The 144,179-nt window shown below is 44.7% G+C and overlaps 1 protein-coding gene and 1 long non-coding RNA gene across 7 annotated transcripts; both read right to left on the reverse strand.

The window, feature by feature from the left end:
- Positions 1-7,180: 7,180 nt before the first annotated feature.
- GATAD2A (GATA zinc finger domain containing 2A) lies at positions 7,181-73,355 on the reverse strand. Of its 6 annotated transcripts, none has more exons than XM_040417407.1 (11): positions 73,077-73,353; positions 31,441-31,694; positions 20,843-20,966; positions 18,219-18,359; positions 17,647-17,763; positions 16,391-16,579; positions 14,811-15,075; positions 13,348-13,637; positions 11,808-12,003; positions 11,252-11,320; positions 7,181-9,354 (listed from the first exon to the last, which is right to left on the reverse strand). In XM_040417407.1, exons 1-11 carry the CDS (start codon positions 73,155-73,157, stop codon positions 9,227-9,229), a joined length of 1,854 nt encoding a protein of 617 aa, XP_040273341.1. In that variant the 5' UTR covers positions 73,158-73,353; the 3' UTR covers positions 7,181-9,226. The 6 variants fall into 6 exon arrangements, with proteins under 6 accessions (XP_040273341.1, XP_040273342.1, XP_040273344.1 ...); XM_040417408.1 differs by having other exon boundaries at positions 11,820-12,003; positions 73,077-73,352; XM_040417410.1 differs by lacking the exon at positions 73,077-73,353 and adding an exon at positions 60,953-61,377.
- A 23,735-nt stretch (positions 73,356-97,090) lies between these two features.
- Positions 97,091-115,169, reverse strand: LOC120989361. The gene is made up of 3 exons (XR_005776256.1): positions 115,129-115,169; positions 111,065-111,066; positions 97,091-97,223 (listed from the first exon to the last, which is right to left on the reverse strand). It is a non-coding gene; the product is annotated as an uncharacterized LOC120989361 (long non-coding RNA).
- Positions 115,170-144,179: the final 29,010 nt, after the last annotated feature.

Here is a 144,179-nt window from a genome sequence, read left to right on the forward strand (position 1 = left end):
TATCTATATAAGTTATTTTTTTAGCTAAACGGCAGGACAATAAGCTCTTATATTAGGATGGTTAGATAAAGCAGACACTAGCGGATCGCTAGTGTCTGAAAGCTAAATAGGTGAAACGAAGTGATAGAAACCCTTTAATAACAAAAAAATTAAAATGTCAGCAGCAATGAAATACCACCAAATGAAAGCTCTATTAATGAGAAGAAAAGGAGGTAAAATTCATTTGGGTGGTAAGTTGCATGACCGATCAATAAACGGTGAAAGTAGTGTAGGTCAGAAGTGCAAAAAGTGGCCTGGTCTTTCAGGGTGTTTAAGCCATAGGGGCTGAGGTGGTTAAACATGGCACCAGAGTGGGCACCATAGCCTCTGGGCTCCTGCTGTTTTACACAGCAGACACCCAGAAGCAATGCCGCAAAAAATGAGCTCACACTGCTCTGTTAACAGTTTTGGTGATGCAAAGTAAAAAAAAAAATATAATATAATATATATATATATATATATATATATATATAATTTATTTTTAAATACGTTTTTTTAAAGTTTTAAAACAAGAAAAACTATATAAAATGTAGCAACACTATACGCAAATCGTACGGACCTAGAGAATGAAGCCATGTCAGTATTTACCTCAAAGGGAATACCATAAAAACAAAACTCCTAAAACTATGGCATAAATGCATTTTATTCCACAGTTCTAACCCATTTGGAATTTACCAGCTTCCCACTACATTGTATGCAATATTAAATGGTGACATTAGTACAACTTTTCACGAGAAAAAAAATACCCCTCGTACAGCTATGGGAACTAAAAAAATTACGGCTTTGGGAAGACCAAGTAAAAAAGCGAAAAATTCTTGTGTCAGGAAGAGGTTGAAGGACCACAAAACTTTGGAATATGAGAGAAAAAGAAAAAGAGGAGAAAAAAACAAACAAAAAAAAGTTAGTCAATAGCTCTTTCCACATGGACATCTGCAAGCTTCTACTTTTAGCAGATTTCCTGCAGTGAAAGAAATGCCTCCTTTCTCCCAGCCCCTCCATCTTTGGCTGAAGACTGTCTGTTATTTCTCCATGTGCACTAGCATGACCTCACAGTCAAAACAGGAAGTTCGGGAAAGGGGCGGGGCTTAATGTTCCTTCATTTTAATAGAGTACTGTGAAGGAGGGGGGAGATTAAATGCTTCTTACAAAACCTCTTCTTGTATGTGAGCAGGTACACTACAGTACCAGGGCACTGACACTACAGAAAGTGCTACCCAGCTTTCCCAGGACCCTGAAAAGCAAATCTGCCTTGCCATGACACTGAGTAAAGTGGGGTTAAAAGTATTCCAAGGTCTCTATTACAGGTCCACATAATTTGCTACTGAAAGCCAAATATGACGAGCTATGGCACAGTAACTATTGCGCATGCGCCGGCTAACGACGCCGATTTTCGCGTCGTTAGCCGGCGCATGCGCAATAGTTACTGTGATGCCATACAAGGAATGGGCATCGCAGTGCGCATGCGCCGGCCAAAGGAATGAGTGCGCCGGCGCGGGATCTCTGCAGCATAACAAGTTAGTACAAAGGCGGTCAGAGGGAAAGGATGGGCGGGCAGAGGGTAGGAAGGGGCGGGGGGACGCAATGAGAAGGCTGAGCAAGCAGGGCACCTAAGAGTAATGCCGCCCTGGGCACTTGCAAGCCCTCATTTGCATATCTTATAAAGATCGTTTTTGAGGGTTCTATAAGTCCAGGATTGATGCCAGAGGTAAAGTTTTTATTAACTGTAAGCATGCTAGGGAGCTGTGGGAAGGGTTAAAAAAGTGAAATGCTGGTGACAGACTCCCTTCAACTGATAGGCCTCTTTCACACGAGCGAGTTTTCTGCACAGGTGCAATGCGTGACGTGAACGCATAGCACCTGCACTGAATCCTGACCCATTCATTTCAATGGGTCTGTGTACATCAGCGTTTTTTTTTGAGACATCACTTCTGCATTGTGTGAGAATCGCAGCATGTTCTATATTCTGCGTTTTTCACGCAGCCCTGACCCCATAGAAGTGAATGGGGCTCCGGTGAAAAACGCATTGCATCCGGATGTAATCCAGATGCAATGCATTTGTCACTGATAGTTGATAGATGTTATTTGTAAACCTTCAGGTTTTTTTCACACGTATGAAAAACACATTGCACCCCTGCAAAAAAACGAAAAAAAACGAAAAAAAAAAAAAAAACAACGCAATGGTAGACAAAACTGACTGAACTTGCTTGCAAAATGGTGCAAGTTACACTTAATGCACCCTGAGCCAATTTGTATCGTTCGTGTGAAAGAGGCACTATAGTGAGAACTTCCATAATGGAAACTCACTAGTATTCACTTTATAAGACGCACTGAAATCCCCCCCACACTTTCTGCATCCTTGTGAAGTGCCATCAGTACAGTGAGGTGTCAGTGACCGACAGCTATCTCCGTATGCACACAGTGCTAACTGATGACATATCCCGCTCTTACCGATTGCTTTTCTTCACTTCCTGTGAATACCTAAGATATAAGCCTCACGCACACAACTGTTGTGTTTTTCGGTCTGCAAATTGCGGATCCGCAAGACACGGATGGTGTCAGTGTGCATTCCGCAATTCGCGGAATGGCACGGACAGCTATTAATATAACTGCCTATTCTTGTCTGCAAAACTTGGACAGGTTATATTTTTTTGGGGGGACCACGGAACGGAGCAACGGATGCAGGCAGTGAATAGGTCTGCATCCAAGCCGCAAAAACTGCGGCTCGGATGCCGACCAAAACAACGGCCGTGTATGAGGCCCATAGAGGGAGATTTATCACAACTGGTGTAAAAGGAAAACCAATCAGATACCAGCTTTCATTTTTCAAAGCAGCTCTGAAAAATGAAAGGTGGAATCTGGTTTCTATGGGAAATTAAGCCAGTTTTCCTTTACAGCTGTTGTGATAAATCTCACCCAGAAATATATAAAATTGCAGGCTTTACTGAATCTCTTTTTATTATTACCTCAGCGTAGTGATCTCCGAGGAAATCATATTGTGTGATAATCTGCTGTATGCTATCGAACAAAAAGTATCTATTTCCATACCTGGTGCAACCCTAGTTGTCATAGCAGCCTATTATTCACTATCCAAAGAGGTGTGGGGGCTCTAACCTTCATGAACAGACTTCTAAACAGTGTCCATTGTTTTTTTTATTGCTCATATTGGCCAATAGTGCAATCATTTTTGTGCAGTTTTAGCCAATAGGCGAGTGGACCAATCCCTACACTATGCTGCCATACACAGGGCTATGTAGTCTAATGACTGAGGTTTTTAAATAACCCTTTAGAACTAGTCCAAAAGCCAGGCTATTTTTGTCATTCTTCTGGGCAGTTTAACATGTGACTGATTATTTTTGTACAGAATTTTTCAAATGGAGTACAAATAGCCTGACATTCCAACTAAAAAATTCTGCCCCTTCAGGGTCTAAGAACGGTTATACAGTACTGTGCAGAAATATTAGGCATGCGCGGGGGAAAAAAAATGCTGCAAATTAAGAGTGCTTTCAAAAAATAGAAGTTAAGTTTATTATAATTAAAATGCAAATTGAACAAAAAATTAAAATAAAAATCAATATTGCCTTCAAATCCGCATCAATTCTTCTAGGTACACTTGCACGCAGTTTATTTATTATTAAGGAACTCGACAAAGGGGGTTGTTCCAAAAATCTTTGAGAACTAACCACAGATCTTTGGATGTAGACTTCCTCAAATCTTTGTCTCTTCATGTAATCCCAGACCAACTCCATGAGATCAGGGCTCTGTGGGGGCCATATCATCACTTTCAGGACTCCTTTTTCTTCTGAAGACATTGGCTGTATGTTTGGGGTCATTGTCCTGCTGCAGAATACATTTGGAGCCAATGAGATGCCTCCAAGATGGGTACTTCATGATTGATAAGTATCTACCTGTATTTCTCAGCATTGAAGACACCATTAATCGAGACCAAGTCACTAAAACTTGATGAAATGCAGCCTCAAATTTGCAAGGAACCTCCACCATGCTTCACTGTTGCCTGCAGACACTCATTGTACCTGCTGCAATTTTTCAACACCCCAGTTCCTAGAATTTCGTGCACAGTTGAGTGGCTTGACCTCGTTTCCACGTCAAAGGTATGGCTTTTTGGCTGCAATTCATCCAGGAACCACTTCTGGCCAGAATTTACTACCTAGATCCCACTGGTTTCTGCCAGTTCTGAGCTGATGGCACTGCTGGACATCTTTCATCTGCTGCACTAAGTTTCCTTGGCCAACCAGTGTCTACAGTGCTCATTGTTGTCCGTTTCTTTCTGCAGAGTTTAACTGTTCCACGCCCAGTTTCAAGCCTCCTACGAATCTGTTTCTGTTAATGACTGCGTTTCAACCTACATATGAAAATGAAGATCGGTTACCACCGGTTTGGTATAACTTATACACCAGACTAGAATTCTACAAATCCCTGATTTTGTGCAAGTGTACCTAGAAGAATTTGATGTTTTCAAAGGCAAAGGGTGGTCACACCAAATATTGATTAGATTTAGATTTCTCGTATTTATTCATTTTGCTTTTTGTTAATTTATAAAAAAAAAAAAAAAAAAAAAAAACTTTTTTAAAGCATTCTTACTTCACAGCATTTTTTCCACATCTGCCTAAGTCTTTGGCACAGTACAGTATATTTACATCCTTTTATTGTTTTTAGAGCATTAGAAGGCTTACAAGTTTAGCAGCAATATTTATTAACATTCAGTGCTAAAATCAAAAATTACATTTTCCTGTTATCACACATTTAAGTAGCACCTCAACTTTTTTTTTTTTTTTTTACACAATTTCTTCTTCTCAGAAATAACCCCATACGTGGTTTGAAACTTCTGTTTGGACTAATGGCAGGGCTCAGAAAGGAACGAACACCAATTTACTTTTGAATCAAGGATTTTACACAAAATTGGTTTCTGGCACCATTTCGCAATTGCACCATCCTTTACGTGCCAGTACAGTGGAAGCCACAAAGAAATTATCCAACTTGGAAATTACACCCCAAGGAATTCAGCTCAGGGGAGTAGTGATGGTTTTGACTCCGCAGAGGTTTGCTCTAGTAAAATTTTTCATTTTCACAAAGGTTAAAATCAGAGAAATAGCACCCCCAGGCTGCAGTATTTCTGGGGTACATATCAGGGCTCTTTCACAACACATTTTTTGATACAAAAACCATGATGTGAACCCAGCCTTAGGGCTCATTGACATGGCTGTTGCCATTTTTGTGGATCTGTAAAACATGGATATCGGCCGTGTGCATTCTGCAGAACAGATCGTCCTGTCCTCTATAGAGCTGTCAAGAATAGCACGGGTTCTATTTTTCAGTGGGGCCACGAAACGGACATGCAGATGCGGACAGCATACAGGGGTGCTGTTCGCATCTTTTGCGCCCCCATTGCAGTGAATGGGTCTGCAAAAAATAATTTTAAAAAAGCTACATCTAGAACACTACGAGGAGATTTATCAAATCTAGTGTCAAGGAAAACTTGCTTAGTTGCCCATTGCAACCAGATTCTACCTTACATTTTTAAGAGCTCCTTTGAAAAATGTAAAGTGTAATTTGATGGGTTCACAACTAAATAAAGGTTTTCCTTTGCACCATCTCTCCGTGTCAGTTAAATGGATTTTTTTTTTTTGTAAGGCCACTTTCGGTTTTCCGGTATTGGTATTGAGATCCGGCAGAGGATCTTAATACCGGGGGAAAAAAAAAAAAAAAAAAAAAAAAAAAAAAAAATTCTGTTTAGTCCTCATGCATTCTGAATGGAAAGATCCGTTCAGGATCCCTTCTCTTCCAGCAGCATTCAGTTTGGTGACCGGACATAAAAACCGCTACAAGCTGCGGTTTTGTGTCCGGTCATAAAAACGGATCAGGCATTGAAAACATCATAAGTCAATGGTGAACGATCAGTTATTTAGGAGCTTTAAAAAAAAAAAAAAGAAAGACTTTCAATGTATTAAGCGATGGACACATGATTCTGTCAGTTGTTTTGGTTCACCGTGCAGTACAGCATAACTTCATTCTGTGGATTGATACGATCACAGAGATGCAAAATACATATATTTATATTACATATATTAATATTAATAGTTTTTATTGGTAACCTTTTAGGGTACTTATGGCCCAATTGGCTTTTGTACATAGCAAATCTGGAGGCTGTTTTAAGGCCTCTGGTTACCATGGCCAACATCAGAAACCTGCAGTAGCACTGTGGGTGCCTGATGGGGTACAGATGGGCAAGTTATTCAGATGCGGTTCTTGCTATTGACCACACCATCTAAGGGGGTTAACCATGGCTCTGATCCTGGCTATTGTGGCAGGGTGTCAGCTGTATTTTATAACTGACACCCTCTACGGAGCCTGAGACCATGCTATAGTGATGCTGTAATAGTACGGCATCCCAAGTCAAGCCTCTCCTGCTCATGACATATTAGTACGTCAAAGACGGGAAGAAACTAAAGGACAGGACATTACAGAGTTCTAAGAAAAGATGCTTCAACAATGTATAAATACAAGTATATAATAAAACAGACAAGTCAGGAGACCTCAAAGGTTCCATTTACATGGCAATTAGTAACCAACATCTTCACGTACACCAATCTGCTTCACCTTTGCCATAAAGCAGCACTCCCACAAAAATTATCTGGCCTATTAGTAAGGTACACGATTTAAAAATTTTATTCTCTGACCTGTTAGAAAGGTACATGATGTAACTTGTAGGGAGGGTAATCTTCTTAGTGGTGACCATTTGTGAGTAAGAACCTCCCCCCTGATTCTTAGCTGTGTCATGTGACAATCTAATCTCCAACTGACACAGGACAGGGAGGCAGTTACTTCTCTATTCATTCTTATGAGACTAACATTGAGGCTTCAATAGGAAATACATAGAGAAACTGGCTTCTTGTCCACACATAAGATGCTGTGCTTTTTAAAAAGTCAGTGTGTCAAATGACACAGATGAGGATCAGAATGGAGGTTATAACGCACAAATACAGTCAGTGGTAAGAAAATTACCTTCACTGCAGTTTACACCATGTACCTGTCTAACAGGTCAGAGAATACATTTTTTTGTGGGAGTACTTTTATTTCCTAAAGGCATGCCTATTCCCCAAACAAAACCACAAAGAAACTGCAGTTGGCTTAGTTATTTATTAATATTATTCAGAAATGCGGTTCTGGCCAGTGTGATTAAATAGAAACGGCTAGTTCTATCAGTGATGGGGCAACCCCTATATCCACACATTCTGGCAGACACACACACGCACGCTGAATTTCCCACAGTCAGAAAAAAAAAAAGCTTGTACCACCTAAAATCAGGTGTACAGTGTTTAAACAAAGGACAAAATAACCTCTGGGAAGTGGCGAGAGCAGCCATGAACATTTAAATAATTGTTTCCTAACCATTGCCACCCTTATTTCAGGACAGAGATGAAAAACTAAAATTTTACTTCTATTGGGAGATCTCCTGTGGGAGGGGGGGGGGGGGGGGGATCTGGGGAAAAAAAATAAAAATATGTACAGATAATTGAATAAATATATACTTGTGATGAATACAATCATGGGATTTTTATTTATATAAAAAAAAAAAAAAATGCTACAGAGGTGCTTTTCTCAGGGCAAGGTTACCCACTAAAAATACCCAAATATATTTTAGGCCATGTCAAAGGATGCCAAATAATATTTAAATAAAAGAGTGCTTATTGCTAAAGGCTGGGGAGGAGAAAAAAAAAATAATAAAAAAAAAGTTTTGTTAAAACCATAACCATGTCTGCTCTCCAGCACAGGGGGGAGAAAAAAATAAAATAAAAAATTTGGATAAAAGTAAACCTTCCCCTGAAAACTGCCATATATATTTTGGAATGGGAAAAAAAAAAATATAAAATAGATATATATATATATATAATATTCATAGTCATTCGGCTACTTTATCATACACACACACGCCTCAAGTTTAGATTCTATTTTTTTACTTTTATACAAAGTCTCCCTTCCCTCCAACAAAACAAAAATATATATATAACCTAACCCCTAAGCAACTGCATATATCAAAAAGTATCTAAACATTGATATTCACACAACAGAAAGAGGGTTAAAAGATCATTATTTTAGTGGGGAAAGTGAAGATTTAACCAGCAGGTTAGGTTTTTTTTTTTTTTTTTTAATCCTTTCTCCTCCGCCAAACAAATCGCTTCCACTTTCCTGAAACAGAAGCAGGATACATCGAGGGGACACTTGTTGAGTGCGAGGAAACGATGGATAGACGGAATATAGAAGACTGTCCCAACTTGGCTTTTCTTTATTGTTGCAATGCGTTTTTTTTTTTTTTTTGTAAAGCCAGTAGAGGGAAGCCACTGATACAGCCCAAAAACAGAAGAAAAAGTCTTGAACAATGCAGCATTTACCTAAACATGAGGTACAAACCAACCTCAGATTTTTTATTTTTTTCAATCCTCTAACCCTTCACAAACTTGCGTCCAGTGAAAAGCATACAAACTGGGTTGAAGAAGAAATTGGATTAGGGTGGAAACATCCTTCCGATAATTTCCATGTGGCTGGACTACCCACAGCGAGAAACCGTGTGGGGCATAAACATAATATTTTTCATAGATTTATTTAAATATAACTATATTAACAAAATGCTTTTGTTCTGACTGGATCTGTTCTGCCCCAGAATCAGAAGTGGACCTGATAAATGCAGCCATGAGAAATATCAATACCTAGAATAATTATAAAAAAAAAAAATCCAGTTACATCTTCAAAACACACCTTGGAAAAAACTCTGATGCCTTAGTAGAGGGAATTATAGTTTATTTAAGGAAAATTAGACCTGAATGCAGAAAAGTATGCATCTGGAGGATGGCGAACTGTAGTATAAGACATCATGCCAGTTTTGATGAAAATTTGACGGGGAGGTGGGGGAATGAAGTGGCTTCCTTTTTCTTGTGCACTCCTCTTTCTGGAAGAAAGCACAACAGACACCTCATCTGCAGGGTACTACAGAGCTTTCCATGTGTAGTAGAAAATGGCAAAGAAGGAAAAGTGATGAGAAAGGATCATCCTTCCCTCTTCTGTTAGGGAAAGGGCTATCCGGAAAGAGTCCTTTCTTGCTTTCTCATGTTCTCAAAGTTTGCGTTCATTTTTTTTTTGTCTTTATATCTGTCATTGCTGAAGGATGCATTCATTATTTCCACGTAGAGGACTGGGTGATTGAGCGAGAAGGAATCATATCTAGGAGGTATTCCCGTTGGCGGTCCACAGCTGCTGACTTATGCACAGTGAGGCCAGGGTTCACAAATGCTAAAGTCCCTCCTGCAAAGCATCAAAGTCATACGTATTAGAGAAGAATTAGACCAGTATGCCAACATTATGGGGCAACAACCACTTCATCTCTAAGGGTACATTCACACCTAGCAGATCTTTGGCAGAAATTTCTCTCTCTGCAAACCGGCTCCATACGTGTAAATGAGGTGGTTTCTGCAGCCAATTCAAATGAACGGAGCAGTCAGAGAAATTTATGCTGCATATGAATATACCCTACAAAATAGGGAGCAATTGGTATGCACAGACAAAGAAAATTATTCCAGTTTATGGTTTTGGCGGAAATCGCAAGCTTTCATTTTAAAACAATATGATACTTTATTACCTGCAGCCCATTATGAACACTTTCTGCATATTATATCAGTCCATTTCACAAAACGGTAACTCATGACAAAAAGCTACATTAAAGGGAATCTGTCAGCACATATCTCAGCATTAAGCGAAGAGCACTGTCAGATTCTTGCTGTTCTTCTCTTTCAAACGTTTCTATCCCCATCCAGATCTGTGCCTCAGTTGGAGAAATCGCCTCTATTCTGATATGCAAATAAGCACTTTGGTGCAACCAGGGTGGCACCCTTGCACCAAAAGGTCTGCCCTGTATCATGGATAGCACCACCCCCCAGCTGAGTGTGCCAGTGCCAGACTGGCAATGTAATCTGGCCCTGTGCTCTTGTGCCATCACTTCAGAAACTGGCACACTCAGTACAGCCCGTCTTCGACATGGCTGAAGTTATCTGTACTGTGTAGCCCTGTCCAACACCAGGGCATACTGCGCGTGTGCCAATTCCCAAAGAGACATGAGAACACAGGGCCAGTCGAGTTTACATTGCCAGCCTGTCCCTGTCACTCACAACTGGGGGACGGTAGTATCCACGATACAAGGCTAAGCTTTTGGTGCAATGGTGCCAACCTTGTTGCACCAAAGAGCTAATTTGCATATGAGAAGAGACGTGATTTCTCTTCAACTGAGGCACAGATCTGGATGGAGGCAGAAACGTTTAAAACAGCAGAACAGAAGGAATCTGACAGTGCTATTCGTTTAAGGGCTCATTCAGACGGCCGTATGCTATCCGCAAAAATGCGGATCCGTTTTTTTTGCGGATTAGATGCTGACCTATTCACTTCTTTGGGGCCCTTTTCTATTCCACGGTTCCGCAAAACAAATGAAACATGTCCTATACTTGTCCGTGAAAATCAGGACATGGCCCCATTTAAGTCTATGGGTCCGCAAAAATACTGAATGCTATCCTTTTTTTGTGGATACTTTTTTTGCGGATCTGCAAAAAAAAAAAAAAAAAACGGATGGCATTCAGTATTTTTGCGGACAGCATACGGCCGTCTGAATGAGCCCTAATACCGAGGTATGTGCTGACATTCTCTTTGAGCCAAACAAAACCACGCAGAGATATTACGCTGCAGTTGATACCAATTGGTGATTTATTTAGGGCTCTGTTCCTTACTATAAATTTCAAACATATACAGAATATGGCCTGCAACCCTTTTAAGCAACCAGGATGACTTCCCAGAACTTTTCTGGTGGAGCATACTGCAAATATAAAACCACCTCACAATTTATATAGAGAAAAAAATAGAAATAAAAAAAGTTCCATATCCCTCATGTTGTGGCAGTCTGAACTGATAAATATGTACTTGTGGGGAGACATTAAACATTTACAGTTGAAGACTCCTTTCAATTGTGATCTACTGCCTGAACGAGCACATGGGCAGGAGACTACAATGGGAGGGATACAGTAAGAAAGTAAAAAATGGATTTACCTGCGTTGTCCTGTACAATTAAAATACGTATTGCTTTATAAAAGGTACTTAAATGCTGCATGATATATTCAGGTAAAATTGTTGCAGCAACAAAATGACCCATATTGCTTACCCCTGTGCATCTCCACTGATTGTTTCTTTGATTGTTGTGTCGCTATGACTCTCTGACTAGAAGTCTGTCCTATAGAAAACAATTATACCCATTTAACGCAATGACATACTGCAATACCCAAGGTGGAAGATACAAAGAATAAAACGGCTTAATCATGAGAGGAAATTGAACCAACATGCATTAATCTGCTACCGTCCACATCATGGACAGTTTTCTTAAAGAAAGTATTTGGCGTGTGATGAACACAATGAAGCATATATGCATACACATTACACACATAGAAAAAGAATCCTCTTACACGGATTTCCTACAATTCTTAGCCACAAGATACAATCTGTGGGGGAAGGCGGGTACAGCCTATTACCAAGGAATGTGTGTAATATCATTGGAAAGGCCAGAGCAGAAAATGTAGTAGACAATGGCTCTTCAGTTTAATCAAACCAGTCCAAATTAACCCAAGCCCACATCTAGTTTTTTGTACCAACTCAACAATTAGATATACACACAATACTAAGCCATAACTTTGAAAATTCTCCTCTTAAACTGCAAGGCTTACCGATGTACAAACCTGCATTAATTGGAGATTTCTTCCAGTTTCCAGATACCATATTAGTTTTGTTCACAGGACGCTCTCCGGGTTTTACCGATCGGTTGGCAATTGTGGCTGCATTAGGCAGCTTGGTCGTAGGTGGGAACGTATGCAGCACACCCCGGGTGGTCCCTGATAATCCACGGGATATTGGTGTGGGGCTCTGAAAGAGAAAATATTACAAGAAGTAGTTTAAAGGATGTGTCCTCCTTTGAGACCTTTTATTTTATTACATACAGCACTGAAAAGTTTTAGGCAAGTGTGGAAAAAATGCTACAAAAGTTAGTCTACTTTCACACTGGTGTATTGGCTTTCCGTTTGCGAGATCCGTTCAGGGCTCTCACAAGCGGTCCAAAACGGATCAGTTTTGCCCTAATGCATTCTGAATGGAAAAGGATCCGCTCAGAATGCATCAGTTTGCCTCCGTTCAGTCACCATTCCGCTTTGGAGGCGGACACCAAAACGCTGCATGCAGCGTTTTTCTGTCTGCGATGTGGTACAGAGCAAGATGGATCCGTCCTGGCACATAATGCAAGTCAATGGGGATGGATCAGTTTTCTCTGACAACAGAAAACTGATCAGTCCCCCATTGACTTTCAATGGAGTTCATGATGGATCAGTCGTGGCTATAGAAGACATAATACAACTGGATCTGTTCATGACTGATGCGGTTGTATTATTGTAACAGAAGCGTTTTTGCAGATCCTTGATGGATCCGCAAAAAACGCTAGTGTGAAAGTAGCCTAAGAATGATTTGAGAAACACAAGTTTTAAATAGTTTATTTTTTTATCAATTCACAAAATGCAAAGTGAAAATCCGTCTCAGCAGCCATGTGGGGATCAGAAGCAGCGCAGGTTCTGGGGAGCAGGGCAAGTATAACCTATACGAGGGGCCTGGGCATTAGCAGGGTTGGATAACCCCTTTAACTATTACATTTTCCCGTTCACATAGCCATACGAGTACTTGTTGTTTTGTATCTTCTTAATGGACTGGAATTGGAAAGAAAACAAAATGCAATTTTGCCATATTTATATGGGTTCTTTTTTTTATGATGTTCCCAATGCGGCAAAACTGACCCTTTTTTTCATTCTACAGGTCAGAACAATTACAACAATACCACATTTCTATAGTTTTTCTTGTGTTTTAATACTTAGGGCTGACTTTTTGCAGGGCGATTTGTAGTTTTTAAAGATATTTTTGAGTGTGAATTACTTTTTGATCACTTTTTATTCAATTTGTGGGGGGAAAAAAACTGCAAAATCAGCCATTTTTATTTACATCCCCCAGAACAGCATTTACTGTATGGGATAAATACATTTATATTTTAATAGTGTGGCCATTTTGGGATGTGGCAATGCCAAAGATCTTTATTTTTATTGTTTATTTTAATTTTTAAAATGGGAGAGGGGACGATTTGAATTTGCACTTTACTGCATTTTGTGGCAACAGATTCTCTTTAAAGTAGATTACAGTAACATTTTCACTCCAGTGTAACCGTTTGCTCACCTGTTTTAGAGAGTGATGTTGAACAGAATGTTCTGACTTAATCTGTGCAGGGGAAGAGCTCTGCTGCAGTATTCGTTGCTCAATCTCCTGCTCTTGCTGCAGAGCTTTGACAAAGGCAGCCTTCAGTCGGTTAGTGTGCTCAGCTTTCAGGGCCTTCTTTTGGTTAGAAGTCATACAAACATCACACATGATGGTCCCATTCTTTTCCTGCCTCCAGCGGCTGGTGAAGTCAGTCTTGCACTGGGCACAACTATAAGGCTCATGAGATGCAGGTTGTGGCACAGTTTTACCTGTACGGAAGACATTTTGAGTCACTACAGGATATTAGTGATCTAGGCAAGGAGAGTGCATCTGGCAGACACAAGCCCAAGGTGGTCAGATGTGCTATGAACTATGACTGAAGTAGATAACACAATCAATAGACAACAATAGACATTCCCTATAAGTAATGTCATCAGGAAATGACCCAGTGCGGTAATCAAGTTTTTTTGTTAAACTTTTTTTTTCTTTTAATTTCTTCAAGAAATCAAAAATTCTGCAGTTTTTACACTGGCGTAATTATAGATCTGTGGAGATCACTTCTCAGCAGCCATCTCCCTGTCATCACAATGAAAAGTAAGGCTTAGGGCTCATGCATATGTATGCATTTTTTGTCCGTGTCCATAAGGTTTTTTATGCGGCCCATATTCACCTTAATGGGGCCGCCAAAAAACAGAAATGACTCAGTGTGCATTCTGAGTCCGTATGTCCATTCTGTACAAATAGAACATGTCCTATTATTGTCCACATTATTAACAAGGATAGAACTTTTCTATTACAGGCCAGCTGTTCCATAATTTGCGGACTGCAAAATACCAACGGTCGTGTGCATAAGCCTTTATATAGAGACCAAGCAGGATCCACCAGTCACAATAGGCAATTGTCACAGTTCACATCCTGCTCCTCCCTGCACTGGTCACACAGCATGCCTCAAAAACGTACACAGAAGTCAATGGAAGTCATTCACTAACATCCCTACGCCAGTTTTTGGTGTCAGTCACAAGAGCCCCTTTTGCGACTTAGAGTACAAGTGACAATGGTTTGTTACATTGGTGTTTTTACCCCATCCTCGCCACTTGGGAGTAGCAGGGGTGTGGTGGTGGGGAGAATGTTCCATTATCTGGTTTTAATTTGTTTAAGGATGTATTCCAATAAATCGCTTTGTGGGCTTCATCAGACAGCCCAGTACCTAACCTCACTGGAGAAGCAGCTTTGATTGTGCAACTACTCAACACTGAAGTAAATGCTAGTTATTGAAATCTTCAAGTGCTCTCATTGCACACAACTGAAGGTGCAAGGGATAAGTGTAAGGTTGCATATGACAGTTTAGTACATTCAACTTAACACCACTTGAATAAAGAGAGGCAGCCATTGGTGTCAATACTTTAGATCCCAGAACACTATTGACTTTCAGTTATTCTTACCTTGAGTCTCCAGCAGGTTCTGCACTACCTCCTCCAGTCCTACTAGATAGATGAACTCATTATTGGCGGCACTTGGAAGGAAGTTAAGTTCTGGAGCAGGTGGTTTGGGTGGTGGAATCTCCAGCAAGGTTTTTTCCAATTGCTTACGTAGGGCAAGCTTGGCAGCTGCTTGCCGGCTGGCAGGAGAGTCATTAGCATTACCGATTGAGATGCTGGTGGTATTTCCGGTTGTTCCAGCTGAGCTTTTCAAAGAAGTTGGGGACGCCTAAAAGAAAGGCAAATGGTAAGTGGCTATACACTAAGTGGTTAGAGGTAGATATGCAATTTAGAATACGTATAAAAAGTCATGCAATAAAATATTTACACAAGGATAATTAAAACCTTTAAAAAAAAGCAAGCCTGACAGCATGGTTTCCCTATCTAGTCATTAAAGGGGTTGTGCCATGAAACATTCTACATTTTTCAAACCAGCACCTGAATACTTTTGCAATTGCATGTAATTAAAAGTTTATTATATCCACTGAGTTATTCAATAAAATCCATCTGTATAGCGCCACCTGCTGTTTGCTCTTTTCCTTATTTCTCCATCCACCTCTCTGATGTGGTCGCACATGCTCAGTTTAAATCTTCAACTGTCACCAGCTGTATTTACTGTTAGAAGCTGTGTCAGTTACAGGGAAAGAGCTACAGCAGAAAGGACCCCCCCCCCCCAAGCTGCCAGCCTAAAACAAACCTAGAGAACTGGTGCAATGAATGTGGAGATCTCTGGATCCATGTGCGGTAACAGGGCTGGTTCTAGCTTGGTTAGAAAGAGATCATCATGTACTATATATCTGATTTTTATTTTTTTACATTTATCATGGGATAACCCCTTTAATAAATCAATATGTGAACAGGGAAATGGGAAGGGGGGGGGGGGGAGTGCAATATTGCAACAATGACTTTCAGCAAATAAGGACAGTTTTTAAATTGAAACTGGCTTATCTACGCCTCATTTAAAACACTAGAGAAAAAAGTCCAGTCTCCTATACTAAACCATATGGAGCCAATTATAATAAACTTGTCTCGTTTCAGTTTGTGTATGCCATGTGCTAAATCTGGCACTAAAAATGAGCATAACAATGTAAAGAAACAGCAATGATGTGAACACTTCCTGACATTCAGCAATCAGCTGTTATTGTTGCAGAGGATGCTACAGGGAAAATGTGGCCTGTCATTAATGCCATTCAAATGCATGGATTCCCTGTATCCTGATGCCTAGAGGGAGACCCCATGCAACAACATTCATATATCCGAAGTGGGTATATTGACAAGGTTATGTCCTGATGAGACGAGACCCTTCAAGAGACATGTCCATTTTAGTCAATAATTCTACATGAAATGACTATTCTGGAGCATTACTATCACTATGTTGTGCCATCCCTCCATTATTCCAACTAGAAGTTTATGAATAAATGTACTATTGTACAACATAAGCCCGACTAAAAAACAGGAGTGGTGACAGGTCCTCTAAACAAGTGACACTTTCTCCATGTAACACTGGAAAGGAAAAACTGCATAACATTTCTACATTTACTAACCTGCGGAATGTTGACCAACAAGCTTGTGTTTGCCACATTTGCCACCCGAATCAGACCCTGTTGAATGATCCTCTGACCTTGCATCTGAACACTGGGCACTGATGCTCGAGGAGCAAGTAGTAATGGAGGCGGGCCTGAACTTGGATGTTGTCTGATATTGTGCATCTGCTGAGGAGACACCGAAATGGGCTGATGGTGTGAGGGAGGGAGGAATAAAAAAGGAAAAAAAAAAGACTGTGAGAAGAAAAGATAATGCGAAACAGGAGCAACAATAGACAAAGATCACTAACTGCAAGCAATTCAAAGAGGCTAGGCTAGCTTCACACTAGCACAAAAAAGTTCCAGCATAGCCGGATACTACATTTGCCAGCCAGAGCCCGTTGACTATAATGGAACACAGAGGGGATCTGCCCTGTTTCCAACATTAGTGCCAGGATTCGGCCGGATTTAAAAAAATGAAATAAAAAAAAATTGAAAAAAATAAAACCACATTTGCTTGCAGCAACATTTGTCTGGCCGAATCTCGGCTCTAATGGCGAGAACTGGCTGGATCCCCGCCATCTCCCATTATTGTCAATGGGGCCTGGTGGTGCTGCAGCCGTTTACGGCTAAGCCAGATGTGATGAAGTACGGTAGGCATTTCCTCTGGCAGAATATTTTATTTTAGCGCTAGTGTGACACTAGCCTTACAAAAATAGCAGCTGTAAAGACCCAGAGTTGTATATTAAGAGTACAATTCTAAAGGTAGCCATACACATTAGTCCAAAGCTGTTAAAAAATGAACGATTTCAACCAAAAAACAGTTGTTTGTCAGGTGAAATTTAACAATGAATTTTATAGTTTTTGCCAACCGATGGCAGCTGTGTTTGCAATTTTGGTCCAATAGAGGACTAAAGATCTTTAATTTAGAAAAACAGACCACTTGTGGATGAAAAATGATCTTTCAATAAAAAAATCATTCATTCATCCCCCGGTTTCACTGAACATGTATGCCTAGTCTGAACGACTAAAATGAGAATGGCTCTGTCTGCAAAACAGTCCTTCACTAGATGAGTTTGTCTAACCATCAACGTACTTGTGTGTGGCCACGCCAACACTCAATACATACAACGGGTAAAGAATGTCACTTTATATATAGTTTAACAACAATTGAGCACTATATACAAAGCACATGAAATCTAGTGATCCCTATGCTGGCAGCTATTCTTGGTGGCACGATAACTTAATACATAAAACGCAGTGCAAATGATGCTTACCTGCGCTCCTCTCACAAGTGGTGGCATAACTATCTGTGTAGATTGCTTGGATGGTGCCTGTTGGCCACCCCGTACTAAGGGAGGAGGGATAACAGTGCCACCAATACGGGATGGTACCTGCAAGTACAAGAAGTTAATCACTAAATTGAAAACCTACTGTAGTAAAGTTTATTACTACGATGTGTATACTTGCGGGGGGGGGGTTGTGTTTCGGGGCAGATTTATAAAAGGCGTTCCTTCACACCGGCTGTAGCGCTGTCCAATCGCAGCGCAGACCGCACAGCCTGGAAGGTTGTTTTTTTTTTCCCCCCCCTGTGACTGGACAGCACTACAGCCTGGGAGAAGGAACGCCCAGGAAGAAACAGGGCAGACTTCTCCCTGGTTTGCTGATGGTAGCAATTACCATACAGCGCCGGAGAAAGTAACAGGGCCACAGCGGGCAAACGGAGCGGCACCCAGGGATAATAGTAAGTGCAGTGAGATCCCTAGGTGCCGCTCTACATGTCCAGATAGTTATCTTACAATGTTCGGACCCATGAAAGGTCCTCTTTAAGGCTTATCATTAAATTAACCTTTTGTGGCGCAGTCTCTTTCTGGATCTGACTCTGGCGGAGTTTTTTGAGTAGCACCAGTTTAGCTTCTTCTAGCCGTAATTCTTCTTTTAGTTGCTTGATCAATCGCTCTCTTTCTTCAGGGCTGCTTCTCTGTATTAGCTGTGGAGAAATACGGTAATTTTAGTAAGATCTCAAAGATGAATGATAGACACCAAGGTTCTGAAGAACATAATTACAGGCGCTCTCTGGGAAGACAGGTCAAAAAAAAAAAAAAAACAACAACACACACACACACACACACACACACACACAGGGAGTCCTCCCGTCACCAGCATCAATCAGCTGCTGAAGGGGCTGAAGCACTCTGGTAAATGCTGCAGCTTCTTCACTGTATATCAACCCCAGTATTCTAGATTGTATAGTGGCTGTGACTGGTACTTCATGGGACAGAGCTACACTAAGGTAATGTGGCTGATGGACGTGACATCACAACAGTTAGCAGCAGGAGTGGTGGGAGTCGGACCCCCACCGATCTGATATGACCTACCGTTACGATAAGTCAAATATTAAAATCCCAGAAAATCCCATGTCCCCATGGAAATGCAGTGTAATCTGCAGGAAGCATGTTACAGAGCAGGAGGAGCTGGGCAGATTTATAGTAGTTTTATGGGAAATGACTCCGTATAGGTGGTAATTAACTCATCAATATCTTTGCTCTCGCTATGCTTAGGAGTCCAATGGGGTAGAGGGGAAATCTTTATAAATAAATAAAAAAAAACTATGTAAAATTGGGTTCGCTGACCTTACACGCAGTAAGCTAAATAAGCCAGAATTCTTATGGCTTGTTTTGCCCCAGAAAATTTGCATACTGGTCCTGCACCATATTTGTTTTAAACACATTATCGCTCACTTGACAAAGGGTCTTGGATTAACAGGAAGTGGTGCGGTAACAGGGGTGTGTCAGCATACATCAAAATGTTGCCAGAGAATTAGGCAATCAATAGGTGGTGTACAGCTAGACAAGAAAGTCTAAAGATGCATAAAGTCCTAATAGTCAAGTTTTCAAACATTGTCTTCTACAGCTTTAAGACAGAGGTAGGAGCCACACATATAGTTTAGGCTTAAAGGGAACCTGTCACCTGGATTTTGGGTATAGAGCTAAGGAGATGGGCTGCTAGATGGCCGCTAGCACATCTGCAATACCCAGTCCCCATAGCTCTCTGCGCTTTTATGGTGTTAAAAAAACGTTTTGATCCATATGCAAATTAACCTGATATGAGTCCCATTTCCGGAGATGAGTGCAGCGGAAAGGAGCCCAGCACCGCCCCGCGTCCTCCGAATCTCCTCCTTGCTGGCGTCAGAGCTGGAGCACCAAAATCTTGCGATGTGCGAGATAGCGCATGCGTAGTTCGTTCCCTGTGCTGATGCCAGCACAGGGAATGAACATGATGCCGACACTGCGCATGCGCTAGCTCGCGCATCGCGACATTTCGGCGCTCCAGCTCTGTGACGTCAGCCAGCAAGGAGGAGATTCGGAGGATGCAGGGCGGTGCTGCGCTCAGAAAATTGGACTCATCTCCGGACACAGGACTCATATCAGGTTCATTTGCATATGGATTAAAACGTTTTTTTAACACAATAAAAGCACAGAGAGCTATGGGGACTGGGTATTGCAGATGTGCTAGCGGCCATCTAGCAGCCCATGTCCCCAGCTCTATGCACAAAATCCTGGTGACAGGTTCCCTTTAAAGGGGAGGTCTGCTTTTTTATATTGATGACCTATCATTATTAGATCAGTGAGGGTTTAACTGCCTGCACCCCTGCCGATCAGCTGTTCGAAGAGAAAGCAGAACTCTCACCAGTGCTGTGTTCTCTTGTCTGCTCACAGTTAACGGTGTAATTACAGCTCCACCGTCCCATTCACTTCTATGGGATGGCACCCTCCTATTCACTTGAACAGGAAGGAGCCGTCCCATTGAAATGAATGGGGCAGTGGAGTTATAGTTACACTGCAAGCAGACAGAAGAGAACACAGCGCTGGTACGAGTTCGGCTTTCTCTTCATACAGCTGATCGGCAGGGGTGCAGGCAGTCAGGCCCCCACAGTTTTTTTCCAGTCAGTGTTTGTAGTCTACAGTCTTTGGGTTTCACTCTGTGCAGTCTACTCTTGGTTATCCATTGATACCAGTGTGTTACTCTGACTCTGTATCCTTTATCTCTGCTTTCCTGAAAGCTCATGATCACTCATTTATGCTGAACTCTAACAGTTTGATCATAACTTATCTTAAAAGAATGTTTATGAGCTGTCCAGAAATAACAGATAAGGACTCCCGTCAAAGCAGCTCGCTGATGGATTTGAGTGAAACCTGAAAGATGTAAAAGCAACTGCAGAAAATTTTTCATAAAGACCAAAAGAAATAAAATGCCCCAAAAATGTGAACCCTGCTCCAAAGGGTTCACATGGCCCTGAAATAGTACCATGCATCAAACCTGCAACGAGTAAGTAAGACTACATTGTGAACTGATTTTACGCAATATGTAAAAACACACTGGATATTAAAAGCTAATTAAAACTGACTCCATTGGAGAAAATGTTACATGAATAGAAGCAATTAGTAACATAGAAAGAGGTAATGTTCTTACCAAAAACGTTTCAGAATCGGGCTCCTTTGCTGGCTTTAAGCCATTCATCCGTGGACTTGATGGTTCATTATCAGACAAAACTATCACGTCTGGAGAGGGAGACCTCTTCTCTCTCTTCATTTCGCTGAACAAAATAAATAAGCTAGGCATTAGCCTTGCCACCCACAAGCATTCAAAGCCTGATCTACCACTGCCATCATCCCCAGAACTTGACTGAGAAGTGTAGTACTTAAAGGGCATCTGTCAGCAGATTTGTACCTAGGACACTGGCTGACCTGTTAAATGTGCACTTGGCATAGGCTCATTTGCATATAATAAAACAACATTTTTCTTAGGAATGCAGGCACATATGACATGGGACCAACACAGATGTCTTCAGCTGCCAAGTGCACATATAACATCAGTTTCATAGGTACAAATCTGCTGACAGATGTACTTTAAAAAGGTACTGAATCAAATATTCTACACACTGTTTGCAAGATATACAGATAGACAATGAACATCAGGGTCATGGTTAGTGATCTACCAAACTAAAAGCAAAAACTGATTAGTCTCACAGAAGCCATTTATCACATTCATTGGATAGGCGATAAGTGTCTGATCACTGGGAGACAGAATGATGGGTCCCCCATCAATCACTAGAATGCGGATCATCACTGAGGAGTCTGGGAAAAGCAGTTGGCACATATGCACCCTCTAATCCAGTCAATGTCTATGGGACCATTGTCTACATCAGCACCATAGACATGGAATTGAGCAGCAGGGCATATACAGGACTGCGCTGCCATGCAAACTCCTCATTGTATTCATAGAGGAGGAAGAGATGCTCGGGACCCCCATTCTACTGATAGGTGGAGGCATCCTGAGGATAGCTCATCATCATCATCATCATTAGCCTGTAGTGCTCACAGGATCAGGCATGTTTCTAGACATTTTAGTAATCCTATTGACAGACAGCACTAGGTCAGTCTGTGCCGAGCCTGAAATGACTGACATGGGGGACAAAGAGATTATATTAAATAGAAATGCACCTACAGATTAAAAGGAATAAATCCAGTTGCTTTTATAATTGGTTGCTGGCATTAGTAGCACAGGCTTCTGTCTTTAATCTGAGCAGAGGATTTTTAACAATTACAGTTACCTGAGAGGTACGTATAAGAATGTGAACATGTGTTACGAGCCAGACTACTGGTTTATATGGGGCATAGTCAGCACATCAGAGAAGGTAACAGATGGTTTTCTATGCATTCACATATAGCAACAGTAGCATCTAGATCTGCTCACTAAAGGGGTTTCCTCATAATTACCCATCCACAGGATATGCAAGAAGTAACTGGGCGCACCCCCCTGACCAATCACAAGAACTGGATTTCCGTGACCCATTTGAAGGGAGCAAGGGCCGAGCACGAGCACTGCCACTCCAAAGTCAATGGAACTCCCGAAATACTTGCTGTATTTTCCAACATAATTCTGCAGCGTCTTTTCTTACAAAACCCTGTTGGTACTGTTCCTGTGACTTGCATTACCAGTTGGGTTTGTGTCCTTACACACACACACACACACACACAATCAGTGCTGACAGTACCGGATTGTGGACAGACATCCCTCCGACGATAGCGAAGAGTAACATCCAACTCTCAAATTAATCAATTTCCAAAGAGGAGTAACAGAGGACCACAACCACGCAGAGTTAAAGGGGTTCTGCAGTTTGTTTTAACTTATGATCTAGCCTCTGATCGGCGGGAGAGTCCGACACCCGGGACCCCCGCCGATCAGCTGTTTGAGAAGGCAGCGGTGCTGGCAGGAGCGCCACGGCCTTCTCACCGTTTACCACAGGCCCAGTGACGTCACAACTAGCATCAACTGGCCTGGGCGGGGCTAAGCTCCAGTCAAGTGAACAGAGCGTAGCCGCGCCCAGGCCAGTGATCCTAGTCGTGACGTCACTGGGCCTGCGGTAAACAATGAGAAGGCTGCGGCGCTGCTGCCTTCTCAAACAGCTGATCGGCGGGGGTCCCTGGTGTCGGACCCCCGCCGATCAGATGCTGATGATCTATCCAGAAGATAGATCATCAGTTTAAACAAAATGTAGAACTCCTTTAAGAGAAAAGTTGCTCCAGAATTGTTATTTCATGGGAATACAAGTAGGATAGCAGACAGGTCCTCTTTAGTATGAGAAAAATAGCCGGAGTGGTATTTGTGACAGCTGCCACTAGATGGCACACAATACTTCAAATATGCAGTTTATAGCATCATGCTTTTTTCCCATGATAGCGCCATCACCTGACAACTCCACCCAAACTGCATAATTACCGCTTTGGTGGTTAATGCATTGCTTATTAGTGAAGCATTTTGAGATACTGATCAGGCGATTAGAATACCGGCACAGACCTTAGTCTGCAGCACGTGAAATGCAGTCTGTTGGAGTCAAAGCACTGTACTTTTTTAAAAAATAAGTAAAGACAGAACATCTGTTGGAGGTCCCTTGGCATAACTGATCAATGGGGGTCCCAGGAGCTGGACCCCCACTGATGTGCTATTAAAAAGCCTACCCCGGGGTCATCAAAAATCTGATCCCAGAAAAACCCTATGGAAGGGCAGTGCATTAAATCTACAGCACTCTGATCTGAAAAGATTTTACCTCCTCCCTGCTTTTACCGACCAACGCTGCCCAAGATTACTGCTAAGAATGAAAGGTAACAAAGCGCCAAGCGGGTCTGTCACCGTAATATGTTGCCCTCATGAATGCACTAAAGTCATATTGTTCCAGCAGCCCTAGTGGGAACAGTCAGTAAGACTCGCCAGTAACGGCTTGTGCACCCGCAAACAGCAGGTCCACAATATATGGGCACTGGCCGTGTGCGCTGCTCCGTATGACCAATCGAATGTTCACAGAAACTTGACGGAGTGCTTCAGTGGGATTTCAGTCCATGCCTCTACGCCGCAAAATAATAATAATAATAAAAAATGTTCTATTTATTTATTGTGGATTGAAGACTCATTCAGGTGAATAGGTCCGCACCACACAGCTGGTGCCCGTGCATTTCGAGCCCTAAAGGGTAAGATTTAATAAGGACTGGGAAAATCTCAGATGGGTTTGAGAGCCGGGTGCACACAGCAAGACAGGATGAGAGTCTTGACTTATTCTCCACTTGAGATACTCCTCCTTTACCATGGAGAAGTGTATTCTGGCTGCTTACATCCCCCAGTAGTATTTAAAAAATAAAAAAATAAAAACAACTCTCCCAAGCATCACAACTGCACCAAATTTCCAGTAATCCAAACAGGTCCCCATTGCAGGGTACATTCACATGAAAAGCAGCCGACACAGACAGCCCCCAAACAATTCAGGGGGGGGGCAGCTTTTCAATGGCCATCTTTTAGAAGGGCATCTGTGAAAAAAGGGCGAACTATACAAATAAGTGTGGACTTGTGGTTGTTGTAATTATCACAGTGGTTTCCATCATTAGTCCTATGTAATCTCGTGGAAGCATCCTGTGTGCTGAATAGGGATCGACCGATATTCATTTTTTTTTATTTTTTAGAGCCGATAACGATAGCCGAAAACTTATACCGATATTCTGTGCATTTTCATTTTTTTACCACATAGATTTTTTTTATTTTATATTTTAATAGTTTGGACTTTTTGGACGCAGCAATATGTTTATTTTTTTGTTTATATATAAAATTGGGAAAGGGGGTGTTTTATACTTAATATTTTGGCGTTTGTTTGATTTTTTACTTTTTATTTAATAACTACACTGCTCAAAAAAATAAAGGGAACACAAAAATAACACATCCTAGATCTGAATTAATTAAATATTCTTCTGAAATACTTTGTTCTTTACATAGTTGAATGTGCTGATAACAAAATCACACAAAAATTAAAAAATGGAAATCAAATTTTTCAACCCATGGAGGTCTGGATTTGGAGTCACACTCAAAATTAAAGTGGAAAAACACACTACAGGCTGATCCAACTTTGATGTAATGTCCTTAAAACAAGTCAAAATGAGGCTCAGTAGTGTGTGTGGCCTCCACGTGCCTGTATGACCTCCCTACAACGCCTGTGCATGCTCCTGATGAGGTGGCGGACGGTCTCCTGAGGGATCTCCTCCCAGACCTGGACTAAAGCATCTGCCAACTCCTGGACAGTCTGTGGTGCAACGTGACGTTGGTGGATAGAGCGAGACATGATGTCCCAGATGTGCTCAATTGGATTCAGGTCTGGGGAACGGGCGGGCCAGTCCATAGCATCAATGCCTTCGTCTTGCAGGAACTGCTGACACACTCCAGCCACATGAGGTCTAGCATTGTCTTGCATTAGGAGGAACCCAGGGCCAACCGCACCAGCATATGGTCTCACAAGGGGTCTGAGGATCTCATCTCGATACCTAATGGCAGTCAGGCTACCTCTGGCGAGCACATGGAGGGCTGTGCGGCCCTCCAAAGAAATGCCACCCCACACCATTACTGACCCAATGCCAAACCGGTCATGCTGGAGGAGGTTTCAGGCAGCAGAACGTTCTCCACGGCGTCTCCAGACTCTGTCACGTCTGTCACATGTGCTCAGTGTGAACCTGCTTTCATCCGTGAAGAGCACAGGGCGCCAGTGGCGAATTTGCCAATCTTGGTGTTCTCTGGCAAATGCCAAACGTCCTGCACGGTGTTGGGCTGTAAGCACAACCCCCACCTGTGGACGTCGGGCCCTCATATCACCCTCAAGGAGTCTGTTTCTGACAGTTTGAGCAGACACATGCACATTTGTGGCCTGCTGGAGGTCATTTTGCAGGGCTCTGGCAGTGCTCCTCCTGTTCCTCCTTTCACAAAGGCTGAGGTAGCGGTCCTGCTGTTGGGTTGTTGCCCTCCTACAGCCTCCTCCACGTCTCCTGATGTACTGGCCTGTCTCCTGGTAGCGCCTCCATGCTCTGGACACTACGCTGACAGACACAGCAAACCTTCTTGCCACAGCTCGCATTGATGTGCCATCCTGGATAAGCTGCACTACCTGAGCCACTTGTGTGGGGTGTAGACTCCGTCTCATGCTACCACTAGAGTAAAGGCACCGCCAGCATTCAAAAGTGACCAAAACATCAGCCAGGAAGCATAGGAACTGAGAAGTGGTCTGTGGTTACCACCTGCAGAACCACTCCTTTATTGGGGGTGTCTTGCTAATTGCCTATAATTTCCACCTGTTGTTGTGCAAATGGGATAGACAACATGTGAAATTGATTGTCACTCAGTGTTGCTTCCTAAGTGGATAGTTTGATTTCACAGAAGTGTGATTGACTTGGAGTTACATTGTGTTGTTTAAGTGTTCCCTTTATTTTTTTGAGCAGTGTATTTCCCCCCTTAGGGGCTAGAACCTGGGACCTTTTAATCCCTTGTCCAATTCACCCTGATGGAGCTCTATTAGGGTGAATAGGACTTCACACTCTCCCTGCATAGTACACACAGCAGCAGGGAGATTACCATGGCAGCCAGGGCTTGAGTAGCATCCTGGCTGCCATGGTAACTGCCACCAATGATTTTAATACTGGGGGGGTGGTGTGGAGGGTGCACTGCGCCACCAATGATAATTAACGTTTAATTCAGAAAGCGGGTGTGTCAGCGCAGAATCACATAGCCGGCACCCTGCCTCTGATAGGGAGCTGCGATCAGTGGCCGCAGTTAACCCCTCGCATGCAGCACAGCTTCTTGTCATATAGGCTGGGCACCACCTCGTGTATTTGTATTAGACATCAATTATCATTGTTGGCGCAGTGAGCCCGCCTCTCTTCCTTCAGTCTCTCCTCATTGGCAGTGAAGCACAGGGGGGAGGGAGAGAGTGACTCCTTCTCCCCTGTGCTGCTGTGGGAACATGGCAGCAGCACGCTGGACGCCTTATCGGCAAGGTTAGATGCAGATACCAATAACTTTGAAAACCATGAATATAGGCTGATAATATCTGTAAGGCTACATGCACACAACCGTATGCGGTCCACAAATTACAGATCCGAAAAAAAAAAAAAAAAAAAAAAAGAAGAAGGGGATGGATGACATCCGTATGCCATCCGTTTATTTTTTATTTTTTGCGGATCTTTTGTAACAATACGGACAAGAATAGGACATGTTCTATTTTTTTTTTGCGGGGCTATGGAACGAACATACTGATGCGGCCAGCACACAGTGTGCTGTCCGCATTTTTTTTGCGGACCCATTGAAATGAATGGGTCCGCATCTTATCCAAAAAAATAGATAGATAAATAAAAATAATGAACGGACACGGAAACAAAACGTTCGTGTGCATGTAGCCTAACTCCGATAATGGGTCGATCCCTAGTGCAGACCCAGCACATGTATGTCACGTAACACTGACGCTTGCTGAATGTCAGTGGAGTGTCACATGATTGGCCATGGATGCATTACACAGGAATGACTGAGTCATGGGCGATACCACTCTGCTGTACAGATGGGGGTCAACAACCTAATAGGAGGTAACTAGAGATGAGAATCATTTTGTCCAATCAGCAGGGCTTCTTCATTTGCATAAAAAGATTAGACAAAATGATTTTAACAGTCCTGCCGATTGGACAAAATGTTTCTGTAGAATCTTTTAGCTCATCTCTAAAAGGCAAGTAAGCAAAATCTTAAATACATGTATACAGTGGTCCCTCAAGTTACAATATTAATTGGTTCCAGGACAACCATTGTATGTTGAAACCATTGTAAGTTGAGTGATTGGTTCCAAAGCTCTAAAAGGTCATCCAAGATCAGAGAAAATAAAGATTTAAGGAAAATAAGCAGATAAAACAAGTCCTTACATATAACATCCAAGACTAGCTGCTAACTAGTAACTAATCCAGCTATTTCACCAGAGAAGTGGCCTTGATTGATTGGATCTGAGACATTGTATGTTGAAAATATTGTATCTTGAGGCATCACTGTATTTAAAAAAAAAAAACAAAAAAAAAAAAAAACACACCACACAATTTCTATATAATTTCCTACAATAAGATGTAAAAAAAAAAAAAAAAAAAAAAAAAAAAAAAAAAAAAAAAAAAGGAATGCCCCTTTAACCACCTCCGGACCGCCTAACGCAGATTCGCGTTCCGGAGGTGGCAGCCCTGCGCAGAGTCACGCATATATGCGTCATCTCGCGCGAGCCGAGACTTCCTGTGAACGCGCGCACAAAGGCGCGCGCGCTCACAGGAACGGAAGGTAAGAGAGTTGATCTCCAGCCTGCCAGCGGCGATCGTTCGCTGGCAGGCTGGAGATGTGTTTTTTTTAACCCCTAACAGGTATATTAGACGCTGTTTTGATAACAGCGTCTAATATACCTGCTACCTGGTCCTCTGGTCGTCCCCTTTGTTTGGATCGACCACCAGAGGACACAGGTAGCTCAGTAAAGTACCACCAAGCACCACTACACTACACTACACCCCCCCCCGTCACTTATTAACCCCTTATTAGCCCCTGATCACCCCATATAGACTCCCTGATCACCCCCCTGTCATTGATCACCCCCCTGTAAAGCTCCATTCAGATGTCCGCATGATTTTTACGGATCCACTGATACATGGATCGGATCCGCAAAACGCATACGGACGTCTGAATGAAGCCTTACAGGGGCGTGATCAATGACTGTGGTGATCACCCCATATAGACTCCCTGATCACCCCCCTGTCATTGATTACACCCCTGTCATTGATCAACCCCCTGTAAAGCTCCATTCAGATGTCCGCATGATTTTTACGGATCCACTGATAGATGGATCGGATCCGCAAAACACATACAGGCGTCTCCCTGGAGCCTTCCAGGGGGGGTGATCACCCCATATAGACTCCCTGATCACCCCCCTGTCATTGATCACCCCCCCCTGTCATTGATCACCCCCCCCCCCCTGTCATGCTGCATTCAGATGTCCGTATGATTTTTACGGATCCACGGATACATGGATCGGATCCGCAAAACACATACGGACATCTGAATGGAGCCTTACAGAGGGTGATCAATGACAGGGGGGTGATCACCCCATATAGACTCTCTGATCACCCCCCTGTCATTGATCACCCCCCTGTCATTGATCACCCTCTGTAAGGCTCCATTCAGACATTTTTTTGGCCCAAGTTAGCGGAATTATTTTATTTTTTTCTTACAAAGTCTCATATTCCACTAACTTGTGTCAAAAAATAAAATCTCACATGAACTCACCATACCCCTCACGGAATCCAAATGCGTAAAAATTTTTTGACATTTATATTCCAGACTTGTTCTCACGCTTTAGGGCCCCTAGAATGCCAGGGCAGTATAAATACCCCACATGTGACCCCATTTCGGAAAGAAGACACCCCCAGGTATTCCGTGAGGGGCATACTGAGTCCATGAAAGATTGAAATTTTTGTCCCAAGTTAGCGGAACGGGAGACTTTGTGAGAAAAAAATAAAAAATATCAATTTCCGCTAACTTGTGCCAAAAAAAAAAAAAATTCTATGAACTCGCCATGCCCCTCATTGAATACCTTGGGGTGTCTTCTTTCCAAAATGGGGTCACATGTGGGGTATTTATACTGCCCTGGCATTCTAGGGGCCCCAAAGCGTGAGAAGAAGTCTGGTATCCAAATGTCTAAAAATGCCCTCCTAAATGGAATTTGGGCACCTTTGCGCATCTAGGCTGCAAAAAAGTGTCACACATCTGGTATCGCCGTAATTGGGAGAAGTTGGGGAATGTGTTTTGGGGTGTCATTTTACATATACCCATGCTGGGTGAGAGAAATATCTTGGTCAAATGCCAACTTTGTATAAAAAAAAAAAAAAAAATGGGAAAAAGTTGTCTTTTGCCAAGATATTTCTCTCACCCAGCATGGGTATATGTAAAATGACACCCCAAAACACATTCCCCAACTTCTCCTGAATACGGCGATACCACATGTGTGACACTTTTTTGCAGCCTAGGTGGGCAAAGGGGCCCATATTCCAAAGAGCACCTTTAGGATTTCACAGGTCATTTACCTACTTACCACACATTAGGGCCCCTGGAAAATGCCAGGGCAGTATAACTACCCCACAAGTGACCCCATTTTGGAAAGAAGACACCCCAAGGTATTCCGTGAGGGGCATGGCGAGTTCCTAGAATTTTTTATTTTTTGTCACAAGTTAGAGGAAAATGATGATTTTTTTATTTTATTTTTTTTTTTCATACAAAGTCTCATATTCCACTAACTTGTGACAAAAAATAAAAACTTCCATGAACTCACTATGCCCATCAGCGAATACCTTGGGGTCTCTTCTTTCCAAAATGGGGTCACTTGTGGGGTAGTTATACTGCCCTGGCATTCTAGGGGGCCCAAATGTGTGGTAAGGAGTTTGAAATCAAATTCTGTAAAAAATGACCAGTGAAATCCGAAAGGTGCTCTTTGGAATATGGGCCCCTTTGCCCACCTAGGCTGCAAAAAAGTGTCACACATCTGGTATCGCCGTACTCAGGAGAAGTTGGGGAATGTGTTTTGGGGTGTCATTTTACATATACCCATGCTGGGTGAGAGAAATATCTTGGCAAAAGACAACTTTTCCCATTTTTTTATACAAAGTTGGCATTTGACCAAGATATTTATCTCACCCATATTTTGTCACAAGTTAGTGGAATATGAGACTTTGTAAGAAAAAAAAAAAAAAAAAAAAAAAAAAAATCATTTTCCGCTAACTTGTGACAAAAAATAAAAAGTTCTATGAACTCACTATGCCCATCAGCGAATACCTTAGGGTGTGTACTTTCAGAAATGGGGTCATTTGTGGGGTGTTTGTACTGTCTGGCCATTGTAGAACCTTAGGAAACATGACAGGTGCTCAGAAAGTCAGAGCTGCTTCAAAAAGCGGAAATTCACATTTTTGTACCATAGTTTGTAAACACTATAACTTTTACCCAAACCAATTTTTTTTTACCCAAACATTTTTTTTTTATCAAAGTCATGTAGAACAATAAATTTAGAGCAAAATTTCTATATGGATCTCGTTTTTTTTGCAAAATTTTACAACTGAAAGTGAAAAATGTCATTTTTTTGCCAAAAAAATCGTTAAATTTCGATTAATAACAAAAAAAGTTAAAATGTCAGCAGCAATGAAATACCACCAAATGAAGTGAGAAGAAAAGGAGGTAAAATTCATTTGGGTGGTAAGTTGCATGACCGAGCAATAAACGGTGAAAGTAGTGTAGGTGAGAAGTGTAAAAAGTGGCCTGGTCTTTCAGGGTGTTTAAGCACTGGGGGCTGAGGTGGTTAAAGTTGTCCAGAAGCTGCAGTTGATATGGCATGGCTGAGGCTGGGGGAACAGAGAATAAAGGGGACAGAGCAGAAGGGGATTGATAAGGTATTACTTCAAACCTGTACACCAAATACAGATGCTGCCTGCATACTATATAAGGGAGAAGAAGCACCCTTCCATGTAGAGGTTCCTCTACCATCCTGATCATTTCCTCCTCCTGGTACATGCCCTAAACCAACTTCACAAAAATCTGTTCGTATGCATTTGTGACAGACAGTCTGAGCACAGTGGAGACATACAAGACATACCATGCTACTTAAAGACAAATGGGCGAGTACTGTGATGTGCTGTTTTAAAACCCACCTCTTTGAGGTGCTCATATCCATTGGTTCTTCTCCCGTTGATACCTCCACTTTAATAGTGGCCTTCACCTCCCCACTTTTGATAAGTCCCGGCATACTGTCAGATCCAGATTCTGCCTTCATCATGAGATCCCCATCCAACAGCCCCTTCTCCAGTTTTAACTTCTTGTTGTCAGTGTCATTCTGTGTCACCTCTCTCTCCAGCACTCTCTTTCGACTCCGTGTCCGGCATGCTTCATCCGCCATATCGTCGTCCTAACAAGAAGAAACATGGTGTTGTAGAATCAATCATTTGCACAACTGCAATTACATTACTATTAATTAGGTTTATAGGGTTAGGTCTGATCACATGGTGGAAATCATACTTGGGGTACTTTCAGACTTGTGTTTTTCTTTTCCGGCACAGAGTTCCGTCAAAAGGGCTCAATACCAGAAAAGAACTGATCAGGCATATCCCCATGCATTCTGAATGGAGAGCAATTCGTTCAGGATGCATCAGGATGTCTTCAGTTCAGTCATTTTGAATAATCAGGCAAAAGATAAAACCGTAGCATGTTATCTCCGGCATTTTTTCCCCATAGGAATGAATTCGTTCAAAAAACCGGAATGCTGGATCCGTCCTTCCGGTCTGGGCATGCGCAGACCGAAAGAAAGTGAAAAAAATATAAAATAAAATGCCGGATGACACCAGAAAGACGGATCTGGCATTTCAATGCATTTTTCAGACTGATCAGGATCCTGATCAGTCTTACAAATGCCATCAGTTGACATAAGTTTTGCCGAAACTGCTTGCCAGATCACTCTGCCACAAGTGTGAAAGTAGCCATACCTGATCCCCGCTGCTGGATTCCTTTTGGCTCCACTGCTGCCTCACTAGCTCTGCAAGCCCTGGGTCTCCCTGCAATAACATTAGCTTTGATGCCGGGTCATGTGAACGCTGCAGCCAGTGAACACATCACATGACCACAGCGGCCAGTAGTTGGCTGCAGCAGTCATGTGACCCATCATCAAACCAGATGTTGACATGGGGAGACCCAGGAAAGGTCCAAGGGTAACCACCCCTTTTAACTGAACATTTTCCAGTGTTTAAAGGGAGTCTGTCACCTGTCCTATGGAGCCGACATGGTCCTCACCATTGTGCACACACATTTACAATGTATTCCATCAACAGTTTGCGGGCGCTCAGTGGGGAAACGGGGGTGAGCACAGACATAGCACTTAGCAATTGGGACCGAGTGGGGCAGTACTATTTATGCCATACTGCATTTAATAGGCCTTGGGGTGTAGACTCCCTTTAAATATAATTTACACATCTGAATACTAACATGATGAAACCAAATAACTGCATGCTGCCCCTGAGGAATACAAAAGCTGACCTGTCCTGTGCCACAGGGTTTGTGTGCGCTTTACAAGGCTGACACAAGAGTCTGTGGCACCTATAAGCTAGTTCCCATCTGGTATCTTACAGCACCTACAACTAGTGTACATGTCCCTCTTTCCAGGACCGCTTTGGATTGCATACAGCTCTGAGAAGGGGACGGAGAACCCCAGGTGGCATTACGTTGTGACATCAAGTCCCCACGTGACCTCTTTATTTTCCCAGGATGCTGCTGGAGACACAAAAGCACTTTCTGGAAAACCGGCCTGAACTGGTTCCAGACATCAAGAGCTGCAAGTGGCGTTAACCCCTTGCAGTGACACCCCCCCATGGCCTGCTGCTTCTGGCATTCCTGTACAAAAGTCCAAAAGAGCATCACTCTTAAAGTGAAATGATAGCACGATGATGCCAGTCTGCCCTAGCTGTAGGGCCATTAACTTTATGCTCTGATCATAGCTGACAAGTCCACAGCGCGCCACATTGCTTGCACCAGGTAACCAAGATGGGAAAAGTAAAGCACAACTCTGCCATGTTCACAAGTGTGGCCTGTTTCCACAAGGTACAACATTCCTTCTCTTTACAACAGCCGGGTACCTGGTGCACAGCGTGTGGCAAATAATGGCAGAAGGGGGCATTCATTTATCTTCACAAGTCCCATAGAGCATGAATGCAGAGGCATGGCGCATGCTTGACCTGCTGCTCCATCAGGACGGAGAAACACGGCCCCCGTTGTCGGGATTAATCAGGGTCCCATCAGTTATCCTCTATCCTGTGGATAGGGAGTAACTTGAGAGCCAGTATATAGCTAATGCATAATCACTAGAGAAGTAAAGGAATACTCATTTCGGTCATCACCTTGCTTCTACTAAAAGAGGCTGAACACCTGGACATGGATGGATGCTAACCTAGTTTGCTACAATCTACCAGCTTGGAGTCCAAGCTCATCATTTTGGAGAGCATCCCCAAGACTAGGTATAGATGGATCCACATCAGAGCGGAGAGATTTATTTTCAGCAGATGAAAATCTAAGAGTGTTCTCATTCACTGACAGAGAGGAAATTAAACAAAGTATAAGAGAGCTGTAAAACTTTAATTCATATAGAGATGGAGCTTAAAGGGTTTTTTCCAGGACATTTTAACTGATCACCTATTGAGTAGGTCATCAGCGCCTGATCTGTTGATTAGCTGTTCGAAACCGCAGTAATACAGAGGCCTTCTTGTAGCTGTCCCTAGGCCAGTGACGTTACGTTCATTAGTCACATGGCCTAGGCGCAGCTCAGCCCGGTTTAAGTCAAAAGGTCTGAGCTGCGATGCCAAGCACAGCCACTATCAAATGGACGGTGCTGTGATTAGTGACCTGTGGCGCTACTGCAAGCTCTGCTGCCTTCTCAAATAGCTCATCTGTGGAGTCCCAGGTGTGGGGCCCCCACCGATCAGAAACGGAGGACCTATCCAGCAGATAGACTCCGTTTAACTGATGACCTGTCATCAGCATTTCACGTTTGTAACCCTTCCCATAGCTTTCAAGCATGCTTACAGTTAATAAAAACGTTACCTTTAGCATCAATCCTGGACTTATAAACCCGTCAAAAAACATCTTTGTAGCATATGCAAATGAGGGCTCGCAAGTGCCCAGGGGCGGCGTTACGCTCGTAGGTGCCCTGCTAGCTCAGCCCCTTCCTTCCCTCCGCCCATCCTTTCCCTCTGACCGCCTATCTGCCAACTTGTTGTTTCGCCGCGATCCTGCGCAGTCTGTCGGCGCATGCGCACTGCGATGACCATTCCTTGTACGGCATCACAGTAATTAATGCGCATGCGCCGGCTTCGCGCCGTTAGCCGGCGCATGTGCAATAGTTACTGTGATGCCGTACAAGGAATGGGCATCGCAGTGCGCATGCGCCAGCCGACGGACTGACTGCGCAGGTGCGGGATCTCGGCGAAACAACAAGTTGGCAGATAGGCGGTCAGAGGGAAAGGATGGGCGGAGGGAAGCGAAGAAAAGGCTGAGCTAGCAGGGCACCTACGAGCGTAACGCCGCCCCTGGGCACTTGCGAGCCCTCATTTGCATATGCTACAAAAATGTTTTTTGACGGGTTTATAAGTCCAGGATTGATGCTAAAGGTAACGTTTTTATTAACTGTAAGCATGCTTGAAAGCTATGGGAAGGGTTACAAACGTGAAATGCTGATGACAGACTCCCTTTAAAAAAAAATCTTCAAGGTAAGGCCTCCTGCACACGACCGTTTTTTTTCCCCGTTTACTGGCCGTTTTTTCCGTTCCGTATACGGAACCATTTCAATGGTTCCGCAAAAAAAAAAAAAAAAGTTCTGTTTAAAGATAGAACATGTCCTATTATTGTTCGCAAATCACGTTCCGTGGCTCCATTCAAGTCAATGGGTCCGCAAAAAAAACCAGAACAGATACGGAAATGCATCCGTATGTCTTCCGTTTCCGTTCTTTGCGGAACCATCTATTGAAAATGTTATAATTACTGTATACTGTATATACCATATGGAAAAACGGACACAAAAAAACGGAACAACGGATCCGTAAAAAACGGACCGCAAGACACTGAAAAATGTGTTGGTTTTCCACAGAGGAAAATTTCCATTACAAAAACCTCACAAGATGTGGTGCAAAGCTTAAAAGGGGGTTCTGCAGTTTGTTTAAACTGATGATCTATCCTCTGGATAGATCATCATCTGATCGGCGGGGGTCTGACACCTGGAACCCCTGCTGATCAGCGGTTTGAGAAGGCAGCGCCGCGGCCTTCTCACTGTTTAACGCTGGCCAAGTGACTTCACGACTAGAATCAACTGGCCTGGGCGGGGCTAAGCTCGGTTCACTTGAATGGAGATTAGCCCCGCCCAGGCCATTTGATACTAGTCGGGACGTCACTGGGTCAGCAGTAAACAGCGATAAGGCCGCTGCCTTCTCAAACAGCTGATCGGCGGGGGATCAGAAGCTGATGATCTATCCAAAGGATGGATAGGTTTAAATAAACTGCAGAACCCCTTTAAATGTCATGGACATCTTTGAGGGCAATTTCCTATTATTGCACTCTACTCATTTTGGGCTAGGAATTATTTTTTCAATTAGTCTTTATTAAAAAAAAATAAAAAATCAGCAGTTTTCTCTGTACAGCTTTCAAATTCTGCCCATTTGTCACTTCCTGTTGAACACTTAGTCCCATCAGATGATGGCTGGATGTGTAGCCCTTATTAGGGATGAGTGAATCGACTTTGGATGAAACATCCGAAGTCGCTTTGCATAAAGCTTCGTTCCAATACTGTAAGGAGCAGGAGCTCTGTTTCGGTGCCAAGGGGTACCTTGGAACAGAACCAGAGTTCGGGAAATTGTTTTTTTTTACAGTACAAATTAATTAATTTATTAAGTTATTGCGTGAAGTCTCACAAGACTTCGCGAAGCAATAACTTTAGCTCATCGGAGCCAATACATTCTGATACTGTATGGAGCTCCTGCTCCATACAGTATTAGAATTAAGATTTATGCAAATTGACTTTGGATGTTTCATCCGAAGTCGATTCGGTCATCCCTAGTCCTTATCCCTGAACTTCTAAAAGCTCAACTCTTATCAGTTTGATAAGAATATAGCTTAAAGGGTAACTGTTTTTTTTTTATTTGCTAGTTTATCAGGTATACCTGAGTTAGTCTGTGAATGATTGTCAAAAGATCTGTAATTACCTTATAATAACAACAGCTTTCATTTAAGTCCCCTGTCCCTTTCCACTGCTCCCTTAAAAGACTGTTGCTATGGCTTGTCCATCTCTGGCTAAAACGACAGGAAGACGAAGGGGCGGTACTTCACACTGCATTAGGCTTCAAAGTAAGGAGGCGAGTCTCAGTAAACTAATCTGATTGGCTGGCAGGGTGCTGCAGGCTACAGCAAGTGTGTATGGGAAGTGAGGGAAAGCAGTTTTGGCCTCAGAGAACTGGCAGAGTAGCAATCTTGAGAAGGTGCTCATATTGTAAATGTTTAAACAGCTTTAACTAAGATAAAAACTCAAGGTAAAACATGGTATGTGAAGAAACTAAAGATTGCTTTATGCATAATGCTTCTGCAGCAGTAACATATGCTAAATAGTTTTTTGGATGAAAACATGATAGATAGTTACCCTTTAAATTACTTATGAGCTGTCAGGAGTTCGGAGATGAGGGTCACAGTTATGGGTCCCTTTACGGTCCTAGCCCACTTGAAAACTCCCTAACATTGAACCAGAAGTTTTGTTTGCAATTGACAAACTTCAACGCAAAATTTCTGTGGACTCAAGTAGCACACTTCATGCGCCTGAGCTCAGACTACGGACATCTGCTGCGTTTTCCACATTTTAAAGGTGCTTGTAGAGTACCAGGTCATGTGTTCCGTGTGTTGGCTTTGTGACAGTTTCTGCTGTGTGGCTCATATAGGTGAAGCACATTAAAGCCATCCTCAAAACTCACGTCACACAAATGTGGCCACAACTGAGATTTTCTGGTGTCCTGAAGTGCTCACGGTGACCCAAAGATTTATGAATATATTTAAAAACTGTCGCATCCCCACCTATCCCTTGGTTGAACTTAATGGACTTGAGTCTTTTTTTAACCGTATGAACTATGTAACACTCAAAAGGGTTAACATCCATCAGATCTTGGGCTTATTCACTGTATCGGCCTATGCTACCACACCCCTCCTTTGGTGCAGTGGTGATATTTAGCACAGGTTACAACAATTCACTTCCATATAACCAAATATTACAACCGTGCCCTTTAACGTTTTAGTGCAAGATGTGTGAAGACACTTGTGGCATGATACTGAACGTGGTGGTCTAAATATTTGGCACTGTACACAGTCTGGAAATAACTAGAGACCTTTTCTATTTTCACTGAATGCAAAGGTTTGCAGATGTGCAGGGATCACACGTTACACGTCCGCAAATTGGGTCCACATCCATTCCGCAATTTTGCGGAACGGGTGCAGACCTGTTAATTTTCAATGGGGCCACAAAAAAATGCAGACAGCACACAGTGTGCTGAACGCATCCGCAAAAATAAATAAATAGAACATGTCCTATTCTTGTACGCAACTGTGGACAAGAAAAGGCATTTCTATAATAGTGCTGGCCATGTGCGGTCCGCAAAATGCGGAACACACATGGCCGGTGTCAGTGTTTTGCGGACGTCTGAATGGACACTTATCGGCAGTGAAGGGGTTACTCAAGTCACGGACCTGACCAGCCTGTCCTTAATTCCTTGTAATGCAGCACACTTCCCAAGACGTCTTTAACTCTTCCCTCCAGGTAGACCGACACCATGTCGAGAACAGAGAACATTTTTGGGCTAAACATGATTTCCTTGACTTCTGAACGGCAAGTCTGAATAATAAAAAACAAAACAAAACAAAACACACCAGGTCTGGGAGAAGACCATAAAAGAAAACCTGTACTTTGCAGCATTGTGGCGGTACTATACAAACTACCCATATGCTAACACAGTTAGGCACCTAAGCCTTCACAAACATGCCAGTCAGATCAGTGAAGACCATGCTGAGACGTATAGATATGTAATGGTTGGCCTTTCCGAGGTGTATTCCACACACGGATGGTACAAACAGGAATGTAATCGAGATGCCGAACACATTAATGCCGACAGACAGCAGAAGGAGGAGAAAAAAAAATAATCCTCACACTGGGAAGTCAGAGGAATTTGCAGTGTGAAGCCAGCAGTGGGAGCAGCGAGACAAAAAGGGACGCAGCAACACAGCAGCTCTTGAGGATCGGCCAGCTTACAGCTGTCTGCCAGAGCACAATGGGTTAAGCTCTGCCATTTTGGTGTCATTCACTGATATGTCCATTAACGGTGTTACAGAGTAAAATGGAAGTCGTTAACCCTTCCCCTCCAGCAATCAGCCGGAGAAGGAAGTAAAGTGCTCTTCTGCAAAAGTTACCGCATTTTTCTCACTATGAAGGAAGCCTCAAATTTATGTCAATGTCTCATGAAGAAAGGGAGGGGGGGGGGGGGGAGGGAGGGGGACGAAAAAAAAAAAAAAAAAAAAAAAAAAGCGCGATTGAGATTGGAAGTTCATATTCCACGGCTCATGCCTTACAACAACCATTACACACGTTACTGGAGATTCTCTGGCAAGCACAAGGGAAACCTCACAGCCAGAAAAACCTGACGTCCCCCTCCTCGCCAGCTCACAAAACGCACTCATTAAAGCGAACCTTTCACCAGGATTTCACCTAATAAACTATTACTAGTATCTTATAGATTATGCTCATTCTGTTTAAATGCATTCTTGTCCCGCTTTCCTGGGATGTATATTGATGAAAAAAACGACTTATGAAGTCCTTGTCTCCAGCTCCTGCAGTCACAGTGGAAGTCAAGGGGGTAGCCCTTCCCTCACTCCGGGCTGTAACTCCCCTGCCCTAACCCCTCCTCTAACTAGTGTAACTGACACCCGGCTCAGTCGCCGGGACCGCGCTTGTACGGGCGGCGCATGCGCCGTTGGTTTCAGTAGCAGCGCGATCCCGTCTATCGCGCGACTGAAGCGCGATCCTGTAAGTGAATTGCGCATGCGCCGTCCGTCCCCGATGCCTCCCTGTCTTCTATTCAGGCAGAACAGAAGACAGGCAGGCATCGGGGACGGACGGCGCATGCGCAATTCACTTAGAGTCGCGCGATAGACGGGATACGCTGCTACCGAGACCAACGGCGCATGCGCCGCCAGTACAAGCGCGGTCCCGGCGACTGAGCCGGGTGTCAGTTACACTAGTTAGAGGAGGGGTTAGGGCAGGGGAGGTACAGCTCGGAGTGAGGGAAGGGCTACCCCCTTGACTGCAGGAGCTGGAGACAAGGACTTTATAAGTCGTTTTTTTTATCAATATACATCCCAGGAAAGCGGGAAAAGAATGCATTTAAACAGAATGAGGATAATCTATAAGGTACTGGTGATAGTTTATTAGGTGAAATCCTGGTGAAAGGTTCGCTTTAAGGCTTCATGCACACAGTAATGTCCGTATCCAGGTCCACAGACATACCTTCTGCTTCCTTTACCTATAGTTCTTGTCAGGGACTGTTTTGGCTACATTCACTCCAGTGGAAAGTGCCCATGTGACAGATTCAACACTACCAGGTATGGGGAGATACACACACACACACATATATATATATATATAGATAGAAGACATATCAAGGGTGCATTATAGCAGGGGGTGGGGTTAAAAAAATAAAAATACGTTTTTACTGTCCGTTTTTAACAGAAGTTCAAAATGTATGCAAAACAGATGAAAAATGGACGCAATTTGTGGACCACAAAATACGTACGGTCATGTGCATGAGACCTTAGGGCTCATGCACACGGCTGTGCCCATATTGCAGCCTGCAAACAGGGGGTCCGCATTATACGGATATCAGCTGTGTGCGCACTGTATCACGGATGTGGACCCATTCTCTTGAATGGGTCCGCAATCCTGATTATACGATGCAGTGCGGAACAGAGGGACGGATCGGAAGCCCACAGAAGCACTCAGTTTACTGGCCATGCCTCTGAAACGGAAAAAAGTAGCGCATGTACTACTTTGTTGCAGTGCAGATTAGGGCTGCACGATATGGGAATTTTGTGCGATTGCGATTAGGGCCCTAAAAACTGCGATAACGATGTGCGATGCGATATTTTAAGGGAATTGTGCTAGAGGTCTATTTGCTTGGATTTTCCCATATGAGCCGCTGACGCGGCTTGGTATGACATAGTTGTGGGGGACCTGCGGAGGACGCCGTTATGTGGGGGGACCTGCGGAGGACGCCGTTATGTGGGGGGACCTGCGGAGGACGCCGTTATGTGGGGGGACCTGCGGAGGACGCCGTTATGTGGGGGGACCTGCGGAGGACGCCGTTATGTGGGGGGACCTGCGGAGGACGCCGTTATGTGGGGGGACCTGCGGAGGACGCCGTTATGTGGGGGGACCTGCGGAGGACGCCGTTATGTGGGGGGACCTGCGGAGGACGCCGTTATGTGGGGGGACCTGCGGAGGACGCCGTTATGTGGGGGGACCTGCGGAGGACGCCGTTATGTGGGGGGACCTGCGGAGGACGCCGTTATGTGGGGGGACCTGCGGAGGACGCCGTTATGTGGGGGGACCTGCGGAGGACGCCGTTATGTGGGATGTGTGCTATGACACATGGGGCCACGAGGGGGGCCAGCATAAGACACACATATAGCATCTTATGCTGGCCCCCCTCATGGCCCCATGTGTCCCTTCATGTGTCCTAAACTGCGCACATAACTCTCTCCTATTCATAAAATGGCCAGCCTCTGTACTTGCACTATGAATGCACTCACACTGCAGAGAGCGGCAGAGAGCGAGCCGGCCGGCCGGCCGGCGCGTGACTGACGTCACTGTCACGCTCCTCCCGGCTGCCTCGCTCGCTCCCGCTCGTCGCTGCAGTGCATTTATTGTGAAAGTAAGTACAGAGGCTGGACCTGTTATCAATAGGACAGAGGACTTTATCAATAGGGGCCCCTTCATATATAATAATCGCGGCATTTTCGGCTCGGCCGAATCGCCAAACCGCATTTGCCGATTATCGCGATTCGATTATTTTTGCGATATATCGTGCATCCCTAGTGCAGATCGTAGACCCCATTTAAGTGAATGGGTCCGTGTCCGCAGACAGTGGGCACATGGTCGGTGCCCGTGCATTGCAGTCTGGAATTTGCGGATCCGCAGCAATAGTCGTGTGCATGAGCCCTTAGTGTTTTTCAGCACTTTTGCTGTTTCAATGTGATTTTTTGCACATGTGCACACTGGTGCATTTTTGCAGTATAAGGCCTCATGCACACGACCGTTGTGAGTTTTGCGGTCCACAGTTTGCAGATCCGCAAAACACGGATGTGTGCTTTCCGCCATTTGCGAAACGGCACGGACAGCCATTGATATAACTGCATATTCTTGTACACAAAACGCGGACAATAGGACAGGTTATACTGTATATTTTTTGTGGACCATGGAACGGAGCAACGGATGCGGACAGCACACGGAATGCTGTCCGCATCTTTTGCAGCCCCATTGAAATAAATGGGTCCGCATCCGAGCCGCCAAAACAACGGCCGTGTGGATGAGGCCTAAAGGCCAGTTCCAGATGTTGACCAAAAGTCTGTCAGAAGCATGAATGGGTGGCATTTAAGTAGCATGTTTATACATTTGTCTTTTTTTTCTGGATTTTTCTAACTTCTCTACAGGGAAAAATACAGCATGAGGGGAGGGGGACAATGTGTTTGGGGGGAAAAAAAAAAACTCATACAGTAAAGAAAAACTGTTTCTATGACAACTTTTTAGTGAGCGAAAACCACCACAGCAAATTTATGTTTGTAGAGGACCTTAGAGTTTTCTCATTAACCACTTCTTATCCAGTGTGAACAGAGAAGTAGTCCATTCACCGACAATACAGTGCTTGGTTATCTCCAACAGTACCATAGAAATACCGGGGACTAGTGAACCTCTATTCTCTGGATGGCAGGGTGTCCCAGTGACCAGTGTTCCTCACCTGCAGTCCTCAGGGCCCACCTACCGGTCATCATTTGACAATATCCACACAATGAATACCTGTGGTAAGTCCTGATGCATGGACACTCATATCACCTGCTTTAAAAGGGGTTGTCTCAAAGACAATAGGGGGCATATCGCTAGGATATGCCCCCATTGTCTTATAGGTGTGGGTGCCACCGCTGGAACCTGCACCTATAGAGAACGGAGCCCCGAAAGTGAAAGAGGGCGCACTATGAGGCCGGCGAAAATGGCCGAGCGCTGGCTCGGCTATTTCCGTCGAGCCGATAAAAGTGAATGGGAACGGTGGCCGGTCATGCGCGGTGCGCTCCCGTTTACTTCTATGGGGAGCTGGCTTGGTGGTGGCTGGACCAGAGTCCTCCAGCCACCACCTTGCGGGGCTCCGTTCCCAATATAGGTGCAGGTCCCAGCGGTGGGACCCGCACATATAACACAATGGGGGCATATCCCCTCTATGATGAGACAACCCCTTTAAGGCTACATTCACACAAACTTATACGTTTTGCGGTCCGCAAAACATATGGATGACGTCCTTTTGGCATTCATATTGCATCAGTTTTTTTTGTGGATCCATTGTAACAATGCCTATCCTTGTCTGCAAAACGGACAATAGGACAAGCTCTATATTGTTTGCGGGGCTACGGAACGGACATACGGATGCGGACAGCACACAGTGTGCTGTCTGCATTTTTTGCGGACCCATTGAAATAAATGGGTCCTCATCCAATTTGCAAATAAATAAAATAACTAACACGGAACCGACACAGAAACAAGATACGTTCGTGTGAAAATACTGAAAACATGACTGGCAGATGGACCCCGAGGACTGGAGGTGAGGAGCACTACCAGTGACCATACATTCATCGCCTATTCTGAGCATTGGTGATTCATGCTCCATGTGAAAACCCCTTTAGGGGCATTTGTGGTAGAAACTGAGCTTGAAGAAACCCATGCTGCAGATACAACCTCATTTCACAGTCAGAAATTGCTACGATTCTGCCACCTATGAATAAACCCCTAAGGCTACACGCACACAGAAATTCTGCATGAATCTGTGTTCCACACCAAATGCTTGTGTTTTTGGATTCAGATTAGACCTGAATTTTCTGTAGATCTCACCCTTGCCAAGGGTGAAAACTGCATTAAAAACAGGCTACAGATGTCTAAATTCGCCAAGCAGGTCAATTTCCTCACAGGTGAAAGAAAAAAAGTATACATGATATTTGTCTAATCTGTAAACTTTTCTTGTACTTTACCACGCCTAAAGCTACATGCACTCATTGAGGATTACATGCAGTTCTTCCAAGCGGATTTTGAGAAGGAAAACGGCAGTGTAATACAGTACCAGCAAAGTGAATGAGATTTGGCAAATGTCATGTACACACTGTGGGTTTAGTAGTGAGGAAACCCACCTGCTGTGCAGATCTTAAAACCCAGAGGATGTCAATCGCTCGTGTGATTCCACATCTTATGTATAGTGGATTTCCCCATAGACTTTAATGGGGTTATCAATATTAAAAAATCAGCACCAAAAATTACATAAAAACACAATAGTGTGGATGTGTTATGTGCTTTTCATACTTAAAGGGAACCCGTCACCTCTACTATGCTACCCTCACTGAGCGTTTCTAAATGTTCATTGTGTTACCCTAAACATAAATTACACTTAATTTCATTTGCAGACGAATTCAATAAGTATTATGCATTTTTGTACTTCCCGTCTTTTATGCAAATAGAGTCATATCTTACTTGTGTGACCAGAGAAGAGTCATTTTCATGGTTCTGATTCATCTCAGGTTAATTTGCATATGTATCACATCTTTTTTTTTTACACAATAAAAGCACACAGAGCTATGGGGACTGGGTATTGCGGATGTGCTAGCGGTTATCTAGCAGCCCATATCCTCAGCTCTATACCCAAAATCCAGGTGACAGGTTCCCTTTAAAAGCGGTATTTAGATTTATAGCGCGATGGGTGCATTGACTTTAATGGATTAAACAGAGTTGAAAGGATTCATCTTTGGACCGTCTGACCAGAATTCTATGCTTTTCTGGGATATTTGCCGGACAGAACAACATGGTAGACTGCAATGTTCTGTCCAGCAAAGAAACGATCCTCGGGTTTCTGCCACAGGTTTGATTTTGCTGCTGTACAGTAATACACTATACGAGTGTATTACTGTACAGCAGCGGTGGAATGAAGCGCACAGCGTCATAGCAACCAATGACACAGTGCGCTCCTGCTCTGAACAGGAATAGAGCCCGGCATACCACGGACTGCTCTCGGCCGCATGCATTCGGCCTTAATCCCATTCAATCTGGTTAATCTGCAAGTGGACACCTGCTGTGGTCTCCAACGGTGTCCCCACCAAGGAGGAACATGCCCTGGCCCAGTCTGAAAATCCAAAGCCACGTGTAAAACAGAGCGCACTCATTCATAACAAAGGGTGCTGGTTTGTGAACCTGTAATGCTTCTCCTATCCACTGGATCCACTTCTCGCCTTGGCTCTGAAAACTGACCTTTTGGATCCGCTTTAAGGCCTCTTTTACACGAGCGTGACGGATTGGCTCCAGATGCGTTCAGTGAAACTAGCACCATTTTGCAAGCAAGTTCAGTCAGTTTTGTCTGCTATCGTGTTCAGTTTTTATCAATCGGGTGCAATGCATTTTGATCCGTTTTTTTTATCACGCGCGTGAAAAACGCAAGGTTTACAAACAACATCTCCTAGCAATCATCAGTGAAAAACGCATTGCATCCGCACTTGCTTCTGGATGCAATGCGATTTTCACTGAAGCCCCATTCACTTCAATGGGGCCAGGGCTGTGTAAAGAACGCATAATATAGAACATGCTAAGTTTTTCACGCAACGCAGAACTGATGAGTGAAAAAAAGCGCTCATGTACACAGACCCATTGAAATGAATGGGTCAGGATTCAGTGTGGGTGCTATGTGTTCACGTCACGCATTGCACCCGCGCGGGAAAACTCGCTTGTGTGAAAAAGGCCTAAAAGTCCATTCAGACGTACGTAGTGCATTGCAGATCCGCAATACACCCGGCCGGCACCTCCATACAACTGCCTATTCTTGTCCACAATTGCGGACAAGAATAGGACATGTCCTATTCTTTTTCCGGAGCTGCGGACCGGAGAGCAAATAGTGTGCTGTCCGAATCCATTCCGTCCCCATAGAGAATGAATGGGTCCGCACCCGTCACGTAATTTGCGGAACAAATGTGGATGTTTGTATGGAGCCTAATAGTGATGAGGCATATGCAGCTCCCTCTCACGTATATACTTGAGGACCAGCCATGGCCATTATAGGACCTCTTTATGAAAGATTTCAGGGCCACATGGCTGCCTCTCCTTGCAGGATTTCATATGGAGGTTTGTCACTCAAATGCAGTTGTCGGATGCCATACTGCCCTGAACTAAAGCCTTGATACTGAGATGTTCTCTTTCAGAAGCAACATTGATGTACGGTAATGGCAGCAGCGCTCACAGGAGCACCACTGCTAGTGAGGAGCGAAGCCAGCTTTGGCTGTTACATCTGAAGTCGCTTCGTTCAAAACTTCAGATTAACACTGTAAGGAGATCAGACTTCATACAGTATTAAAATGTACGGGCTCCGATGAGCCGAAGTTAGTTATTTGCGAAGTCGACTGGTACCTCGGAACCGAATCAGAGTTTGGATCCAAGTTTTAAAGTGGTATTCCACTTCAAAAAAATCTATTACCGAAGTTATCCAACAAAGTCAAGCGCAACTTTGTGAGTAACTAACTTCGGCTCATCAGCGGTCATACATTCTAATGTACGAATGAATGAACGAAGCTTAATTCACTCATCACTAACTGCGGTCTTCCCAAACAGCTGATCGGCGAGGGTCCCAGATGTCGGACCCCACCGATCAGATACCGATTACCTATCCAGAGGATCTGTCATTAGTATTAAAATCTTGGAAAACCCTTTAAAGGCTGCATACATTAAAAAAAAAAAAAAAAAAAAAAAAAAGTTTGTGTATAATAATCTTAGTTGCAGCATAACTGTTGCCATGAAAATGTCGGAAACCATTATGAAACCCTGTCGGCCCCCAACACAAATCATACGACGGATCTTGCACAAAGCAATGTAAAAACAGGTTTCAGCGACTATAAAGGCACTGAGGAGATATTTAGGAACGTAGAAAAAATTGACAAAGCAGGTACTCGTACATGCTAGTTATAAAGCACGAACTTGGGGAGTGGGCAAAGTGTGAGGTGTAAGGCGGTTTCCGCAGGGCTGGAGAAGATGTATGTGACATGACCAGCCAGGCTGTGATGGGGGAGGGGAAAGGAGATTAGGTGCATCATTAAGATTCTGCAGGAATAAAATCTTGCATTTGCCTTGTTCTCTGCGACACAGACGGACATGCAAACCAAACGCAACGGACAAGCTCAGGTTACAGGTTTGCTTCACTGGCCGACCAGAAAAAGGTGACAGTGGGGGAAGGGAAGAAGGAAGCATGCGTCCCAAAGCCCATCACCATTTAGCTATCCTATATGATCAGCTATTACATTTCTAGACACTGGAGGGGTGTAGCATCAAAGCATGTGTTATTTCAGCAGTCAAAAAAAAAAAAAGTAACAAACCCCTCTAACGATGCCAGAGGGTTAAATAGAAATGGAACCATCTAGCCTTGCACCCCAGAATTCAAGCTTTAATAAGTAGCAAAAAATAGGCCATTTGAGACATCTTTGCATTTTTACCTCTCTCACTTCAGTTTGGAAAAATGGGTATGGGTAGCTAAGCAAGACCGCGTTGGCATCGGCGGCAAGATGATCCGCTGCCTTATCCGGCACAAGTGCAGGCCAGATCACCAACAGATCCTGTTACAGTCAATAGGCATCCATTGGTGATCGGTAGAATCCGGCAATGCCAGAGCTAGTGAACTCCAGCAGGCTGCTGGAAAAGTTCACCTAAGAGGAGAAAGTAGGGCTGTATTAGACCTGCAGATAGTAGTCCATAGCACTCTGACAGTGTAATACTGCCACCAATAACCAGATGAATAGGAAAATGCTTGTTCATCAGGCAATCATAATTTCATTTCAGATTCATCACTGCAACTTCAGTGATAAGTCACAAAATGTGCTGAGAAGTATACCAATGCACAGTGTAGCCAACGGATTTTGCATGTTAAAAACAAAACAAACACGTGGCCGAAAAAGCATCACAGCAGATGCAGTTGTGTGGCGGTTTTTAACAATATACTCCAAAGCTAACATCACATGAGCAAGTGCGGTTTTGCAAGATAGTCTGGGAGGGTGGCATTTCCTGGACCAGACAGCATGGCCGACCCAAACTCCCTGCACCATTGTGACTTATGATGCTGTGAGTTCCAGCTTGAATGTAGGTGTATTTTCCTGCAACCAAATGACGCTGTAAATACCGTATAATATACAGGTAGTGGGGTGGGAATTCAGGTCAGCCGAGGAACAGTTGTTCCCAGTAATGCAGCCCTCATGCAGGAATTGAGTACAAATAACCAAATTTTTTGTAAGGTCAGAGAAGGCCATATCTAGAGATAAGCGAATTTCAGGTTATTAAATTTGTTCATGCTTCGTTTGTCGGTAAAAGGAGAATTACCACAGACCAAAACTCTAAGCCTTTAGCCTATGGGCTGCAAAACGGATCTGTCCCGTTTCCTTTATGTTGGAAACATAACGGAAACAGGACAGATCCGTTATGCAGGCCATAGACTTCTATTATGATGGAATGAATAACAGAATGCTTCTAAGGGCATCATAGAATTGCGTTATGGTCCGTAGTAACGAAATCCATAAAGCAACTCTGCTTTTACCCGTAAACTAAATGTGAACGAATTTCATAACCTGAAATTCGCTCATCTCTTGTCATATCACAGAGCACTGAGCTTTTCAATCCCAGAGGCTAAGTGCTGATTTTGCCAATAAAAGTTTTTACTGGCTTCAGTTCCTTTAAGGGTAGGTTCAGATAGAGCTTTTTGCAGCAGGTTTGGAGGCAAATTTCACATCAGGTTTTTCAGCCAAAGCCAGAAGTGGATGCAGCAAGAAGTCCTTTCTTTATATTTCCAGTTTCTTTCAGCTCCACTCCTGGCTTTGGTTAAAAAGACCTGAAAGGAAATCTGCCTCAAAACCTTCTCCAAAAAACTAGTATTTGAACCTTTTTAATTAAGGCCCCTAGTGGTATCTAATAAACGACTCATACTTGTCTGCTCCCAAGGTCATGTGTGCTGCTGCAGCCAATGACTGGTCTCTAATGACGTGTCAATGCTGGGTTACTTGCTCCTTGGGGACACATTACCACAGGCCAGTGATTGGCTGTAGAGGAGCACAATGCCTCATCTGTGAGCGAGCCAGAGACCAGAATATCCCTGTATGGAGCCGGGGAGGACTGGAGTGGTGGGAAGCAGGCAAGTATGGTTCTTCCATTAGGTACCACATGCTAAGGGCTTATGCATACAAACGTGGGCTGCCCATGCATTTGGGACCACAAATTGCGGTCCCCAATTCACATGTGCCGTCCCGTGTAGCCAGTGCTGGCGGATGCAGACCCATTTAACTTCAGTGGGTACGTAACCCTTCCGCGCTACAAAAAAAAAACAAAAAAAAAACACGCATGTTCAATTTTTGTTTTTAGGGTGCGGAGGCATGGTAGTGCTTTTGTAGCCTTCCACTCTGCCCCGCCACTGCATATTTTGTCACATGAACGGGTCAACATCCATGAAACTGTGCACGCACGGACAGTGCATGTATATTGCGGACCCGCTACGGTTGTGTGCATGAAGAACAAAATCCTGGAAACCTTGTTAATTCTTACTGTTAAAAAGCTTGCGGATGCTGTCACACATTGTCTTTTTGGAGACAAAAAATAATATAAAAAAATTAATAAAATCAGGAGATATCTGCCCTTAAGGGTCCATTCACACGTCCGTTGTTTCTTTCCTGATCTGTTGCGAATTTTGCGGAACAGATCTGGACCCATTCATTTTCAATGGGTCCTAAAAAAAAAAAAATTGAGCTGTCCGATTTTTTTCAGGACCCATTGAAAATGAATGGGTACAGATCTGGTCCAGATCTGTTCCGCAAAAAAACGGAACAGATCAGGAAAGAAACAACGGACGTGTGAATGGACCCTTAAGGAGGTTTTCTGGCAGTACAATACCAATGAATACCACCTATATACAAGGACCCTTTCTATAAGCTCAAAGAAAAATTAAAGTTCTGGTCCAATTGATAAAAATCGTAAAGCTTTATTGTTACACGGTACAAATAAAAACAAGAATATATGCAGAAATCCCCATTTTTCAGAAGCTACTGAAAAATGGGGTTGTACCATGTAACAATAAAACTTTACTATTTTTTTCAATTGGACAAGAACTTTCATTTTCTTATGTTTGATACAATAATACTGATGAACAGGTCATCAATATCCGATTAAATGGAGTCCCACTCCCAATCAGCAGTTTTAACATTTCCTCAGAGCTTACCAAGCAAAGTGCCGTACTCTGCATAGTGGTTGTGTGTGGTATTGCAGCCCAGGCCCATTCATCTGCACACAGGCCATGTGAATGTGCTGTCACATGCCTAGTAAGAGGCCAAACAGCTGAGCGGTGGCAGTGCAGGAAGCTGCATTAAATGCCATTAAAAAGCCTGAGCATGTGGCAGCACCATTGGGTCACCTGCACATGTTACGGTTTACACACGTTTTTTTCCGTGTGTATTCTTGGAAGGAAGAACCACAACATACAGAGTAGATAAATCTCATTTACATTTTGTTAGTTTTTTCCTGCAAATGTAGATTTTGAGCAGATTTCCCTCTTTACGATACAAGGGTGAGATCTGAAGCAAAACCGGACCAAACTCACAACAAGAACCGCAACACGTGCAGAAACGCACAGGAATTTTTACTGGTTTTCTGCTTGTAAACCTGCACCTGTGTGCGAGTAGCCTTCCCCAGCTATGCCCAATATCACATAGGACAGACAAGTTGTAGTATGAGCACCCTGCAAGGTCAGTCTCATCAGCACACTGGATGCCACGTAGGGTACAACCTCACGGCGCTGCTGTATACACATTCGCCTTGGCCATTTGCCACACATGCTAGCTCTAAAAAAGAATAGAGATGTGGGAAAGAAAGAACATGAAGGATAAATTAAAGGGTTACCACAAGTCCAATTTTTGTGGTATGTACGACTTTTTGATCACGATTCAATTTTTTTGGGTTGGGTGACAAAAACACAGCAAGTCATGCATTTTTCATTCTCTCCCCCCCCCCCCCCCCCATGTAAGTCAACAGGGACGGATGCGTTTTTCACTGACAATATGGTGCAATTGAAAACGGATCCGTCCCTCATTGACTTTCAATGCAAGTCAGGACGGATCAGTTTTTACTTAGACTTTTTTTTTGAATTAATAAAGCAAACGGATCCGCTCTGCATGGATACAAGCGTTTGCATTATTGGTGCGGATCCATCTGTGCAGATACAAGACGGATCCACACCTAACGCGAGTGTAAAAGTAGCCTTATTTCAGCCTTTGGAAACTGAAACATGGCACACAGATCCCGATGAACCCATCAAAACACGTAGGTGACTTTGGCGTGAATGAAGGTGGCTGAAAGCCGTTTAACCTGTTCCACCCTGAAGGAATAACAAAGGGCATATGGAGTGAAAACACGTGTTCTATAATACATAGCTTAAGTTACCCAGCATCCTTTGCCTTCACCAGACCAGGCCCTGCGTGTCCAGGAAGTGACAGTGCAGTGCAGACAGACGGCCAGAAAGGGCGAGGGGGGATGGGCACAAGGGGGTAGGATAAAGAATACACCCAGCAGCAGCTGGATTAGGAGGGGGGGGGGGGGGGGGAAAAGAAGGTTGACAAGTGACAAAAGGAAATGTACAGATATACAAGTAGACAAAGTGAAATGACAAGGCAGCAGAAGGGTTAAACAGCCACCTCCTCCCTTGACAAAGCAGTTTTCCCAGGAGCATATATGGCGACACAGTAAAAGGGCTCTGCCTCTGTAAGCTGGACAACTAACCTGAAGACTTCAAGAAGGACATGTGAACACGTCTGCCTAACCTGAGGACACTGACTTTACAACAAAAGTTTCTTTAAATAAAATGGCTTTTAGATACTACAACTCTAAGGGCCCTATTACACCGACAGACTCAGCAGGCGATTATCAGGAGGGAAGAAGTCCTTCCCGTAGGAGACTGCTGCTATTACAACACGGCAGGGCATCACTGCGCGTGTCACAAACACATAGAAACTCCTGAACAGCAGAAAATGGCATAACAAAGAAGCATTAGCCTGACCCGACGTCAGCTTGCAAAAGATGGACATATACAGGCTTATGAATGGAGACGACCCAGGCACTCTTATTTCCAAACCCATCCATTTGAATAAACGAGTCTCAGACCATACTCATGTTGGAAATTCAGCAGACCTATCACAGTGGGTGGGATCCGTTGGGTAACGGAGGTGCCCGGCATATGCCAGTTCTCAGATGTGGACGTAGCCGTACATCACATGTGCCATTCTACAAGACAGGACAAAAAATAAAATGCCAGGTTCTAAGCTATTGTATGGAGGGGAATGGTCCACGTCGCCATGCATCCGTAAGTAGTGCTTGCAAAATGCCCGCTAATAAAATATAAGCTAAATGCATCCACTTCTCATAAATCAATTCATTACATTTAAGTGAAATCTCTCCAAAAGAAATGTAAAAGAGGTGCCAGTAGTTTGTGTTTTTCAGCAATAAAAAAAATAGCCCTCGAAAGTAGCTTGGCGTGAATGCGTACTTAAAGGGATACTCCAGCAAAATCAAAACACTGCTTCCTGGTCTGCAAATGGCTAAAAGAAATAAACAAACAATCTTATACATGCTTCCCTGATCGCCCACCACTGCCCCCCCCCCCTTCCACTCTACTGCATGCACTTTTTGCAGGACTCAGAGCAGAGTTTGCTGGAACGCTCCTTTAAAATGGGATGTACAACCATTAGGTAAAATTAAAGGGGTTTTCCAGGATTTTAATATTGACGACTGTTCCTCAAGATAGGTCATCAATATCAGATCGGCGGAGGGCCGACACCCCCGCCCATCAGCTGGATGAAGAGAAGGCTGCACTACATGTGAGCGCAGCCTTCCCATGATTGTTTACCTGGACGCTGTCGACATCACAACGGTGAGCAGGTGTAACTATAAGCAGTACTATTCACTTCTATGGGATGGCTCCTTTTTATTCACGTGTATATTACAGAAGTGAATGGGACTGCTTGTAGTTACACCTGCTCACCACCGGGATGTTGACGGCATCCAGGTAAACAATGACAGGAAGGCTGCGCTTGCATGAAGCACTGCCTTCTCTTCATCCAGCAGATGGGTGTTGGACACCCGCCAATCTGATAATGATAGGGGGGGGGGGGGGAGAATAATCATATATTTTTTTAAACTCCCACCATTCCAGAGGAGCAGTTAGGGTCCCCACTAGACCGGAAATATGCTGTTCCCTTTCACATACCCGCTGTAGTAATTCATTGGGCTTAGCAGTCACCCACACAAGACCAGCACGTGACCGCTGAGCCTCTTGCCCACCCTGTGTAATTACTTCCATCAACAACTATACACCTTCTGCCTAACAATTCTCGGTGGCTCCTCTCTTCAGTGGATGAAGATAAACTGCACTAAAATCTCAAGTGGGAAGTTGACCTAAGCCAGGGATGCACAACCTGCGGCCCTCCAGCTGTTGCAAAGCTACAACTCCCAGCCTACAGCCATCACCCTACAGCATGGTGGGAGTTGTAGTTTTACAACAGCTCAAGGGTTGCAAGTTGGGCCTTCCTGACATAAGTGATGAGGAGTCTCCATTATTGAGCTAAATGACATTTTAGCCACAGTCCACTATTAGCATCCATTCATGAGGTCACAATACTTAGTGCTCATACTAACCCGTCTCATCTCCCCTGGATTTTTTCAGCATTTCTGATAAAACATGCTAAATAATGCAGCTACTCCTTGTGTTGGTTGTGCTTGGAGAGCGTCCCATGACTACACCACCTGTTCTACCAAGTATTACTTTCTCACATCACCCACACTTTGTAAGCTAGAGCACAGAATGGTGATCACATATTTAACACTTCACCTCCATGTTCCTTACTATAGAAAAAAACATCCCCACCCCCCTCCTTACTTCAATGAGGTATACAGCTAAATCACTACAACCTTCATTGACAGCGGCACCCATCCAGGGGAGGGATTTATTAGGCAGAAGGTGTATAGTTGTTGACGTATTCAAAGTGGGACAAAAAATAAAAATGAAAAAAAAAAGTTTTCTGGTATTTAAATACTGATGGCATATCCTCAGGATGGTTCATCAATATGGGAACAAACCCCCAACGATAATCTGTTTTGGGTTACCACCAGCACTGGAAGTGAAGCAATGGACAGAAGGCACTGTGTACTTTCCAGCACCAGTACAGCAAGTCAGTTCCCACTTATTAGAATAGGGATTGAGCCAAGTATGACCACTACATGGGTGGACAGAACCGCCTGCTTCCAGTGCTAGCAGCTGTGTGAAAACGCTGATCACAAGGGATGCAGGTTGTTGGACCCTTAGCGATCAGAGGTTGATGACCTATCCTGAGGATAGACCATCAAGTACTAAAACTTTTCAGTGTGGATTTATGTGCATTTCTGCAGCAGACCACCAAAATCCACTGTCTACTTGCAGATTTGATGCTGTTTTGCCACAGATCTCACCTTCCATTGAAAAGGGTGAAATCTGCAGCTAAAACCACAAACATAATTGACATGCTGTTTATTTTGAAATTGGTGCGGCAGGTCAATTCCTGCATGGAAAAAAATCTGCAAAGTGTACTTGAGAGTCGCGTTGTCCAGATCAGTCGTGCACTCCATTTGCTGGAATTACACGCCGGATCCGGAAAAAAGCAAGTGAACTGAAAGCATTTGAAGACGGATCCGTCTTCAAAATGCGTTCAGTGTTACTATGGCAGCCAGGACGCTATTAAAGTCCTGGCTGCCGTAGTAGTGGGGAGCAGTATACTTACAGTCCGTGCGGCTCCCGGGGCGCTCCAGAATGACGTCAGAGCGCCCCATGCGCATGGATGACGTGCCATGCGATCAAGTCATCCATGCGCGTGGGGCGCCCTGACGTCACTCTGGAGCGCCCCGGGAGCCGCACAGACAGTAAGTATACTGCTCCCCCGCTCCCCACTACACTTTACCATGGCAAACAGGACTTTAGCGTCCTGGCAGCCATGGTAACCATTCAGAAAAAGCTAAACGTCGGATCCGGTAATGCGCCGAAAAGACGTTTAGCTTAAGGCCGGATCCGGATTAATGCCTTTCAATGGGCATTAATTCCGGATCCGGCCTTGCGGCAAGTGTTCAGGATTTTTGGCCGGAGCAAAAAACGCAGCATGCTGCGGCATTTTCTCCGGCCAAAAAACGTTCCGGTCCGGAACTGAAGACATCCTGAACGGATTTCTCTCCATTCAGAATGCATGGGGATAATCCTGATCAGGATTCTTCCGGCATAGAGCCCCGACGACGGAACTCTATGCCGGAAGAAAAGAACGCAAGTGTGAAAGAGCCCTAAACTCTACCGATATTGTAACACACTGCTCACGTATTCCGCAAAGTGTGCAGGGAACCTGTCACCTCCAAAAACCATCCCAAGCCGCCAGCAGTACCTGCGTGTAACCAGCAGAGCGTTTCCGACGATAATTTTCATCCTGAAGGCAGATGCGGCTAAAGCTCAGAAAACGTTCTTTTATCCCCTGCCGACGCACTTCTCTAGTCATGATTGAAGTCAAGATAACCACACCCCCTTCCCTGTGACTGACAGCACTTAGGCAGAGAGTTCGGCAAAGGCAGGAGAACTGTCAGTCAGTCGCAGGGAAGGGGGTGTGGTTATCTTGACTTCAAGCATGACTAGAGAAGTTTGTCGGCAGGGGATAAAAGAACGTTTTCTGAGCTTTAGCCGCATCTGCCTTCGGGAAGAAAATGATAGTCGGAAACACACTGCTGGCTACTGTCAGGTACGGCTGGCGGATTGGGCTGGTTTTTGGAGGTGACAGGTTCCCTTTAAGAATCTGATAGAATTTGACAGTGGCCTAATTGTGATGGTTAGACAACTGGGTTAGATTATCTGCAAAATTGCAGTGTTCCCAGCATGCAGCAGTTAATACTAGGGATAAACTGATATTGATTTTTTAGAGTTAATAGCCGATAATTTATACCGATATTCTGTGCATTTTCATTTTTTTAAAAATAAACTAAAAATTCCTACACAAATCTGCTTAAAATGAACATGTTTATTGTTAACGTGTAGCTTTTTTTTTTGGTAAATCTTTCTTTCATTTATACTTAATATTTTATTTTATTTTTTTAAACTAACTTTTAGCCCTCTTATGGGCTAGAGCCCTTGTCCTATTTACCATAATAAATCTCTATTAGGGTGAATAGGACTTCATACTCTCCCTGCTGCCCTGGGCTTTGTGCACACAGCAGCAGGGAGCTGACCATGGCAGCCAGGGCTTCAGTAGCGTCCTGGCTGCCATGGTAACCGATCAGAGCCCCAGGCTTACACTGCTGTGGCTATGATCAGAAGCTGCCACTAATGAGGAGGAGGGAACCCTGTGGCCACTGCCACCATCGATTAAATACTGGGGGGAGGCAGCGCACTGCGCCACCAATGTTTTTAATACTGGGGTTGGGTGGTGGTGGTGGGGGGTGCACTGCACCACCAATGAAGATAACTCACCCATTCATTCAGATACAGGAGGCGGGAGCTGCCTGCAGAATCCTATAGCCGCACCTGACCTCTATAAGCGGTAGCTGCGATCCGCGGCAGATGGCAGCTACCGCTTATAGAGGTCAGGTGCGGCTATATGATTCTGCAGGCAGCTCCCGCCTCCTGTTGAATTTGAATGGAGTGAGTTAACATCATTGGTGGCACAGTGACCAGAGCCGCTCCCCTTCTCCTCTCACTGGCGGCAGCAGCGGTACAGGGGGGAGGGAGACACTTCTGCCTTCTCCCCTGTGCTGCTGAGGGAACACTGATCGCGCTGACAGCAGCGCAATCCTTGTTCCCGATTAGTTACCGGCAAAATAGATTCCGATAACTTTGAAAATGCTGAATATCGGCTGATAATATCGTTAAAACCGATAATCGGTCGATCCCTAGTTAATACTTACCAAAAGTGATCCAAGGAAAGACAACCACTGAGAGGATGAAAGCACCCATGGGGAGTGAGGACTAGCCCAGATGCCACAGAAGAAGTTACTGGGGGAAAGAAAGATAAAAGAACAGTCCACTGCAGTCTGCGACATGAGGGACAGCCCTAAAGTGTTTGTACAGTGATCCCTCAAGATACAATGGCCTCAGGATACAATATTTTCGACATACAATGGTCTTTTCTGGGCCATTATAAGTAGACTCAAGATACAATGTCTCAGACTCATCCATCAAATCAAGGCCACTTGCTGGATTAGTTACTAGTTAGCAGCTTATTCTTGAGTTATATGAAAGGACTTGTTTTATCTTAGTTAACTACTTATTTTTCTTAAATCTTCATTTTCTCTCATCTTGGATGGGATTTTGGGGCTTTGGGACAGATAATGGTTTCAACATACAATGGTCGTCCTGGAACCAATTAATATTGTAACTTGAGGGGCCACACTGTATTCTGAATCGATGTCGCAGAAGGATCGGGTATACTGAATTATAAACGCCCAATCCCTTTGATCTCCACGGACATGAGTCACAACTGGAGGTGTCTGGCGGCCGCTCTCTCCTCTCCCTATAGAGCACACATACACAAATTGGATGAAGTCAGGAGAGAAGTCGCCATCAGACCGAATTAGCGCTGGACTGACCACTACTGAAAGTGTATGGGCACCCTGACAGCGAGTACATTGCATTCAGTCATCAGACAACATGCTGGGGGTCAATTTAATAAAAAGCCAAACGACGGTACCTTCACACCAGCGTTTTTCTTTTCCGGTATTGAGTTCCGTCATGAGGGCTCAATACCGGAAAATAACTGATCAGTTTTATCCTAATGCATTCTGAATTGAGAGCTTTCCATTCAGTATGCATCAGGATGTCTTCAGTTCAGTCACTGTACGGTATTTTGGCCAGAGAAAATACAGCAACATGCTGCAGTTTTCTCTCCGGCCAAAAATCTTGAACACTTGTCGGAATGCCGTTTCCATTGAAATGTATTAATGCCAGATCCAGTACTAAGTGTTCCGGAAAACCGGATCTGGTTTCCCAATCTGCGTATGCGCAGACCTTTTAAAAACGCGAAAGAAAAAAAAGAAAAAATACCGGATCAGTTTGTCCAGATGACAACCGGAAATATGGATCCGGTTTTGCAATGCATTTATCAGATGGACCCGCATCCGTCTCTCAAATGCATCCAGATTGATGGAGCCAGCAGGCAGTTCCGGCGATGTAACTGCCTGCTGGAATCCTCTGCCGCAAGTGTGAAAGTACCCTAAACCTAATGCTGGCCCATGTTCAGCTGTCCAAACTATCGCACAAAGGGTACACACTTTAGAGAAAGAATAAGCTCCTGCCAGACATGGCACCGTTCATGGAGGACACGTGTCCAAGAAGTGATGTGCCACTTGAGGACATGTCACCGCTGAGGCCAGTCATTTGCTACAGCGTCTGTCTGGAAGTTTACAGGACAAGGATTGGAAGACTGCAGAAGAGCCAGAACATCGCCTAAACAGGATTTTCTTCAACGGGTACAAAAGGCTACTAGTGAAAGGAAAAGTACAAAAAGCTGCCCAATCCCTTTAATATCACTTGTGGTGGTGGTGCTGCAGGAAGTCACATTGTTACAGCCAGGTTTCCCCACAGACTACCACTGGATCCTAGCAGGGGGACACGTGGAGGTCAGCTTATTGTCAAGAGACTTTTCTCAAAGCAGACAAACCCTTTAACCAAGCATTTGCACTTCACAAAACTGGTCTTGGGGAGGAAAATAAGATACATGCTCCTCTGAAGCATGATTATGTCCAATGCTCAGTTAGGATGGTGTCACACAGCTTTCTGTGGCATTTTTAATGCCGTTTTCTGAGCCAAAGAGTTGGATAAGAAATATAAGGAGGTTGTCTTCTCCTTCCGTCCGGATCCACTTCTGGTTTACAGCCGCATCAAGCAAGGGCATGTCCTTCCTTGGTGCGGTGTCAGAACGGACGCTGCTGGAAGTCACAGTGGGCACTCAAGCTGAAAAACTGCAGGAGACTCTGCCGCGGAACACAAAGATTTTGCCTTCCCAGAGTCTTAGGCCAAGTGGCCTGGGAAACATGCTCTGTAAGACAAGAACTCGCAGCAACACAAGTTATTATGATGCCGTGATTTCAGCTCCAGGAAATGCAGCCCCCACGCAGATTCCGTTTCCCAGACAAACCACTCTTGTGTGAAAGTAGCCAGGATTTACACTGGACCTGTAGCCCAAATTAGAATTTCTGCTGTAGACTTAAAGACTTGTGCAGAAACCTCATCAAATGACTATGCTGCAGATTGTAAAAACCACAGCTAGGTCAATATCTCACACACATATGTGAGCAGGATCTAAAATACCCCATGCTCTGCCGTCAGTGTGTGATAACCCCCGAGTCCAATTTTAACAAAAACAGGCCGATCATGCAGTGATGTAAACTTGTGACATGCTGGTGATCTGGTAGACCAGCGGCCTGAAGCTGATGACACAGGAAGTGGATCTCAGACAAACCAGAACCGCGGATGCAGAGCACTGCCATTCCTTAGACAGAATGAAAACATAAAGACAAAAAACACAAAAGAAACAGCCAAGATAAAAAATAAAAATAAAAACTCTAGACCTAGAGACAAGTTACAAGAGCAGCACAGGTACACTGCACACAGTGATCTCAGGTACTGTCTGCATTTGGGTTCACTGGTCAAGAGCCAATCTTTGGAAATAAAGTAATCCGCCAAATTCTCCATATCTGGACATTTCACACAACAATAACCTATGGAAGTGTGCGTGAGATAACCTGGAGGTTTCCCTGAGCACCCTGCCATACCCAATACAGTCCTACGGGAACAGCATAAATAAAGTTAAGGGCACACAACACAAATGTAGTAGTAACCTGGGTCACATGTCACAAGAAGAACATGCAGACATCACCCCATCTGTTTGTACAGCACATACAAGGTGCAGGTTGCTGATGCACCTCTCACAGCAGGAAGGCCAGAAATCTGAAGGAGGAGGAGGGACTCTTATTCTGACAGTGAGCAGGCTAGCAGGCACAGATGTGCATCTTGTAAGATATAAAGATGGCCTGTCCTCTACTGGGCTGAGCTCCACGTACAACACCCATACACCTACTACAGGCCACACAGCCCCCTCCTCCCGCTGGACAGACAGCTGAAACAGCAACTATTTACCCACACTGACTGGCAGCCCATGCCAAGGAGGACCACAGGGGTTCAGACCCCACATAGCCTTTGACCCGGTACCCACCTAACTGTGACAATGAAAGTCAAGAAAAGGGGGGCAGCGGTGTTCCGCTCCGCAGCCAAAATTGTAGCCGCCCCCCCCCCCCCCCCCCATCGGGTATAAAGGGAAAACTTCTGGGGACTTCTCTTCCACTGCGGCGACTGATCATAAAGCACAAGTCCCCGGACGATTCCCACCTCCCCAGAGGCATCTGCTCCCTCCAGCAACCCCTCCCTTTAACCCTTCCTACGCCGGACCCGGGGGCGCACAAGGAGCGTGACCCCACGTCTTCCTAAAGGGGACTTCCAAGTAGGTTGCGGGGAGACTGCTGACCAGCGCTCCCTCCCCCACCTCAGAGACATGTAATAATAGGATAACCGGAAGAGAAGCCACATTCACAACTAGATGCGATCGCCTAACCTCCAGCAACTTCTACCTTCACCCAAGATCCCACACGAAGACCAGGGGCATACCTATCGCCAGAGAGGACCAGCGACCCGGAGAGCGGGGTTCCGTGGATAACTGGGGGATAATGAATCTTCTCCACCCCTCCCCCACCTGTGAGGAGGAGCATCTGACTCATTAAATAAAATAATAAATACTACAACTTTTCAATCGGATCGCCAAACAACCACACAGCACAAACTTTCAGCCCAGTAGTCCCACCATGCCCCACTTACAGTGTCACCGGGGGGCTAGAAGGGGCCAGGCCGGCTGAGGCCTCTCTCGCCGGGTCCCTGTACACACGGATCCCCGGTAGTCCTGGCCTCTGCTCACGTTGCCAAATAATGCGCCTCTTACACATGGAGGCTCCAGCCGCCTCCTGTCGCGCATGCGCACCGGCCCTTTAATCCACACTACCCTAAACTGGGCGAGGGAAGCGGGGTCTTAAAAGGAAACAACCGCGTGAATGTAAGTCTGGTGTAAGTGTGCCCGGGAAAACATGTTGGCAGAGCACAGATTGCAAGCTCACTGCTCCCACCCCCGGGAACAAGCCTATACAGGCACCCTGAGCACTTGGACTTCTGATGTAGTGCATCTGCCCACCTCACCCACCAAGTCTCATCACATCGTCCACAATGGGAAGGTTGGAACACCCATCCCTGCTGACTTTACTATGGAAACCTCAGCCTTTCAAGTGGATCCGCCTGCCCTTTACCTTGCTCTGGGCAATAAATGGTTAATAATCCAACAAGGCGTTTCCTCAAGGAAGTGACATCTACTGTAATTTATAAGACTGGCCTGGCCTGTTCCAGATAATCTGGACCCGGGTGATGTGTGCAAAGACATTGCCAGAAGAAGCAGACCTTTTACCTGTGTGGACCTCTGCTTATAGATGGCCAAAGTGGGCGGAAAGTAGAGGTCAGAGCAGGGGCACACATCCCAACACCAGAAACTGGTCTGGCTCCTCTGCCAGCAGAGCACATGAAGGGGGCTGCTGTTACACCCCCATTACTAACCAAATGCAAAGATATTCAGATTTTTACCTGTCAAAAATGATGGAAGAAATGCTGCTTTTATTTGGCTAATCTGCGCTTTTTGCATACAGTGTTTTACCCCTAGTGATTTCGTCTTGGCTTTTTCAGGTGTTTTGTCACCACCTTCTCTATAGGGGAAAATGACAACAGCTCCAGCATCTTTAAAAAGAAGCCAGAAAGAAGAAAAAAAAAAAAAAAAAACAGTAGTAAAATGCCCTGGTGTGTCCTGAATTTTTTATTTCTCATTGTCCATCTGGGGGAAAGCACCAAGTTACATACATACTTTCCCAGCATCGATAACTGATGTTCTGTGCAGCCAATCACTGGCCTCAGCAATATGCTGGATGTCACTCCTGAGGCCAGTTAGTAGGGCTACTTTCACACTAGCGTTTTAGTTTTCCGGTATTGAGATCCGTCATAGGGGCTCAATACTGGAAAAAAAAAACACTTCAGTTTTGTCCCCATTCATTGTCAATGGGGACAAAACTTAACTGAACAGAACGTAATGCTCCAAAATACATTCCGTTCAGTTGCATTCCCATACCAGAGAGCAGTTACTGATAGTTGTACACTTGGGAGGTGTTATCAGTGATTGATAGAATTCTCTGTGTAAGGGCTTGTTCACATAACCGTGCCATGTTTTGCAGTCTGCAAATTGCGGATCTGCAAAAAACGGATGCCGCCCGTGTGCCTTCCGAAATTTGCGGAACAGAACAGGAGGCCCACTATAGAGATGCCTATTCTTGTCTGCAAAACGGACAAGAATAGGACATGTCTCATAATTTTTGCAGGATCACGGAACAGAGCAACGGATGCGGACCGCACATGGAGTGCTGTCCGCATCTTTTGCAGACCCACTGAAATGAATGGTTCCGTATACGGAATGCAAAAAACGTTTGTGTGAATGAACCCTAAGTGTGTATACATAGATAGCTGTAAGTCACTCAGATGTACACGGGGGAGGAATTATCAGTGATTGATAGCATTCTCTGTGTAAGGCCTATTGCACACGACCGTATGGCTTTTTCAGTATTTTGCGGTCCGCAAAAAATATGGATGACATCCGTGTGCATTCCATATTTTGCAGAACGGAACAGCTGGCCCCTGATAGAACAGTACCATCCTTGTCCGTTATGCTGACAATAATAAGACATGTTCTATCTTTGAACGGAAATGGAATGCATACGGAGTACATTCCGTTTTTTTGCAGACCCACTGAAATGAATGGTTGTGTATACGGAATGCAAAAAACGTTTGTGTGAATGAGCCCTAAGTGTGTATACATAGATAGCAGTCAGTCAGATAGTTGTACATGGAGGAGGTGTTATCAGTGATTGATAGCATTCTCTGTGCAAGTGTGTATACATATATAGCTGTGGTCTTAACCACCTCCCTTCACACTAACGCCGAAAGGAGTCATTGCTGCGGCGCTCCCAGGTCACACTAACGCCGATTGGCGCCATCTCGCGTGAGCCGAGATTTCCTGTGAACGCGCGCACACAGGCACGCGCGGTAAGCGAGTGGATCTCCAGCCTGCCAGTGGCGATCGTTCGCTGGCAGGCTGGAGATGCGATTTTTTTAACCCCTAACAGGTATATTAGACGCCGTTTTGATAACAGCGTCTAATATACCTGCTACCTGGTCCTCTGGTGGTCCCTTTTGCTTGGATCGACCACCAGAGGACACAGGCAGCTCAGTAATAAGTAGCACCAACCACCACTACACTACACCCCCCCCCCCCCCCCATCACTTATTAACCCCTGATCACCCCATATACACTCCCTGATCACCCCCCTGTCAGGCTCCATTCAGACGTCCGTACGTTTTTTACGGATCCACGGATCGGATCCGCAAAACACATACGGACGTCTGAATGGAGCCTTACAGGGGGGTGATCAATGACAGGGGGGTGATCACCCCATATAGACTCCCTGATCACCCCCCCCCCCCCGTCATGCTACTTTCAGACGTCCGTATGTGTTTTGCGGATCCGATCCATGTATCCGTAAAAAACATATGGACGTCTGAATGGAGCCTTACAGGGGGCTGATCACCCCATATACACTCCCTGATCACCCCCTGTCATTGATCACCCCCCTGTAAGGCTCCATTCAGACTTTTTTGGCCCAAGTTAGCGGAAATTGTTTTTTTTTTTTTTTTCTTACAAAGTCTCATATTCCACTAAATATTGAAATCAAAATATTTCTATGAACTCGCCATGCCCCTCATTGAATACCTTGGGGTGTCTTCTTTGCAAAATGGAGTCACATGTGGGGTAATTACCGTATATAGTCAAGTATAAGCCGAGGCCCCTAATTTTACCCCAAAAAATGGGAAAAATGATTGACTCGAGTATAAGACTAGGGTTGGAAATGCAGCAGCTACTGGTAAATTTCATTATGTGTATATAATGCACACACTCTACATTATATATACACACACACACACACACACATCTGCAAGAGGGTGACTCAGATTGATGGGAGTCTGACTCTGACAGGCCCAATAAGCATATTTAGAGTGTATATATATATATATATATATATATATATATATATATATATATATATATATATATATATACATACATACATACATACATACACAGTACAGGTCTTATCAAGTGTATTAAAATAATCTAAGTATCCCCCCTGTCCACCTTATAAATACCGAAAACTAAAGTTTTATAACCTGCTTGTCTCGCCTCCAATCTGCCCATGGGGCGGCGTTTCATCTCAAAATGCGCCCAGCCAGCCGCTCCCAACTGCCGTTCTGAAGCCCCGCCCATCAATATTCACTTCGCTGGGCGGCGGCTACAACTCTCCCCGACTCAAGATCCTGCGCATGGCCAATTCAATCCTCTGGGCACGTCCTCCGTCTAATCTTCAGCGCATGCGCCAGGCCGGGGTCACATAGCGCCTGCGTACAGAAAGTCTGCGTCTTAGAGGCCACTGCAGCCTCTGCTTTATGCACATGCGCCGGGCACTTGAGTCGGGGAGAGTTGTAGCCGCCGCCCAGCGAAGTGAATATTGATGAGCTGGGCAGGGCTTCAGAACAGCTGGATTCTTATTGGGCCTGTCAGTGTCCCTTTAACAGAGGTGCCGCGCGGATGTGCTGGGAGCTGACCGGAGCAGCTGTAAAAGGTAAGTAACAGCTTCTCCGGCCCCCAACATGGCATGGTCTGTATTATGGAAATGTAAGTTGCCATAATACAGACCTAGACTCGAGTATAAGACGAGGGGGCTTTTTGAGCACAAAAATATGTGCCAAAAAACTTGTCTTACACTCGAGTATATACGGTATACTGCCCCTGCATTTTAGGGGCCCTTAAGCGTGAGAAGAAGTCTGGGATCCAAATGTCTAAAAATGCCCTCCTAAAAGGAATTTGGGCCCCTTTGCGCATCTAGGCTGCAAAAAAAGTGTCACATCTGGTATCGCCGTACTCAGGAGAAGTTGGGGAATGTGTTTTGGGGTGTCATTTTACATATACCCATGCTGGGTGAGATAAATATCTTGGTCAAATGCCAACTTTGTATACAAAAAAAAAAAAAAAGGGAAACGTTGTCTTTTGCCGAGATATTTATCTCACCCAGCATGGGTATATGTAAAATGACACCCCAAAACACATTGCCCAACTTCTCCTGAGTACGGAGATACCACATGTGTGACACTTTTTTGCAGCCTAGGTGGGCAAGGGGGCCCACATGCCAAAGAGCACCTTTAGGATTTCACAGGTCATTTTTTTTACACATTTTGATTTCAAACTACTTCCCACACATTAGGGCCCCTAAATTGCCAGGGCAGTATAACTACCCCACAAGTGACCCCATTTTGGAAAGAAGACACCCCAAGGTATTTCGTGATGGGCATAGTGAGTTCATGGAAGTTTTTATTTTTTGTCACAAGTTAGTGGAATATGAGACTTTGTAAGGAAAAAAAATATATAAAATCATTTTCCGCTAACTTGTGACAAAAAAATAAAAAGTTCTATGAACTCACTATGCCCATCAGCGAATACCTTAGGGTGTCTACTTTCCGAAATGGGGTCATTTGTGGGGTTTTTCTACTGTCTGGGCATTGTATAACCTCAGGAAACATGACAGGTGCTCAGAAAGTCAGAGCTGCTTCAAAAAGCGGAAATTCACATTTTTGTACCATAGTTTGTAAACGCTATAGCTTTTACCCAAACCATTTCTTTTTTACCCAAACTTTTTTTTTTTATCAAAAGACATGTAGAACAATAAATTTGGAGAAAAATTTATATATGGATGTCGTTTTTTTAAAAAAAAAATTACAACTGAAAGTGAAAAATGTCATTTTTTTGAAAAAAAAATAAATAAATAAAAATCGGTAAATCTCGATTAACCACAAAAAAAGTAAAAATGTCAGCAGCAATGAAATACCAGCAAATGAAAGCTCTATTAGTGAGAAGAAAAGGAGGTAAAATTCATTTGGGTGGTAAGTTGCATGACCGAGCAATAAACCGCTAAAGTTGTGGAGTGCCGATTTGTAAAAAAGGGCCTGGTCACTAGGAGGGTATAAACCTGTGGTCCTTAAGTGGTTAAAGGGGGTGGGCTCGATTGGGACATTGATGGCATATCGCTAGCATATGCCATCAGTCAGATAGGAGCAGGTCCCAGACATGGAACCTGTACCTAACTAGAGAATCTCCAAGAAGTGAAGGAGAGCACACCGCACACAAAGAGCATTTCCTCTATTAATTGATGTGTGAATTCCAAAAATAGCTGAACAAGCACTATGACTAATATGAAGTATTTACCTTTTTCATAAAGAAGGTCTGCAGCAGCCATGCCTAGGTTTAACTGAGCAATACACACTGCAGAGTACTACAAGTCAGTGAACTGGTTAGTAATGGAGAAAGAATCATTTACAAAGGCAAGATAACGGACATTCTCTGTAGTAGTGATGGACAATGCCCAATCAGAAAGTGACGGTTGTTCACACTTTATGTACAGACACATCAATAGAACTGTGCTGCACAAGTCACACCAGAGCCAGGTTTTTTTTAGCTTTTTTTCCAGTTATTACTATGAAAATATGTCTGGACACCCCTACCTTTTTTAGGTCTTGGACATCCCCTTTAAAAGGCGTTTTCCGGGACTAAAGTTCTCTGCATAGGTCATCAGTATCTGATCGGCAGGGTCCGAATTTCGGGACCCCTGCCAATAAGCTGTTTGAGAAGGCAGTGCTTGCAGTAGTGTCACGGCTTTCTCTCAGCTTTTCCTAGGCCATGTGATGACACGCCTAGGAGCAGCTAAGCCCCATAGAAGTGAATAAATAGGGCAGAGCACAATACCAAGCCCAGCGCTGATTGGCGGCGGTCCCAGGTGTCAGAGCCCCACTGATTAGAGGATAGGTCATCAGTATCTAAAGTCTTGGAAAACCCCTTTAATTGAGAAGGCATGATGAGGTGGGAGTGCTCTGTGGCATGACATCAATCATCTAAAATAGGTCCAGACATTGAAAGATGTACGAGTGCCATGTACAGTGGTCCCTCAAGTTACAATATTAATTGGTTCCAGGACGACCATTGTATGTTGAATAATTGGTTCCAAAGCCCCAAAATGTCATCCAAGATCAGAGAAAATGAAGATTTAAGAAAAATAAGCAGATAACTAAGACAGATAAAACAAGTCCTTACATATAAAAGTCAGTAATAGCTGCTAACTAGTAACTAATCCAGCTATTTCACCAGAGAAGAGACCTTGATTGGTTGGATCTGAGTGAGACATGGTATGTTGAGTCTGGTTTCAACTTACGATAGAAACATAGAAACCTAGAATGTGTCGGCAGATAAGAACCATTTGGCCCATCTAGTCTGCCCAATATACTGAATACTATGAATAGCCCCTGGCCCTATCTTATATGAAGGATGGCCTTATGCCTATCCCATGCAGGTCAGAAAAGACCATTGTATGCAGAAAATATTGTATCCTGAGGGATCACTAATTCAAAATAAGAAGATAAAGTATAAAAGGCGTTGTCTTAGGCCTCATTCACACGTACGTGTCCATGATGACAGTGACAAGATGGTCAGTGGTTCATACATGAAGATGTCCGTGAAGGACCCATCTTTGGTCTGCATGTGTTTTTTGCCCTGTGTGTGTCATCCGTATACCACAGACAAAGCGCAAAACACGGAAACTGGCCGTGTGTATTCTGCTAATCAGCACATCGTGCAAAACAGACAGCATTGTGTGCTGTCTGCATCTTTTGCAGCCCCCATTGAATCGAATGGGTCCACATCCAATCCACAAAAAGTGCAGACCCAATGCAGATGGAAAAGATGGTTGTGTGAATGCCCCTTAGCTTTCCCTTGTGATGACTCCAACGATCAGCTTTATGTCTTACCATCAACTGTCAATTTTAACATGACACGTTCCTTCATGGCGCAGTCTAGCAGCCAGCCTGCCAACTGCAGCTCTGCCACCCATTCAAAACCTTGGGAGGCAGATACCAGGCGGCCCCCACCAGTATTCTGGTTCAATATCAGCACCAAAATTCCTACAGAAAATGTCAGTGTGAATCAGCCCTAAGGCCTCTTTCACACGGGCGTCCCAGATTTGCCCCAGGTGCGTCGCGTGTGCATTGCGGAAAAAATGCGCGAGTAGGCAAGCAGTTGAAGTCAGTTTTGACTGCAATTGCGTTCCGATGTTTAGTTTTTATTGCGCGGGTGCAATGCGTTTTGCACGCACGTGAGAAAAAAAACGGATTGTGGTACCTAGACCCGAACCCGGACTACTTCACTAAAGTTCAGGTTTGGGTTAGGTGTTCTATTCATTTTATTATTTCCCTTATAACATGGTTATAAAGAAAAATGGCATTCTTAATACAGAATGCTTACAAAAATGTCAATTGGGGTGTTAAAATAAATAAAAATTAACTCACCTTATCCAATTGATCGCGCAGTCGGCATAGGCTTCTTTCAGGACCTGCGCTGACGTCACCGCGTTCACCACGTGGTGACGTCAGCGCAGGTCCTCAAAGAAGAGGATGTCGGCTGCGCGAACAAGTGGATGAGCATTCTGTATCAAGAATGCTATTATTTTGCCTTATAGCCATGTTATAAAAGGGAAAATAATACAGTGAATAGACTTAAATGGGGTCCGGGGTTGCTCATCCCTATCATCTCCTAGCAACCATGCATGAAAATCACACCGCATACGCGCTTGCTTGCGGATGCTATGCGATTTTCACGCAAACCCATTCATTTCTATGGGGCCTGCGTTGCGTGAAAAAAACGCAGAACATGCTGCGATTTTCACGCAACGCACAAGTGATGCGTGAAAATCACCGCTCATCTGCACAGCCCCATTGAAGTGAATGGGTCCAGATTCAGTGCTGGTGCAATGCGTTCATTTTATGCACATACAGATATCACAAAGGACATACAGGTATGCATGACTGGGCATTGCTGGTACTTTTTTTTGTTTGTTTGTTTGTTTTTTCTTAGCATTTTTTGGTGGTAAAAACCCACCAGCTACAGATACCTGCTGAAGTTCTGTCGGAAATATAAATCCCAGGACACAAAAGCATTTTTTTTCTCTTGCTACTGGCTTTTTTGTTCATTAGGTTGACTTTTTGTTGTCTTTCTTGCTTCTGTATGGGGGTCATTTACAAAGACCAGCGTTTTAGGCCGGTCTTCGATTCCTCTCTGCATTAATTTGAGCCAGGTCTGTGTGAAAAACACACAACATAGAACATGCTGCGTTTTTTTTGAACGCAAAGATAATGCATAAAAAGCGGATTCAGTCTTGATGCTATGCGTTCACTACACACATTGCATCCGGATGGAAAACTTGCTTGTCTGAAAGGGCCCTACACTGCTTAACTAAGTACACAATTGTGGGGAAGCATTTCTTCCTGGGAATCGCCTGCTGGTCAGTGGAGGAGATACATGCAGCGATCTCCTCCACAGTGTGTGAAGGAGCTATCGCTAATGCCAGCGCTCGTCCCCATACAGAATCATTTGCAGCCAGCACAATCTACTGGCAAATGAAGATTTTGGTGTCCACATGAACTATCCTACTAGCTGATGTGGGAGCGTTCTGCTCGTTCATCGGGTAATCACCTTTACATAGGCAAAGGACTGCTAATGAGAGTTCCTACAAATGCTTGTTACTTAGCGAAGATCTGGCTGAAAAGTTGTCATAAAAAGGTTCACAAATGACCCCCGATATATTGAAAAGAACATGCCATGCTTTGGGAGTGGATCCTGCCCTGTACTCTAGACTCTGGCTTCAGAAGGCACAAAATCAGGCTTTGCGACTCTTTGGGCTCACTTGTGCAAAAGTTTAGCAACTTTTAGCATTTTTACTAGTGTTCAAGTTCGGCGTACACGGTTCGGGTTCTCTAAAGAATTGTTACAGATTCCGCTACCACAGACCATAAGTTATAGTCTGTGGTAGCGGAATTCATAACGGAATTCTTAGAGAACCCAAACCTTGTACGCAAAACTTAAAAAATAGAACTTTGCTCATCTCTAATTTTTACACCACTAACACCCCAATTTTGAAAAGTGGGTAAAGTTAGCTATGCTAAGGAGCTTCAACATTTAACCTAGAACGTTGTGGTGGTGTAGAAGACTGGAGGAGCTTTTCTAGACAAAAGTGTTCAGTATAAGGGTCCATACACACGTCCACAGAATGGGTCCACATCCGTTCTGCAAATTGGGGAACGGGTGCAGACCCATTCATTCTCTATGAGGCAGGAATGGATACAGACAGCACACAGTGTGCTGTCCGCATCCGCATTTCCAGAGCGCCCCCCCCTCCCATCTTCCGGCCCACGGCTCCGGAAAAAAATAGAACATGTCCTATACTTGTCCGCAATTGCGGACAAGAAAAGGTAGTTGTATGGCGGTGCCGGCCGTGTGTATTGCAGATCCGCAATGCACTACGGACGTGTGAATGGGACCCTAAAAAAGTATCAACTTTCTCAAACATGCGACAGCTCCAGAAAAACAGACTTCAAATAATACACCCCCCCCCCCCATAATGCTAAGATTTGCAGCACTGGACCAAAGCATGCTACACTGTGTATTTGGAGGCCGGAATTATGGTGGGGATTCCACTTCAAAAAAACTGGCGGACGTGGGGGATCCAGCTCCCATTGTTCTCAAGGGGAGCTCACTCTATCCAGCGAGACAGACTGCAAGGATTTCCCTGCCCGCCTTCTAAGAGCCCTAACTTGTGAATTTCCGTCTACATAGCCTTACGAGGGCTTATTTGTGGGACAAGTTGTAGTTTGACATGGCACCATTTAAAGTGGTTTTCCCGGAATTTTCATGTTGATGGCCTATAGTCAGGACAGGCCACCAATATGTGATCGGTGGGGGTCCGACTCCCAGCACCCCAGCCAATCAACTGTTAAAAGAGGCCGCAGCACTCCAGTGAGCGCTGTGGCCTGCTGGCAGTTTGCTATGGCAGACCCGGGAGCCTTAACAAAGACCCAGGCTGTCATAGCAACTAAGCAGAGCACCCACAATTTCACTGTTGAGGTCTGAATTACTGCAGCATCTTCGGGGTTAAATGGCCAGGAATAGCGTTATCTTCGATCCCAGTCATTGCACTAAGGCTAGGGCTACACTGACGGGCAGCAGGACAATAAGGGTACGAGTACACTACGAACAAATTATTATTTTCTTTTTTAATTGCAGTCAATAGTGTTGCATTTCGGTTGTCGCACAGAAACCCAACTTAGATCAATTTTTTGCGACACCACGACTTTTCTGCAACAAGAAGTCACAAGTCACCGTGTAGGTGGCACTTATATTACACAGCCAGCGCCCAGCACCTACCATGAATGGAGCGAGCTCAGCTTATGAGCCTGCACCATACATTTAGGGTGCTGGCACACGCAGTGCTGCAGTTTTGGTGCAGCAAAAAAAAGACGCATGTGGTTTTTGCAACAACAAACTGAATTATATTAATTACAAAACAGATTAACATTAATGTAATTGAAGTCTGCGGTGTCTCTTCCCTTGCACCATAACCGCCTGCCAGCACCCTCACAGAACACCAACGCTGTAGAGTTACTTCATGGGGTTTGTACAGATGAAAGGGGATCCCCCAAAAAAAAAAAAAAAAAAAAAAAATACTAAAAGGATCCTATATTAACTGGTTCAGTGGGCGTTCTTTCCATCGCTGCTACGTTTACGTGCCCATAGTGGGGTACAGTGGCACCTCCACATTGCAGCTATGGAACCATGGCGAGTATGGGATCCTCTCTTTTAGACTAGGGTTATTCTTTTCCGGTATTGAAATCCGGTAAAGGGTCTCAATACCAAAGAAAAAAACGCATCCGTTTTGTCCTAATGCATTCTGAATGGAAAGCAATCTGTTCAGTATGCATCAGGATGTCCTCCGTTCGGTCCCTTGTAAGGTATTTGGCCGGAGAAAATACCGCAGCTTGCCGTGTTATTTTTTCCAGGCAAAATCCCAGAACACTACCGCTCTTGCCGGCATTAATTTCCATAGAGATGTATTAATGCCGGATCCGGTACCACTTGTTCCGGGAAATTGCCGCATAGTCTGATTCGGTTTTCCGGTGTGCGCAAGAGCCGGGATATAAGAGGAGCAGGTTTTTCGCTTTTGACCTTTGAAAAAAAAATAAAAAATAATTAAATACCGGATCCGTTATTCCAGATGAGACGGGGGAAAAAAAAAAAAAAAAAAAAAAAGTTATCAGTTTGCCGGATCAGGCAGTTCCGTTAATTCTAACAACGCTACTGTGAAAGTACCCTAACCCAGTTTATCGTCTCAAACAGCCCTTTTCATTTGTGAAATCAATAGCGGGGGACAGTTTGGGAAAAGTACCGGTACTCGCTCCATATCCAGCTAATGAGCCCAAGAAGAAAAAGGTAGTCCAAGACTGCTGAAATATTAGATCCTACAGAGATGCTGAAAGAACATCAGACAGGTTTCTAAACCATGGAAGGCGACGCTCAGAAGCAGCGAGGCTCTCCCGGAAGAGCGGCATTTCAGGGCACATCCCCTGTGACTATTTGTACAGAAGCCACCTAGCTGTACAGTAAGCACATTAACCCTTCTGACAGACGTCACTGGCTGCAGCCATTTTCTAAGTATCCGGCTGGGCCAGCCCCCATTTAACAGCCACCCTGCCAATTAGTGGAGCACGGCGTTCACCTCCCAGCCACTTCTTACTACCTCCACCAAAGCTGGGCGGGGGGAGAGAGGGGCTTGTAGAAAACCCCAAAGTGTTACCTTCCAGATTTCTTTTCAACAATTACGTGAACTCCATGACTTTTCCAGCAATCCCATGGGGTCTCTGAGGCTCAGGGGAGCACACAATCTGAATAACAATAGAGGCCACACTACTGATCTCCACCCCTGGTAATGTGACCCAGTCACAAGTTCTCCAAACTTGGGCTATTAGATTGACTATTCTGCCACTAATGTGGTCCTCTCAAGGTTAGCGTGCAAGCTCTTCAGCCAAGGGACCCCTCACTACAAGGATACGCATGTATTCTACAGGAACCTTTGTACCAGAGCGCATGCTATCCCATGAGCCAGAATTGTTAGGGACCTCTGACCTCACTGAAGTGATACGGACTACTGACCCCGGGGCGTAAACGGTTAGAACCCCAAGGAGCCGTAGCGGCCCGTTGGTACGCACGGCTTTCCACAGCGTCGATAACCCCTCCGAGCTCCAGACCTCACCTCAGCAGGGGGACATGGCTCCTCCCCCGAGTCCGGCCGCAAGAAGGACTCCGTGTCGGCGGCTGGGGTCGACTGGGCCATAAAAGCCTGCACCTCCACGGTGGCTTCCAGCGCCGTATCTTCGAAGGGAACTTCCGAGCACACGAACAGAGCACTCCGCCGAGCCGAAATTACCGCTTTAAAGCCGGCTTCACGGTTGCTAGGCAGAAAACTGCGCCGGCGCCACGCTTCCGTGTAGCTGCTGTGTGACTGACAGGAAGGAGAACCAACCACACTAAGCTGGGGGTATGGAAGAGCTATGGAGCTATTACACTGAAGGCTGGAGCTGGCCGGAGGGCGGAGCGTGTGTAGTCAGCATGGTGGGGCGGGCAGGATTCTAGTTCCACAAATTAGAATATTCGCCGCTCTGAAAACCCGAGCGACCACTCGAAGGCAGAGGCTTCAGCCCCGCCCCATTCGAATGCTCCACTCCAGAGCCGTAGCGCCATTCATGGGGAGGAGTTTCAACCGCACTCATGTGCTTTCCAATTAGAAAAATTCCTGCGCACCGTTCTAGTCCAATGAAAAAGGGGAATGGGCGGTGACGTCGGGCTGGCTCCTTCTGGTGGGCGGGAAGAAGGTGGCTGTTAATCATAAAAACGCCTTTTCCCGCCCTTTTCATGACGCTAGGTTAAAAGAGGGATTCTTAAAGTGGCAAACAAGGGCTGTCCCATAATGCACCCTGAGGGACTGTGACGCGAGAGGAGGCAGGGGAAGGGGGGGGTTATGCCGGGCGCTGGACGGAGTCCAAATTGTAAATATTTCCAGAATGTGAACATAAGCTTATATTGTAGCACTAGTCCTTAGACGTGAAGTGGAATGAACCGTGTTACACCGCTGCTTCATTTTGTGATGTAAAAGACCAGTGCCATGATAGGAAGTTCCCAGCTGGTTATGTCTCTGCCATGTTCTCCTTTCATGTGACCGCCTACTCTTTTACCTAGTAACCTAGGCCATACCCTCCATAATGGCATGTGCAGAGTCCCACTGCAGAGCAAAAGGACTGTATTGTATTTACGGTATGTGCTGTATTTATATCCACCAACCCCTAGGTGGGGCTGTTTCCCTTCCCTATAAGGGAGGAGGAGGAGGTTAGAACAACCCTGAGGGACATTTATCAAAACTGGTGCACAGGAAAACTGGCTTAGGCCTCATGTACATGACCGTATGTATTTAACGGAATAGCTGACCCCTAATAGAACAGTACTATCCTTGTCTGTAATGCGGACAATGATAGGACAAGTTATATTTTTTTGCAAAACGGACACTCTAAAATGCGGAAACGTAATGCACAAGGAGTAACTTCAGTTTTTTTTGCGGACCCATTGAAATAAATGGTTCCGTAAAAAAAACACAAAACGGAACAGACACAGAAAGAAGGGTTAGTGCTCACGGCCGTCCATGTGCATTATGTATTGCGGAAAGGAACAGCCGGCCCCTAATAGAACAGTCCTATTTTTAACCATAATTAACACGGGGTGTGAAGTCACTGTCATACTCTGGCTCCCAATAATATTGATGCCCCCATTAGTGCCCCCCAGTAATATTAATGGCCTCATTAGTGGCCCCCTATCAATAATGCCCCATTAGCACCTCCCCAGAATTAATATTGCCCCCAGTAATAGTAATGCTCCCATTAGTGCCCCCAAGAACTAATAATGCCCCCATTAGTACCCCCCAATAATATCAATGCTCCCCATTAGCACTCCCCAGTAATAGTAAGTAATGCCCCATTAGTGCCTCCTAGTAAGAGTAATGGCCCTATTAATGTGCCCCAGAATTAATGCCTCCATTAGTGCTCCTCCATCATTAATAATGCCCCATTGGCACCCCCCCAGAATTAATATTTCCCCCAGTAATAGTAATGCTCCCATTAGTGCCCCCAAGAACTTATAATGCCCCCATTAGTACCCCCCAATAATATCAATGCTCCCATTAGCACCCCCCAGTAAATAGCATGGCATAGCCCCTCCCAAAAATACAGGCCAATAAATCGGCCTTAAAACTTGTGGTCGGGGCTACCCCTGTACCGGGACCCTAACTAGTAGTTAACTAAACGGTTTGATTTGTGCCGTAACCGCAACGTCGTAGGGATGACTGAAGGAGGCCAAAAAGAGCATTTATAGTACAAGATTCTGACAGGCGTGAGACATTTCAACGTTCGGGTGAGGTATGTATCTGGAATAACAGGAGGAGTGCCAGCGCCCTAATTTCCTGATGACGTGAGCAGGAACTCTGTTCTTGGATGCTGCAGAAGCGGCGCCAATCCGAAAGGAGTGGCCGGAGACGGATGCCGGGTCTAAGCCTAGGTTGGCCATCAGGGAGCGAACATGTGAAACAAACTGGGAGCTCGTGAGGTGTGCTGCATTGAAAGGCAATAGTGGCCTCTGAGGTGACGAACTGTCAATACTACTTAACAACTTGTGTAACGCTTGAACGGGGCACCAGCGGTGAGTGGTTGGGTAGTACGTGATCTGGGTAGGAGGGCCTGTCTGTGAAGTTTTGGTGCACATGAGCGAGAGAATGAAATTGTCTGTGTCAGTCTTCAGTTGTCCGACAGTCAGATACCTGCGGCTGCTACGGGCTGAGGTAAACTCTCCTGGTCTCAGGAAGCCATAGAAAGCCAGGTATATGGCTGCTTTTATCACTAGACTTTGCTGGGCTCCGAAAGGGCTACGGTCTAACATGTCAGACAACTGACAAAATATTTGCCCGGCCGCCTGTTAGGATTGCATTTCTCAAGTCCCCTAAGTGTAGCCTTGACTACGTGAATGGAGAACAGTGAGGGAGCTTCTGGTTGACTGGAGGCTCGGAAATGCTGTACACCGGCTAAGTAAGAATTGACTGTGGAGTGCGACAAATTCAACTCAGAGTGACAATAACCAATGAAGGCCAGGATGTAGTCGGTAAAATCGAGGACGCCTTGGGGAAATTTGTCTTGAAATTTAAGAAATGCCCTCCAACCTGTTTGATAAGCCCTGGCAGTGTTGGGTGACAGGGACTTGGCCAGTAGAGAACGAGTTGTAGCTAAGTGAGAGTTTATGTCCAAACCAGAGAAGGAAACGGAGGGACTGTGGCTCCGCTGGCGTCTGCGTCGGGAAATATCTGCGAGAAAAGGCCAAAATTAGCTCTAGACAGCGCATCATCTGCGACATTCTTCTGTCCTGATATATGTGAGCATATGTAGCGAAACTGGTATTGTAATGAAGGAAACACTAGCCGTCTGAGGAAGGGCAACACCTGCGGGGATTTAGACGACCCGTTATTTAGGATATCCATAACTGCTGCATTGTCGGAAATGAACAACACCGTGTGACTGGTCCACTCATGACCCTACACATGAGCGGCTGCGACTAAGGGGTAAATCTCACAGGAAGCTGAAGACTGAAGAAACCCTGGCAGTGTCTTGACTTCGTCAGGCCATACGTCCGCTAGCCAATGTGTGCCAAAAATGGCTGCGAATCCAGAACTGGGAGCTGCATCAGAGAAGACTATAGGGGAACTATTGGACACCACTGGGATGAGGAGAGAAATACCATTCCAGTTACTAAGAAAATAGTCCCACATGGCTAAGTCGGCTACTATTTGGTCGTCAAGGCATACGAGGCTGTCTTGGGAGGGAGCTGAAGGAAGGAGAGCTAGTAGTCGTGACACGAATGGCCTACCTTGGGGCATGACTCGCATAGCAAAATTTAACATGCCTAAAAGAGACTGTAATTCAACTTTTTTAATGGTTCTGGTCTGCGTGAAATTGTGGAGGGTGAACCTAATCCTGTCCAGTTTGTTTTCCGGTAATTTAGCGACCATGTTTACCGTGTCCAGAATGATACCTAGGAAAGTAATAACTGGGGACGGACCTTCAACCTTTTTTGGGGAAACGGGAATGTCAAGTTGGTGAAAACAGTTCAGCAGCGACTGCAGTGCTATTGGATTGGACTCGGGGCGTTCCAACAACAGAAAGTCGTCTAAGTAATGAATAACAAAACTACAATGGAACTCGTTGACTAGTATCCAGTGGAGAGCCTGGGCCAGTTTGTCAAACAACCATGGACTGCTTTTTGAACCGAAAGCGAGCTTAGAGGCAAAATAATAAAGATCTCTCCACTTTATACCGTGCCACTGCCACAAAGTTGGACTGATGGGGAGTAGCTTAAAGGCGTCAGATATATCAGCTTTTGACAGAATAGATTTACGTCCTAACTGCAGTATGATGGTGATGGCCTGATCTATGGCGGAGTATTTCATGCTGACTTCTTCGGAGGGTATGAGAGAGTTAATACTGGGGGTGGAGTGACCATGTGGGGCTGACAAGTCAATGATCAACCTTTGTTTGTTACTAAATTTGCCTGTGACTACGCCTATGGGGCTGACTCTCCACCGTGCAAAAGGAGGAGAAGAAAAGGGGCCTATTAGGAACCCCTTAGTCAACTCGATGGAAATCAGTTCATCTGCTGCCCGAGGGTGGAGCTCCGCTGACAATAAATTCCGGCACTCTTAAGACGATTCAGGCAAGGCGATTAGGCCAGTGTGGAAACCTGATCTAAACCCTGACATGAGGAACTGAACGAAGCTAGGGTCGTGGTGGTTGCGTAGGAAGTGCAGCAGACAATCAACGTTAAGGACACTCAGATACGACTTATCTGCTTTTAATGTACAGACTGACTTGGGATGTTCTCTGAAACAATTCACACAAACATGTAACAGCCTACACTGACTATAATTACAGGAGGAAAAATTAAAATTATTACAGATCTGTGACCGGCCGAGGTATTGAATGGGCCTTCCCAATTTGTCGACTAAACCAGAGGCATACTGGGGATCAGGGTGCCTAGACGGCTGTGCGGGAGGGCTAGTATCAGCACTTGAGGCAGCTTTGTGACACCATTCTGCTGTGTGGTAGATGGATTGACACAGAGAACAAGCAGGAGCCCTAAGACCAGCAAAGTGTCTGCAAAATATCTCAGTGTCGATATTAGCCCAATTTGTGAGAAACTGAAATTGACTGAGGGCCGCCGCAGCCTTAGCTGAAAAAGAGCAGTGATAATCGTAAAATGAACTACCACCATATTTGTACCCCAATTCGGTCACCCTAAACAAATAAAGATCTAACTCTTCCCTGCGGTCGGGCCGTATGGAACAAATTACGTCTCTATACAGGCTGAAAGCTAAAAGGAACTCCGGGATGGTGAGCTTCCTGTTTAGCCTGAGATCGCGGCCCCTGAGTACTACTGAGACATCACCGCACGCAATGACTTTGCTGTCTGAGAAATCCCGAGGAGCAATCAACAGGGAAGCCAAGTTGACATCCCTGCCTTCCAGAATATCTTTCCTGATGTTGGCCGGTATGAAATGAGCGGGGGGGATATTAGGAACCGAGACTGTCGTACCGGTACACCCCGCTGCGGATGTGGACGGGATGGCCAACTCTGGACCCGGAGGAGTGAGAACGGCACCCCGGGACTCGACTGTGTCCAGTCTGGATTGGATGTCCGTGACTGATGACGTAAGATTATTTAGCATGAGGTGAATCTGAGCGAGCGAGGTCTGGACTGTGGCCATCGAGACTTCCTCCTGACGTTGAGGACTCGCAGAAGACTTGAGTAGGCGGTATAATTCCGCCTTTCTGGCTGATGCTGTAAACGGGATACCCCTCTTGGACAGCTCTGCCATCAACCTTGGTACGGTCCAACTCCGTAGTGACGGGATGCTACCCGCTTCGGACAACCTGGCGGTATTTTCGTTGACCGAGGCCTCCATGATGTCAGAGGCATGAGACATGATCCTGTGGATACAGTACGTGAGAATGAGGCACAAACACGGGACCCGGGACTGGACACCAGTGAAAACCCTACCACCGAACGACGTGGTGTGCATACGCATGCCAACGTGGATAACGTCACCTCGTGATCAATGAATACCGCCACCGACAAACTGAGCTGACTTACCCACAGCACGGAAGAAGCAAATAGCGGGAATGAGGAGAATATCTAAATAAAACCGTAAGATTTTTTAGACGACGAAAATGAGAAGGTGAAACTAGCACTGAAAACTTCCCTATACTACCTGTTGGAAATGATACTGGGTCACTGAGAAACGACGGTGGACCTGAAAAGAAGCAACGTCCCTGGAGAGAAAATGGAGAAAACATACATAAACAGACAAGGAACGGCTAAACACGACTGGAGATGTGAACGAGATTGACGAACAAAACATGCGTATGATGCATAAACTACGGAGGTTTGGAAATGAACTGACGTAGTGAATGCGTACTTGAGGTGACTGAACATACCTAATAAAGTGTGCAGGGCAGTTTGTTTCATCCGTAATACATGTATATATATATATATATATATATATATATACACTCACCTAAAGAATTATTAGGAACACGTGTTCTATTTCTCATTAATGCAATTATCTAGTCAACCAATTACATGGCAGTTGCTTCAATGCATTTAGGGATGTGGTCCTGGTCAAGACAATCTCCTGAACTCCAAACTGAATGTTAGAATGGGAAAGAAAGGTGATTTAAGCAATTTTGAGCGTGGCATGGTTGTTGGTGCCAGACGGGCCGGTCTGAGTATTTCACAATCTGCTCAGTTACTGGGATTTTCATGCACAACCATTTCTAGGGTTTACAAAGAATGGTTTGAAAAGGGAAAAACATCCAGTATGCGGCAGTCCTGTGGGCAAAAATGCCTTGTGGATGCTAGAGGTCAGAGGAGAATGGGCCGACTGATTCAAGCTGATAGAAGAGCAACGTTGACTGAAATAACCACTCGTTACAACCGAGGTATGCAGCAAAGCATTTGTGAAGCCACAACACGCACAACCTTAAGGCGGATGGGCTACAACAGCAGAAGACCCCACCGGGTACCACTCATCTCCACTACAAATAGGTAAAAGAGGCTACAATTTGCACAAGCTCACCAAAATTGGACTGTTGAAGACTGTAAAAATGTTGCCTGGTCTGATGAGTCTCGATTTCTGTTGAGACATTAAAATGGTAGAGTCCGAATTTGGCGTAAACAGAATGAGAACATGTATCCATCCTCTGATGGCTACTTCCAGCAGGATAATGCACCATGTCACAAAGCTCGAATCATTTCAAATTGGTTTCTTGAACATGACAATGAGTTCACTGTACTAAAATGGCCCCCACTGTCACCAGATCTCAACCCAATAGAGCATCTTTGGGATGTGGTGGAACGGGAGCTTCGTGCCCTGGATGTGCATCCCTCAAATCTCCATCAACTGCAAGATGCTATCCTATCAATATGGGCCAACATTTCTAAAGAATGCTATCAGCACCTTGTTGAATCAATGCCACGTAGAATTAAGGTAGTTCTGAAGGCAAAAGGGGATCCAACACCGTATTAATATGGTGTTCCTAATAATTCTTTAGGTGAGTGTATATATATATATATATATATACACACACGCACGCACACCATCGTGTTAATTCAACCTCCTTTTTTTTTTGTGTGCCTAAGTAAAACAATGGCATAAATAAGTAAATGTGTTTCTTTTCTTTTTTTTTTTTTTTTTTACTGCAGTAGCAGGAGTGACCACCAGAGGGTGCTCACTCTCAAGACCTGCTACACTCTGTGTAGTGAGCTCCCCGTCCTGCATTCTCAGTTGTGGCCACTGGGGGCGTATGGAGCCAGACAGGAAGGAGCCTGGGACGCCGAGTGAACTGAAGCAAGCGGGCCGGTGGCAGCAGGAAAGGACACCAGACGGAGAGGACACCGAGGTAAGTACAACGAACACAACCAAATACCCTGCCTCACTAATGGCACAGCGGCCCGTGCCAGACATTTGCGAAAAATTCGGGACCACGCTGACTCCTGCACCCTGCCTATACTGCCGCGTGGGAGCCGATGCATCCAGGCAGTTCACTCCGGTGCAGCGTGACTCCCCCTTACCTGGGGAGCCGGCGCTGCCGACCTGGACTTTGAGCAACGGGCCGCTGACTGAGGCGGCAACTTACCTGGGAAGGCGGGTGAACGAGTTAGACGCGAAAACGGTGGACACAGCGCACGGTGTGGATAGGGAGCAGTAAGGCAACTAACCAGACGCACACGGATATGGCCACGATCTGTGTTGAGCAGACGTAGGAAGTAGGGGAGGGGGAAAAGAGCCTAAATAGCATGGCATAGCCCCTCCCACAAATACAGGCCAATAAATCAGCCTTAAAATGAGTAATGGCCCCATTAGTGTGCCCCAGAATTATTAATGCCTCCATTAGTGCCCCCCCAGTAAGAATAATTCCCCCATTAGTGCTCCCCAGTAAGAATAATGCCCCCATTAGTGCTAGCCAGTAAGAATAATGCCCCCATTAGTGCTCCCCAGTAAGAATAATGCCCCCATTAGTGCTCCCCAGTAAGAATAATGCCCACATTAGTTCCCCCAGTAAGAATAATGCCCCCATTAGTACCCCCAGTAAGAATAATGCCCCCATTAGTGCCCCCTTTTCGGCTTCTGCAAAAAAAATTAATAAAAGCTCACCACTCACCTCCTCCATTTGATCGCAGCGCTGTGAACACTCACTGCTGACTGGATGCTCAGGACCTGCGCTGCAGCGTGATGACGTCTCGCAGGTCCTGTCCTCTAGTCAGCAGCGAGTGTTCCCCACAGCCGAGCAAATAGAGGAGGTGGGTGTTTTTTTTTTTGTTAATTAACAAAAGTGGGGGAGGGAGGTGAAGGCCGTATTAATGAGCACTCCACAATGGAAGCGCTCATTAGTAACAGTCAGCACAAGAAAATACCAGCAATTAATATTGCCGGGAGAAAAAATTTACAGACCCCGGCAGGGCCAATAAAATACTGGCTATGCCAGTGAGATACCAGCCGGATGGCAACCCTAGCGCTGGTGTGAGATGTGCCTAATTTATTAAGAGGGTCTTAATAAATTAGGCGCAGCTCTGCCCTGCTGTGCAGCAGAAATTAAAGTCTACACCAGCCAGGGGCTGGGGCAGACTTCAACTATAACTTGGAGTAAATTATAGAAAAATCAGGCGGGCCCCTGTAAGCCCTACCTCCTCCCTTTTCTCTGCACTTTGAAAAAGTGGCGAAGCTTTAAAAGCTGCAAAATATGGTGCACATATGGTGTGCGCCACAATTTGCGGATTTTTTTTACGCCACAATAATGGCGTGCTGCCCCTAGTAAATGTCCCTCAGAGTGTCTAAAGAGGACCTATTGTTCTACAGCATATTTGTTTAGGAATTTTCTTCTGCTCCCTGAACATACATTGGAGCAAATTGGCTATCTGCATAAAACAATATCCACATCCCGCAGAGGGCAATGTGGAAGTATACTGCAAGTACATCAACCTGTTAAAAAAAAAAGTGCAGAGCATAGGCCTCTTTCACACGGATCCGTCTTCAAAATGCGTTCAGTGTTACTATGGCACCCAGGACGCTATTAAAGTCCTGGCTGCCATAGTAGTAGTGGGGAGCGGGGGAGCACTATACTTACAGTCCGTGCGGCTCCCGGGGCGCTCCAGAATGACGTCAGAGCGCCCCATGCGCATGGATGACGTGATCCATGCCCTGACGTCACTCTGAAGCACCCCGGGAGCCGCACGGACGGTAAGTATACTGCTCCCCACTACACTTTACCATGGCAAACAGGACTTTAGCGTCCTGGGAGCCATGGTAACCATTCAGAAAAAGCTAAACGTCGGATCCGGTAATGCGCCAAAACAACGTTTAGCTTAAGGCCGGATCCGGATTAATGCCTTTCAATGGGCATTAATTCCGGATGCGGCCTTGCGGCAAGTGTTCAGGATTTTTGGCCGGAGCAAAAAGCGCAGCATGCTGCGGTATTTTCTCCGGCAAAAAAAGTTCCGTTCCGGAACTGAAGGCATCCTGATGCATCCTGAACAGATTTCTCTCCATTCAGAATGCATGGGGATAATCCTGATCAGGATTCTTCCGGCATAGAGCCCTGACGACGGAACTCTATGCCGGTACAGAACAACGCAAGTGTGAAAGAGCCCATATTCTGACATTTAGGGTCCGCCCTGAGGTTGCATTGCATTGCGTCAAGAGAAAGTGTTGTACGCCATGGCAGGATGCTTATATCAAAGTCGGCTAGAAAAGTGTAAGGGCTCATGCACACGACCGTGCCGTTTTTTGCGGTCCGCAAAATACGGATGCCTCCCTGCAAAATGGACAAGAATAGGACATGCCTCATAATTTTTGCGGGGCCATGTAAAGGAGCAATGAATGCGGACAGCACACAGTGCGCTGTCTGCATCTTTTGCGGACCCATTGAAATGAATGGTACCGTATACGGAATCAAAATATGGCCCATATACGGAACGCAAAAAACGTTCGTGTGCATGAGCCCTAAGGAAGATTGCTTTAAAAGAAACACCTTGACCTATTAACTACTTTTGTGTGTTACCTGTAAGAACTGTGAAAAGTGTATTTGTGTAACACCTGCCAGCTGAGAACTTTAAGGCCCCTTTCACATGAGCAAGTTTTCCATGTGGGTGCAATGCATGACATGAGCAAATAGCACCCACACTGAATCCTGACCCATTCATTTCAATGGGTCCGTGCACATGAGCGTTGTTTTTGACGCATCATCTTTGTGTTGCGTGAGAATGACAATATGTTCTATATTCAGCGTTTTCACGTAGCCCTAGCCATTCATGTAGAAGTTAATGGAGCTTCAGTAAAAAACGCATTGCATCCGGATGTAATCTGGATGCAATGCGTTTTTCACTGATGGTTGCTGGGAGAGGTTGATTGTGAAAAACGCATCAAAACTGATTGCACCCACTCGGAAAAACTAAAACACTGAACGCAAATGCAGACAAAACCAACTGAACTTGCTTGCAAAATCGTGCAAGTTTTACTGAACACATCCTAAGTAGTGTTGAGCGAACTTGTGTTTTAAGTTCGGCGTCTAAAGTTCGGGTTCGGGTTATCGAAGTATCCCGTTATGGATTCCGCTACCATGGACCATAACGGAATTTAAAATCCATAACGGGATACTTCGATAACCTGAACTCGAACTTTAGATGCCGAACTTAAAACACAAGTTCGCTCAACACTAATCCTAAGGCCTCTTTCACACGGGCGTTGCGGGAAAATGTGCGGGTGCGTTCCGGGAACAGAAGTTCGGGCTTGGGATCGGTGTTCTGTAGATTGTATTATTTTCCCTTATAACATGGTTATAAGGGAAAATAATAGCATTCTGAATACAGAATGCATAGTAAAACAGCGCTGGAGGGGTTAAAAAAATAAAAATAAATTTTTAACTCACCTTAGTCCACTTGATCGCGTAGCCCGGCATCTGCTTCTGTCTCATTTGTTGAATAGGACCTGTGGTGAGCATTCATTATAGGTCAAGGACCTTTGATGACGTCACTCCGGTCATCACATGGTACGTCACATGATCTTTTACCATGGTGAATCACCTGTTATAAGGGAAAATAATAATGATCGGGTCCCCATCCCGATCGTCTCCTAGCAACCGTGCGTGAAAATCGCACCGCATCTGCACTTGTTTGCGGATGCTTGCGATTTTCACGCAACCCCATTCATTTCTATGGGGCCTGCGTTACGTGAAAAACGCACAAAGAGGAGCATGCTGCGATTTTCACACAACGCACAAGTGATGCGTGAAAATCACCGCTCATGTGAACAGCCCCATAGAAATGAATGGGTCGGTATTCAGTGCGGGTGCAATGCGTTCACCTCCCGCATCGCATCCGCGCGGAATACTCGCTCGTGTGAAAGGGGCCTAAGGCTACATGCACACAAACGTATTTTGTTTCCGCGTCTGTTCCGTTTTTTTTGCCGATAGGATGCGGACCCATTGATTTCAATAGGTCCGCAAAAAATGCGGACAGCACACCGTGTGCTGTCCGCATCAGTATGTCTGTTCCGTAGCCCCGCAAAAAAAATAGAACATGTCCTATTCTTGTCCGTTTTGCGGACAAGGATAGGCATTGTTACAATGGATCTACAAAAAAAGCGAATGCCATACGGACGTCATCCGTTTTTTTTGCAGATCCGCAATTTGCGGACCGAAAATTACATGCGGCTGTGTGAATGCAGCCTATAGTGTGAAAGAACTGTTTCCTGCACCACTACACTGCACCGACATCCACAGCTGCACCAAGGGGCCTTGCCTTGCACCTCAAACCCACCAACACCAAGGGCACCCCAATCTACACTAAGCAGGGGACCCTGAGAATCAGCGTGTGCCCTGAAGGGAAGAACAGGTGCCCCATCCCTATCACTGCATGGCTCAGGAGAGCAACAGTGTGAATGAGTACTACGACCACCCTTCCTGCTACTTTCACTCAGGTGTGGACTGGGAACTGGAAAAAAAAAAACTAAAAGTGGCTACAAGTTGTAGGCGAGTCCAAATTGACATAAGACGGAGCAACATAAGTCGGCTGGGCCAGAAATACTGTAGTGCAGCATAAAATACCACCTCAGCAGAACGAAATACCACACTGCAGCATAAAATACTGGCCTATCAGCATAGGATAGTGATACAATTGAATTAAGGAGGGCATCTGCAGATGCTGGCCAGGGGCAGTGTCAGATCATTATGTACCCAGCCAGCGGTCGTGAGGAGGGCTTCGATCCGCCAAGAAATTTATATGGCCACCCCCCTGCTTTTACTCCTCTTCCCTCTCCTGGGATCGCTGCATATGCATCCAGTACTTTATGGCACTGCTCTATCATAAGGTTACACTTGTTTTCTGACTTTAACCATTTGACCCCTGGAGTTTTTATTTTTTTTGCGTTTTCGTTTTGTGCTTCCGGCCTTCCCAGAGTCATAACTTTTTTATTTGTCTTTTCACATAGCCATATGAGGGCTTGATTTCTGCGGGACAAGTTGTACTTTCCAATGCCACTATTTAATATTGCATATGATGTAGTTGGAATCGGGGAAAAATTCCAAATGGGGTGAAATTGCAAAAAAAAAAAAAGCAATTCTACCACAGTTTTACGGGTTATTTATGACGTTCGATATGCTATAAAACTGAGCAGTTAATTTTATTCTACAGTTTAGTACGAATCCGGCGATACCTTATATGTATAGTTTTTCTTGCGTTTTGATAGTGATAAAAAAAATTAAAAAGTGGGAAAAAAAATCAGTTTTATTTTTTTGTCGCCATATTTTGACCTCTATAACTTTTTTGTAATTATGTGTACGGAGCTGTATGGGGGCTAATTTTTTGCGGGGCGATCTAAACTTTTCATTGATACCATTCTGGGGTGTGTATGACTTTTTGATCATTTTTAATTTAATTTTTTGTAAAAAATGAAGTGACCAAAAACGGCAAATCGGCCATTTGGACGCTTTTTTCCGTTTTTGCTGTTTGCCGTATGGGAAATATATTTTTATATATATATTTTTTTGTTATAACTTTCTTTAATCAGATGTATAAAGCATACCTTTGCATATCACATATGATATATAACATGGAGTATATAACCATTATCTATATCAGATACTTTCACATACATCCTTTTTTTTTGTCATTAGTTTACATCATTAGGAAATCTTACAATCAAAATATTAAACATATCTCCCTCCCAACCATTCCCCCACCCCACCCCAACATCTGCTGCCCATACTAATCTCACTACTCCCTCCTTACTTCTATTATGTGGTATTGTCTATAACTACACACTCAGATCTCTAATAAACCCAGCGTGCCCTTCACCTTCGCCTCAAGATACCATTTAGTTAGCTCAAATGGTGTCATCAACTCTTTCATTTCTTCCCTTGTCAAGGTATGTTTAACCAGTTTCCTCCACTTTTTTCATGAATTTTGCCACTGCCTTCTCCTTGTTTTTACCCGCTTCTAATCTTTCTAAATAAAGGATCTTTTTTGTCAGTCCTACTGTCACGGCCACGGCTATGGCCGTGACTCCTTGGGAGCCGCATACAGTTGCCCGCGGTTTTGGGTTGTAGTGTCAACCGCAGCTTGCGGCATAAGGTCGTTGGCCTCAAGTGCGGTTGCCGCGGACAACAGCTATGTGTGCGGTTCCCTCGGAGTTGTGTGCGCGTTTGTAAGCACTTTTGTATGTCTGTGTGCACTTTGTTTATGTTTGGTGTGCACTGACATTTTCCCTGGACTGTGGCTGTCCGTGGCAACGTTTGGTGGTATGTTGTACATGTGATGGCAGTGTCCCGGCCTTTGGGCTGACTCCCAGGACACGCTTGCCACCCATGTCGTTGCCTGCGGCAACAGCCACAGTGTGTTTGTTGTTTGGACACTTCTCCTTTAATTTGTTTTTCCTTCTGTGGTTTTGGAAGGGTTAACTCCCTTTCAGTGTGTGTGAGTCACGGGGTGTGTCTGATTGTAGGGTGTGGCCTCTTGGCCCTATATAGCCTCAGTTGTAGGCAGTAGCCAGAGAGGGTGTTTCAGCTATGCTGGCTGCAGACATCCTCCTGGTTACTTACCAACTGCCAGTGGGGGCCAACCTTCTGGTCATAAGCTAAATATATGTCCTTTGGTGTCTGGAAGATGTGTTTGGTTTTATGCTGTTTTGTTGCACCTATGGTCCTGGGTTCCCGTGTGTTGTGTGTTTGTGTGCTGAGTCCTGCTGTCTGTGGGCAGTACATCCACATGGGTTCCAGGCTTGGTTGTCTGTGGTAGGTCTCTGCTATGTTTGTGGCAAGTACCTGCCATTGCCATAGGTTGCATTTGTTTCCCCTTGCTTGCAGCTTGGCCAGTGAGACTCCTGTTCCTCCGGATCCAGAAGGAACAGGATGTCTTACTCTGACTCCTAGCCTAGGGACCTGCGGAGGGCGAGTAGGGATCCGAGGTTCCTGCGCATGGGTCCTGGAATATACTGAAATATGCATGGTTGGGGATCTGCTTTCACCTCTACCTCCCATACCTCTTTAATCAAAGAGATTATGTCGTCCCATAATGGTTTAATGCGTTGGCAACTCCAAAGACCATGCAAAAGATCTGCTTTAGGCTGCGAGCATTTAGGACACTCCCTAAGATAGTGTGCTGGGGCATTAGAATATGAGAGCTTATATGCATATGTAGCTTTATGCAGGATCCTAAATTGTGATTCTCGCCACTGTTCACTCTGAATTGCTTTTCTAATATACTCCAATCCCTCCCTTATTTTATTTTTATACTATGGGTGTTTTTGCATATCGCGACACCCATGCTGTGTATTTTTTAATTTTTTTAGTTCTTTTATTTTTATTTTGGGAAAAGGAGGTGATTAGAATTTTTATGTTTTGTTTTTTTTAAATTTCAAAAACTTAAATTTTTTTTTTTTACACTTTTTTTTATAGTTCCCATAGGGAACTATATAATGCAATCATTAGATTGCTATTCTCATAGACTCCAATGCACTAGCATTGGAGTCTATGAGAAAATTGCTTGTTTCCTATGGCCACGTGTGCGGAGGGCGAGATCCCCCATCGTGCGTACATTGATAAATGGGCCGCTGCCCTCGGATCACCTTTCTCGCAGTGCCTGGCAGACTATATGGAACAGGGCAGCCAAATCCTCTGTTTGCACCACCTCTATTTTACAAGCCATTTTCAGCCTCTACTCTGCCCCCTCGGCGCTTATCAAGCTGCCTTTCTGCTCCTCCATTCCGTTTAATATTTCTAATGCAACGTGTCAGGGTTGCCAACTCTCACTGCTTATCTTTGCACTATGTATAGAACCCCTGGCAGCACACATACGGCTGAACCTTGACATCCAGGGACTTAAAGTACGGGACAAGGAATTTAAATTTCCCTTTATGCGGATAATGTCCCCCTTACCCTGACCAATCCCCATATCACACTTCCTAACCTATCACAATATGGTGTCCTCTCAGGATATAAGGTTAATACTTCTAAGACAGAGGCCCTGCCCATTTCTATACCCACCCATGACCTAGCACTGCTTCAAAGTAACTTCCCTTACCGTTGGTCAGATGCCGCGCTAAAGTACCTGGGTGTTTATATTACCCCTACGTACGCCTCCCTGTATTCCAGTAATTTCCTGCCCTCTTTCGAGAGCTTAAGTCCCTCCTTGCTAAATGGGAACCCCTGGAAATATCTTTGTTAGGCCACATAGCAGCAGTCAAGATGTCTCTCCTCCCAAAATTGCTCTACTACTTTGAGACCCTCCCAGTGCGGATCCCTATGTCAGAACTACGCCTCCTCCAACAGGCAATTTTCAATTTCATATGACAAGGTAAACGCCACCGCATCCCCCGCAAGGTCATGTTTTCTGCCACAGACATAGGCGGCCTATCGGTCCCCAATATCATGCACTATTACTGGGCTTCTCATCTACGTGTCATCCCATTTTAGGCGTCCCAACAGACATACACCAAATGGATGGAAGTTGAAAAGTTCTGGCTTGCTCCGATTCATCCGAACACACTACTATGGCAACAGACTCCTGTTGCCCCCACACTCCCCTTCTGGGGCCCATGGCCTTTACCAAGCACATATGGGACACCTGCCACAGACGATTTGCCAGCATTCCTCCATGATCTCCTTCCTTTACAACCCAGCTATCCCCTCCAGCCTTACCCCCTTTATGGTCCAGGTCTGGTCGTCGGTGGGTCTCTTTTTCTTAGCGGACATTGTAGATGCTGCTACTTTGACACTTAAATCCTTTGCGCAGCTCCAGGAGCAATCAAAAGTACAGAGGACTGAGAGACTCCACTATCTCCTGGTTCATCATTATGTGAGTACTGTTTTTGGTTCACTCAAGGTGTCACTCCCTAGTCCATTTCAACGTCTATGCTGATTAGGCACCGGAACAAGGGGACTGATTTCCCTCATCTACCACCTCTTGGCCACGTGTGCGGAGGGCGAGATCCCCCACCATGCGTAAATGGATAAATGGGCCGCTGCCCTCGGATCACCTCTTTCTCGCAGTGCCTGGCAGACTATATGGAACAGGGCAGCCTCTATTTGCACCATGTACAAGGAGACCCAGTATAAGTTGCTAATGCTTGGTACCATACTCCTGCTCCTACATTGTATAAACCCCACTTTTCCATCTGTCTGCTGGCAGTGCTTAAACGATGTAGGCTCCTTGTACCACATTTCCTGGACATGTCCTAGCATTATCCCATTTTGGGAAGAGGTAAAAGATGTGGCTCACTACCTTTTTGGATCCCCTATACCGCTGGACCCAAAGGACTACCTACTCAACTTTCCACCTCCGGGGCTGAGCAAGTGCTCTCCCAGACTGTTCCTCTCCCTAAGTACCGCAGATAAAACCTTCATCACTAAATCCTGGAAACAGACTAGCCCTCCCACCAAGTCCACGCTACTGGCCAGGCTCCGTGACTTCAGGTCCATTGACTATCTCACGGGGTTCCTTAGCAACACTGTGGAACAGTTCCAAGCGATCTTGCTTCCATGGGATACCTACTCGACATCCCCCTAGGGACCCTTCCCCCCTCCATCATCCCTGTTCTTACTTTCCCCCATCCGTCCCTTTCCCTTTGTGTTCTGTCAGTTGTCTTATGCCGTGTCCTGAGTTTTTTGTGATACATTATTAGACATAGTCATGGTATTTGTACTGCTGTATGTGCTGTCTCTGTGCCTTTTTTACATCTTAATGGTCCACTGTGGACTCTGTACAAACTATGCTGTATCACTTTGTTTTTCTTCTTTATTTCTGTATTATTGAAAAATTTGCACGTAATGTGCTAATAAAAATCTACAGTTTAAAAAAAAAAAAAAAAAACCCGGCCAGAGCCGTACTATTACGACGCTAGTCGGGAAGGGGTTAAAGGCGAGGTACACCTTCGGAAGCAATTTTTTTTTTATGATTCCATGTTACTCATTTTTGGCAAAAAAAAAATATTTTTATTGGCCTTTATGCTGTCGTCTAATAAGCCTTATCTCTAAACTACTGAGAGGTCATAAACACTTATTTAAGCCACATTCTTATCAGTAAGATAAGAACTGAGCTATAATAAGTGTTTATAAGGTCAGAGATAAGGAGTCCGTCTGCTCCACAAACCACCAAAAAGACAGAAAATCTAAAGGATACTTCTAGAGCATGTCAGCTCTGTACAGAAAAAGGGACTCCATATTTTCTTTTAATAAAGACCAATTTAAAAAATATTTTTAGTTCAAAATGAGTACAATGTAATAATAATAAAAAATGCCCCCAAAGGTGTACATAGCCTTTAAAGAGGTGCAACATTTTTAGACTTTTTACATTCTTGTGAAATCCACAACACCTTTGTAAAGTTAAAGAATTATGAAAAAAAAGTCTCCAGTTGAAGCTCCTACTTTGAGGGGTCCTCAGTAAAGTGGGTTCAATTCACCCCAAGTAGAATATATAAACAGTGGGATCACTGATAAGACCTCCTATCAGTGACTGACAGCTATCTATGTATACACACTTACACAGAGAATGCTATTAATCACTGATAACACCTCCCCTATGTACAACTATCAGTGACTGACAGCTATCTATGTATACACACTCACACAGAGAATGCTATCAATCACTGATAACACCTCCCCTGTGTACAATTTTCAGTGACTGAAAGTTATCTATATATTCACACTTACACAGAGAATGCTATCAATCATTGATAACACCTCCCCCGTGTACAGCTATCAGTGACTGACGGCTATCTATGTACACACAGTTACACAGAGAATTTTATCAATCACTGATAACACCTCCCCTATATACAATTATCAGTGACTGACAGCTATCTATATATTCACACTTACACAGAGAATGCTATCAATCATTGATAATACCTCCCCCGTGTACAGCTATCAGTGACTGACAGCTATCTATGTATACACACTTACACAGAAAATGCTATCAATAGCACCACCTCATGTACAATTGAGGTCAGAAAAATAAATAAATGCATAAATTACAAGTTTTAGTGAATCTTTTCCCACAAAACTTTATATGAATGTTCTCAGCATCTCTTGCTCTATAACATGCTGCCTGCACATTGCACTGCATTTTTTGGTGATAGGTTCTCTTTAATGGGCTTTATGCTCCAAGCAATTGAACAGTCTGTTTCAGCATTCTATACAGAGTCATAGATTTAAAGTAAAAAAATATTTTTGAGCACATTTTCTTTAACCAACCTTAGAACTAAATACATATTTGGATGGTCTGTTCTTGCAATGCTACTGAAAACAGCTTTACATGCCTATTATATCCAGTGATGTGTCCAGGGGAGGACTGGGAACTTAAAGTGTCCCCGGAAAAAATACTAAAAGGGGCCCCGCTTTTTAGTCAGGTTGAGCGAATTGATTCTAAAGAATCAATTAATCTCATGAGCAGAGCATCTTCACCTGTGGGGGCTGTCCCTACGGGTGAAGAAGCACCCACCTGCTGCAAGATTAACAAGGTCTATGGCCAATCTCTGTAGAGATGAGCAAATTCATTCTAAAGAATCAATTAATCTCATGAGCAGAGCATCTTTACCTGTGGGGGGCTGTCCCTACGGGTGAAGAAGCACCCACCTGCTGCAAGATTGACAAGGCTGGACATTTAGCCCGGCCTTGATAGTTTTCTCAATATACTTACCTGAATCCCCTTCCATGCAGCTGTGTGGTGAATTGCCTGCATTCTGGTGCATGCAGTTGCAATGACATCCATCAACTCCTATCCCCAAACACATTTCGAATGCTAGGTCCTGGGCAAAACATCCACTGTCAAAGCCAAAGATGTTTTGGCCTAGCAATGTCCAGGAACACTGATGGGCACTTTAACTTCGTGCATCCAGGAGCCTTGGCCTCTGAGCAGTTGTCAAAAACACCCTAATTGTAATCCATCAATTGCACATTGGGACATTCGGAGGCTCCCTGGGACAGTGGTGCTCTGCCTGAATTTCAGAAGTATCAAGCTGTATATGAGATGGTTGAGACCTATGCCTTTTCAAAACATGCCTTTGCCTTCCAGTGAAATGTATTTTTTTCCATTTTATTATTCCTTTATCAGACCAAGACATATTGGTTTGATCATCTGGATCTGATGGTCACACGTTGGCAATGACTTATTAGCAGTATAAGCGGCTGGTAGAATATTTATATTCTTTCATGTTGTAGGGCCTGTTGATTTTGGAGTCTGATGTTTGTATCAACATTTTTGGCTCATAAACGCAGCAAATTCATCACCACATTTGCCCTGTACCATGTATTCTCACGATGCATGGTGTCTTATTGGTTATTTGGTCTTGTTCTATGATATGACACTCACTGCCTGTGGTAATGTTTGTGCAACTTTTTTAAAATTTTACTGCAACTGAAGCAAAGAGACATTTACAAAAACAAAGAAATTGGTTTTGCTTGCCGTTTTAGGCATTGTTACAATGGATCCGCAAAAAAAACGGATGGCATATGGATGTCATCCATTTATTTTTGCGGATCCGCAATTTGCGGCCCGCAAAACACATACAGTCGTGTGCATGTAGCCTTATTTAGCAAATCTGACTTTGGAATGCGATTCTGAGATTGTTCTTTTCAAGACACACTATTTTAAACCAGCATTTTTTGCCGGTCCATGATATCCTCTGCACTGTCAGAAGACACGCCCTATTTATGATGAGGACCAGGCCTCATCATATATTAGGCACATCCTCCGGCAGTGCATGCACCTAAGCAAAAATCTGTGGCATCTTCACCCCTCCCCACCCTCACCACACACTTTTGGGAAAGTGACAAGGGCAGTGTATAAATGCTAGTTGTGACAAAATATTGTCGCAGTGGCGTTTAAAAATAAATTTATTGACAAAACTTTGAGAAGCCACTCCTCTTTTTTCTAAGTTTTCCAAAGGACACTGCACCCCTCTCATACAACTGTTTGAACATTGAAATACTTGTATAGTAGTTGTCCACAGACAGACGATAGTATTGCCTTAGTAGAGGATTCATTAGATCCAAAACAATTTTCCCATTCGTGTCCATATCGGATGGGCAATCAGGGGGATCCAACTGACTCTCCTTTCCCTCTACACCCTAAATGCAGACTTCCCAAGTGTCCCTCTTTTGGAGGGACAGTCCCTATTTTTGTCCCTCTTTGCTCCTTAAATGTCCGTCTTGTAAGAAGGAACAAGGGGCCGTCATTGACGGAAGATACGTGTCACCGAGGTTCCTGGCCTCGGTGAGGTAAGAACCAGGTTTTTCCCTGAAGTGTCAGTTTTGCAGTTGCAGTCTGACACTTCAGCTGTTAGTATGGCTGTAAAACCGATCTGGGCCTGTTCTTATTGGGAGCAGCCAAAGAGCAGGGTGGCTGTTCCCCAAGGTTCCAGGCCGGGTTTTGGCTGGGATATAAAAACCCAGCCAGCACGTTCAGCTGGTGTGGATTATCCTCCATGACAGAGAAGCTGTGGAGTCTGTGTCTTGAGAGCCGCATGCTGGGGAAACAGGCCTCTAAAGCCTGCTGTGGACTGCGGGTTGAAAACTACTGACCAGGTGAAGGTTTATTGCACTGTGGACTTTGTGTGGTGTGAAAAGTCACCAAAACTGAACACCGTTACTTTTGGCTTGTTTTTCCTATTGTGTGAATAAAACACTAAACTTTGCTTTACAACCTTGTTTTTGCCTCTGTACTGCGTCCGCTTACCCTGCTTACCAGAGCGAATCCCTACACTCTTTTTTGACTGAGGTATAGATTTGCATTACTACATTTACAATATTGACCCAGAAAGTGTTTGTCTGGTTCCTCTCTATATATTTGAGCCCATCTTGTATATCATTTCATTTTTTGATGAATGTTGGGATTTTAGAAATTTCTATATTCAGATAACTTTTGCACTATTTTGTAAGACAAAACTATTGAAGTGTATAGATATGCTGTTAAAATCGATCTTTCACACAATGAACCATAAGTGTCCCTCTTTGACCGTCCAAAAAGTTGGGAGGTATGTACAGTAAATGTACGAGTATAGCCGGTACCACTTTCGCACACCTTATACATCTTCACACTATCTAAAATGTTTATTGGGCTTGTACTCTTTGAATGACATTCTAGTGGATCCAGTATTCATTAACTGCAACATTTTTCTTGGGAGTATAAATTTCTCTAAACTTTCCATTAAAGGGAATCTGTCATCCTGATTTTGGACAATTATCTACAGTAATACTTGAGTAGTACTTGTAGCTGGCCAGCTAAGACCTGTCCTAGGTTGCTAATATAGTTTATATGTGTATACAGCTAAACCTGCCAATAACCTTAATACAGTTCCTATGTTTGTGTGTTAAAGACAAGGGCAGAGTTATTTATAGTGACTTCATGTTTGGATTTCATATAACTGTTATATATTGTGTTCTTAGAAGCAGAAAAGATAATATGCCTTTAAGATTCATTATATGGATGTGAGGTAAGCTCAATGACACAGAAGAAACAACAGAAAGCATAGAGTTAAACTGTTGTTGCTGGGCAGGAGTCTTGACCAATCACAACCAGCCTCACACACAGCAGGAGTTTTGACCAATCACAACCAGCCTCACACACAGCCTGTGTGGGAAATTCCCCTAGCAGGAGCTTCTAGAATCAATACACCAGAGGAGAGAAGCTGAACAGACATTCACTCCACTAAGAGCTGTGTTTTAAGGAAGCCGAGAGGCAAAAATAGTTCCACCAAATTCAATTGCAAACTACTAAGTTCACAATTCAAATCCCATATTGCAATCCAAATTGCATACAACCATACCAGATCATACTTAACCAATCTGCAAATAGTTACTGCTAACTGCATACTGCAAATTGCGACCAAATTCAGCAAGTGATCTATTAGTTAGACCTCAGATATACCTCTCAGAGAGATCATAAAGTGCTTAAATAACTTAGATGGCCGCTAGCACATCTGCAATACCCAGTCCCCATAGCTCTCTGCGCTTATATTGTGTTAAAAAACCGTTTTGATCAATATGCAAATGAACCTGATATGTGTCCTGTATCCGGAGATGAGTCCAGCGGAAAGGAGCCCAGCACCGCCCCGCGTCCTCCGAATCTCCTCCTTGCTGGCTGACGTCACAGAGCTGGAGCGCCGAAATCTCGCCGAATGGGGACTGGGTATTGAAGATGTGCTAGCGGCCATCTAGCAGCCCATGTCCCCAGCTCTATGCACAAAATCCTGGTGACAGGTTTCCTTTAAAGTGAGAGTACAGATACTCAGGAGAGAAATATATCCACAATTTTATGTTGAATGACAAGATTGAACAGTTGAACCACCATCTTATGCATGCCGACATTTTATGATACTTTATTCAACATGTGTTTTTCTACATGGACTATCTGCTGCGGAGGCGGTAGTGTTATATATGAAGAAAAGTTGAAGTTAATAAAGAAGTTATTTCAAGCATTTGGTGTGCTCTTTGAACCTACTGTTAACATAGAATGGTGCTAGAGGAATTACAGAGTAATAGACAGTCTGGTTAGACTAAAAAGTCAGAGATATCAGAATTCTTCTAATACCACAGCGCAAAAGGCACTTCATAGTGCTGCGCCTGCCACAGTGGAACTATTACCCTCAGAGGGCGAAGCGATAGCGCTCCTCAACTTGCACAGAAAAGAGCACATTAGAGCAGCAGAGCACCAGCATATACCGCCGAGCAGCAACTGTTCACTGAGTAAGCAAGCAAAGACACCTCAGCGGAGCTACCATAGAGGCCATAGAACATGTGCATTAGTCAAACTGCAGCCGACTCTTAAAGTGGCAGAACGGCAAAGGCAAAATAGTCAGAGAAAGAGCGTCAACCCTCATGCGATCCCTAGAGAGAGAAAGAGACGCATGGTGGGAGGCCAAAGTCCAGAGAGAGTGCCCACACCGCTATCCACGGAGAAACCACGTACTGCAGCCAGCTAGTTTCCCGCCACTAGGCCCAAAGCCTGCAGCAGCGTATCCAAGCCAGCGCATCAAAAGTCAGCACAAAAAATCACAAGTCAACACAGAACATCGCAAGCAGCGTATCCAAGCCAGCGCATCGCAAGTCTGCACAGAGCATCGCATCATATCAAGAAAATACATGTCTCCTTTAAGACTGACATTTGTTCCTGCTCTTCAGAATAAGGTCAGAGCTTTCCTTTTATTACTTATCATTGCATATAGACTTTGGCATAAAGAGACATATTCGTGTTCAGGAATAAAAGACTTAAAAGTGAAACAAAGGATAGTTTTGTAGTATATGGACTCTAAAGTATTTAAAGTGAAAGTCATTTATTTCTGCATTTGTCAGTATTGCATTTAAAGTGAAAGGCATCTTATTATTTATATTGATTGTGATAGCATTGAAATTAAAATGTCTGAGCCTAGTATTACCATGCCACTGTTAGCGGATGCAAAGATATATAGAGTAGAAGTTAAAGAGCAAGGGAACCCGTCTGAGGTAGAAGAGTCGGATGTAGCATTAGCCTTGTCTCAAATAAATATAGCCCAAGCAGATCAACTAATACGTTCATCACGTGTCAGAAAACTGACCCTAAAGATGCTGGAAAATTTGGAGCAAGAAGCAGCACTGAAAGGAAAAAAGTTTACCAGAATGTATGACAAGTGGAAATTATACATTAAATACATTCTTAAAAAGCTAAAACAAGAAAGTAAAAAACGGAACTTGAGTGATATGGTAGACAGTAGAAGAATCTGAATCAGAGTTTATGGCAGCATATGTCAAACTGCGGTCGTTTGCAATACCTTCCCAGGATATTGTAAGGAACATGTACACATGTACTGTGGTCACTAAAGATTTAGTAAAGCTCATGAGAGAACTATCATCTGCAGCTAATTATGATGAAGTTAAAGCAAGAAGTAGAATGAATGAGCTTTTTATGAGAGACTATGCTAGGTCCTTAGGGGGAACCACAATCTAAAGTGAGACTTCCTTCGCTAGCAGAAGTGCCACCCATATATCAGAGTCCTCAAATACTTCAGCCAAAAGAAAATAATTAGCTGAACAACTTCCTGTTTAGAGAGCAGAAATTGAAATGGAAGCTGCCATCGAGGCACAGCGCTGTCAAATGGAAGCTTAAATGGAGGCATAGAGCCATCAAATGGAAGCTGAAATGGAGGCACAGGGCCATCAAATGGAAGCTGAATTGAAAAGTCTGGAAAGGCAAAAAGAAGTTACTATCATAGAAGCCAGACTCAGAGTACACAAAGAGAATATGAATCAGAGTAGCAATAGGTTAAAATCTGTACTAAGTGAAGAAGCAGACTCCTACTTTCCTACATACTCCCAGGAGAATGCAAGGAAATCTCCAGCACTTAGTGAGGAAATAAGTCATTATCCTTCCATCCCTGCTCAGAAAGACAAAGAGAGGCCTAGTCCAGTGTTAGGAAAAAGGTGTGTGGATTTACCCTCTATATCTACCGGAAAAAAAGAAGAAAGGGCCTCGCCTTATTCAGAACTAAGTGAGAAAGTAGAACCGGATGATTCTATTCCTAGATGCCATGGCAATGCTCAGAATGTTACAGCCATTGTCCCAGCAAGACCACAGAGAACAGTCCTAGCTAGACTTCCCGTTCCAGAACCTACTGTATTTTCAGGAGACGTACTGAAGTTCATACAGTGTAAGGCAAGTTTTGAAATGATCATTGAGCATCATTGCTTCAGTCCAGTCGACAAGTTATTCTACCTTCAGAGATATGTTGGTGGGGAAGCAAAGAAAGTTCTTGAAGGTAACTTCTATAGAAAAGACGAAGAAGCCTACAAACAAGCTTCGGAAAAATTAAATGCAAGATATAGTCATCCTTTCTTAGTACAAAGAGCTTTTAGAGAGAAATTGAATAACTGAACAAAAATAGGTCCTAAAGAACACTTCAGACTCCAAGAGTATGGTGACTTCCTGCAAGCATGCAGCAATGCCATCCCACATGTTCAAGGACTGGAAGTACTGAACGACTATCTAGAAAACTAAGCTACCTGAAGAAGTGGCTTCTAGATGGAATCGCTATGTGACTGGACAGTTAGATCTAGGCAAGAACTTCCCAAGTTTTAAAGAGTTCTCTGAGTTCGTCAATAAGGAAGCACGGATAGCATATAATCCAGTAACATCATACGTCTTAAAATCTTTAGAAGAAAGGCCTGCAAGAGAGATAAGACATGCAAGAGCAACTTGCTTTGCAACCAACGTAGCAGCTAAAAATCCAGATACCTACGAGAGCAGGTTCAAAGTCACTACTGGGATCAGTAGAGAGACAGAACCAACAAATCTTCAGACTACCTTCAAGTGTATGTTCTGTGGAGAGAACCACTCCATACACAAGTGCCAACAATTGAAGTAGAAGTCCCCAGATGAAAAGAAAAGGTTTGTACTTGAGAACCAACTGTGTTTCGGTTGTCTAAGAAAAGGCCATGTTACTAAGGAGTGTAAGAAAAAGGCCACATGCAGCATTTGCAAAGGACGCCATCCTACACCACTACATGAAGAACATCCAAGGAAAAATAAATCCTCAATACCTAAAGATACTGAGGAAGGAAAGAAAGTATTGGTATTCTCTTGCAGAGTGAGGGAAGGAGAAAGCAACGGCATATCAATGGTTGTACCAGTGTACATTTCAAGTCCTAAAAGGAGGAACAAGAAGGTATACGCCTATGCGCTACTCGATGCCCAGAGTGACGTCACCTTTATTGATCAAGAAATCTGCAAGAAATTACAAGTGGCTACAGAACCTGTGAAGCTCAAACGCACCACAATGACGGAGAGAGACACATTAGTGAACAGTCAAAGGGTCAAAGGACTGAGAGTTAGAGGACTTCATTCAAACTTCACATTAGATCTACCTCCAGCTTATACAAAAGACGATATACCTCTAGATCGAGATTGCATACCTACCTGTGAAACAGCCAATAAATGGGAGCACCTGTCATATCTTATGAAATGTCCCCGCTGAAGGGGTTTTGGTGTTGGACTGTTGATAGGCTACAATTGTCCCAAAGCCTTGGTACCATGAAAGGTAATCACAGGCAATCAAACTCAAGACAGGTGACAGGATTGTGTCATTGAATATCTGTCCAAGAGTTACCAACTGTAAGTCCAGCAAAAGTAATCAAGATCCTTGAATCCGACTTTGCAGATATCAGTTCTAAAGAAAAGAGTGTATCCCAAGAAGACATAAAGTTCATACACACTCTAGAAGAAAGTATTCAGCAGAATCAACAAGGTCATCTTGAAATGCCCTTACCCTTTAGAGAGCGACCTTGTCTGCCAAATAACAGAAATCTTGCCTTAGCAAGATTGAAATGATGGAATAAAAGGATGGGAAGAGATCCCAAACTCAAGAATGATTATTTGAAATTCAAGGAAGGCTTGCAGAGAAAGCTAATAACCAACCTAAAGACGGAGAATTGTGGTACATCCCACATCAAGGTGCTTACCACTCAAAGAAACTAGATAAGATTAGAGTAGTATTTGATTGATCAGCAAAGTACAATTGTGTTGTATTGAATGATCATCTACTAAAAGGACCAGATCTTACAAACACTCTGCCTGGAGTACTCTGTAGATTCAGAAAATATCCCGTAGCGGTCATGTGTGACGTTAAAAAGATGTTCCACCAGTTTCATGTGAAGAATGAAGATAGAGACTTCCTGAGGTTTCTATGGTGGGAGGATGGAGATACAGAGCCAGAGCCAGCAGAATACAGAATGGATGGGCCATTTATATGGATACACCTTAATAAAATGGGAATGGTTGGTGATATTAACTTCCTGTTTGTGGCACATTAGTATATGTGAGGGGGGAAACTTTTCAAGATGGGTGGTGACCATGTCGGCCATTTTGAATCCAACTTTTGTTTTTTCAATAGGAAGAGGGTCATGTGACACATCAAACTTATTGGGAATTTCACACGAAAAACAATGGTGTGCTTGGTTTTAACGTAACTTTATTCTTTCATGAGGTATTTACAAGTTTCTCTTTGTTTACAGCCATTGACATGTCGCCGAGGTTAACACGTGAGGAGCGGATAGAAATTGTGTTGATGTCTGGTGAACGCAGTAACCGGGTCATTGCAGCAGATTTCAATGCAAGACGCCCTACGAGACCACCCATCTCCCATGCTACAGTTAGCAAACTGCTTGCTAAGTTTCGTGAAACTGGTTCAGTGTTGGATTTGCCAAAATGTGGACGCATGAAATCTGTCTCTAATGAAGAAACATCAGTGGCTGTCCTAGCTTCATTCAGCAAGAGCCCACAGCGTAGCACTCGCCACATGTCACTGGAGAGTGGCATTAGTCGAACATCCCTTCGGCGGATATTAGCTACTCACAAATGGCACCCTTACAAACTCCAGCTACTGCAGCATCTCAACGAGGATGACCCAGATCGGCGCCTAGATTTGCAGAATGGGCAAAACAAAAATTGGAACAGGACCCTCAGTTTACGCAGAAGATTTTGTTCAGTGATGAGGCAAACTTTTATGTGAATGGTGAAGTTAACAAACAAAACCACCGCTATTGGTCTGACACTAACCCACATTGGATAGATCCCTCCAAGACTGTTGGAACAAAAAAATTGATGGTATGGTGTGGTATATGGGGTACAAAGATAGTGGGGCAATTCTTCATCAATGGAAACCTCAAGGCCACTGGATATGCGAAATTGCTACATGATGATGTGTTTCCCTCTTTATGCACTGAAGCTGGCACGTTCCCTGAGTTTTTCCAGCAAGATGGTGCACCACCACATTATGGGTGTCAGGTCCGAGCATTCCTAGATGAACAGTTTCCTGGAAAGTGGATTGGGCGTCGTGGGCCAGTTGAATGGCCCCCAAGGTCTCCCGATCTGACCCCCTTAGACTTTTATCTTTGGGGTCATCTGAAGGCAATTGTCTATCCTGTGAAGATACGAGATGTGCAGCACCTGAAACTATGGATACTGGAAGCCTGTGCTAGCATTTCTCCTGCGGTGTTGCTATCAGTGTGTGAAGAGTGGGAGAAGAGGGTTGCATTGACAATCCAACACAATGCGCAGCACATTGAACACATTTTATAAGTGGTCAGAAACTTGTAAATAACTCATGAAAGAATAAAGTTACGTTAAAACCAAGCACACCATTGTTTTTCTTGTGAAATTCCCAATAAGTTTGATGTGTCACATGACCCTCTTCTTATTGAAAAAACAAAAGTTGGATTCAAAATGGCTGACTTCAAAATGGCCGCCATGGTCACCACCCATCTTGAAAAGTTTCCCCCCTCACATATACTAATGTGCCACAAACAGGAAGTTAATATCACCAACCATTCCCATTTTATTAAGGTGTATCCATATAAATGGCCCACCCTGTACACTTGTTTGGAGCAGCATCGTCTCCAGGTTGCGCCAATTATGGTATGAAGTACCTGGACAATCAGAATGAAAAGGATTGCCCATCAGCAGCAAATTTTCAGAGGAAAAACTTTTATGTAGATGATGGTCTCATAGGTCTAGAGTCCACAGAATCTGCAATCAAACTAGTAAAAGAAAGCTAAGAGTTATGCGCAAGAGGAAACCTGCGCCTTCACAAATTCATCTCAAACAACAGAGAGGTACTGGAATCCATCAGTGACTCTGAACGTGTATCATCAATGAAGAATGTAGATCTCAATTATCTTCCAGTTCAAAACGTACTTGGATTGGGATGGAATGTAGAGAATGACAAGTTCTTCTTTGAAGTATCTATTGAACATAAAGTTGCAACTAGACTGTAATGATGTCACAATTGCTCACCTGAAATGAGGAATCGTCCAGGCTTGGAAGGTAGGTAAGGAGTCCAATGGCTGGGACAATCTAGAGCACTGGTGTAGCGGAAGCAAGCAGTGTCGAATAACAGTCCGGGTTGGTACCAGGTAAACACAGCAGTTGGATAGGGCAGAAGCGTGGTCAGGTAACAATCCAAATTCGGCACACAAGTAAACAAAGCAGTTGGATAAGGCAGAAGCGTGGTCAGGTAACAATCTAAATTCGGTACACAAGTAAACAAAGCAGTTCAGGATAAGGCTCAGGAGCTAGATAGGGGCAGGAAGCACAATAATCTGGCAAGGAGGAAGTGACAAGGTCTGGTTTATATAGGAAGTTCCAAGGTGTGGCTGATGAGGCTAAACGAGCAGGGATTGTCCAAAACTAGGAAACTATTCACTAGATTCAGGAGTAGAGCTGTCCTTAGTAGCCGGTAGCTCAGTGAGCAAGGCTACCACCTGGGACACAGGAGTTTCCTGGTTTGATTCCTGACATAGACGCACCATTCTTTTTGCAGTGGCTATTTAATCCATTAGGATTCTAGGCCCCAGTAATCCTCAGAGCAAAAGAAATACTGCAAGAATTATGCAGACAGAAGTTGGGATGGGATGAGCCCATACCTGAAAATTTGAGGTCAAGGTGGGAGAGTTGGATAAGAGACTTGCAAAACTTGAGAGAAGTTCGAATACCCAGATGTTTTGTACCTCATGATTTCGGAAAATACAAGAAAATAGAACTTTATCACTTTTCAGATGCCAGTAGTTATGGATATGGTCAGTGCTCCTACATCAGAGTAATAGGAGAAGAAAAGATACACTGTGCCCTGGTTATGGGGAAGGCCACCTACCAGTATTCAGACAATACCAAGACTTGAACTGACAGCAGCTGCAGTTTCAGCATCAGTAAGCAAGTTTCTGAGAGAAGAATTGGAATTGAAAATAGATGAATATTTTTGGACAGACTCACAAGATGTCCTAGGATACATAAACAATGAAGCTTGAAGATTCCATATCTTTGTCGCCAACAGAGTTGAGAAAATTCGGTAAATAACAAATCCGGAACATTGGCATCACATTGACACAAAGCATAACCCAGCAGATCATGCTTCAAGAGGCCTGAATGTAACAGAATTGAAAAATTCTAATTGGTTCACAGGCCCAGAGTTCCTTTGGGAAAAGGAAATCACGCCCAGTAAAGGTTACACAGAATTGTCTATGGGTGATCCAGAAGTAAAAGTTGTACAAACATTGAGCACTGCTGCCAAGTGTCAAGATGACATACTTGAAAGATTAGCCAGATGTTCAATATGTAATACAGTCATAAAAGTAGTAGCTCAAATTCAACGTTTGGCAAAGGGAATCAGAAAGAAGGAATCATTGAATGTAGAAGAAAGACTGAAAGCTAAAGAAACAGTCATAAGACTCATTCAACAGAGATTCTACAGTGAAGAGTTCAAGAGACTTAGTCGAGAACCTAAAAGGCTTCCAAACAACCACCCATTGTACAAGCTTAATCTTGTTCTGCAGGATGGTATACTGAAGGTGGGAGGGAGACTGGAATATGCATCGTTACCTAGCAGAGTGAAGCATCCAGCAATTCTACCCAAAAACTCTACCTTCACAAGATTGATTATTGATCACTACCACAACATATACTTGCATCAAGGAAGAAGCTTTACCCAAAGCTGTTTGAGAGAAGGTGGTTACTGGATTGTGAAAGGAAGCAAAGTTATAGCAAAGTATATAAGTAATTGTGTAGTCTGCAGAAAGGCACGTAGACCTACAGAAGTACAAAGAATAGCAGATTTACCGGCAGATCGTGTAAACCCATCACCACCATTTCTTTATAGCGGAATGGATTGTTTTGGCCCATTCATCACCAAACAGAACCGCAAGGAGTACAAGAGATATGGACTAATATTTACATGTCTGAGCTCCAGAGCGATTCACCTGGAAATGTTAGAAGATATGTCAGAGAAACAGTATTTGTTAGAGAAACAGTGTGATTTTCACATGAATGCTCCACATGCAAGCCATACAGGAGGAGTTTGGGAAAGACAAATCAGAACTGTGAGAAATGTGTTAAGTTCAGTGTTGAAAAAGACATTACTATGAAGTAATGTCTATTGTTAACAGTCGTCCACTTACAGTTAATAACATCAACGATCCAACAAGTTTGAACCCTTTAACTCCCAACCATCTACTTCACCTTAAGTCTGATTACATACAGCCACCGCCTGGCAAGTTCACCAAAGAGGATTTATATGCTAAAAGAAGATGGCGAAGAATTCAATATTTATCAGAACAGTTTTGGAATAGATGGAGGAAAGAGTACTTAGCCAATCTTATGCTAAGAAGTAAATGGCAAAAACCCAGAAGAAATGTCCAGGTTGGTGACATAAGGTTAGTGAAAGAAGAAGATTTACCTAGAAGTCAATGGAAATTGGCCAAAGTTCTAGAAGTTCAAAAGGATGAAGACAAACTAGTAAGAATAGTGTTGTTACAAATAAGAGACTCAAAACTTGACAAAAAAGTAAAACGTCTCACTACTCCACTCAAGTTGGAACGTCCTATAAAGAAGTTAGTTGTTCTACTTGAGAGTGATAAAATACACTTGAGAGGTGAGAACCTGATGGAAAATTCCTCAAATTCATGTTTAAGTCCTACCACTAAGAACATAGAATTATAGGTCATTTTGGTGGGAGTGTAGCTGGCCAGCTAGGACTGTCCTAGATTGCTAGTATAGTTTATATGTGTTGTGGGGATTCTCTCTGATAGGCAGGGTAAGCGAACGCAGTGCAGAGGCAAAAACATGGTTGTCAAGCAAAGTTCAGTGTTTTATTCACACAATAAGAAAAACAAGCTCAGTTTTGGTGCCTTTTCACACCACACAAAGTCCACAGTGCAAAACACCTTCACCTGGTCAGTAGTTTTCGCTCCGCAGTCCACAGCAGGCTTTAGAGGCCTGTTTCCCCAGCATGCGGCTCTCAAGACACAGACTACACAGCTTCTCTGTCATGGAGGATAATCCACACCAGCTGAACGTGCTGGCTGGGTTTTTATATCCCAGCCAAAACCCGGCCTGGGACCGTGGGGAACAGCCACCCATCCTGCTCTTTGGCTGCTCCCAATAAGAATCGGCCCGGATCGGCTTTACAGCCATACTAACAGCTGAAGTGTCAGACTGCAACTGCAAAACTGACACTTCAGGGAAAAACCCGGTTCTTACCTCACCGAGGCCAGGAACCTTTGTGACACGTATCTTCCGTCAATGACGGCCCCTTGTTCCTTCTTACATTCCTCCCCCCTTTGTTCAACCCTGAGGGGGTGAACACTTGCCGGACAGGGCATCCGCATTTCCCTGTAACCTGCCTGCCCTGTGTTCCATGAAAACTTAAAGTTTTGCAAAGATAAGAACCATCTGGTGACCCGAGCATTCCTCTCTTTGGCCTGGCTCATCCACTTGAGAGGGGAGTGGTCAGTCACCAGACGGAACTTTCTCCTCAAAAGATAATAGCGGAGAGACTCGAGTGCCCACTTGATGGCCAGGCACTCTCTCTCCACTATACTGTACCTAGTCTCGGCTGGGGTGAGCTTCCGGCTGAGGAAGACAACAGGATGCTCCTCCCCGTTAACATCTTGAGACAGTACAGCACCGAGACCTACCTCGGAGGCATCGGTCTGCACTATAAACTCCCTTTTGAAGTCAGGCGTCACCAAAACCGGGGACCCACACAGGGCCGACTTTAAAGCGGAGAAAGCCTTTTCCACCTGCTCGTTCCAGTGGACGACACTGACTTGCGTCCCTTCAAAAGGCCTGTCAGTGGTGCGGCGACTGTAGCAAAATTGGGGACAAACCTCATATAGTACCCCACCATACCCAGGAAAGACTTTACTTGCCGAATAGTGACAGGTCGGGGCCAATTCCTAATTGCCTCAATTTTGTTCACCTGAGGTTTGATCATTCCGCACCCAATTACATACCCCAGGTACTTGATCTCTTCTAACCCTATCGAGCACTTTTTTGGGTTAGCGGTTAAGTCAGCTTTCCTAAGGGAGTCCACTACAGCCTGTAGTTTAGGTAGGTGAATTTCCCGGTGCTATGAACAACGATATCGTCCAGGTATGCCGAAGCGTATTGACGATGTGGACAGAGTACAATATCCATTAGCCTTTGAAACGTGGCGGGTGCACCATGTAGACCAAAGGGTAATACCTTGTACTGATACAGCCCCTCTGGCGAAAGCTGTTTTTTCTTTGGCAGCCTCCGTCAAGGGTACCTGCCAGTACCCTTTGGTGAGGTCCAATACAGAAAAATATCGGGCTTGGCCCAACTTTTCAATAAGCTGATCCACTCGGGAAATGGGATACGTATCAAACTTGGACACCTCATTAGGTTTGCGGAAGTCATTACAGAACCGCAATGTCCCATCTGGCTTGGTATTAATACTATTGGACTGGCCCACTCACTTTTTGACTCCTCGATGACACCCAGCTGGAGCATTAGCTGCACTTCCTCCGTGATGGCTTGTCGCCGAGCCTCGGGTACCCGGTACAGTTTTAGCCGGACTTTCGCCTGAGGCTCAGTGATAATGTCATGCGGGATTAAGGACGTGCATCCAGGGAGGTCTGAGAACACATCAGTGTTCCGACTAATGAACTCCCTGGCTTCCTGAGCCTGTTTAGAGGAGAGGCTGTCAACAATTTTCACTGTGGCAGCGGCTTCAAATTTTTTCAAGTACCTCGTAGGGCCCCTGCCACCTAGCTAGGAACTTACTGTCTACAGTTGGTACCAGAACCAACACCCGGGTTAAAGTTTCGGACCCGAGCCTGCCAATTATAGACCCGACTCTGGGCTCGCTGCGCTGCCTCCATATGCTCCCTAACCATAGGTAACACTGTTTCCATCCGTCCCTGCATCTGGGTGACGTACTCAACAACACTCTTGTGCGGTGTGGGTTGTTGATCCCACGCCTCTTTGGCGACGTCCAACAAACCGCGAGGGTGTCTGCCATATAGCAGTTTTACCCCTTAAGGACTCGGCCCTATTTCACCTTCTGGACTTGGCCATTTTTTGCAAATCTGACCAGTGTCACTTTAAGTGCTGATAACTTTAAAACGCTTTGACTTATCCAGGCCATTCTGAGATTGTTTTTTCGTCACATATTGTACTTCATGACACTGGTAAAATGAAGTAAAAAAAAAATGCATTTTTATTTATAAAAAAAAATACCAAATTTACCAATTTTTTTAAAAAAAATTGCAAATTTCCAAGTTTCAATTTCTCTACTTCTATAATACATAGTAATTCCTCCAAAAGTAGTTATTACTTTACATTCCCCATATGTCTACTTCATGTTTGGATCATTTTGGGAATGATATTAAATTTTTTGGGGATGTTACAAGGCTTAGAAGTTTAGAAGCAAATCTTGAAATTTTTCTGAAATTTTCAAAAACCCAATTTTTAGGGACGAGTTCAGGTCTGAAGTCACTTTGCGAGGCTTACATAATAGAAACCACCCAAAAATTACCCCATTCTATAAACTACACCCATCAAGGTATTCAAAACTGATTTTACAAACTTTGTTAACCCTTTAGGTGTTTCACAAGAATTAATGGAAAATAGAGATACAATTTCAAAATTTCACTTTTTTGGCAGATTTTCCATTTTAATATTTTTTTTACTTTTACAAAACAAGGGTTAACAGCCAAACAAAACTCAATATTTATGGCCCTGATTCTTTAGTTTACAGAAACACCCCATATGTGGTCGTAAACTACTGTACGGGCACACGGCAGGGCGCAGAAGGAAAGGAATGCCATACGGTTTTTGGAAGGCAGATTTTGCTGGACTGTTTTTTTTTACACCATGTCCCATTTGAAGCCCCCCTGATGCAACCCTAGAGTAGAAACTCCATAAAAGTGACCCCATCTAAGAAACTACACCCCTCAAGGTATTCAAAACAGATTTTACAAACATTGTTAACCCTTTAGGTGTTCCACAAGAGTTATTGGCAAATGGAGATAAAATGTCAGAATTTAAATTTTTTGCCAAATTTTCCATTTGAATCCATTTTTCCAGTAAGAAAGCAAGGGTTAACAGCCAAACAAAACTCAATATTTATGGCCCTGATTCTGTAGTTTACAGAAACACTCCATATGTGGTCGTAAACAGCTGTACGGGCAGGGGGCAGAAGGAAAGGAATGCCATACGGTTTTGGAAGGCAGATTTTGCTGGACTGTTTTTTTTTACACCATGTCTCATTTGAAGCCCCTCTGATGCACCCCTAGAGTAGAAACTCCAAAAAAGTGGCCCCATTTTAGAAACTATGGGATAGGGTGGCAGTATTGTTGGTACTAGTTTAGGGTACATATGATTTTTGGTTGCTCTGTATTACACTTTTTGTGAGGCAAGATAACAAGAAATAGCTGTTTTGGCACTGTTTTTATTTTTTGTTATTTACAACATTCATCTGACAGGTTAGATCATGTGATATTTTTATAGACCAGGTTGTCACGGATGCGGCGATACCTAATATGTATACCTTTTTTTTATTTCTGTAAGTTTTACATAATGATTTCATTTTTGAAGCAAAAAAAAATCATGTTTTAGTGTTTCCATAGTCTGAGATCCATCATTTTTTCTGTTTTTGGGCGATTACCTTGGGTAGGGTATGATTTTTGCGGGTTTTATTGGCACTATTTTGGGTGCGTGTGACTTTTTGATCGCTTGCTATTACACTTTTTGTGATGTAAGGTGACAAAAAATGGTTTATTTAGCACAGTTTTTATTTTAAATTTTTTACGGTGTTCATCTAAGGGGTTAGGTCATGTGATATTTATATAGTGCCGGTCGATACGGATGTGGCGATACCTAATATGTATACTTTTTTTAAATTTATGTTTATTTTTACTTGAAACTTTAAATTTTTTGGGGGGGAAACTTTATTTTTTCAACTTTTTTTCACTTTATTTTTTGTCCCACTTTGGGACTTGAACTTTTGGGGGTCTAATCCTTTGCAATGCATTCCAATACTTCTGTATTGGAATGCATTGGCTGTATGAGTAATACTGTGTGTATTACTCATACAGCTTCCGGCCTGTGAGATCCAGGGGGCTGGATCTACCAGGCTCGTCACCGGAAGGCAGCGCAGATGCCTCAGGAAGGCAATGCGCTGCCTTCCATGTCATCGAGTCCCTCCCACAGCCCCATGGGGACCCGATGGCACCACCGCCGCCGCACCAGGCAAAAGCCCCAAACCGCAGATCTGAATTGACCTGCCGTTTGCAGCGATCGCCGGCACGGGGGGGTCACGGGACCCCCCCGCATTTAGCCGAGGTGCCTGCTCACTGATTTGAGCAGGCACCTTGTTCCGATCACCGCCCGCCATGTGGCGTTGATCGGAACAACACATGATGTACCGGTACGGCATGGGTCCTTAAGGACTCGGGAACCATGCCGTATCGATACGTCATGGGTCCCTAAGGGGTTAAAGGACGAGAACCCGGTAGAGGCCTGGGGCACTTCTCGCACTTCGAACATGAGATAGGGCAGAAGAAGGTCCCAGTCCCTCCCATCCTTAGACACCATTCTTTTCAACATATTTTTTAACGTCTGGTTAAACCTCTCTACCAGGCCATCCGTTTGCGGATGATACACGGATGTCCGTAAATGTTTTTTGTGGAGCAACTTACAGAGTTCCCTCATGACCTTGGACATAAACGGGGTCCCTTGGTCAGTTAGAACTTCCTTAGGCAGACCCACTCGAGAAAACATCTCCATTAACTCCTTAGCTATGAGTTTAGCTGACATATGACGCAGTGGCACCGCCTCCGGGTACCTCGTGGCGTAGTCGAGGATGACCAGGATGTGCTGGTGCCCTCTAGCTGACTTCGGTACTGGGCCTATGAGATCCATAGCGATCCGCTCGAATGGAACCTCAATAATCGGGAGAGGGACCAGGGGACTACGGAAATGTGGCTGGGGGCTGTTTATCTGGCAGGTTGGGCAAGACTTGCAATATTCTTCTACCTCTCTGAACACACTGGGCCAGTAGAACCGCTGTAGATTGCGGTCCTGCATTTTCTGCTAGCCCAGGTGTCCCCCAAGAACATATTGGTGGGCTAAATCCAACACGAGCTTGCGATGCGCCTTGGGCACCACCAGCTGTTCAATATGCTCACCCCGTAGTTGATTTACTCGGTACAGCATCTCCTGTTGAACCACAAAACGGGGGAACATAGACTTGGCCCCCGGTTGTTGCGGTTCACCCTCAACCACTACTACATTTTCCCAAGCTTGAGATAGAGTCGGGTCCTGGTGCTGTGCTGTACCAAAATTATCTCCGGAGACGTTGAGGTCTGCCAACTCCGGACCCGGCGGCAAGTTCTCCACGTCTCCTACCATCACACTTAGCGGGGTTGTCTCCCCCTCCTCCACCGAAGTGGCGGTCACCCCTACCGCTTGCCCTTCGGACTCAGGTTCCAGGGGTTCTGGTCTCCCCCCTGAGCCGGGCCACTCTGCTAGGGTTACATCTGTCTCATGTGTATTGGTGACTCTCGCCTCAGGCCACAGTGACGGGAAACCGGTGAAGTCTCTCCCAATTATTAATTCATAAGGTAGCCCTGTGGCGACGGCCACCTCATGATTCCACCTACCGGCCACTGCAGACAGACCAATGCGGTGGGATAGTCCTTTAAGTCCCCATGGATACAGACTATGCCGACCTTTCGCCCAGTATACTCAGCAGGCCGCACCAGGGCAGCTCTTACCAAGGACACCAGGCTCCCTGAATCCAGCAGTGCCACCGCCAGAGTGTCCCCCACTTCCACCTGGCACAGGTGGCTATTGTCCATGGTCTCGGAGGTTCCTGTGGCACACAACTTTCTGGCATATAATGAGTTCCGGTAGCCATAGTTGGTGTCCATGGGTTCCCCCCGATGGGGACAGTCTGCCCTTATGTGTCCAGGCTCCTGACAACGCCAGCAGACCACCGGGGTTGGGTCTGCAGGGGGTACGTCCCAGGCGGGTCTAGCCGGCCACCGGGTCTGGGGTGCAGTTTTCCAGGGTTTGACTGGCCCCCTCCCAAAAGAACCCCCCCTGTAGATTTCTAGTGGCCTCGTAGCGCTCGACCAGGTTGACCATCTCCAAGGCATTACCCGGAGACACCTGGCCGATCCAGTGCTGGAGAGGGTACGGCAAAGCCCTCCAGAACACATCCGCCAGCAGACGGTCCAGCATAGCAGTGGGGAACCTCGGTGACACGTATCTTCCGTCAATGACGGCCCCTTGTTACTTCTTACAGTGTATACAGCTAGACCTGCCAATAGCCTTAATACAGTTCCTATGTTTATGTGTTACAGACAAAAGCAGAGTTATTTACTGTGACATCATGTTTTGGATGTCATATTACTGTTATATATTGTGTTCACAGAAGCAGAAAAAGACAATATGCCTTTAAGATTCATTTTGTAATGTAGGGTAAGCTCAGTGACACAGCAGAAACAACAGAAAGCATAGTGTTAATCTGTTGTTGCTAGGCAGATGTCTAGACAGCCAGCTTCTCATACAGCAAGAGTTTTCACCAATCACAGCAAGCCTCACACACAGCCTGTCTGGGAATTTCCCCAGCTCCTGCTGCTAGAATCATTATTCACCAGAGACAGGAGCTGAAGAGACATTCACTCCACTGAGAGCTGTGTTTTTATGGAAGCAAGAGAGGCCAAAATAGGTATTTAAAACAGTAATATAATGTTCCTGTTGTTAGTATTGTGATTGGAACTGTATATTGAACCAGTTATATGTGTGATACTTACAGTTCCACCAATTGCAAAGTACAATTACAACCATATCATACTCAACCAATCTGCAGATAGTCACTGCTAACTGCATACTGCAAGTGAACTATTAGTTAGACCTCAGATATACCTCTCAGAGAGATCATAAAGTGCTTAAGTAACTTAAAGTGAGAGTACAGATACTGAAGAGAGAAATATATCCACCATTTTATGTTGAATGACAAAATTGAACAGTTGAACCACCATCTTATGCATACCGGCATTTTATGATACTTTATTCAACACGTGTTTTGTACATGGACTATCTGCTGCGGAGTCGGCAGTGTTATATATGAAGAAAAGTTGAATTTAATAAAGAAGTTATTTGAAGCATTTGGTGTGCTCTTTAAACCTACTGTTTCCATAGAACGGCGCTAGAGGAATTACAGAGTAATAGACAGTCTGGTTAGACTAAAAGTCATAAATATTAAATTCTTCTAATGCCACAGCGCAAAAGGCACTTCATAGTGCTGCGCCTGCCACAGTGGAACTATTACCCTCAGAGGGGGAAGTGATAGCGCTCCTCAACTTGCACAGTAATTAGAGCAGCGGAGCGCCAACATATACTGCCGCGCAGCAACTATTCCCTGAGTGAGCAAGCAAAGACACCTCAGCGGAGCTACCATAGAGGCCATAGAACATGTGCATTTGTAAAATTGCAGTCGACTCTTAAAGTGGCAGAACGGCAAAAGCAAAATAGAGAAAGGACGACAACCCTCCTGGGATTGGTAGAGAGAGAAGAGACGCATGGTGGGAGGCCAAAGTCCAGAGCTAGAGTGCCTGCACCGGTATCCACAGAAAGACCACGTACTGCAGCCAGCTAGTTTCCCGCCAATAGGCCCAAGGTCTGCAGCAGCGTATCTAAGCCAGCACATCGCAAGTCAGCACAGAACATCGCAAGCAGCGTATCCAAGCTAGCGCATTGCAAACATCGCAAGTCTGCACGGAGCTTTGCAAGTCAGCGCAGAGCATCGCATCATATCAAGAAAAGACACGTCTCCCTTGAGATTGACATTTGTTCCTGCTCTTCAGAATAAGGCTACTTTCACACCTGCGTTCGGGTGTCCGCTCGTGAGCTCCGTTTGAAGGGGCTCACAAGCGGCCCCGAACGCATCCGTCCAGCCCTAATGCATTCTCAGTGGACGCGGATCCGTTGAGAATGCATCAGTCTGCCAGCGTTTAGCCTCCGCTCCGCCCAGCGAGCGGACACCTGAACGCTGCTTGCAGCGTTCGGGTGTCCGCCTGGCCGTGCGGAGGCAAGCGGATCCGTCCAGACTTACAATGTAAGTCAATGGGGGTGGATCCGTTTGAAGATGACACCATATGGCTCAATCTTCAAACGGATCCGTCCCCCATTGACTTTCAATGTAAAGTTTGGACTTTACAGGCTACTTTCACACTTATAAAATATATATTGAAAGAATACCCACTATTGGTAGGAGTACAAGTAATATCGTCAAATATAAAGTGCAAGTGCAAGCTTATGTATATAAGCAAAGGAGAGGTAACCCTCCAATGTGGGTCTTTGAATATATATATTTATACCTATTCAATTAGTCTAGGCGGATAATAAAGTGCATGTGCAAATTACACAATAGTTACAAGAAAAAACACATGGTAAGTGTTTGATCAGAAAGCAAAAAAAACGCAAAAGGTATAACAGGTAAGCAGGTAAATAGAGTGAGGTCACATACCGTGTATGAAGTAATAGTAAATCCACAGGGAGACTGCACACCCCGACGCGCGTTTCGATTTGAAACCTTCCTATGTGTTTTTTCTTGTAACTATTGTGTAATTTGCACATGCACTTTATTATCCGCCTAGACTAATTGAATAGGTATAAATATATATATTCAAAGACCCACATTGGAGGGTTACCTCTCCTCTCCTTTGCTTATATACATAAGCTTGCACTTGCACTTTATATTTGACGATATTACTTGTACTCCTACCAATAGTGGGTATTCGTTCAATATATATTTTATATGGTAGCTTTGCTCTATTTGGATGTATTCACATTTGGGTCATTTCTGTTTTTATATATCTTTTGTACTTTATTAACTCTCCCAGGATTGTGCTGCACTTTGTGCATTTGTCTGTCATCTCTCTGTATGCTTTTAATTACATATTCAATAAAACAATATTTTTATAGCTTATTAGTTCTCAGTGTTCTTTTGTAGGTTCTCTATTCGTTTCTGAGTTAAGCTCTTGTGAGGGGCCTTCACTACGGCTTTACGCCACTTCTTGTGTAATCTATATTTGTACTAATTACTTTCACACTTAGAATTTTTTTCAAACTATAATGCAGACGGATCCGTTCTGAACGGATACAAACGTCTGCATTATAGGAGCGGATCCGTCTGAGCAGACATCAGACAGACCCACTCTGAACGCTAGTGTGAAAGTAGCCTAAGGTCAAAGCTTTGCTTTTATTACTTATCATTGCATATAGGCTTTGGCATAAAGAGACATTTTTATGTTCAGATAAAGACTTTAAAGTAAAACAAAGGACAGTTTGTATTACACGGACTCTATTGTATTTAAAGTGAAAGTCATATATTGCCTGCATTCGACAAGTCATCTGACCCAAAGAGAGAGTCAAAAAGGGCCACCCCATGAATGCACATCCAACCATAAAGGATATAGAAATATATATAAAGTTTATTGGACACAACAACACACACGCATTAAAAAATTGTATACAACATAGAACAAAGTGCGGTATGCAATAGAATATATGAAACCGACACACACAGGTCCACTGAGCTATCGCATATGAATGTATGCGTTATCAACCAGCATATAAAACAATACAATAAGACACATATAGCAAATGTAAGGTAAGGTAAGACCACTAAAATTGAAGATACAGATAGACCAACATAAGGTCAAATATCAAGAGCCAAAACCTACATATCCAGCTGGTGCAGTGGACCTGGAAACATGAAAAGCGCCCAACGCGTGTCGCCGGAGCAATCCGGCTTCCTCAGGGGTAAAGGACTGTGTGTTAGGGCGTCAGTTAATATAGGATATTAGATGAGGTATAATTATGTTCACCTGTGCAGCAGGAACTGTGGCCAGTGTGTGTACATCTCAGGCTCCAGTCAGAGTAGGAAACCGGAAGTGTGGGTCACATGATCGGCTGGTGGAACGCATATGCGCTCCACCAGCCAAAAACACAGCCACATAACAGATGGGGACACAGTGGGCACAGACAATTAGATCATAGGACAAAACTAAGTAAAATGAGGCTGTTTATAGCCGCAAAGGCAATGCCAGACAGGCTGGTAAGTAAGCCGAGCGATATTGCCAAACCGGATGTGAGTGATCACATGACCGGAAGTGAGGTGCCGCTGTGGAACGCATGGTGGAACGCATGGTGGAACGCATAGTGCGCTCCACTGTGAATAGTGGAGCGCACAATGCGCCCAGCACACGCACAGAGGCACGGCAGTATACTGAGGGGGACCAGGAAGGATAGGGGTGGTCTGAAGATAATAATGGGAGGCAGAACGGAGCATTTTCTGCATACATCTGGGGCAGGCAGTGTTGTACCCAATCAAATAGAGGCATATACATGATATATCACAGTAGTAAAATAGGTGCATATATAACCACTAATACATGTATAGATGATAATCATGATGGATCCACTATAATAATGTGATAATACATACATGGCAATGAACACACTGATGGAGAATAGAGCATATACATTATATGCACGATTCATGCATACAATGTATAGAGAGGACATGGACATAAATTATATGTAGCACAATGAGTGCACATGGAGGCATATGTATGCAAATGTATCAGGAATATCTGACCAAACACCTCAATTCATGGTGCTGTCAATACTCACAATACACATCCCTTAATGAGCATGATCATTAATCAGAGTGAACAATAATATGCATGTGCATAATAATAGATGACCCTAGCATATAATCCAAGATCAAAAAAGACCTAAAAAATAGGAGAGAATTGTGATAAAGTGAAACCAAAGTAAAAAGACCACAAGTGTGGAAGTGAAAAGCATGGTGGATAAAGTGGTGCCCGAAGCGTGCGTGCGCAATAGTGATGAAGGTGAAGAAGTGAGAAAAACCTGTAAAGAATGACATAAAGGGATTAATACAAATCAGAGTTTAAATCATTAAACAGGATACCCATAATAATATTGTAAAGCGTAAGCCTTGCATAATCTATGCCCTAACTGCAGCCCCCGTGTAGAGCCCCCATAGAGGCAGTGAATATTTCGTGCCCCATTTGTATCATGATATATGGCCATTGCCCGTCTCAATGCAATAACTGGATAGCACACTATAGAATGAAATAACATGAATACCTCCACATAAAGCAAGGACCCCCCCAAAAATATATATATATACCCCCACTGTGAGTGCTCGAGAGGCATAGGGGATGTATGTGGCTATTCCTGTGTTCTTGCCATGGTTTGTAAGATACATCCCAACTGCCTAGATGGAGGAATAGTGGATGGCCCCCAACCATGAGGGTTTAGGATCCACCCTCCATGTCAAATATGGTAAAAACCAGTGAACGTAAGTTCCTCGTTTAATCCATGTGGAGCAACTGTGTCCAAATTGAAGATCCATTTGGATTCGAGACGCAGTAGTTGAGAGGCAGCCGATCCTCCCCTCAGATTCGTGCGTACCAGATCAAGTCCCGCAATCCTAAGTCTGGAGACTATACACTGGTGACAGTCCAGGAAATGTGCAGCGACTGAGGTTAATGGTTTCTTTGCCTGGGTCCTATCCCGTCGGGCCAAGGCGATGTTTGATAGATGTTGCTGAATACGTTTCCGTACTTCCTGGCCAGTCTGACCCACATATAACTTCCCACACTCACAAATAAGTGCGTATATTACATTTCTTGTACGACAGTTGATGTAATGATTCAATGATATCACCGCCGGAAGCCTGCAGGTAGAGAAGGAATCAGCACAAATCATGTATTGGCAGATATTACAATTTCCGCATGGGTATGTCCCGCGCAGTCTGACACCCCTCCCCAACCCCTGTGTAGGCCTCTGGAAATGGCTACGTACCAATTTATCCCGTAGATTTGGGGCTCTGCGTGCAATGATCTTCGTAGTTGGGTTTACATGGTCGCTCAGCTTGGGATCCGCCAATAAAAGATGCCAATGTGCATTTAGTATTGTGTACAGGTCACGCCATTGGTTATTGTATTTGGTGATAAGATGGACCTGGGTATTCCGGGGTTTAGGTTTGGATTTCAACAGTTCCAGACGGTCAGTTGTTTTCGCCCTTTCAAAGGCCCCTGATATGACTTTCTTCGGGTAGCCACGTGCTCTGAATCTGTTGGTCAAATCAATGGAGGCCTCACTGAAGTCAGGGGTGGTGGTACAGTTACGGCGCAGTCTTAGGAACTGGCCCTTTGGAATCCCTCTCCGCAGATGGACCGGGTGGAAACTGTTAAAATGTAACAGGCTGTTTGTTGCAGTTTCCTTACGGAAAAGTGATGTGCGAATGCCCTGTTCATCCAGTTTCAATCGCAAATCCAGAAAGTCAGCAATAGTGTCCGAGATCTTATAGGTGAGTGAGATGTTGAGTGAGTTGGTATTCAACAGACTGACAAACTCGGTACACTGTTCAACTGTGCCCTGCCAAAAAATCAAAAGATCATCAATATAGCGGAACCATGTAAGTACATGTTCACCGTACATGGCAGTGGGGTACACGTGTGTCTCCTCCCACCAGCCCAGAAATAGGTTGGCATAGGAGGGAGCACATCGTGCCCCCATCGCAGTCCCCGATACTTGTCTATAAAACACCCTATCAAACACAAAATAGTTATGGTGGAGGACAAACTCAAGAAGGCTCACCAGAAATGTGTGGTGTGCCGGATCCCCAGAGGCTGATTTTTGGAGGAAGTACTGGATGGCTTGTAAACCATCACTGTGCGAGATGTTTGAGTAGAGGGACTCAACGTCACACGTAAGTATCAATGTCCCTGGTGGAAGCTGCATCTCCTGTAGATGTTGTACCAGCTGCATAGAGTCCCTGAGATACGATTGAAGACCCAAAACATAAGGCTGTAAATAAAAATCAAGATAAATACAGGCTTGTTCGCACAGACCCCCTATTCCCGCCACAATAGGGTCGGCCCGGAGGCACAACCAAGTTCTTGTGTACCTTGGGGAGCATGTAGAAAGTGGGGGTTATAGGACTGTTGACTTCCAAGAATCCCCTCTCTTTTTTGGTGATGATGTTATATTGGCATGCAGAGGTAAGGAGTCTATCCAATTTCTTCATAAATGTTGCGGTGGGGTCTGTAGGTAATGGGGTGTAAAAATGACGGGGAGTGGGGCGTGGGAGGTCACTCCCGAATTTAAGTCTAATTGGGAGTTGGGCCTTTTACAATGCTCTAAAATCATGATGGGTCTACTTATTGACCATGATAAGGCTCTATTGAGCGAGGTCAGAAATAAAATCAGGAACCTAGAGGACAATCTGTCCAAACTGGACGAGGATAAAGTCACAGCGTTTAAGGTTAAACTACAGGCTAATCTAGAGAGTTATGAAAAGGAAGTCATGACTGGGAAGAAAAATAAATTCCAGAGAGATAAATCTGACTTTGAATGCAAACAGGCGTACAAATGGAAACATGCTGGCAACCCACGGAATATGAGCAGGGGTCGTGCGAATTACAACATCCCCAATAACCGCAGTGATAATATGGCATCTAGTTCTATTGGTATTAACAGCAATTCTAGTGATGGTTTTTTATCCGAGACAAGCGACGAAGGCGTACTAGGCGAGGATTACGTAAATCCAAGAAAAAGGTCATTTGCACAGCAGAGGGGCAGCAATCATCAGTATGCGACCCGCAAACGGCGACCTCAGTACTAACGGATCCCTCCATTCCAAACACCCTGATGGAGGAGGACACCTTAAGGATCATTAATCTTTCAACATACTCACTCACACCAATGGAAAGATCAGTGCTGGTAAGAGGTCTCTCTTTTTCCCCTATGAACACGCTAGATAAATTTGAATTTATTAAGGATATATATCTATTCTGCAGACAGTTGTGCTTCAGAGCACTATATGCTCAACCTTCCCTTGTACAACAGCTACCTGAGGATGAAAGAGGTGTCTTCATGGATCTGATGGATCTATTGAAGGAAAGTGAGGGTGAGACAGGAAGGCGACAATTCACACCACGCAAACCTTCCATCATTACTCCCACACTTAACCTCTTTCCTAATATTCAGTTGTTTTTCCAGGTCATGATAGCGGAAATTAAGAAACTAGGAGCGAATAAAATCCAGGATAAAAACCTGTCTAAGGCAGAATTGTTGGCGATCAGGAGTTTACAGAACAATGCAGCTTTTGTTATCAAGGAAGCGGACAAAGGAGGTAATGTAGTGCTATGGGAAACGGGGTTATATACTGCAGAGGCAAGAAGACAATTGAGTAACCGTCATTTTTACACCCCATTACCTACAGACCCCACCGCAACATTTATGAAGAAATTGGATAGACTCCTTACCTCTGCATGCCAATATAACATCATCACCAAAAAAGAGAGGGGATTCTTGGAAGTCAACAGTCCTATAACCCCCACTTTCTACATGCTCCCCAAGGTACACAAGAACTTGGTTGTGCCTCCGGGCCGCCCTATTGTGGCGGGAATAGGGGGTCTGTGCGAACAAGCCTGTATTTATCTTGATTTTTATTTACAGCTTTATGTTTTGGGTCTTCAATCGTATCTCAGGGACTCTATGCAGCTGGTACAACATCTACAGGAGATGCAGCTTCCACCAGGGACATTGATACTTACGTGTGACGTTGAGTCCCTCTACTCAAACATCTCGCACAGTGATGGTTTACAAGCCATCCAGTACTTCCTCCAAAAATCAGCCTCTGGGGATCCGGCACACCACACATTTCTGGTGAGCCTTCTTGAGTTTGTCCTCCACCATAACTATTTTGTGTTTGATAGGGTGTTTTATAGACAAGTATCGGGGACTGCGATGGGGGCACGATGTGCTCCCTCCTATGCCAACCTATTTCTGGGCTGGTGGGAGGAGACACACGTGTACCCCACTGCCATGTACGGTGAACATGTACTTACATGGTTCCGCTATATTGATGATCTTTTGATTTTTTGGCAGGGCACAGTTGAACAGTGTACCGAGTTTGTCAGTCTGTTGAATACCAACTCACTCAACATCTCACTCACCTATAAGATCTCGGACACTATTGCTGACTTTCTGGATTTGCGATTGAAACTGGATGAACAGGGCATTCGCACATCACTTTTCCGTAAGGAAACTGCAACAAACAGCCTGTTACATTTTAACAGTTTCCACCCGGTCCATCTGCGGAGAGGGATTCCAAAGGGCCAGTTCCTAAGACTGCGCCGTAACTGTACCACCACCCCTGACTTCAGTGAGGCCTCCATTGATTTGACCAACAGATTCAGAGCACGTGGCTACCCGAAGAAAGTCATATCAGGGGCCTTTGAAAGGGCGAAAACAACTGACCGTCTGGAACTGTTGAAATCCAAACCTAAACCCCGGAATACCCAGGTCCATCTTATCACCAAATACAATAACCAATGGCGTGACCTGTACACAATACTAAATGCACATTGGCATCTTTTATTGGCGGATCCCAAGCTGAGCGACCATGTAAACCCAACTACGAAGATCATTGCACGCAGAGCCCCAAATCTACGGGATAAATTGGTACGTAGCCATTTCCAGAGGCCTACACAGGGGTTGGGGAGGGGTGTCAGACTGCGCGGGACATACCCATGCGGAAATTGTAATATCTGCCAATACATGATTTGTGCTGATTCCTTCTCTACCTGCAGGCTTCCGGCGGTGATATCATTGAATCATTACATCAACTGTCGTACAAGAAATGTAATATACGCACTTATTTGTGAGTGTGGGAAGTTATATGTGGGTCAGACTGGCCAGGAAGTACGGAAACGTATTCAGCAACATCTATCAAACATCGCCTTGGCCCGACGGGATAGGACCCAGGCAAAGAAACCATTAACCTCAGTCGCTGCACATTTCCTGGACTGTCACCAGTGTATAGTCTCCAGACTTAGGATTGCGGGACTTGATCTGGTACGCACGAATCTGAGGGGAGGATCGGCTGCCTCTCAACTACTGCGTCTCGAATCCAAATGGATCTTCAATTTGGACACAGTTGCTCCACATGGATTAAACGAGGAACTTACGTTCACTGGTTTTTACCATATTTGACATGGAGGGTGGATCCTAAACCCTCATGGTTGGGGGCCATCCACTATTCCTCCATCTAGGCAGTTGGGATGTATCTTACAAACCATGGCAAGAACACAGGAATAGCCACATACATCCCCTATGCCTCTCGAGCACTCACAGTGGGGGTATATATATATATTTTTGGGGGGGTCCTTGCTTTATGTGGAGGTATTCATGTTATTTCATTCTATAGTGTGCTATCCAGTTATTGCATTGAGACGGGCAATGGCCATATATCATGATACAAATGGGGCACAAAATATTCACTGCCTCTATGGGGGCTCTACACGGGGGCTGCAGTTAGGGCATAGATTATGCAAGGCTTACGCTTTACAATATTATTATGGGTATCCTGTTTAATGATTTAAACTCTGATTTGTATTAATCCCTTTATGTCATTCTTTACAGGTTTTTCTCACTTCTTCACCTTCATCACTATTGCGCACGCACGCTTCGGGCACCACTTTATCCACCATGCTTTTCACTTCCACACTTGTGGTCTTTTTACTTTGGTTTCACTTTATCACAATTCTCTCCTATTTTTTAGGTCTTTTTTGATCTTGGATTATATGCTAGGTGTCACGGAACCATGAACCAGACGTACAACAAAAGATAAGTGAAAATAAGAAGGCTTTATTGAAAATAAAGCTGTAAAGCAAAAGTCCAAACGGATGGTGAAACCGAGCAGAGTCTTTGCGAAGCCAGAGGTCAGGAACCAGAAGGGTAGTCAGACGAAGCCAGGATCAGGAACCAGCAGGGTAGTCAGACGAAGCCAGGATCAGGAACCAGCAGGGTAGTCAGACGAAGCCAGGATCAGGAACCAGCAGGGTAGTCAGACGAGGCCAGGATCAGGAACCAGAAGCAGCAGCAGTCTTAGAAGCATGTGAACACAAGAGGACCAAGCAAGGAACTGAAGCCACAGACCTCCTATATATATGAGCTAGGCATCCAGCTCCTCCCAGGGGAAGGAGGAGCCGCAGGGTGGAAGGCTACAAGAAACCCAGGACCCAAGATGGCCGCCAGCACATGTCAAACGAAGGAGAGCAGCAAGCAGGTAAGACCATGACAGTACCTCCCCCTCAAGGGCCCCTCCTCCGCGGAGCACAAAACGGTTTCTGAGGGAAGCGTGCGTGGAAGGCTCGGAGCAAGGCAGGAGCATGGACATCTGCGGAGGGAACCCAGGAACGCTCCTCTGGACCATAACCACGCCAATGGACCAAAAACTGCAACCGACCGCGGACCAGGCGTGAGTCCAGGATATTGCTCACCTCATATTCCTCACGATTGCCCACTTGGACCGGACGAGGCCGAGGAACCGAGGAAGTGAAACGATTACACACCAGTGGCTTCAACAGGGAGACATGAAACACGTTGGAGATCCGCATGCCAGGAGGAAGCGCAAGGGCATAGGCTACCGGGTTTACCCTGCGAAGCACTCGGAAGGGACCAACAAAGCGAGGCGCCAGCTTGGGAGTGGGCACTCGAAGGTTGAGGTTGCGGGTGGACAACCATACACGGTCTCCGACCTGGTAGGAAGGAGCAGGCGCTCGTCTGCGATCAGCCTGGAATCTCTGGCGCTGCGCAGAGACCTCAAGGGACTTCTGGATCTGTACCCAAGAAGCACGTAGGACGGAAAGGTGATCCTCCACAGCCGGAATATCCTGGGGAGAGAATACCTCCGGTAACACGGCAGGTTGGAACCCATAATTGGCCATGAAGGGAGACGTCCCAGAGGAAGAGTTCACCGCCGTGTTCCTGGCAAACTCAGCCCAAGGCAGGAGATCAACCCAATTGTCTTGGTGATCGGAGACATAGCAACGAAGGAATTGCTCCAAGGCCTGATTGGATCGTTCTGCGGCCCCATTGGACTGAGGGTGGTAGGCCGAGGAGAAGGAGAGATGAATCCCCAACTGGGAGCAAAAGGCGCGCCAGAACCTGGACACAAACTGACTCCCCCGATCCGACACAATCTCCTTAGGCAAACCGTGCAACCGGAAGACCTCCCTGGCAAAAATCGTGGCCAACTCTTGTGCAGAGGGTAACTTCTTGAGAGGAACACAGTGGCACATTTTGGAAAACCGATCCACAATCATGAGAATGACCGTATGGCCTCGGGATGCAGGAAGGTCCACAATGAAATCCATCCCCAGGTGTGACCATGGGCGCTCCCCGGTGGCTATGGGTTGCAGAAGGCCCAACGGAAGGTGCCGAGGGGACTTACTCTGGGCACAAACGGAGCATGCCGCTACATATGCGGCGATGTCGGAACGTAGGGAAGGCCACCAGAACAGACGTGAAACAGCCCAGGACAGCTGATTCTTTCCAGGATGCCCCGCGGTCTTGGAGTTATGGTAGGTTCGCAACAACCGAGTGCGCAACTCCTCAGGCACAAAACATCTGCCGTTGGGTCTCCCAGAGGGAGCACCAGATTGAGCCGCCAAAATCTGCTCACCCAGGGGAGAGGTCAGGCTGGTGCGAATGGCGGCCAGGATCTGATTCGGAGGTATGACCGAAGTCGGAATCGACTCCTCCCTGGACAGCTCGGAGTACTGCCGTGATAAGGCATCCGCCCTGATGTTCTTGGAACCGGGTAGGTAGGAGACCACGTAATTAAAACGTGACAAGAACAGAGCCCATCTGGCCTGACGTGGTGTCAATCTCTTGGCCTCAGAAAGGTAGGTCAGATTCTTGTGGTCCGTCAGGATGAGAACCGGAACCACCGAACCCTCGAGCAAGTGCCTCCATTCTTTAAGGGCCTGCACGATGGCCAATAACTCCCTGTCACCAATCTGATAGTTGCACTCCGCGGAAGACAGTTTCCGGGAGTAAAACCCACGCTGAGACAGAAGGGCGCCTACTCCCGTCTCAGACGCGTCCACCTCGAGGACAAAGGGCAACCCAGGGTTGGGATGCGACAGAATCGGAGCCGACACAAAGGCGGACTTTAGGGCCTCAAAAGCTCGGATGGCCTCGAGCGGCCAGACCTGGGAATTACTGCCCTTCCTGGTCAGATCTGTGAGAGGCTTGGCCAGCATGGAAAAGTCCCTGATGAACTTCCGATAATAATTGGCGAAGCCCAAAAAGCGCTGCAGGGAACGAAGACCACTGGGCTGGGGCCACTGTAAGACAGCCGAAACCTTCTCAGGATCCATGGAGAACCCCTCAGCGGAAATGATGTAACCTAAGAAGGTTACCTGGGATCGGTGAAATTCGCATTTCTCAAGCTTACCGAACAGCTTGTTCTCTCGTAACCGTTGCAACACTCGTCTGACATCCAGAATGTGGGCCTCCATGGATTCAGAATATACCAAGATGTCATCCAAATAGACTACCACACACTGCTGCAACAGGTCACGGAAAACATCGTTGATGAATTCCTGAAAGACTGCGGGCGCATTGCACAACCCAAAGGGCATAACCAAGGATTCGTAATGACCGGTCCTAGTGTTAAACGCGGTCTTCCACTCATCGCCCGCCTTGATCCTTACCAGGTTATATGCCGCCCTCAGGTCGAGTTTGGTAAAGACCGTGGCCCCTTTAAGGCGATCGAACAGCTCGGAAATCAAGGGTATCGGGTAAGCGTTCTTGATCGTGATGCGATTGAGACCCCTGTAATCGATGCAAGGCCTCAACTCACCGCCCTTCTTTTTCACAAAGAAAAATCCAGCCCCTGCCGGGGACGAAGATTTGCGAATGTGTCCGCGTGAAAGCGCCTCCCTCACGTACTCCTCCATGGCCTCATTCTCCGCTACCGACAGTGGATAGACTTTGCCACGAGGAGGAACGGCACCAGATTGTAACTCTATGGCACAATCGTATGGGCGGTGCGGAGGCAGGGCAACCGCTCGCACCTTATCGAATACATCCCGGTACTCCTCGTATTCAGGAGGCAACAGAGAGTCCGAGGAAGTACACAGCAACTTGACAGACCCATGGATGCAACTAGCCCCACACTGCGGTGACCACGAGAGGATCTCGACCGATCTCCAATCGAAAGTCGGATTATGCTTCTGGAGCCAGGGGTACCCCAAGACCACCGAGTAGTGTGGAGACGAAATAACCTGAAGGCAGACCGACTCTCTGTGAACGGCACCAATGGCTATTCCCACTGGAAGGGTCTCATGAGTCACGTGTGGCGGCAGAAGGGGTCTGCCGTCTATCGCCTCAAGAGCCAGTGGGGAACCTCGAGCCTGCAGAGGAATGGAATTGGCGGCAGCGAACACACTATCAATGAACAAACCACCAGCACCAGAGTCCACCAACGCCTGGGTCGTCACCGAGCCCCCGACCCAGGAGAGGACAACAGTGATCAGTGGTTTGTCAACACGGGAAACCGGGGACGAGGAGACTCCACCCAAGATCTGCCCCCGACAGGATCTCAGGGTACGAGCGTTTCCCGGACGGTTCGGACATGCCAACCGAAAATGCCCACCGAGACCACAGTACATGCATCGGCCCTCGCGTCTCCGGAGTGCCCTCTCCCCCTCGGACAGGCGAGCAAACCCCAGCTGCATGGGTTCACCCCCAGACAAGTCATCCCCAGGAGGCGTGGGAGGAGAGGGAGGCACGGGTGGGACAGCAAACGTAGGCACCAATCTGTTAGAAGACCTCCGCAGGTTCTCCTTAAAGGAAGGTCTCTCCCTGAGTCTGGTGTCAATCAAAATCAGGAAAGAAATAAGAGACTCGAGCTCCACTGGTAGGTCCTTAGCTGCAACCTCATCCTTCAAGGCATCCGAGAGACCATGAGAGAAAGCAGCGACCAGAGCCTCATTATTCCAGCCCACCTCTGCTGCCAGGGTACGAAACTCAATGGCGTATTCAGCTACGGATCGTGAACCCTGTCTGATGGACATAAGGAGCTTCGCAGCAGAGGCAGCACGAGCCGGCACATCGAATACCTTCCGAAGAGAAGCAACAAAACCGGAAAACTCGGCAACCACCGGATTGTTGTTCTCCCATAAAGGGCTGGCCCAGGCCAAGGCCTTGTCCGAGAGCAGCGAGATCAAGAAGCCCACCTTTGATCTCTCAGTAGGAAAGGCATGTGGCAGCAACTCGAAATAAATGCCCACCTGGTTAAGGAAACCTCGGCACTGAGTTGGCTCTCCCCCAAAGCGCTGTGGAAGAGGGGCAGAACCGGTCATACCCCGAAACACCGCAGGCGCAACAACAGGTGTCGGGGTAGACTCTGGCGCAACCACCGGAGCGGCAGTAGGAGCGAGCCCAGGAGCGACAACCGACCCATCGGCAACGGGAGCGAAATGAGCCGTGCGTTCAAGCAGGGTTTGCAACGCCACAGCGAACCGACCCAACAGGTGATCCTGCTGATCAAGTCTGGCAACCAGCGTGGGTAGCGAGGATGGCCCTGTACCGTCAGAATTCATGGCTTGGTCCTAATGTCACGGAACCATGAACCAGACGTACAACAAAAGATAAGTGAAAATAAGAAGGCTTTATTGAAAATAAAGCTGTAAAGCAAAAGTCCAAACGGATGGTGAAACCGAGCAGAGTCTTTGCGAAGCCAGAGGTCAGGAACCAGAAGGGTAGTCAGACGAAGCCAGGATCAGGAACCAGCAGGGTAGTCAGACGAAGCCAGGATCAGGAACCAGCAGGGTAGTCAGACGAAGCCAGGATCAGGAACCAGCAGGGTAGTCAGACGAGGCCAGGATCAGGAACCAGAAGCAGCAGCAGTCTTAGAAGCATGTGAACACAAGAGGACCAAGCAAGGAACTGAAGCCACAGACCTCCTATATATATGAGCTAGGCATCCAGCTCCTCCCAGGGGAAGGAGGAGCCGCAGGGTGGAAGGCTACAAGAAACCCAGGACCCAAGATGGCCGCCAGCACATGTCAAACGAAGGAGAGCAGCAAGCAGGTAAGACCATGACACTAGGGTCATCTATTATTATGCACATGCATATTATTGTTCACTCTGATTAATGATCATGCTCATTAAGGGATGTGTATTGTGAGTATTGACAGCACCATGAATTGAGGTGTTTGGTCAGATATTCCTGATACATTTGCATACATATGCCTCCATGTGCACTCATTGTGCTACATATAATTTATGTCCATGTCCTCTCTATACATTGTATGCATGAATCGTGCATATAATGTATATGCTCTATTCTCCATCAGTGTGTTCATTGCCATGTATGTATTATCACATTATTATAGTGGATCCATCATGATTATCATCTATACATGTATTAGTGGTTATATATGCACCTATTTTACTACTGTGATATATCATGTATATGCCTCTATTTGATTGGGTACAACACTGCCTGCCCCAGATGTATGCAGAAAATGCTCCGTTCTGCCTCCCATTATTATCTTCAGACCACCCCTATCCTTCCTGGTCCCCCTCAGTATACTGCCGTGCCTCTGTGCGTGTGCTGGGCGCATCGTGCGCTCCACTATTCACAGTGGAGCGCACTATGCGTTCCACCATGCGTTCCACAGCGGCACCTCACTTCCGGTCATGTGATCACTCACATCCGGTTTGGCAATATCGCTCGGCTTACTTACCAGCCTGTCTGGCATTGCCTTTGCGGCTATAAACAGCCTCATTTTACTTAGTTTTGTCCTATGATCTAATTGTCTGTGCCCACTGTGTCCCCATCTGTTATGTGGCTGTGTTTTTGGCTGGTGGAGCGCATATGCGTTCCACCATGCGTTCCACCAGCCGATCATGTGACCCACACTTCCGGTTTCCTACTCTGACTGGAGCCTGAGATGTACACACACTGGCCACAGTTCCTGCTGCACAGGTGAACATAATTATACCTCATCTAATATCCTATATTAACTGACGCCCTAACACACAGTCCTTTACCCCTGAGGAAGCCGGATTGCTCCGGCGACACGCGTTGGGCGCTTTTCATGTTTCCAGGTCCACTGCACCAGCTGGATATGTAGGTTTTGGCTCTTGATATTTGACCTTATGTTGGTCTATCTGTATCTTCAATTTTAGTGGTCTTACCTTACCTTACATTTGCTATATGTGTCTTATTGTATTGTTTTATATGCTGGTTGATAACGCATACATTCATATGCGATAGCTCAGTGGACCTGTGTGTGTCGGTTTCATATATTCTATTGCATACCGCACTTTGTTCTATGTTGTATACAATTTTTTAATGCGTGTGTGTTGTTGTGTCCAATAAACTTTATATATATTTCTATATCCTTTATGGTTGGATGTGCATTCATGAGGTGGCCCTTTTTGACTCTCTCTTTGGGTCAGATGACTTGTCATATGTAGCTTTTCCACCCTTTGCACTCCTTTTAGTATTTGGTGTGCCCCCTGTCTCTTTAAACTCACATATTGCCTGCATTCATCACTGTTACATTTAAAGTGAAAGTAATTTATTTCTGCATTTTTTAATATTGCATTTAAAGTGAAAGGACTTTTAATATTCGTATTGATTGTCAGTACTGCATTTAAAGTAAAATGTCTGAGCCTAGTATTACCATGCCACTGTTAGAGGATACAAAGATGGAGTAGAAGTTGAAGAGCAAGGGAACCTGTCTGAGGTAGAAGATTCTTTTGCAGCATTAGTCTTGCCTCAAACAAATATAGCCCAAGGAGATGAACTAAGACGTTCATCACGTGCAAGAAAACTGACCTCAAAAATGCTGGAAAATTTGGAGCAAGAGGCTGCATTAAAACCAAAAAAGTTCGCCAGAATGTATGAGAAGTGGAAATCATACATTAAAGACATTCGTAGAAAGCTAAAGCAAGAAAGTATAAAATGGAACTTGAGTGATATGGTAAAGACAGAACAAGAAACTGAATCAGAGCTTATGGCAGCATATGTCAACCTGCGGTCACTTACGACCAAGATATTGTAAGGAACATGGACACATGTACTGCGGTCACTAAAGATTTAGTAAAGCTCATGAGAGAACTATCATCTGCAGCAAACTATGATGAAGTTAAAGCAAGAAGTAAAATGAACGAGCTTTTTATAAGAGACTATGATAGGTCCTTAGGGGGAACCACAATCTCAAGTGTGACTTCCTTCGCTAGCAGAAGTGCCACCCACATATCAGAGTCCTCAAATATTTCAGCCAAAAGAAAGGAATAAGTTGAACAACTTGCTGTCAAGAAAGCAGAAATTGAGAAGGAAGCTGCCATCGAGGCGCAGCGTCAACTGATGGCTTAAAAACGAACTGAAAAGGATGCACAACGCCATCAGATAGAAGCTGAAATGGATGCACAACGCCATCAGATGGAAGCTGAAATGGATGCACAACGCCATCAGATGGAAGCTAAAATGGAGGCACAGCGCCATCAAATGGAAGCTGAAATGGAGGCACAGCGCCATCAAATGGAAGTTGAATTGAAAAGTCTGGAAAGGCAGAAAGAAGTTAAGATCATAGAAACCAGACTCAGAGTACATGAGGAGGATATGAGTCAGAGTAGTCATAGGTTCAAATCTGTACTAAGTAAAGAAAAAGACTCCTACTTTCCTTCATATGCCCAGGAGAAAGGAAGGAATTCTCCAGCATGTAGTGAAGAAATAAGTTATTATGCTTCCATCCCTGCTCATACAAACAAAGAGAGGCCTTGTCCAGTGTTAGGAAAAAGTTGTGTGAATTTACCCCCTATCTCTACCGGAAAAGATGAAGAAAAGGACTCACCTAATTCAGAACTAAGTGAGAAAATAGATCCGGATGATTCTATTCCTAGATGCCACGGCATTGCTCAGGAGAATGTTACAACCATTGTCCCAGCAAGACCACAGAGAACAGTACTAGCTAGACTTCCCGTTCCGGAAACCACTGTATTTTCAGGAAACGTACTGAAGTTCATAGAGTGGAAATGAAGTTTTGAAATGATCATTGAGCATCATTGCTTCAGTCCAGTTGACAAGTTATTCTACCTTCAGAGATTTGTTGGTGGAGAAGCCAAGGAAGTTCTTGAAGGTAACTTCTATAGAAAAGACGAAGAAGCCTACAAACAAGCTTGGGAGAATTTGAATGCAAGATATGGTCATCCTTTCTTAATACAAAGAGCCTTTAGAGAGAAACTAAATAACTGGCCTAAAATAGGTCCTAAAGAACACTTCAGACTCCAAAAGTATGGTGACTTCCTGCAAGCATGCAGCAATGTCATCCCACATGTTCAAGGACTGGTAGTACTGAACGACTATCTAGAAAACCACAGGATGCTAACTAAGCTACCTGAAGAAGTGGCTTCTAGATGGAATCGCTATGTGACTGAACAGTTAGATCTAGGTAAGAACTTCCCAAGTTTTAAAGAGTTCTCTGAGTTCGTCAATGAGGAAGCACGGATAGCATGTAATCCAGGAACATCATCTTACGTCTTAAAATCCTTAGAAGAAAGGCCTGCAAGAGAAATTAGCTTTGCAACCAATGCAGCAGCTAAAGGTCCAGATACCTACGAGAGCAAGTTCAAAGTCACTACTGGGATCAGTAGAGAGACAGAACCAACAAATCTTCAGACTACCTTCAAGTGTATGTTCTGTGGAAAGAAACACTCCATACACAAGTGCCAACAATTGAAGGAGAAGTCCCAAGAAGAAAAGAAAAAAGTTGTTGCTGGATAACCAACTGTGTTTCGGATGCCTAAGAAAAGGCCATGTTACTAAGGAGTGTAAGAAAAAGGCCACATGCAGCGTTTTCAAAGGACGCCATCCTACACCACTACATGAAGAACGTCCAAAGAAAGATAAATCCTCAATACCTAAAGATAGTATCGGAAGGAAGGAAAGAAAGTATCGGTATTCTCTTGCAGAGTGAGGGAAGGAGAAAGCAATGGCACATCAATGGTTGTACCAGTGTGCATATTAAATCCTAAAAGGAGGAACAAGAAGGTATATGCTTATGCGCTACTGGATGCCCAGAGTGACGTCACCTTCATTGATCAAGAAATCTGCAAGAAATTACAAGTGGCTACAGAACCTGTGACGCTCAAACGCACCACAATGACGGGGAGAGACACATTAATGAACAGGCAAAGGGTCAAAGGACTTAGAGTTAGAGGACTTCACTCAAACTGCACATTAGATCTACCTCCAGGTAATACAAAAGACGATATACCTCTAGATCGAGATCGCATACCTACCTGTGAAACAGCCAATGAATGGGAGCACCTATCTGTCATCCCATGAAATGTCTCTGCCTTGGTACCATGAAAGATAATCACAGGAGGAAAGGGTGAACCCTATGCTGTTAAAACTGATCTAGGATGGGGTGTTGTTAGAGGAAAACAGTAGATCGCAAACTCAAGACAGGTGACAGGATTGAGTCATCGAATAGCTGTCCAAGAGTTACCAACTGTAAGTCCAGCAAAAGTAATCAAGATCCTTGAATCCGACTTTGCAGACATAATTTCTAAAGAAAAGAGTGCATCCCAAGAAGACATAAAGTTCGTATACACTCTAGAAGAAAATATTCAGCAGAACCAACAAGGTTATCTTGAAATGCCCTTACCTTTTAGAGAACGACCTCGTCTGCCAAATAACAGAAATCCTGACCTAGCAAGATTGAAATGGTTGAAGAAAAGGATTGGAAGAGATCACAAATTCAAGCAGGATTATTTGAAATTCATGAAAGGCATCCTCAAAGAAGAACATGCAGAGAAAGTTAATAACAAACCTAAAGAAGGAGAAGTGTGGTACATCCCACATCAAGGTGTTTACCACTCAAAGAAACCAGATAAGATTAGAGTAGTATTTGATTGATCAGCAAAGTACAATGGTGTTGCATTGAATGATCATCTACTAAAAGGACCAGATCTTACAAACACTCTGCCTGGGGTACTCTGTAGATTCAGAAAGTATCCCGTAGCGGTCATGTGTGACGTTGAAAAGATGTTCCACCTGTTTCATGTGAAGAATGAAGATAGAGACTTCCTGAGGTTTCTATGGTGGGAGGATGGAGATACAGAGCCAGCAGAATACATAATGAAAGTACACTTGTTTGAAGCAGCAGCATCTCCAGGTTGCGCCAATTATGGTATGAAGTACCTGGCTTATCAGAATGAAAAGGATTGCCCATCAGCAGCAAATTTTCTGAAAAAAAACTTTTATGTAGATGATGGTCTCATAGGTCTAGAGTCCACATAATCTGCAATCAAACTAGTAAAAGAAAGCTAAAAGTTATGCGCAAGAGGAAACCTGCGCCTTCACAAATTCATCTCAAACAACAGAGAGGTACTGGAATCCATCAGTAACTCTGAACGTGCAGCAACAATGAAGAATGTAGATCTCAGTTATGATCATCTTCCAGTCCAGAACGTACTTGGATTGGGATGGAATGTAGAGAACAACAAGTTCTTCTTTGAAGTATCTATTGAGGATAAAGTTGCAACTAGACGAACCATTCTTTCCGCAGTGGCTTCTATATTTGATCCATTGGGATTCTTGGCCCCAGTAATCCTCAGAGCAAAAGAAATACTGCAAGAATTATGCAGACAAGTTGGGATGGGATGAGCCCAAGGTGGGAGGCAAAGGTGGGAGAGTTGGATAAGAGACTTGCAAAACTTGAGAGAAGTTCGAATACCCAGATGTTTTGTACCTCATGATTTCGGAAAGTACAAGAAAATAGAACTTCATCACTTTTCAGATGCCAGTAGTTATGGATATGGTCAGTGCTCCTACATCAGAGTAATAGGAGAAGAAAAGATACACTATGCCCTAGTTATGGGAAAGGCCAGAGTTGCACCTATCAGTATTCAGACAATACCAAGACTTGAACTGACAGCAGCTGTAGTTTCAGCATCAGTAAGCAAGTTTCTGAGAGAAGAATTGGAATTGAAAATAGATGAAGAATATTTTTGGACAGACTCACAAGTTGTCCTAGGATACATAAACAAAGAAGCTCAAAGATTCCATATCTTTGTCGCCAACAAAGTTGAGAAAATTCGGGAAATAACAAATCCGGAACATTGGCATCACATTGACACAAAGCATAACCCAGCAGATCATGCTTCAAGAGGCCTGAATGTAACAGAATTGAAAAATTCTAATTGGTTCACAGGCCCAGAGTTCCTTTGGGAAAAGGAAATCACGCCCAGTAAAGGTTACAGAAAATTGTCTATGGGTGATCCAGAAGTAAAAGTTGTACAAACATTGAGCACTGCTGCCAAGTGTCAAAATGACATACTTGAAAGATTAGCCAGATGTTCAATATGGAATACAGTCATAAACGTAGTAGCTCGAATTCAACGTTTGGCAAGGGGAATCAGAAAGAAGGAATCATTGAATGTAGAAGAAAGACTGAAAGCTAAAGAAACAGTCATAAGACTAATTTAACAAAGATTCTACAGTGAAGAGTTGAAGAGACTTAGTCAAGAACCTAAAAGGCTTCCAAACAACCACCCATTGTACAAGCTTAATCTTGTTCTGCAGAATGGTATACTGAAGGTGGGAGGGAGACTGGAAAATGCATCGTTACCTAGCAGAGTGAAGCATCCAGCAATTCTACCCAAAAACTCTACCTTCACAAGATTGATTATTGATCACTACCACAACATATCCTTGCATCAACGAAGAAGCTTTACCCAAAGCTGTTTGAGAGAAGGTGGTTACTGGATTGTGAAAGGAAGCAAAGTTATAGCAAAGTATATAAGTATTTGTGTAGTCTGCAGAAAGGCACGTAGACCTACAGAAGTACAAAGAATGGCAGATTTACCGGCAGATCGTGTAAACCCATCACCACCATTTCTTTATAGCGGAATGGATTGTTTTGGCCCATTCATCACCAAACAGAACCGCAAGGAGTACAAGAGATTTGGACTTATATTTATATGTCTGAGCTCCAGAGCGATTCACCTGAAAATGTTAGAAGATATGTCAACTGACGCATTCATCAACGCCTTGAGATGTTTCATAGCCATTAGAGGTACCGTCAGAGAGCTTAGAATTGACGAAGGATGTAATTTTGTCGGAGAAAAGAATGAATTGAAGAAAGCTCTAAAAGAGATTGATAAAGAAAAAGTAACTGTCTGAGCTTTAGAGCGATTCACCTGGAAATGTTAGAAGATATGTCAGAGAAACAGTATTTGTTAGAGAAACAATGTGATTTTCACATGAATGCTCCACATGCAAGCCATACAGGAGGAGTTAGGGAAAGACAAATCAGAACTGTGAGAAATGTGTTAAGTTCAATGTTGAAAAAGAACGCCGGAAGAATAGATGGTGCTTCACTTAGGACCCTATTGTATGAAGTAATGTCTATTGTTAACAGTCGTCCACTTACAGTTAATAACATCAACGATCCAACAAGTTTGGACCCTTTAACTCCCAGCCATCTACTTCACCTTAAGTCTAATTACATACAGCCACTGCCTGGCAAGTTCACCAAAGAGGATTTATATGCTAAAAGAAGATGGCGAAGAATTCAATATCTATCAGAACAGTTTTGGAATAGATGGAGGAAAGAGTACTTAGCCAATCTTATGCTAAGAAGTAAATGGCAAACACCCAGAAGAAATGTCCAAGTTGGTGACATACAGTTGCAAGAAAAAGTATGTGAATCCTATGGGATGATATGGATTTCTGCACAAATTGGTCATAAAATGTGATCTGATCTTCATCTAATTCACAACAATAGACAATCACAGTCTGCTTAAACTAATAACACACAAAGAATTAAATGTTACCATGTTTTTATTGAACACACCATGTAAAAATTCACAGTGGAAAAAGTATGTGAACCCTTGGATTTAATAACTGGTTGAACCTCTTTTGGCAGCAATAACTTCAACCAAACGTTTCCTGTAGTTGCAGATCAAACGTGCACAATGGTCAGGAGTAATTCTTGACCATTCCTCTTTACAGAACTGTTTCAGTTCAGCAATATTCTTGGGATATCTGGTGTGAATCGCTTTCTTGAGGTCATGCCACAGCATCTCAATCGGGTTGAGGTCAGGACTCTGACTGGGCCACTCCAGAAGGCGTATTTTCTTCTGTTTAAGCAATTCTGTTGTTGATTTACTTCTATGCTTTGGGTCATTGTCCTGTTGCAACACCCATCTTCTGTTGAGATTCAGGTGGTGGACAGATGACCTTAAGTTCTCCTGCAAAATGTCTTGATAAACTTGGGAATTCATTTTTCCTTTGATGATATAAATCCGTCCAGGCCCTGATGCAGCAAAGCAGCCCCAAATCATGATGCCCCCACCACCATACTTCACAGTTGGGATGAGGTTTTGATGTTGGTCTGCTGTGCCTCTTTTTCTCCACACATAATGTTGTGTGTTTCTTCCAAACAACTCAACTTTGGTTTCATCTGTCCACAGAATATTTTTCCAGTACTGCTGTGGAATATCCAAGTGCTCTTGTGCAAACTGTAAACATGCAGCAATGATTTTTTTGGACAGCAGTGGCTTGCTCTGTGGTATCCTCCCATGAAATCTATTCTTGTTTAGTGTTTTACGTATTGTAGATTCGCTAACAGGGATGTTAGCATATGCCAGATACTTTTGTAAGTCTTTAGCTGACACTCTAGGATTATTCTTCACCTCATTGAGCAGTCTGAGCTGTGCTCTTGCAGTCATCTTTACAGGTCAACCACTCCTAGGGATAGTAGCAGCAGGGCTGAACTTTCTCCATTCATAGACAATTTGTCTTACCATGGACTGATGAACAGCAAAGCTTTTGGAGATACTTTTATAACCCTTTCCAGCTTTATGCAAGTCAACCATTCTTAATCGTAGGTCTTCTGAGAGGTCTTTTGTGCAAGGCATCATTCACATCAGGCAATGCTTCTTGTGAAAAGCAAACCCAGAACTGGTGTGTGTTTTTTATAGGGCAGGGCAGCTGTAACCAACACCTCCAATCTCATCTCATTGATTGGACTCCAGTTGGCTGACACCTCACTCCAATTAGCTCTTGGAGATGTCATTAGTTTAGGGGTTCACATATTTTTTTCCACATGCACTGTGAATGTTTGCTTGGTCTTTCAATAAAAACATGGTAACATTTAATTCTTTGTGTGTCATTAGTTTAAGCAGACTGTGATTGTCTATTGTTGTGACTTAGATGAAGATCAGATCACATTTTATGACCAATTTGTGCAGAAATCCATATCATTCCAAAGGGTTCACATACTTTTTCTTGCAACTGTAGTGTTAGTCAAAGAAGAAGATTTACCTAGAAGTCAATGGAAATTGGCCAAAGTTCTAGAAGTTCAAAAGGATGAAGTAAAAATAGTAAGAATAGTGTTGTTACAAATAGGAGACTCAAAACTTGACAAAAAAGTAAAACGTCTCACTACTCCACTCAAGTTGGAACGTCCTGTACAGAAGTTAGTTGTTCTACTTGAGAGTGATAAAAGACACTTGAGAGGTGAGTCCTACCACTAAGAACATAGAATCATAGAATTAAAGGTAATTTTGGTGGGAGTGTAGCTGGCCAGCTAGGACCTGTCCTAGATTGCTAGTATAGTTTATATGTGTATACAGCTAGACCTGCCAAAAGCCTTAATACAGTTCCTATGTTTATTTGTTAAAGACAAAAGCAGAGTTATTTACTGTGACATCATGTTTTGGATGTCATATTACTGTTATATTTTGTGTTCACAGAAGCAGAAAAAGATAATATGCCTTTAAGATTCATTTTGTAATGTAGGGTAAGCTCAGTGACACAGCAGAAACAACAGAAAGCATAGTGTTAATGTGTTGTTGCTGGGCAGAAGTCTAGACCAATAACAGCCAGCTTCTCATACAGCAAGAGTTTTTACCAATCACAGCCAGCCTCACACACAACCTGTCTAGGAATTCCCCAGCTCCTTCTGCTAGAATCATTATTCACCAGAGACAGGAGCTGAAGAGACATTCACTCCACTGAGAGCTATGTTTTTATGGAAGCAAGAGAGGCCAAAATAGGTATTTAAAACAGTTATATAATGTTCCTGTTGTTAGTATTGTGATTGGAACTGTATATTGAACCAGTTATATGTGTGTTTACTTACAGTTCCACCAATTGCAAAGTACAATTACAACCATATCATACTCAACCAATCTGCAGATAGTCACTGCTAACTGCATACTGCAAGTGAACTATTAGTTAGACCTCAGATATACCTCTCAGAGAAATCATAAAGTGCTTAAATAACTTAAAGTGAGAGTATAGATACTGAAGAGAGAAATATATCCACCATTTTATGTTGAATGACAAAATTGAACAGTTGAACCACCATCTTATGCATACCGGCATTTTATGATACTTTATTCAACACGTGTTTTGTACATGGACTATCTGTTGCGGTGGTGGCAGTGTTATATATGAAGAAAAGTTGAAGTTAATAAAGAAGTTATTTGAAGCATTTGGTGTGCTCTTTAAACCTACTGTTTCCATAGAACGGCGCTAGAAGAATTACAGAGTAATAGACAATCTGGTTAGACTAAAAGTCAGAGATATCAAATTCTTCTAATGCCACAGCGCAAAAGGCACTTCATAGTGCTGCGCCTGCCACAGTGGAACTATTACCCTCAAAGGGCGAAGTGATAGCGCTACTCAACTTGCACAGTAAAGAGCGCATTAGAGCAGCGAAGCGCCAGCATATAACGCTGCGCAGCAACTATTCCCTGAGTGAGCAAGTGTAGCGGTCAGAGGAGGGAGAGACCGCAAAGCAGGATTCAAGTACAGTACAGCGGACAAGGAGACGGAAGCAAAAACCGGCTTTATTAAGAAGCAAAATGAAACTGCCGGAAAACCTGAGTAACAATACAGTACCACCGCACCAGAGGCACAATGGGTCAAAGACAGGAATGGTATTAACAGGTGAACATAAATCAACAACAATGACAATGGAGTTTTGCATATACACAGAATGAGCTAAACAGTAAGCAGTCAGCCTGCAAGCTACTCTCACTACCAATTTCCTATCTAGCCCTGCTACCCAGGGGATGCTTCTACAGCGCACTGACTAAGTCCCTGACTCTATAACCTATCACACCTTGGCACCGGTGCCTCTCACAGTTCTGCAGATTCTCCTGGGTACAATAAGATACAGTCTGGATCCAGGTCCGGTCGCTTGCTTGGCTGTCTTTCCCTCTCTGGTCACAACAGATGTAGATCTCCACCTAGTTCCAGCTCTGGCAGGAAGGATCCAGCTTGTACTGGTCTCTACACACGGTCCCACTCCTCTGGAACACACAGTGAAGTCCTCTGTGTGCAGCTCCACAGCTGTCAGGAAAATCTCAGCTAATATAGCCTCCTGCTGCTACAGTCTTTTACTGTTATCTCTCAGCAGTCCATCTCTCCCTGTTATCTCAGCAAGGCCCCCAGCAACTTCTAGAACAGCCCGGGAAAAACTTCTTAACTCTTTCTTAGCCTCTGGCCAGCACAACTCAGGTTCCTGTTTAGTCACAGTGGCCTCTGGTGGCCGGAGGGAAACATGACAGTCTGCATAGATATAAGTGCTGGAAATGCTGCTGGTTGATTCAGGGCTGCCTCTTACATGCCTCCCCACTTAAAGGTGGCCGTCCTCGGCCTCACTATATAGTCCATGAAAAACAAAAGGGGTTAATAAAACATTTAAATGGCAGTATTACATTGTCCACAATACCTATAGGCAGACCAAATGAAATCATCATCAGCGTACCTGTTTGGTGGAACCCCTGCAGTAGACCTACTGGATCTCCGGAGGTCTTGACTCTCTGCTAGGACCTGACTTTCTCCACTGGGAGTTGTTAACCTGGGCTCTTCCATTACAGCAGGAGATCTGGGTGTGGTCGCGAGTTCCTCCTCACTGCAAGACGGTAGTGGTTCTGTAGCAGGAGCCTCATCACCTACGGCCTGGGGACCTTCCGCAGTGTCAGGAACGGTCCACCAGTCTTCACATTCGTTTCCATCTGAGATAACACATTCTGGGTATGGGGCAGGAGGAGAAGGTGGATCTGCAGACCGGCATGGCCGTAGCATATTCCTATGTAAAGTCCATGAAGCAAACTCCTCATTTTCAACTTGCACTTCGTAAACCGGACCATTAGGGTACACTCTCTTGATCACTTTGTATGGCTGTACTTCCCAACGCTCACTCAATTTGCCTCTGGGGCGTTTCTCTCGTACCAGGACCCGGTCTCCAGGCTTCAGTGGCACCTCCTGGACTGGAGGACGGTCCGTATGAGTTCTCTCCTGTAATCGCTGGCCTGCCAAACGGTGGATGGTCTGGAGTCTCTGACGGTGTTCTTTCACCCATGAGGTGGTTGATCGCTCCATTAGGTCTTCTGGCAGTTCCAGGTTCAATTCAACGATTTCTCTACCAGCTCTCCCAAACACTAACATATACGGGGTGTAACTGGTGGTGGTATGGACCCAATTATTGTAGGCCCAGACAAGTTCCGGCAGGTAATCAGGCCAGTGTGCCCTCTTGTCTTCCTCTAGCGTTCTCCGCATTTGTAGCAGCGTCTGGTTGAAGCGCTCACAGGCCCCATTCCCTTGGGGATGATAGGGGGTCGTTCTGGATTTTTCAATACCGTACAGTCGGTGTAGTTCCTGCATTACTTTCCCTTGAAAGCACGCCCCTTGATCTGAGTGGATCCGCTTTGGACACCCGTAGACCCGGATGAAATCCTGACAGATAGCGCGTGCTGCGGACTCAGCCGTCTAATCCCGAGTTGGGGAGACTACTGCAAACTTGGAGAAGTGGTCAACCATGACTAGGCAGTACTGTGGTCCTCTTGATGATTGTCCCACGAGGAGGTAGTCTATCATCAATAATTCCAGCGGTTCTTTGGTCTGTATAGACTGGAGGGGTGCCCTCTGTTCCGTGCTTTTAGTGAGTTCACACACTCGACACTGTCGGCAAACTTCCTCCACCACTGCCTCCAGTCGCGGACAATACACATAACGCTGCAGCCACTGGTAAGTCTTGGCGGGCCCGAAGTGAGCTCCAAATTCATGGGCTTCTTTGGCTATCTCACATGCCACGCTTCCTGGTATGACTAGTTGCCACCTCGCCTCTAGGTCATTAGGCTGTTGCCACTTGCGGTACAGAACAGCTCCGTGCATTTCTAGTCTGTCCCATTGATGTAGAACAGACTTCATCTCGGCATCCAGGTCAGCCCTTACTTCTCTGTTGGGCTTCCTTCGCTGGGTTATCCAGTTTTTCATCTGCCGCAGTCCAACATCTTCATCCTGTAATCGGCCCCAGTCCTCATTAGTCCTCCTCAATGCCTTGGTTAGCTCACGGGCCTCCCCACTTGTCTGGGCCGCAACTGTGGGCAGAGCGAACTTGCGGAAATCCGGAGTTTCATCTTCTTCTTTTTGTTCATCGACATCCCCTACTGGGGTCTCAAAAGTAACCCTCGACAGGCCATCGGCATTAGTGTTCTCCGTAGCGGAATGGTAGCGAATTGAGAAGTCATATTTTGCAAGGCGAGCTGCCAGCATTGCTCCAGGGCTCCCAACTTGGCAGTGTCCAGATGGGCCAGGGGATTGTTATCAGTCCGTACAAAGATCTTAGCTCCTGTCAAATATCCTGCAAACTTCTCCGTCATGGCCCACACCAGGGCAAGGAGTTCTAGCCGGAAGGAACTGTAGTTGTGGGGGTTTCGCTCTGTCTCTCGCAAGGATCTACTGGCGTAGGCGATCACCCTCTCATGTCTATCTTGTACCTGCGACAGGACTGCCCCAAGTCCGTAGAGACTGCCATCAGTAGATAAGAGAAATGGTTTATCAAAGTCGGCATAAGCCAATATGGGGGCCAATGTCAGAGCTTCTTTCAGGGCCTGGAAGGCCTCTTCCTGCTTCTGCCCCCAGAGAATATTTTGGCCCTTGGGTTGCCCAGCCATTCCTCTCAACAACTCATCAGAGGGCCTGCTATCTTGGCATAGTCTTTGATGAACCGCCGGTAGTACCCGGTCAGTCCAAGGAAGGCCTTCAACTCCCACAGCGTTCTGGGCACTAGCCATTGTCGTATTGCAGCCACTTTGTCTTGGGACGGAAACACTCCGTCTTGGGATACCCTATGGCCTAAGTACTCGATCTCCCTCTTGAAGAGATGAAACTTCTTTGGCTTTACCTTCAGGCCATGGCATTGCCGTCGCTCGAGTACCTGCCCTAGCCGATTCAGGTGCTCTTGAAAAGTAGCAGAGTATACGATGATATCGTCCAGGTATATCAGAGTGGCTTCAAAATTCAGGTCTCCCAGGCATCTCTCCATCAGCCGCTGGAAGGTCCCCGGGGCATTAGTCAGCCCAAATGGCATCCTGTTGAATTCGAAAAGTCCCATGGGGAGTATGAACGTCGTCTTTACCTTGTCTTACTCGGCCACTGGTACCTGCCACTACCCGCTTGCCAAGTCCAAGGTAGAGAAGTATTTGGCTCGTCCTAGAGCAGTCAGAGACTCCTCGATACGTGGCAGAGTCTTGCGCGGTGCATGCATTCAACCGCCGGTAATCCACACAAAACCGAATAGTGCCATCCTTCTTCTTAACAAGCAACACTGGGGCCGCCCAAGGGCTCTGGCTACCCCACACCACTCCGGAATCTATCATCTGTTTCAACAACGTTTTCACTTCCTGGTACAACTTGGGCGGAATCTGCTGATATCTTTCCCGAATTGGAGGAGTGTCCCCCGTCGTTATCTCATGTGTGATAGCATCCGTGCAGCCAAAGTCATCGGCGTGACGGGCGAATGCAGCCTGATTCTCCCACAGCATGTTTTCAACTGCTTGCCGTTGGTCTGAACTGAGAGCCTTCACATCTATTTCCATTTGATCCAAGATGGTTCTCCCATTCCATTCTGGGGTCGGCATCTCTTCTACACTGGCAGTAACTGCCAGGGTCCAAACAGCATCACCTACCGGAGCTAGAGTCACTTCTCTCCGACTCAATACTTCTCCACGATGTAGGTACACACGAGCCAGTTCCACTCCTGGCGTCAAGGAAACTTCTAGATGTCCCATATTCACAGCTCTTATGGGTACTCGTCCATTCTGGACCACTCCCAGTGTTCGGGCCACCAGGACATCCTGACCCAACTCTCCTAGGGCCGTCGGTTCGATGAACACCTCCATACCTTCAAGATTGCCGAAGGTTCCCACAGGTAACGTCAAAACGGTCTCCCGTCCAGGGAAGATGGTGAGGGTAGCCTTTCCTGGCGCTCGGATCGTTCCCACAGACTGGTGTGCTGGGACACTTTTTTGTGTCCCACAGAATCGGATCAGCCGTTGAAACGCTTTCTGAGTAGGTTTGTGCGGAGTGGCTTGCTTCCAATAGCCTGGCCCCCGTTTGGTGAACATTATCTGATCTAATTCTCGCAGAATGTTCATGCCCATTATCACAGGCACATCTTCTTTGAACGTCTCAGGGACCAACAGGATACCTTTCCGTCCCACTTCTTGCCCACATAGCCGTACATCCATCCACACGACTCCTGTGACAGGGATCTGATGTTGATTGGCTGCTGTAACCCGGACCAGCGTCTCTCGCTCTGGCTTGGCGAGCGCTTGTAAGTAACGATAGAAGAGTGACTCAGGCATAGTCGTTACTTGTGACCCGATAACCACTAAGCAGTCGACCGGGATGCCTTCAAATTTAGCTCAAATGGTGGGACACCCTGCGACCAGGTGTTCGGAGCCATACTGGGTATCTTGGCTCTCCACCTCCCCCGCAGTACGCCCCACTACTGAGGGGGCAGGAAGTTTAACGGTGGCTCTGGGCATCTAGCTTCATCACTCCGACACTCTCTGGCATAATGTCCATAATTTCCACACCGCCAACACTGTGCCCCTTGACGGCCTTCTCCTTGTCTGCGTATGGGGGTGCCCTTAGGACTTGATTGACGGGCCTCCTTGGAGGATATTGAGGAGCTTGGTGAGAAGGTAAATTAGGGTGAGGATATTCTGATATAGGATCCCATGGGGGCGCCTGATAAATTTGTTGTCGGGCCGGGTAGGCAGTTTCAGGGGTATAGTGCGACTCCATCCGTTTTTCCAGGTGTGTCAACTTTTCATGCATAGCACTCAGAGAGCTCTGTAAGTCTTGTACTACTCTGACTAGGACCTCTTCGCTCTTTGAAACCCCTGGGGGAGGTGACGGTCTGAGTCTATATTACTCCGGACACATAACTTTCTTCTTTGCTCCGTGCCATGGCCTCTGTTAATATTTGTCTAAAGGTTAGTGTAGAGTCCACCCTAACTCGTTCCTGCAGGGCCCGTTTCAGGGGAGTGCTGTAGAGTCCCAGAATGAATTGTTCTCGCAGGATCCGATCTGCAGTTTCCATGGCAGTTACTCCGTCCGCCTCTTTTTTCTGCACCTCGGCCAACACTTCCTGTAGCGCCA

This window comes from Bufo bufo, chromosome 2, assembly GCF_905171765.1.
Source record: "Bufo bufo chromosome 2, aBufBuf1.1, whole genome shotgun sequence".
NCBI lineage: Eukaryota > Metazoa > Chordata > Amphibia > Anura > Bufonidae > Bufo > Bufo bufo.

Coding starts and splice junctions, on each gene's coding strand:
- GATAD2A (XM_040417407.1), bottom strand. CDS start 73,157: ATGGCCCAGTCGACCCCAGCCGCCGACACGGAGTCCTTCTTGCGGCCG. Junction 20,967..31,440: donor GATATGAGCACCTCAAAGAG/GTGGGTTTTAAA, acceptor TATTTTGTTCAG/CGAAATGAAGAGAGAGAAGA. Junction 17,764..18,218: donor AAGAGACTGCGCCACAAAAG/GTTAATTTAATG, acceptor TTGTACTTGCAG/GTACCATCCCGTATTGGTGG.